Source organism: Caloenas nicobarica, chromosome 9 (assembly GCF_036013445.1).
Source record: "Caloenas nicobarica isolate bCalNic1 chromosome 9, bCalNic1.hap1, whole genome shotgun sequence".
Lineage (NCBI taxonomy): Eukaryota > Metazoa > Chordata > Aves > Columbiformes > Columbidae > Caloenas > Caloenas nicobarica.
Window position 1 is genome coordinate 12,080,758 of NC_088253.1, and position 115,841 is coordinate 12,196,598.

General features: G+C 40.3%; 3 protein-coding genes across 3 annotated transcripts; all 3 read left to right on the forward strand.

Annotated features, from left to right (window-relative positions):
- Nucleotides 1-4,521: 4,521 nt before the first annotated feature.
- CDH5 (cadherin 5) lies at nt 4,522-35,147 on the forward strand. Its single transcript, XM_065641098.1, has 12 exons — nt 4,522-4,718; nt 21,719-21,902; nt 24,194-24,482; nt 24,573-24,689; nt 25,454-25,618; nt 26,055-26,242; nt 28,009-28,262; nt 28,834-28,976; nt 29,794-29,918; nt 30,978-31,086; nt 31,386-31,631; nt 32,465-35,147. The coding sequence occupies exons 2-12, from the start codon at nt 21,732-21,734 to the stop codon at nt 32,956-32,958; spliced, it is 2,301 nt and encodes a 766-aa protein (XP_065497170.1). The 5' UTR covers nt 4,522-4,718; nt 21,719-21,731; the 3' UTR covers nt 32,959-35,147.
- Nucleotides 35,148-57,263: 22,116 nt separating this feature from the next.
- BEAN1 (brain expressed associated with NEDD4 1) lies at nt 57,264-103,480 on the forward strand. The gene is made up of 6 exons (XM_065640945.1): nt 57,264-57,360; nt 58,359-58,433; nt 63,635-63,769; nt 85,443-85,652; nt 88,304-88,445; nt 99,915-103,480. Exons 1-6 carry the CDS (start codon nt 57,330-57,332, stop codon nt 100,261-100,263), a joined length of 942 nt encoding a protein of 313 aa, XP_065497017.1. The 5' UTR covers nt 57,264-57,329; the 3' UTR covers nt 100,264-103,480.
- A 4,373-nt stretch (nt 103,481-107,853) lies between these two features.
- On the forward strand, nt 107,854-112,816 carry LOC135992215 (uncharacterized). The gene is made up of 2 exons (XM_065641222.1): nt 107,854-108,165; nt 110,360-112,816. Exons 1-2 carry the CDS (start codon nt 107,854-107,856, stop codon nt 111,860-111,862), a joined length of 1,815 nt encoding a protein of 604 aa, XP_065497294.1. The 3' UTR covers nt 111,863-112,816.
- The last annotated feature ends 3,025 nt before the right edge of the window (nt 112,817-115,841 follow it).

Genomic DNA, 115,841 nt, shown 5'->3' on the forward strand with positions numbered 1-115,841 from the left:
GGTTTCTATTTCAAGAGACATTTCAGTTAAAGCTGATATGTTCTTTGTGGGAAAAAGTTTCACTGAAATCAAGATTGTTTATAAAAAATATTTCAGGAAAATTTTTTATCAGCTTCATGCCTCTGCATTAGACATGCTCTTCAAACTCAAATCACATATCAAGGTTAGCGTTCCTGAGTTAACTTGCAGGCTTGCTTGTTAAAATCCCTGTGGATTGTGTTTTCAATGAACAGGATTTATCATTCCTTTCGGTTCGACAGTGAGGCTGCTTCACTTTACAGCTCCTGCTCAGAGAGTACAATATGGGTGCATTTTCTAGCATCTGTTTTGTCCTCTCATTTCCAAACAAGGAAACAAGATCATTTGGGATCATTCTCTGCTGAACATTTCAGATGCAAATCCTGCAGTCATTAGTCTTTATGCAGCCAGAGGTCTCATACATAATGAGATATTTGCCTGATTAAGGAGCATAGGATTTAACCTTCCATGAGAGACCCTGTTTAATGAAATGTGTATGGTATAGCCGTAATGGTAGTCTGGACAACATTTCAGAAAAATGCTATCGGATGTCCCCAGCAAACATCCAATCCCACCAACTTTAACTAAAATTCCTCAGCAGTTTTTTAAATGCACCTTATATTTAAAAAAAAAAAAAAAATTAAAAAAAAAATAAAAATCAGAGCTACATTCTTTTGTCAAACAAACCTGACAAAAGGAAGCTGAGTCAGACTCACTCCAGGATACGCACCTCAATCTGTGACAAAAAGGAAAACAGTTACCAAGTGGAAATGACTAAGAGCACTGTACTGCCCTGATTAAAAGTCCCAGAAATAACAACACAAAGTTCTGCACAGATTATGCTTTCCACATGGGGCAGTAATTGTTATTTTTTAAACTCTAAGTAATGTTTCTTCCAGAGAGGCTTCAGGCAACAGTTGGATAGAACTGCACATTTAAAATGGGAGGGATTTTACAATGATTATCTGAGCTGTTGAAAATCAGCATTTCGGGTTTATTTTCAAAACTGAAGGAAAGCTTATGCACTCCCCTACCATAATTCTTAGCTAGTCATAAAAATACTGACACAAGTATAGCTGCTGTGACTGAATTTCACATCTTGGCAGACCTTCACTTGCACAGGGCCTGTAACGTGCTGCTTTTAGCAAGACAGATTACTAGGTCTAACCTTTATAAACTGTTACAAAAGCATTCTTGAGCTATATTGTCAAATGTAAAGCCCTTCTCCGGTGAGAGTCAAATATTAGGACAATTGCTTATGAGGAATGAAAACATCATTAGTTGCAGCTGTGTCAATAGCTGTCTTTGATTTTGATGACTGTGCTTATTAAGAAGGGCGTATTTATGGCATGAAATTTCCCTGTAACTAGAGCTACTTCCACAGAAAACGAAGAAATCTGTGTTCACTCAGTGAAAGGCATGGGCTGTTTCATCAACTTTGCTGGAATTTGTGCTGGTTAGGAAAGCAATGAACTTGTTCCTACAGCTATGGTTTCCATGAATTCTTTTGAGGAGAACTTCACAGACCACTGATCAGATGGGACAGCGAAAAAGCACTGCAGTGAAAAAATGAAACAAGATGTAACCAAAAGCTACTATCATGAGTCAGCCTGCTTTGCTGGCTATGCAGAAAGTCATGAAATTGGAGTTTCAGATCACCTGACGAAACTCCTCAGCAACAAACATAATTCTGAAGAAAGATGCAAGCTTTAATCTCACATTTATTCTGTGCAGTTATCAATTCCAACTCACAGGTATCTGTGGATAGTGAGAACAGTCAAATTTAATAGATTTAGCATAGTAAATGAGGGCTTTGTTTCTGCCCTTATTACGCATTATTCCTTTCAGTATCAGCAAGATGACAGTTATTACTTTAGATTCTTAGAAATGTCATATTCAAACTATGCACAAGCACCTTCAAAGCAAAGTTGAGTTTTACCTCCTTTATCCAAGAAAGGAAAGACTATTTTAAACACTACTAGCCTAAGTAGTCTGGAAGATTTTTCAGACACCAGCATTCAAATAACATGGGCTAACATCCTAAAGTTTCATAGAAAGAGATGCTGATCTGGACCAGACACATCTAAGTCAGGTGGCACAAAGTCAAACAACAGCAGCTAATGAACATCTGTGGGAGACAAGTAAATGATCCGGAAGGGGCAGCTGGATATAACATGGAAGAAAACTTGTACAGCAGTGCTGAACAGACCAATGAAAAAGGCCTGGTGTCATTTGGAAAAAAGGAACAACAAACAAACATTGTGAAATGCCAAGTAAATAATTATCACTCCTTTTACTCGTGCCACCAGCTCCATGCACGAGTCAGGCGGAGTAGTGAATTAGTAATATTTGATCTAAAACGTTACTGTCTTGCTTGCAAAAGACACCAGTCTCTGGAATTTGTCCAAAAGCTTATGATTTGGCCCTAATAATAAAGCAGTCTGAAAGTCTAAGGTTTACAAGAAAACCTGCCTGCTAGCAACTTGAGCCAGCAGCTTTGAAAATACGAAGAAATCCACTGCCTAGGAAGCAGAGCAGTGCAAACATCTGGGATGAACCAGGGGGTGTGGGGTGGTCTGAAGCATTAGGAGCTTGGCCGCCTGTTGGAGAGGGCTGCAAAAACAGGTTCTTCATTCAGTAACATGGACATTTCCTCCTAGCCAGAAATAAGACTTAAAGAATCAGTTCAGCAGAGATGAAATCTGTAAAACATAGTGTGGAAGGTTTTGAGATATTAAATCAGGTTCCTAAAATTTAAATGAAAGTATCTTCCTCAAAGCTTACCAATGGTTTTCAGTTACTCTATTGAGCTCTGAAACAGAGTATGCTGAAAATGCCTTTAGAAACTTTCTCACTTCTTTCCTTGAACTTTTCAGTAGAGATAAAACAAGTCAACCAATACACAGCTTATTCAGCAGACATCAAAACAGACCTTGATAATCTAGGCCTGTTGCCTCAGGGCATATATAGAGAACATAGGAGTTTTCTCTTTTCTGAGCAGTGGATGTGAAGGGCTCCCTTATCCTCATCCTTTGTTTAGATTAGCTAAATAGCATGCTTACTGCACAGATATGAACATCAAAGGCTATGCAACGGTTGTAAATGCAGCTGAAGTCACTTGCAAAAGTACATCATATCTGGGCCTGTTGTCTGCCGTAGGTACGAGGTTATCGCTGAGCTGCATACTGACCAGATAACTGCAGCTCCCTGGAAAACTCCTATCAACATCCCCCCTGCTCTTCTCTCAGCAACGACACAGGAACGGCTTATTTTCTTTTGAGGAATCTTAATTCTACTTGGTCTCCTTACGAAAGACTTTGAAAAATGTCTCCTCATTAGGTGCTTAACTTTTCTGAATAATTAATGTATCAAATTTTTTAAAAAGTAATTCATCTTTGCTGCTGCACATCATAAAAACATGAAATAATCTAACCAACCTCAGCCTTCTGGCAAGCCAGGAAACCAGTTCCGTCACCTGTGCTGGACTGTGATGACAAATAGGGGCAAGAGAGTGTTTAACTGTGTAACATTATTATTTAAAGCCCTACTTAAGATACGTTGAACATTTGCCTACGTTTATTGTAACAGGTTCAAAAAAAATGAGTTTTGAATTAAGTCCCAAAGTCCCACACTTCTCAGATTCTCTTCTGCATTGTTTAGTAAAAGGATTTGTTTGTACCACACGGTGCCAGAGATGCCCCTTTGTGCTCGGTTTTAACATGCGGACGGGTGGCACTGAAGGGAGCACACAGTCCCGCAGAGGGTTTGGGTGCTCAGGCTGGGCTGCAGAAAAGCCCGCAGGGTCATCGGGCTGGGCCTACTGAACAAAATCCTGACTGAAGTTTTATGTGGGTGACAGTATTAGAGACACCGACACCTGCACTTTGGTGAGAATCCCCCAGGCTGCCACTGCCTCAGGAATGGAGCACAGACACCGACTCCTTCCCTTCTGTCTGCCCTGAGTGGTCTTGGGACTTAAAACTAATCATTATCAAGATGTTACAAACATTTTCTCCTTCTGGAAGGCCCACCTACACTCTCTCATTTCTGACGTCACAATTTTACCTAGAAAAATACTTAGAAATTTCATTTTTACATCCAGCACTGACAGAGCTTTAAAGGAATCCTGGTTTCATTCATACGAGGGCTCTAGCTTTTTTGCTTGCAGGTATAAAAATCCTTATAGATAGGACATCCCCAAACTGCTTTGAAAATCCTGTTGGTGCACAACAGGCGTAATCTGTGCTGATCAAATATCAGACACTATTTAAAGCACCATTCAGATGTTTGCTAACTCCTAAAATTCTTTATGAAATGATACTAAATAACATACTGTGTTTTGTGTTTCTCTCAGAAATTTCCTTTTATTCAGCTCCCTCTCTAGAGTCAGCAACAAATAAGCAGGTATAGCAATAATAAGGCTAAGTTTATCTGTTTCCTCCACTCCCTTTTCTCACTGCATTACTAAGACTTTGGAACAATAACAGGATGCCGGGATGCAGGATGGGAACAGGCTGACTCCCAGCTGGAAAACCTTGGAGACTGGAGAGCTGAACACTCCCAGTATTGCTTAACGAAAAGAGAAGTGGATTTTTCTATTTGATCTTCACTTTCTGAACAATGCTTAACGTTTTGGGATACTGTTGATTTTAGTTTGCCTGATTCGGGAACAAACTGAAGCTCCACCAACTCTAACTCAGGTAAGGGATAAGCGGTATTTGCTGTCCTTCAGCCATGAACTTCATTTCAAAGGTTTCTACCTCCACGGAATAACTCTTCTAATGTCTTAAATAATTTAAGAAATACCAGCAGACAAGCTGTGAATTTTATACATATACACAGAATACTTTGGGCCTAACACTGATAGCACTTAAACCAAATTAAGTGCAGACAACAGCAGAGCTGTTTACAATTGACAATGGAAGAGGTAAATCTCTTGCTTTCTTGAGCTACACTACAATATTCCCAGATGGTTCGAGAGAAGAGATATGTTATGCTTTTTTGTAGTTCTGTTTTGTAATATTTAGAGTATTGGCTGATGTTCATTCTCAATGGAAAAGGGACAGAAATGATACTGAAAATGGCACCTGTAAACCCTTTAGGAAAGGATTTCGCTTGTGGAGCGGACAGTTAAGGCTTCGTACTGCTCTGAGTGAGCAGGTGTGCGCGGTGCTATGATCTGATAAATATGTTTTATCGAAGTGGGGGGGTCACCTTTGGTATCTCTGTTTAAGGTGTTATGGATTTATCATGAGCAATGGCAAGAGGAGGTGAAAGCCACCACGTACCCTAGCCAGGTTTGGCATATCTCTCTTGCTAAAAGATTTGTTTAAGGCTTAGACGGGAGTTTATATAAACACGTCAGTGACTTTGTCTCCTAAATCTCAAGTTCAAAGCGCTCCAGGTACTTTAGCACCCTAATAACCCTGGACTACCAGGTTTTACAGCCCCTATTCTAAAAGACCAGCAATTCTTATTTTAGAAGTTTCTTGATCTCAGTGGTCCAAAAAGAACCATTCTTTCTGTCAAGTTATTTTATGAGCAGTGTCTTGATGTGAAAAGTTGGTTTAAAAGGCTTTTATCTTATCCTAAAGATAGTGTAGCAAGTCCCTGAGCTAACAAGTTTGCTGTACAGCTTGCAGAGACAAAGCATTTATGCATAAGAGATGAATTGGTACTGCTTTTTCTGTAAGAACTCTATTCTGCAATAGCAGGACTGTCAGTGTGCACAGTACCTTACTGTGCTGGTTGTCATGCTGTAATAGAGATAAAGGAAGGAAAGAAGTGTGAGGAAAAAAAGATATGGAAGAAGATGAATTTCTGTGAGAAAATCTGTTCTTTCTTAGCTACCAAAAACATTAAAAGTTGGTTGCTACTGCAGTTAACAAAGGTATAGTTAATCAATGCGTCCCTGCCTCCACTGATTATAAATCATTGGATCAGCATTTGTAAAAGCATACAGTATTATAGATGTTCATGTAGGAAAAAAATATTAGACAAAAGCAAGGATACTCCAATGATTTACAAAAGCTTCTCATCTTAGGTTAATTTGTGCCTTGTAACAATAACCAATATACCGAAACAAATCACAGAAATGCTGACTTGCAATTTGCGGTACCTTCAGGAGTTAGTTTTTATCCTTAAATAAAGGGTGACCAACAGGAGAAAAGGACACAAGATTAATTTGGCGTATAAAAGGCTTGGAATAGTACAGTATACTACAGAGAATAATGTGCAGTTACAAACAATAAAACAAATGAATTAGGAAGCAAAAGATAAACTCAATTAACAAATCATTCCTGCTTTGTGCACAAACCTGGGCTTAATTTTTCAGAGTACTGCAGCTGCATTGCACTGCAACAAGAATTATTTCCCAAAGCTTTGTACTTTAATATATTATCATAAAACCGTTTCTTAAACATTTTAGAACAAATGTTAGCACTGAAATGACACCATGAAATAGCTACACATCACTCAGCAATCTGCAGCTTGCAGAGGGCCAGAGCTAAAGCTTCCAGGGCTCAGGACTAAAGAGGCAGCTTAGGCAGAGAAAGTTCCACCCAAACAGTTAACAGGTTGTTGCCAGGTTTGCTCCACATCCTGCCTGTGCTGAGTGAAACAGAACCAAAAACAGGATATAGGTAGAAATCACTGGGGATGGTTTAGAAGCTCCTCTGATTTATAGCACTTAAGAACAAAGGACTTCACTGGGCATCCGTAAATCAATTCCTTCAACTATTATTTCAAATGAAAAATAGGAAAACTTTTAAAAAATTATTTTCTCTTGTCAGGGTGCATGTCTACAGAGCTACAGGCTTAAATCAGGCCAGCTAATACCTTATATTTTCTTTAAAAGTAGAGATTGACAGAATAGAGGTAACTAATTATTTCTAGCAGCTGAGCTTTCTGTAAGGAATCTTCATGGTTATTTTTGTCATGCATTCATAATTTCAGTTTTTGCTCAGGTTCTGGAAGTTTAATTCAGAGGTTCAAATGTTAGTGCCTAGAAGGAAATAAGAGGTTCTCTGTGAGAAAATTGTTGGCCATGAAAATATTCTGGTGTATTTTTTAAAAAACAAATGTATTTCCCTTTGTTATCCTTGTGGGTTTACAAATCAAAAATCCCTCAAAGTTTAGCCCTGACACAACTGGTTTCCCTTCTACCCTAGAACACAGCAGAGAGTGATTATTTGCATAAACTGGAGATTTGCTAGGACAGAGAGATGCCCAGCTCACAACCACTAAGGTAAAGCAATTCCCCAAATGTGCCTTGGAAGACCTGATCAGAATCTGAGCTAGGAGAACAGACCTCAGCAAATCCAGAGCACGATACTGGTTTGGTTCATGATGAATTTGCTTGATTCATCTGTGGACTTCAGTTCAGCACCCTGCTCCATTTGAAGCACCTATTTCTCCTGCAAACACAGAAAGCAGCCAACGCTCTGGTGCCACAGCCACAACCAGGAGCCACCATTTGTGCTGCCAGGAAACCTGCAGGCATCTCCTCCAGGGCCTGTCCTCAGCCCAGGGGCAGACCCCCTGCACACTTGGGAATCCCACCAACAGCACTAACGCTGAGAATAATGATGTGCAAAATGAATGCACACTGCTCACCAGTGCATGTGCCTCCCAAATTCCACAAGGAGTCTGCTCTCAAAATTTTAAAATATTAATTAAAAAAAAGTGAAGACCCTGTTTACAGTTCTGCAATGCAAGGATACAAATTAGCCCTTTAATTCAATGCGAACCTGAGCTTCACTCATCTTGATCTGGATTTCAAATCTGCCAATAATCATGGAACTAGCTATACTCTGAATGTAAAATATTGCTGAATATTTCAAGTTCTCTCTGTAACATCCTTCTGAGATGGATGTTATTTGTGCCGTGAGTCTATTTTGTACCTGCGTACACATCTGTTGGGCAGGCAGTGAGCAGAGTTGGGGCCCAGCCCTCTCAGGTGCGAGTTAGACTGGAACAAGTCAGGAGCTCAGTGCTTTCCAGGGCTGTGCAAAGACAGGAGAAGGGCAGAGTAGAAACTTCTCCATCCACTGCAGGTGTTCACACTGCCTACGCTTCAGTTTTCGCACTCTGAATATTTCCAAGTAAAGATTTACAACCAGTAAACCAGAAAGAGTCAAGGAGGTGGATGGGCACTCTGGCAGACTTTTCGCCAGACAAGTATTTTTGTGTGAGATAGACAGCAAAACTGTCTTGCAAAAGATTAGGAGCTGCATGTGAAAGTGTTGTCACTTATCATCCATGAAAGGGTCCAGAACTTAGAGTGAAAAATGACTGATACTTTAGAGAAAAGACAAGCATAGTTACCAGGCACACAATGCAGAAATCATAGGGGTACCTTTCCAAAAGATCAGTGGAGAAGAAAGAGTATTCTTCTGCACTAACATTGCTATCTGAAATGCAAGGAGTTACAGAGCCCTACTATAGTTAGAGGTAGGCTAAAAGCACAACTGTTTAAAATTCTTCATTTTTCAAAATCCAAAGAGGTCAATGGTATTGTCCCAGTCCAGTTGTCATCAAAATGCTCTTGTTCTGTGGGATTTCACCACCATCCTTTGCCAAAACTTTAAGAGAAAGAGCCTCCTGTTTCTTTTACATATTTATTTAAAAAGCCTACCATCAGTCTCCATAAATTACCAGTAACCTATCTGGTTTTGCCCTCACTGAAGTCATCCATTTCTCTGCATCCTCTTTCCACAAGCCCATCAGCAACATCTGGAATGGTCCTCCTAACACCTGGCAAAGTTCACAGGGCACAAGGAGCACACACAGGCCCTCGACCGTATTGTGTGTGACAGTGGAAAGGGAAATTCCACTTCTCCAGTGTGTCTGGAGGGTATAGTTGAATTCCTTCTCCTGCCTTTGTCCACATTTCTAAGTAATGCTTTGGTAAGATCAGTCTTCCTTTTCCCCTTCCTTTTGTGATGCTATCTGCTATGAATCTGTCTTCTGGAAATGCTCTAGCAGCACAAAGCCTACCTTACAACATACCACTTGGGGAGACCAAGGGCCTAACACTACTCTCATGCAAATGATAGGAAATCCTGCCATTGATGGGAACTGTTCCTCTGATAGGTTCAGCTTCATTGGCAGAATCTCCACCGGCACAGAGTTTTACATTAGCTTCTCCATTCTTTTTGTGGGGTGCTCCCTCCCCTTACCTCCAGTCCTAGACCTGAATTCAGAGGAGATCTGCATTATCTTACTGGCTTTTATCATCACTGTCTTTCAGATGTATATGATCTGTCTGCAAGAGAACCAGTGTTCCCATGTTAGGGTTAGGCCGACCACTCAATACTACTAATAAGGTATCAGACTTTGCACCACCTAATCCACTAATCTAAACCTACAATGAAACAGCATATATTGTCTATTTGCTCAGTACTGTTAACGTTAGGGGCTTTTAGGCTGTCATTAAAACATAGACAAATATTGCTACACTGTGCACATCATCCATATTACCAATACACTCCACCTAAAGCACATATCCAGCACAGAAATGAAGAAGCAAGAGCAGAAAGCAGCGAGCACAAAAAGCAGGAATGCTTTTTGTAATGGGTCCATTTTACAAAGACAATAATGTGAACCTGACAGTGACAAAGCTATTGCAGAGCTCTCTCATCTGTAGCACCATTTAACAAACACATTTGCTTTGTACACTAGATTTGCCAGCAGCAGCCTTGGTAAAAGTTTAAGATTAGAATAGATACTGAGTCCTCCAGTAATTGCACTAGGAGATGACTTAAGCTTCAAATAGGAAGAAAGGGGCACATTTCTCTTTAGAATATATTGCGTCATTTTCCTGCTGTGAAAGGGTGAGCTGTATTACCTGCCTTATATGGATTGATCTTCGGCTTTGAATAAAGAGAAAGGCTTAATTCGCACAAGAACAGGGTTTTCAGTGGCCATTATTAAAATATGAGCTGTGGGAGAAAGAAATGTTCCATGTACAAAGCCACTAACAAAGGAGAAAAAAAAAATTCCTTCCTCAGCTTAAGAAATCCCCCCAGCTGTGTTTCAGATTCAGGCAGCAACCCCACAAGCGCAGCACTGCTGTGAAAAAGATCTTCCCGAGCAGCCAGGTGACTTTAAAGCCGTCAGCTCCCAGGGGACACAGGCTGCTCCCCGCCGCTCGCCACGCTGAGCCCCGCAGGGCAGCTGCCACCAGCCCGGATGCTGGCACTGGCTGACAAGACCCGTGAGCAGAAACGTCCCCGGGTCAGGCAGCTGAAAGCCCCCAGCTCTCACTTTTATCACTTTCACAAAGACTTCTTAGCACATGGACACAAAAGCATGGCCTGCCTTGAAACATGGTCACTCCTGCAGCCATGGCTTACGTGTTGAACTGCCACGTACTCTGTTCGCAATCTGCTTCACGAAGCGAGCTCTCCTGGGGCGCGGGTTCCCTCGCTGCCTCCAGACTGGGGCTGTAAAATTCATCAGACTAATGACCTGCTTAAGCCAGTGCATAGATAATGAAGCAAAACACAACACTGTTAAATCATGATCACTCCCACACAGAAACAAATCTACACGGGAAAAAGAAAAGTTTAGCTCTAAATAAAGTCACAAAACTTACAACAGCTTTCCTCATCTTTTTAAGCTTCCCTATGTCAGAGGCCTGAATTTTCAGGCCCTCCAGCTTCTCTTTATCAGCACTGTATGCTGGAAATTTGCTTCCCTAGGTTTATTTTGATGTGAAGATGAGATTTTCCTGACAAGAGGTAAGCTGTAAGTAAACATATTGAAAGGCTCATTGTAAATTCATAAGAGTAGTAACAATATCATTTGTATCATCTCACAACACATGGAGATTATAACAATGGAAATGTTCCAGGAAAAGACTGTAACTGTAGGGGTGGGCAGAAAAGGTCTTAAAGTTAATTAGCCTGGTCTGGAAGTCTAGCTGAATAAGGCCAGGAAATAGAGAAGAATGAACTGACATTTGAATTAGAGATTTAAAAAATGGAGAATACTGAATACTGATTACCAAACAAAATATATCCAGACACACCCTGTTTTTTTAGCCTCTTGCCCAGCCAGAAAACAAGGGATTTATGTATATGTACATGCTTTCTTTATCTGACAAAAAAAATTAATTTTCAGAGGAAATACTAATGTATTCAGTTACCCAGTAGAATAGCCTGGGTAAAGGAATCAGAGCACACAATTGGCTAAACATGGTTTCTCTGCTTCAGATTACTGCTGGCACAATAAATATCAATTACTGTGACCTCCGTATGATGCTTATGTTCAAGACAGATACTTTTGCTCTTGAGCTTTTGTTGAAGGAAAATGTCAAAAAATCTTATCTGCTGTAAACACAGCTACATTGTACTTTAAAAAAAAAAAATCAGATTTCTCACATGCAGTTCCTCAAAGGATGGGGACTTTTCCTTAATCAAAGCTACTCAGTCAGAGCTCCATGCTAGGAAGCCTCTCTGATATTAAGGCTTTATCTGTAAACAAAGGGGAAGTGGAAAAAGCTCTATAATACATTATTCTCATAGTGTATCTTATTTTGTTTTGGTTTGGCCAAACTCTTAAACATTCAGTGACAGCTTTGGCTAATCTCTGTGTACAGCAGAGCTAACCAGGGTGCAGTATCAAAACAGATCAATTCTGAAATGTGCACACAATTTATTGCAGGAAACTAAGCTTCTGGTTAGAGATGCTTAAGAAATCTTCTTAGTGATCCCAAATACCTCCAATATACCTGGAATGTTCCACTTCTGCACTAGGATGAGCCAAATAATTTTGGAGGATTCCTTTGTCCCCTTCTCACCCAAATCCCCCTCCCCAAAAATCAAACATCATAATTTGAGTGTGGGAGGTGCTGGGGATGGGGCAGGCTCCAAGCTGAGACACCTGCACCTCTGTCTCTCCTACTGGAGCCACCACAGTTTGGACCAAACAGAAGGAAACTGGCTCAAAGCAAGTGAGAAAGAAACTGGATCTACAGGCACTGAGACCAACAGAGCCTCAAGTGCTCTTCAAAGTCAGTGAGAGCCTTCACAGGAATGAATACACCTGACTGCAAGATCATCCCTGAAACTACTTTCTGGATATAAGCAAGCGAACAAGTTCTTTGCCTGCCTGTAACACTGGCACTTCATCCCTATTTTCAGCATCTGTTCTTATCAATAATTAATCTGGATAGGAGACATTTTCCTCTTAGCTTTATATTTTGGACAAAGAATTCATAAGGGCAAATGTTTACAGTTCCAAACTATGCATGCAGGGTTAATCCCACCCATCTTATTAGCTCATTGCAGAACAGAAGGGCTATATTTAATGCAAAATTAAACCCCCAAAATAGTTCAGATTTCAACAACATTTGGCAACTGTCATCAAAAGACGTGTAGCCAAGAACAAGTTTTCTGTCATTTGATTATTAGTTTCACCCCTGCAACATCTGCAAAGCAAATAAATCATATTAGTCATAAATCCTACGAGCTTCCTGATTTTTAGAAATGGAACATTCTAAATCTACAGAGCACAGTATCTATGTGACATGATGACGACGAGGTGATAATATTTTGTACCAACACCCAAACTCTGCTTGTGGGTTTGAGCAGGCTCAGTAAGCACCAGAATACTCCTGCTCCTCAGGAGTCATTCAGCCCTCATACTTGTGCTCCCAAAGCTCAGAACTGGTAAAGAGCAACAGGAGACTATCTTATGACCCTAAACTCAATGCTGTCCATGCTGTCAACAACTAAGAGAAAGACAAAATCTTCTGTTTACAATGATATATTTACTTGTTATGAAACAGTGACACAAACTGGCTTAATAATTTAATCACAAATGAGCTTCAAAATCTTTTAGTGGCTAGATTTATACTGGGCGCTGTGCTTAAGCACATTTTATCCCTTGTTATATTTTGTAGCAGCATATTTGTATGTGAAGTAAAAGGCTTTATGCATGGAAAGAGTGGACAATACCAGTTGCTGCTTCTCTAAAGCACTCTAATCCATTTTGGGGTCTCTCCAGGGCAAGTTTCTGTAGTAAAGCATTATATTACTATAGTAGCATGGCCAGAGTAAGAACTCTTAAGCGGCACCAGAACAGATACATTTCAGTGCTTCATGTACTGTATTCTGTTCAAATTGGTTTTCATCAGTTCCCAAGTATCTCTACAGCCTCTGTGATGACAAATAACATAGTGAAAAATGAGTAAAGACATTGATTGTGCACCCGGCATGGTACACGATCTGCATGCTGAGAGTGTGAAATGAGGGAGATTCTTAAAACTCACCTAATGATTCAACATGGTTCTGATAGACCTTCACAGGTATTCCTCTCCTGGGTAAGGCAGAAGGCTGGCAGTTTTACTAAGACTAGTGAGTTACTTGCTAGAAATACCAGGATGCTCATATGAAAGGAAAACAGCCATCCATTAAAACAATAATTACACTGCATAACTGATCTCATGAGAAGAGGAGAAACTAGTTGGTGCACTCACCACTCATTTTAATGATTTCAAAGTATTGTTTTACCTTCATCACATATGTCAGCCTCACCACAGCAAACAACTCTCACTTAAACAGGGCATTGTCATGTGATATAATAAGAATTACTAATTTATCCAGCCCAAAATAATCCTTCCTTAAAGTCCATGAAGAGACCAGGCCAGTAATTAAAATATGTATTTGTCTCTCATTTATCAGATTTGCAACTAACAAACTCAGATAAAAACCAGGATACTATAGATCAACAGAAAAACTATTTAATTAAAGATTAGAATAGGAATCATAGCTTGTGCACATGAAACACAGAAGCAGTCCCTCTTGGTTGGATAACTTCACTAGGTAAGATTTTGGATGTGCCACATAGAAAAAAAAAATAGCTTAATCTCCAACCTATGCGGAAGTTGTGTACTTTTGTACATACTATAAGTTACATAGCAATATAGTCACATGTTTTATTAGATCATGTATGGGATTCATTTCCACAAACAGAAATGTTTCAGATCACAAAAGGCCACCAGTCCCTGAAGAACACAGAACAATTGGGCACAATCAATAACTGGGCCCATCTCTTCCAAATTCCCAGAAAAAAAAACTGTTTGAGATTTTCTTGAATTCTAACGGAAGTTGTATGGTGTTATTTATAGGTAAATCAAGCTCTAAGCCATGTAATTGTGATCAGGAAATTGAATCTGAACCTACATCAGCAACACACATTCTACAGTTCTATAACTAATCCATTCTTTATCAGATAGGAGTCATGTAGGAATGCAGACAGCACTCTCCAAACTGCAAATATGTTTTTGTATGTTTTTGGAAAATACACATTATGATAAGGTTAGCTAGAAATTGAGAGAAATCAACAGAAGATAAATGTTCTTCCACCTTTGAGATTTTGGCCAGTAGACTTGCTTCTGAACTCTCTCAACAAGATCAGCGTCTGTCAGCAAAGGATTTTTGTGAGATTGTGATTACGTCTTGCCCACCCAGCTAACAGGCAGTAAATGTCATGAGTCTCCTGATGCCATTATCAGGATGCCCTTGAAGGTCAGTGTTGCAAGGAACAGTGTTTGAGCCGAAGTAGCACCACCAACAAAATGATTTCCCCATTTGTCCCAGAGGTCATGCCTGTGTATAATGGGTCGGATTCAGAGTGATTCAGAGCCAAGACTGACAAGAGCACGAAGCACAGTATTTCTGGCTCCTATGATGACTGCATCTGCAGTACTGCACTGTTGAGAGATTCAAAGAAGCAAAGCCTGCCATGGGCTAGTCTTTCCCCAGTCATACCTACATGTCTATCTTTGTTCATCTACCCAGCTAAAATATCATCAGGCACATCATTGATGTAAAACGAAATCCAGTAAAGTAAGGAGAATTTACTGACACAAGATCAGACCCTGCACCTGACTCATCCTGCTTCTCTTTCAGATCTGTGATGAGGTATCTTCGAGAAAACAACCGGAAACAACTTTCTTCCTCACTCATTTCTCTAAAATCATTCTGTTCACAGCAAATGTCTTCTTCTGCCATACACTTCTTATTTTCAGTTCACACTCAGCCTTTTCATATGCCCTTCTCTCAGTATTTAATGCAGCTTTTTAATCCTGGAGTCAATGAGTCACTCGCTAAAATGTAAGCCGGGGTGTCAGGAAGCTCTGGGAGGACATTCAGGTACATCTCGTTATTGCTGCTCACCCTCTTGAATGCATGGGCGGAAGTGCTTGGAGGGTGGCTTTGTTTCTTAAAAAAAAAAAAAAAAAGCCAGCCTGTGCTTGACTGCCTCATTTATAGCCAGTTCTGTATCAAAGATAATTAAAAGCCGTTAAATTTGGCTGCCTGCTTTCTACCAGGCAATGAATCTTTAACATATACACAGTCTTTACAAGTCTTTTATAACCAAATTTCTTCATTTCTGAAAGAGGCATCTGTCCTTGCTGATGACTCCATCCACCCATGAGATCAGCCAGAAGAGAATTTTTTGGTGAGATGAATGGACGGGGAAAAAAATCATTAATACAATTTTCCCCTGACTTACCAGAAACTTGGAGCTGAAATCACAAAGAACTTTCAGGTTAGAATTATATGAGGAGCTAACACCAGAGCCAAAACCAGAGCCAAAATCAGAAATGCTGAATTAACTTTGCAGCTATATTGATACACAGTGCTGCAGCATTAATGCCAAGAACTGAACAGTACCAAATGCACACAAGAGTGCTCTTGCAATGCTGGGTGACATGTGAGGTTTTTTTAAAGTAGCAAATTTAGTTAAGATATTGCTGAAGTGGCTATTCATTCAAAGGTTCTATCACAAGTATAAAATGTCATTTTATATTCAGTTTTCAGGCAGGCATCTGCACTCCAGATTGTTTAGTCATCAGTGGAAAGCACTTCTCAGATGCATAAAATCGACACAAGGGCGATCAAAAATATAATACCAGGTAGTCAGGCACTAGGCCCATTTAAATCAGCTCAATAATCTGGAAACGAAAAAGCAGCAGAGTGTTCTCAGGAAAGGCCTATTTTAAAATGAATCATTGTACACTGTTGAGGAAATGAGACAAGACAGCTTTAATAAGAAATAAGAGAAACATCGAGTAACCACCCGAAACAAATTATATCTGAAAACACAACCAAAAAAACTATTGCTTCAACTCAAATGTTGCACAATTTACTTAGACAGTTTTTTAAAGTGATGTTACTAAAGTTTGGAGACCTCCCCTAGTTCCCGTTCCCACGGCGCTGCCTGTGCGCCCTCAGCCCCTCTCACAGCGTGCGGGAGCACACAACCCAGTTCTGCAACCGAGATGCCAAACAGCAACTGGAGTGCAGGTAACAACTGTACCAACGTGACTACTTTGCTGCTGTGTTTCTCTGGGTTTGTTAGAAGCTGCTTAGAGCAATGTTGTCTAATTATGAGATGAAGAAACTGGGAGAACAAAATCTGAGACTGTTGTTAGTCCTGACCCTGGCCCACCGTCAGGAGATGGCAAACACATTGAAGTCCTCTGTGCTTCAAATGTGCTTTTTGAAAGGGATATTGCCTTTTATCTAGCTGCAATACTCTTCAGAGAAATGAGAAGGCTTTATGAACTCATGTTTGCACAGCCATTTAAGATCTCTGAGAAGCAGCATCAAATACTGCTAGGACTATTTCCTTTAAATAATGTTTTCCCTGCTTACCAAACATGCTCCCTCTGCAAAGCAAGCTAAACATCTTAACTACCGGAATGGCAAAGAGAACAATAATTTATCCTGCTCCTGTGTCTGGTGTCTTACCTTCCTATTTCTTACTCCTCACTGCATGCACACATTTACCTTTGCTCTTAAATATCATATAGATGAAAAATTAATGTTAAAAATTGATTCTGTACAGCAGCGTTTTTCAGGGTTATTTTGTTACTTGACACTGGCTTGGATTCTTTTCTCATTATATCTATCATGGTTTCATTGAGCATAGTAATTTTGGAGGTGTTTAGATCATGTATCAAAGGAAATCTTTTGCATCTGAAAAAAAAATGTAATTTTGAAGCGTTGTCTACTCTGTATTGTAGGGTTAATCCACTGCATTTTCAGCAGAGCTTCTTGCACAGAGCTACTTAGGAATACTGCGGAGGGTGCAGCAAATAGGAGTGGGAAAGATAGTCAGAAAATACTTATTAAATTAAACTAAAGCTATCTGAAGTAAACTTTCCTGATAAAACTTTTCTCAAGAAAGTTTTCTTACTATTCAGTCTCTTTGAGCCCGGCCAGCTGCCCCCGCAGACACATACCCACCCGGCACCCGGTCCCGGGCAGCGCAGCGCCCGGCCCAGGTTCAGCTGCAGCAAGGGCTGGCGAGCCGGGCGAACGCCCTCGTCGGGCTCCGCATCTCTGCCAATTGAACAATACAGCATCTCAGACATTTAGTGCGACCTACATTTATGTGGCTGCAGGGTGACAGCTCAGGTTTGAGTAACAACCAGAAACAGCGAAATTTCTAGTACTGTGGAATGGAGCAGATCATGTTCTGCGGTATTGATTTATCAATCATTTTGTTAATATTTTCTGATTTGATGTAACTCTCATTTTTGCATTTTCATTTACACTATTCAGATTCCAACCAAGATACTGTAAGTAAAAATTATCATTAAGTATCAAGCTCAAGCATCAATAATCATTTCATTTCCAGGTTTTCTGACACTCAGGTGTGCAAAATATTTTAACAATAGTGGCACAAACCTTTTAATTTTTTTTTTCCTTTTTGGTGTATGATAGCCACTTTACGCAAATTTCTCTCACGATTTTCCTCATCACTGTTTCTAGCACTATTTCTGCTTTTCAGGTGCTGAAAAAAAAAATCTCTAAGATTAGCAGAAGATCTTAGTTGATCAACCAGAAAAAATACATCGTTTCAGCTACAACTGTTTGCTCATTAACCAAATACTCCATAGAGAAACCTGTTTTATCTTCTCCTTAACATGCAAGCATAGAAGAAATTTCTTTGCTTACTAAATTTACCTCACATAAGCACTAATATACATTTTTAGAGTGAGGAGTTAATCAGGTAAGAGGGAAATACTAGAAAAAAACCCACAAACGTTCATAAAAATATTTCATCGAAGGTGTTTTCATTACATAGACACCTTATTTGTATTAGCTCCTCATCAACCTTACAGTTGATTACTTACCAAAACAACTTGTAAAATGCAAACTTTTAATTAGTACACTATTTTCTGTATCTCCACCTGACATTTTTTAAATAATTACTCCCAATCTGCAAGAAGAAACTACGTCGAATGAGTCATATGTCCCATAAATCAGTTTGAATACCAGAATTTCTCAGTTAACTGTCTAGAGTACCCCGCAGACCAAGAGTTATTTGCTAAAATAATTCAACGCATAAAGTGAATAATGGTGGTGGGAAAACCCATCATTTGCTGAAAGAAAATTTAAGTGCAAAGCAAGAAACTTAGCTATCTGAATAAACCATTCCCCTGCTAACTTTAAGGAACATTTATGGTCCCTGCTTAAATTGAAAAAGTGTGAATTATTGGTCTGATGAGCTAGAGACAGAGGGGTAAACTGGAGACCGTACGTTAAGGCAGGCGAGCCATGGGAGCACAGGGCAGCGTGCTGGGGAGAACCAGGCATGGGACAGGTCGGTCACAGCTCATGCTGTGCTGTCCCCTTCTCCGGAAGCGTGTGGCCGCGGGTGACACTACTTGAAAGGGCACATCTTATTTCCTTTCTCAGTCCTGGCTGCCACAGCAGATATCAGAAGAAACGAAAAGCCAATCCCTACATGTCATTCACCTGTCACCCCTCAGAAATTTTCTTGCTTCTGTCTCCATGGGAATGCACTCCCCTGCTCAGGAATGGGAACGTCTCTCTTCTGCTGCTACCTCGGGCATTTCAAATGTTGGAAAGGAACACTATCATGGCCAGAAAAAGAGAGAGCATTTAGTACAGCTTGTCAAGAGCTAACATCCATGGAACTTGGCCTTCACACCAGGACAGTGCCCTTATCCAGTTACTGCTCAGCAGGGTCCTGCTTCTGAAGTGTTTGTATGTGCTGCCGAAGAAGGGGATTCTGAAATATTGTGATGAACTCAGCTACAGATTCAACAGCAATAGACTTCCCGCTGTTGAACAGAAAACTGGCATGGTAACATAGAGGGAGCCAGAAGAGTCAGACTGTCCTATGGAGCAACACACATCCAATGTCCCTAGAAAAGACAGCATGCAAAGTGCTTGGGTGTGCAGTGTTACTTCTACCAAAATGAGACATTTTGAAAGATGCCAAAGACAAAGCAGAAGTCATTTTTTTGCAAGAGGCTCTTCTATCTCAGCCTATGTTTGACCTACAGTGCATATCAGAGGGCAGACCAAACCCCACCAGAGTGCTCACAAAGGAACTGTTAACTTACCGAGGAGTCTGGACAAGCTGAAGGAAGGGAAGCCACCTTAAAATCTGAAAAGACAAAGATGGATCTGCTGAGTGGAAGGAGTAGCTTAAGTTTCAGCTGAAAGGTGCATATATTTAAGAAGATTCAGTCTACTGCTTTCTGTATTAACAGCCAAGCTTTCAAACAAGGCCTGAACTGTGAAACACGTACAGGTCACCTACTCAAAAGGAGAGTTTGCATTTGCTGCATGGATCCTCAGGAATCATCAGGATATTACCACAGTCCCAGAGCTCCTACGCAGATAACCGTACACTCGTGATGAATTTGAGCCTTCAATTTCCGATAAGCAGGGGGCCTGTATGAGGACACCAAAGGTCCCAGAGCTGCTGTTACTCATAATCCCTGTCAGCAACAGCGAGAGCAGCACCCCGAGGAACCCGGCAGAGGGCACGGCAGGCTCCGACCGAGCAGCAACAGACAGAGAGGCAAATACTAGGAAAATATTCATGGAAAGACACAAAATTTCTCTTTACAAAGGAGAGTTATACAGCGACTAGCGTGCCTTAGTGGGGATTTGACTATTTAAGTTAAAAATGCTTTCCGCAGGGACGTTTGTAAGTGTCTCAGGCGCAGCGCAGTGCCCGGCAGCTGAAGCGGGCGGCGCCGTCCTCACCCTCCCCAGCTCATCTCCTCATGCAGCAGCACAGGAGATCTCCACTGGACCAGCGCAACAAGAGAAAATGCCTTTTTAAACACTGTAGCCTGTTTTTTCCAAAACTACAGCCTGTACTAGTTGACGTTAACCAACTGTTTTCCTTTGGCTATCGTGTTTTGTAATTTTATTAATAAAATAGATAGATGTAATCACCACAGAATCATATCAATGCCTTCCAGTTTCCAGTTGTAGAATCTTCATGTATACAAACAAAACAAAGCAAAACAATTAAATCTCACTCATTTTTCTAAAAATATTCGGAGCCAAAATAAGAGCATAGAATACAAAAAGCTGGCTAAATCAAAATTTTTATGAGTCCACAAAACTGTATAAAACACAGCTTAGCTATTAAAAAGCAACTTCAAAGCCACCTTCTTTGCTCATTTCCTACACAATCACAAAAAAGGAGTGTTCGTCGGCTTATGAACAACAATGTAGAAGTGACAAAAGTACGGGAAAGCAACATTTCATGGTAAATAACATCTTTTTACTGACAATGATAGTGCACCATGGGATAACATTGATTACCTAGCTACCAAAGAGTAATGTTGGAAACGTCGCAGCACCTTCCTGCCAAAAATATTAATTTAATCTAGCAGCCTCTGCGATGTCAACTTCTCTATCCCAGTTAATGGTTTTATTTTTGATGCGCATGCTGACAGATCCTAAAAAATAATGGAAAGTCATTTATGTGTAATTTAAAGTCTGATTAGTTGAGTGTTAAAGTTCCCTGACAGTCCTTTATATTGTGAAGGGCAAATTTAGCAAGAAAATGAATCAGCTTTGCTACATTAAAGTAAGTTCTCAATCTGATATGAAAGTCAGACCTAAAGTTTGCTAATAGTAACATATGATGCAAAAACGTGGTTTCACCTGAGAATAATTTCAGAAATTAACATTTTGTAGATGGTAAAATCTGAGAATAAAGGATAAAGGAACTTTAAGTGTTGTCTTCAAATGTTTCAAAACACAAGGAACTGAATCAATAAATGAGCTCTCTGAGCTAGATAATTTGCTATATTGTACTTGGAATTGATTGAAAATTTCACATGAATCATTTTTTCAACCAAAAAAATCAGATTTTATTCTAAATCAATATTTTCTATATGAAGATATGGACTACAGCATATTATGTGTCAGGGCAAGTCAAAACACTGCATTTGGGTTCGTCAAGCTGGAAAATTTCATTTCAGGCTGAGCTCACAGAAACTTTGGGCTGGCTCAGCCTCGGTGCTGCTCCGCATGGCCACTGTCCCGAGCGTCCCGCGATGCACAGCGGGTGATCTTCGCTACTGAACCTTCTCTTCAGATGAACTATGGCAGCTCAAGTGGATGCTGCCCTTTATGCTAGCTTTCAAAATTTGCACATTTTTTATTTTGTTAAAATATTTTTGTTACTTTTTACATTTGTCATCTAGTTAAAACCGTTTCATGGAAGGAAGAAGACAGATATTTTAAATTTGGATGCTAAGGCAGATGAAAAGAAATACAGAAAGTAATCCAACTTTCCTATAGAAGAAAAGTCTGTTTGCATATCCACATATGCTCTCTCCGATTAATCTGATTCTGTTGTTATTTACATAGTTTTCATATTTTATATTACTTTCTAGGCTACAGAAGAAGATGAACCACCTTATTCTACTTTTCTCATTGTTCTTGGCTCCAGCATTTGCTGACAGTGAAAGTCAGAAAACAAACAATGCCAGTCATAAACGACAGAAGAGAGACTGGATATGGAACCAAATGCATATCAAAGAAGAGATTGATACACCATTACCACACCATGTTGGCAAGGTAAATAGCAGTCTGTTAGCAAGAATAATTAGAAATGCAGACAGCAAATGAGTATCTCGAAAAGTATTACTTGTTTGCAGTCTAGGCAGAAGAGGAAAAAAAGGAAACAGAAATGGGTCTTAATTCCAACATACTAATGTGTTAAAATCCTAAGAATGTGGACACAGAGTAAATCAAGAATAATGTCAAAGGAGTTCTAATTCTTTTGAAGAATATTAATAAATTTTAGAGAATGACAAGTATGGAGCATCTGCAGTGAAGCAAGAATTGCATTCCATGCAGGTGCACCGGAAGGAAGTCTGGCGGCTGATGTATGTCAATATTTTTCTGGCAGCTCAAGATTCTTTCAAAAACCTAGGAGATCAGCTATTAAAAACCTATACACTAAAAAACATACAGTTTACATCCCTCAGCTTGGATACAAAACAAAAGTGCTATGTTTAGGAATACTGTTGCACAATCAAAATATTTGTTTCACAAAGTGAAAGAAAATAATTTAAAAAAATAATAATGAGCATTGACCTGCTTGCAAACTCATTTTCTTCAGGGCAGTGCTCAAAAAATCCTATGATTAACTGCATATCACCCAGACAAAGTTCTTCCAATCTAGTCTTTCAAATTTAACTGCTTTGACACTTTTCAGATAAATGCAGTTGTAGGTTTTCCTCCCATGTACAACAATCAGTACCTGCCAGAGCCGTCTCGCCAAGTGAAACAGACCTTTCATGCTCAGTGGTGCTTACTGGCAGAACGCAGGAGGGAGGCGAGAGGCCACAGGGTATGCGCAGCTCACACAGGACATCTCCGTTTCATTTCAGACCAATTCGGTGGTAGATTGAGGAGAACGATTCCATTCCTGGAGCTGTCCTAAATAAGAGTAATTCACTTTGTACTGTGCTCTGTGGTCTTTCAGCAGTGGAGTGCTTCTGATTGCTTTTGCAATGGCTGTGCTCAGGGCACTGCATTTGCAGGATTGAACACTTGATAAACCCTTCAAAAGAGGCCACAGGAGCAGCGTGGCAGAACTGAGCGACAGCTGCAGGAATATGCTGATACAATTTGATTTTATCTTTCATGACCTTGGATCCTCTCCTTTGTATGTTCATCCTCAGTTTTAGAAAAGGCAATCTTGGAAGTCTATACCTTTTACACTGAATAAGTAAATAAAAATTGAGAAAGAAGGTACAGACTATCCTATCTTTGAGGCAAGGCTGAGGTTATTTCCTGTGTTACATCTCCAGAGTTGTAAACTGTTCTTCAGCAGGCGTGGCAGCCAGAAGTATGATTAAGTATGTGGAATGAGGAAAGAAAATTTTAATGACACATTTCAAAACAGAAAACAGAAATGAAAGCATGATCAACAGTAAATGACAACTACAGAAGAAATCAAATCCTGAATACGAAACAGGTGCAATTTATGATAAAATCAGTAACAAAAAACTAGAAATTCTTGATCAAACCCAGCAATCATTGATAAATAGCTTGCTGAAGTAAGAACGCTGATATGATGCACAGAAAATTGTGGTTTAAACCTGCTATCACTGTCCTTAGATTGATGAAGTATGGAAAGGGATGAATCATCAGATTACCTGCAGATTAAATGATGTGCAAAACCATTTGAGATCAGATTAAATTACATTTTAAAACTGATTAATGTTCAGTACTTTCATCCCATCCCATTTTCATTGCATATAATGTTAAAATTTAGAATCTATGGGGTAGAAGTTTACTGTCATGGCCTGTAAGGCTATGAAAAAATTGCATGTGACTAAATACAAGAAAGCTGTCAGCTACAGCAAGAATTCTGCTAAATGCCAAGTAATAGAAACTAATGCTGAATAATGTCAATACCTGTGAATGAAGATCTGATTTTGTAATTCTGTGCAATCTAAGCAAAATCTCTGCTAAATTCAGAAGATTACTTGCAAACAAGAGTAGCTCAAACTGAACGTGGTGGCGTGTGTTATTTCAGACATAATGAGATTGATGATTTGTATGTGTTAACTGCATGAACAATTTAAATCTTTGGGAAATATGAGATATGATTTAAAAATTGCTTCTTGATATATAAGCAAGCAACTGTCAGTCTGGATACAAGTTTCACCCCATAAGCCTGCATGGCTGTAGCTGCTGTAGTGCTGTTTGTTCCGCAATACTCCAGCTGTCATCAAAAGTCTTGATGGCCATTCTGGTTTCAAACTGAGCCTGAAGAAGGTTATGATTCTGTGTATCTTCTGGTATGAACTATACCGCATCTAGACACCAAAGCTCACTTTTATCTTTTCTTCTAGATCACATCAAGCGTAAGGAACAACTACGCTAAGTATATTATTGAGGGTGAATATGCCAACACCATTTTTAAAGTGGAAGAAACCAGTGGTGATGTATATGCATTTGAGAGACTGGACAGAGAAAAGAAAGCAGAGTATGAGCTGACTGCTCTCATTATTGACAGAAGAAACAACCAGTCACTGGAACCCCCATCTAAATTCATTATCAAGGTTTATGATATTAACGACAATGTCCCTGTGTTTGTACAAAAGGTATTCAATGGATCTGTCCCAGAAATGTCGCCAGTAGGTACGTTCTTCCATCACTCACTTCCTTTCATGTCTCTGGTTAAAAGGCAGAATTTATACTAAACATGCTGTTTGAAAAACCCTTTTCTAGGAACCTCAGTCACCAAAGTGACAGCTGTAGACGCTGATGACCCAACAGTTACAGGTCATGCTACAGTTACCTATCAAGTCATTAAAGGAGACGAATACTTCACAGTTGATGACTCTGGTAGGTGAAATAAGCAAATGTCCTTACACTTTGTCCTTACCTTACACTTTGAAGAAAACACAGTTTTAAGCCTTCATTATTCTGGAAAAGGCAGATAATAACTCAAAACTATAATTTTAACCATAATTTAGAAAGATGTTTCATTCACACTCACACAATGCCACTGCCTGCATCTGGAAATGAACTAATAAAGTCAGGATATCAGGTGCCATGAACTATATGAGAAGATAAAAGGTCATTTTTTCCCACTGATGAAGAGACTGACTAGGAGCTAATATAAGTTCAAGTTTCAGTTTAGCGTAGATACCATTCCTTTGATCAAACAGGAAAAGGAGAATACATAAATTCTGAAACAGCATTCAATAACTCAACCCTTTGCTTTCCTAAACTTTCTTGTTTAAATTTTGCCCAGTTTTAAAAATAATGTCACAATGTCTTGTAACCTTGCTAGTCCTCTGGAGCAAATAACTCAGATAAAGAGGTGCTCAAAGTCTCTAGATGCTGTAGTGACCAAGTTTAGACATTGTTAGACTGTTTCTAAGCAGCAAGGATCAGTATCAGTTTAAAGGAATGTAATGTACAAAATCTCCCAAATATTCTATCATGTAAGAAAGATTTCTAACTTTTCTGGCCTTAGCAAAATACCACCGTAAAAATGCTACTTAAAGCTGAATGTGTGGCATAAGGCAAAAATTTGCTGTCAAAGTTAAGAGATATTGGACATGCCGCAAAACCTAATCATATTCAATGTTATTTTTTCAAAGGTGTGATTTCTACAACAAGGGCTGATTTAGACAGAGAGCATCAGTCGACATATGAAATTATTGTTAAAGCAAAAGATGCTCCAGGGTCTTCTGGGGATTCAAGCACAGCTACAGTCATTATCACTTTAACCGACATCAATGACAACTTCCCAGTATTCAAGCACCGTAAGTATAATGCAAGCGCTGTATCAGTTGGAAACCAACGGCTGACATGACTATAACCAATTTATGTCAGAGTTTATAACAATTTAACTTTTCTTAAAAGTGGACAAAAGAATCTTACATATTCAGAAGGCCTTCTGTAGTGCGGCCCTGGCTACATTTCCTGGGTGACTCGCACCTAGAGGAGAAAATAAAAAACAATAATGATTTTATCACTTTGCAAAAGATCTTGACAATTTTGAGAATTAATTATACTTTTATAAAAAATACATCAAAGTGCTGTCTCTAGAGATACATAATGCTGAATTCTCAATGAAATATTTTTTTGTATGTCTATAAACTAAGAACAATTTTTGACTAAGTTCTAACTTCCATGTACACACTCCTTATGTCTTTGTTGTCGGGTTTGTTTGTTTGTTTGTTTGTTTTCTTTTAACAGCATCATTCCACTTTAAAGTTCCTGAAAACATTTCAGTAGGAGGAGAAGTTGGCAGAGTCAAAGTAGAAGATGTTGATGAACCACAACACAGAAATACAAAATACAGTTTTGTCAGAGGAGATTACAGGGACACCTTTGAAATTGTAGCAAATCCATTCACAAATGAAGGAATCATTAGGCCAAAGAAGGTACTTTTCCCAGTAACAAAGATAATTATTTTGTGTATTATTATGTGTAACAAGGGTGTTTGATTCAGTTTGGGACTAGCAGCAGGAAAAAATGAAAAAGTGTGGAAGTCAGCATGAAATACATTCATCTTAAAAACCCTGTTCTGTGAGCTCTGGGAAGAGAAGAGCTGGTGATTCACCAGCTCATTTTAACCGCCAGCTCTGGGAAAATCTAGAATTACTGCAGAGTGCAATGGGGACTGTGTCAGATATTCAGGTTACACAGTTCAGGCTTCTCACAAACCAGATATTTGGATTCTTCGAAGAGTCAGTGATTTTAAGAGATGGACCAACTGACCAAATCAAAGAATCTTTCCCTTCTGCAGCCTAAGTGAAAACAAAGTAGAAATGTGAACAAGTCCACCTGACCACCCCTCTGAACATGCTCTTTACAGTTTGGCGCTTGCTCCAACCTGAGTCACAGCTCTCTAAATTTCTTCAGGGTGTTTTCAGAGCTTCCTCACTAATTCCTTTTAACTCTTCAGGACAGACCAGACTTTCCAAAGCCTTTATTATGGTCTGCTCTTTGTTTTTTAATTCTCAAACATACTTGATTTGTACCAAGAAACATTCCTGTGTTATGCAGAGCACTGCCAAGCCAAGAGTTCATTGATTTCATTGAGTCAGAGTGAAGAAAGAAAAAAAAAAAAAAAAAAAGAGGAAGGACTATAAATCATGTCCTGTAAGCCTCAGATTGACAAGAATGTGTTTTTCACTTCCAGACATGTCTCTGTAACTACTAAGACTAGAAATGTCATTAAGAAGAAAACTTTAAGGGAAAAAAGTACCAAGTACTCCAAGATGGGCAGTAAAGTCTCAGGTGTGGTCACTGAGGTGCCAGCAGCTTTCCTTCTCCAAATCAGCCCTTCCCCTGCTCTTCCCAGCAGCCCAGGAGCGCAGGGCTTGCAGCGGCTGCCCAGAGCGGCAGCAGTAAGAAACCCCACACATACACACACTGGCTGATTCGGAATCAGCTCCCCTTTTAACACGCAGTGGGAAAAAGTTCACCCCACTGTTTTGTAACATGCTTTTGGCCACGCACATGTCATAATTCTAAATATGCAGCCACGTGAGATAAAATTTCAGCTGCTGGATAAGCACTAGCACTTCCAATTGCAATGTCTTCTCAAAGAGAAAAACAAGAGTCACCACAATTACCTGCTGTGTATTTCACGGTGCTTTTATAATCTCAGGTGACAGCACAAAGGGACACAAACTTTTAAATGAGTGATTGCTTGGGCATTCTCCTCACTTCCTGGTCTTCCTTCCATTGTATGATTCCGTTTATAATCTCAGTCAACGGGAAAACCAAGGAAGTGGATGTTGTTTATTGGTAAATGGCCCAGGCACCAGTCAGCGCAGCTATGAACTCTGCCTTGGGTGACTTCAGAACAGAAAGTCTTGCCAAGAAGAAGAGAATCTCGTCCCCAACATTTCAGAAAAAGCAGCTAAACAAGTTTTGATAGCTACAGAAAATAATTTAAACCAAGAAATACTTCCTGAACTTAGAATACTGGATGAATCTGTTCAAAGCCAGAAGTTGCTAAAACCATTGTATGAAGGAGATGGTCAGTTTGGACATGCTCTCCCAAGAGTCTAGCTAAGATGCAATTTGGTAATATTTCCAAACATGGATTAGAGTACACAGCTTAAATTTGCACAGATAGTTACTGCAAAGTTTACTTAGACATCTCCAAAGGAAGAATATCTGTTTGTCTTTTTTCTAGCCCCTGGACTTCGAAAAAGTAGCAGAATACAGGTTTGACATTGAAGCAACAGATCCCACAGTTGATCTTCGCTATTTCAAATCCGGTGGCTCCAGGAGCATTTCAACAGTCACCATTGAAGTCACTGATGTTGATGAGCCTCCTGTCTTCACTAAACTACCATATGAATTTAAAGTAAGGGAAAACGATCCAGAAATAAGAACACTTGGATCAGTTTGGGCACACGACCCTGATGCCGCTAAACGGAAAATCAGGTAACATGACATTAGCTTTAGTAATTCTGTTTTAAAGTGGTGAATTCGTTAATGATTCCATGAATTTGACAAAGAACTGAGATTTTGGCTCTGTTTTTCAGAATCTGCATGCTAAAAAAAAAAATCCAATTTGATTTTTCTGGCACTGCAGCCATGGATACATATGGTAACCAACAAACATGAACATAAATTACATTTACCCATTTAATTACCACAGAAACTTACTGATTAAATATCTGCGCATTTACAGGAAAATGAATAATCCTGGCTATCTTTACATGGTTATAATGTATTGTTACATTTTTTATTGTAATAACTCCCTCAAGTCTGTGTTTTGAAAAGAAAATAGACTTCTGAAACAGTAAAAGATAAAAATCTGGAAACTCTTCCAACAGACATATTTAACTCCCACAGCTTGCATAATTTTAGGAAAATATTCCGAGACTGCCTGGTCAAGATATTAACGTGATTTGTCACATAAGAACTCTCTGACTTTCCACTACAAAGAACTGAGGTGAAGCACGGTATAATCACCCTCGCATTGACATGTCTCTTTTTAAACAAAAACCAGATTTATTCGACGAAGAGCTAGTCCTAATGGAGACTATGTCAGGGTATCCGATACTGGAATTATTCAACTTCCCAAGCCCCTGGACAGAGAATTCAGTTCCTCATACAACATCACCGTTGCAGCTCAGGAAATCCTTGAAGATGGTAAGTGCTATCCACTCCCCTATTTGAAAGAAATCAGTGTACAACTTTACAGCAGGACTGTAGCTTTTCAAAAAGGAAACCCACAACCTGTCAGCCTGTTTCCACTAAGCTACGAAAGGGATGCTCGCAAGGTTTGCGCAATAATCTTCCAAATCAAATGAGTCCCTACAAATAGGTCAAATACAGTTTTAAGATTTGGCCCCAAGCTATTAGGAAAATGCATTCCGTTTGTTACAAGGAATAAAACGGGCATGTGGAGAGGAAGCAGCTTGGGAAAGAGGGATAAGCCTGTGGTTAGAGCAGAAACACCCCAGCCAGCTTCATTCCCTCACAGAGAGGTACCGACTCTCCCTCCCAGGCTGCAGCCCAGGCAGCATCGTTGCGCAGGCTCCTCCACGCAGCTCTGCTCCGCTCGGGGCGCAGGGCAGGCCGGGGGGCAGGCCCCAGCCGGGCTGGGAGGGCAGCCTTTTCTGGGGGAAAAAGATACCTAATAACACAGACATGGCCTGTTCTGTGCCTGCTGCCTCAGTGCCAGAGAATGATACTGGATCCCACAGCCACACAGTGAGAAGAAACCGTAAGAAATTGTCATTTTCTTCCTCATAGGTCCTTGATGGTTTAGGCCAGTAGGAGAGGTTTTAGGAAAATATCTCATTCTGTCAAAGGAAAAGCTTAAATTAATGATGGAGCTAGAAACACCCCATATTTGTCATGCAGGAGGCGTGGAGGTGAACGCAAACAGTAGAAATGGGAGGCCTAGACAGCACTGAGATTCCGGATATCTCAGAGACCTGTACTGTTGTTACTGTCATTTCAGGTCGCCTTTCTGACCGAGAATCACATGCCCAAGTTCACGTAATAGTTACTGATGAAAATGATAATGCTCCAGAACTTGTTTATCCTGAAGAACCCAGAGTGTGTGAAAATGCTGCACCAGGAAAGGTGAGACAGGATGAAGCGTTTTTCCCTTAAACCTGAATTATCTACTTGCAAGCTCAGTCAAAAAATGCCTTTTAATAAAAGTCTCAATTTTCACACACAAGCACCTGATCATTTCACTGATTTCCAAAACATCAGTGGTCAGAAGTCTCTCTTCAGGACTTTACAGTGTTGGAATATTGACTTTCATCTGCTTATACACATGGGCTGCACAGTTCCACTGCCTCCAGACTTTTAAGAACATATGTGCATTAGCAATTGAACCATGAAGTACAGTCAAGCCTTGTAGAGCAAAAATTAGCAATTTGTTTTTATCACGCAAATGCTCGTACATGATACTGAGAATGAAACCATTTCAAAATACTAAAAGAAACATTGCTGCATATAACATTATAGTGGTATTCATCAGAGCACAAGCATCTGCATGCACAGTGTTAGTATTTGTGCTTTCAGATGTTTGGTCTCAGACACAAGTATTTAGCCCATACATGTAATGTTTGTTAAATTAAGAGACTTTGTCACAGACTGGACTCTCTGATGGAATCTGTTAAAACACACAAAGTATTATTTCACCTTTAATTTATTTTTAAAAATACCTTCGGGACATAATCATACACATTTTTTTATATTTTATACATCTAAGCTATCCCAGATTGAGGTTTCCAAAAAGATGCATGTCATTCACGAGTGGCAGTCTCAACGACATGCAATGAATGAGAGTCATACCTCTAAGTAAGCTGAACACTTTAGAAGACAGCCACCTTCAGTATTTAAATGAGCCACGTCTTTGTGCATAAGACTTTTTTTATGCTTTAATTACACAAGATTTCCTCTTTTGTTTTCTACCTGTGAATGAAAGGACAAGACTGCTGGTTTTGGAGGTCTACCAGGAAATTACTTGCCTTGAAAGAACTTGAAGAGGAGCATCACAATATCTCTTTGTCCTGCCCTTTACTGAAGGGTTACACAGGATACATAGCGCAGCTCTAACTTAATAGTGTGAACAGTTCTATCATTGGAAGCAATATATACTGAAAATTTTGACCTCTTCCATCTTTGTAGGTTATCATCAGGATTTCAGCTACTGACAAGGATGAAACATCACCTAGAGGTTTCTTCAAATACTCCCTGGCCACAGAAGATAGCAACTTCTCCTTGGTTGAGAACTACGGTAGTGTATCCCTGCAATGCATTTTCTCAGCCAGCCAAAGTGAGACAATAAGTGAGACACTAAGACATGGGGGAGAAGAGCTGCAGCAATGACCTATGACTGGTCTAGCTGAGCTAAGTAACAATTTATTTGTAAAGGCTCAACTTAGTGAAAAAAAATGGTATTTGTTGCCACCCAAGTTTCACTGCATTCCCCAAAGGCTGGCTCTGTCTAAGGGGAAGATGTACCAACTGACTGATAATCTATAAGGAAAATCTGGTAGAGATTATCACTTAATTAGATGTTGTTACTTCTTCCAGATAACACAGCTAATGTCACTGTCAAATATGGACAATTTAATCGTGAACTTGCCAAAATCCACTACCTGCCTGTCATCATCTCAGACAACGGTGATCCTGAGCTCAGCAGCACAAATACACTTGTCATCAGTGTCTGCAAGTGTAATGAAAAAGGCAACTTCACTTTTTGTGAGGAAAGAGCTAAACAAGTTGGAGTCAGTATACAAGCACTGGTGGCAATTTTTATCTGTATCTTCACTATTATTAGTAAGTATTTGACTTTTGTTATGTTCTCTAACTTTAAATGTGGGGATTGTTTTGGGTTTTTTCTTAACTGAGATCTACAAAACCTTTGTGGCTATCAAATGGTCAGAAAGGCAGAAATACTGTAACTATTTGATACATCTCGCTCTTTCGATTTGGCTTGTTAGCATAGTTTCAGCTACAAAACTGTTCAGTCTATTGGAGAGGCTGAGTCACTGAAAGGTTATTGCAGGTATGCATAATATACTTAATTTACTGTTACTAGCCTCACACGCAGCTATAAAACAGGAAATTTGTGCTGGGGCAATAATAATAGGATTCCTGTTTCCAAAGGCTGAACTAGTCTGGAAGCCCCTTGAACAGTACAGTGGACATATATACATAAATAATCTGTAACAAATCAGCAGATCAGTACATATTTGCAGTATTTGTAATGTATCAGAGAAGGAGCAACACTTTTTCTTGCTTGAAGAGGCCTCCTATGCAATTAGCACATAAGTAGCACCTGATGCCTGGCATTAAACGATTTACCAGTTCAAGGCAGTAGTCGATTCAATGAACTTGTGACACTATACATTGTACTTGTGATTCTGGCTCAAGAGTCAGTGGTACAATTCCTGTACCCACTGAACTGCTTTGAGAACATAAAAATCCTACAGTTAAATAGCATTTAAAACCTTTTTTTTAATAGTGTAAAAAAAACCCAAACAAACAAAAACAAACACACGGAAAAAACACTTCAGACTGTGTTACATATCTTAAGTGCGATTTGTTTAAATGCAATTGTTGTTCCCTACTTCTTCATTTACACATGCTCATCTAAGTTTTCTTTGCAGTAATCACATTGCTAATTCTTCTAAGAAAGAGACACAAGAAGGATTTGAGTGGTCTTGGGAGGAATGTGGCAGAGATTCATGAACAGCTTGTCACTTATGATGAAGAAGGTGGTGGAGAAATGGACACCACCAGCTACGATGTATCTGTACTCAACTCTGTCCGCAAGAATGGTCTAAAGCCTGAAGCAGCTCCCTCTCCATATGCACAGGTCCAAAAGCCTCCTGGAAATATGACTTCTGGTGCTGGAGAAATGGAAATGATGATTGAGGTTAAGAAAGATGAAGCCGACAATGACAGGGATTTGCTGCCCTATGACACACTTCACATTTATGGCTACGAAGGTGCCGAGTCCATTGCAGAATCTCTCAGTTCTCTGGAATCAGGCTCCTCAGACTCAGATATTGATTATGACTTTCTAAATGACTGGGGACCCAGGTTTAAAATGTTAGCTGAGCTGTATGGATCAGAACCAAATGAAGATTTTGTGTATTAAGTTCAAATTAGCCATGAATTTTCTCACTCCCACTACAGACAGACATCAAGACCCTGCCAATGGTCAAAGAACTCACAGCTCTTCATTCAAGCTGTACTAAGACTTCAAACAGACACACAAAAAACCCCAAACAAACAAACAAAAAACAACAACAACCTGAGCGCCATAGCGTTAAAAAGAAACACACAGATCACATATGTTGACTTCCCCCAGCACAGCTATCCTTGCTAACATTCAGTTCTTTCCCCAAAATTGCCACTCGAGGACCTGCTCGAGTCTTCTGGGACACAACTCCTCTCCCTGTCCAGAGACACTTCTCCTTAAAAAGTGGTTTTGTCCCCAGTTTCTCCTTCATTCCTCTCCTCTTGCACTGTTTTCATCAACAGACATTCAAGGTCACCATCCGCTGAAGCAGAGAGGTTGGGTGGCATTGGGAAGGAATGTTTTGAACAACCTCCTGTACCTCCAGCCGGCTGGTTTGCCCGGCCCTCTTGTAACATCTTTACTGACATTCCACACTTATGCTTACCCAGCAGAGGAGAGGAGGAACATATGGTCTGTCACTTCATATTAGAAATTATCCCATCACTTTCAAAAAGAGGCATGATTTCTCCTTCTTTCCAATCTATTAATTATTCTTGCTTTATAGTTTTCTACTACATATATGAGTTACTAAAGATAAAATTAGACAGAATTTTTAGATGCACAATCTGGTTTCATCTGTCATTTTTAACAGCCTGATGATGATTTCAGGCACCTTTCTGGCATGCTAGAATTTGCTCTAGCTAGCAGCAAAATTGTTTTTTCTCTCTGTAAATAGGATCTCAGTGTTACTCAGCGGAACATATCCTGCAGGGCAGGAAATGCAAAGATCAGGGGAATGTTGAGACTCCAATACTGTAAATCTCTCTAGATGGCAACATAGGTCTCTCTAGATTTCTAAAGAGGTTGAATAGGTTTTTTTATTCAACATTATTAAAGCAATTGTATTTTTTCAGGGACAAACACAAATGAAAGGCCTCATTACTGTGAAATTGTTTTGATTTTTTTCTAAGCAGGTACTGTAAAACAGGTATTTTCCACCTAGGAAAATATTGTAGACTTCCAAACCAGAATGCTACACACCCACACATTTGTCTGCATAAAAGAACCGCAAATGTAAGTAAGGTTTTGAAGCTGCAACTACTATGTCCCTGGTAAGCATGTGTTTAGTTTCTTGACTGATGAAGAGCCACAGAATGAACAGAATGAAACTTCCCATGCAGGAAGTTACCCAGCCAAACACATCATGTAAAATGCGGGTCTCTTAGGACACTGGCCTGTCCCTGGCTCCTGGCAATGCAGATTCCCATTGCCTTCAGCAGGAACAGAGCCCTGCCACACAGATACTCAGTTCTGCAGAATCTGTGCTGGAGCTGTATATATTAATTTAGTTGATTTGATTATTTAAATTTGGTAGCTAATCAATTAATGCTAAATATTTTTTTTTCCTAAACCAATATCGTGGAACCTCACAAATTTGCTTTTCACTTATTCATGTCATCTCTAATTTACATGCCCTTCCCCCAAAATGCTTTCTTGGCAGGAAATAGCAATGCACTATAATACGGTCTCACATCAGTCCTCACTACTATACAAAGTTGTCCAATGCAATACTTAGCTGGACACTAATGCCTACTATCCTCAATAACGCAATCACTCAAAAAATTTTCAAATATGAACTAAAGGAAAACTAAGTAGAATTCTGCACATCTGCAAATCAGCTTTGGATCACATCCTTTATATAAGAAGTACAATTTGCAATGACAGCCTTGGTTTTATTTTTAATGTGTTCATTCTCTTCTGTTTTGCTTAATCCATTCAAGTGTATGCTATTGAGGTTCCGCATATTAGTATATTATAAAGAGTGCTAACTAATAATACTTACAGTTTAAAGTTTTCATCAGTAACTAAGGTATTGGCTATCAACAGGTAGAGTTAGTTATGAAATTATTTAGTGCAGTAAGTACTTTGGTAAGCAGCATCCAGATAATATTACCTGTAATTGCTATTTTTAAGCCTGTTTTATAAAGCTATTTTAAGGAACACTGTAGCAATTTCCACTGTATGAAGATGTTTGCACTGGATAGTTTCTTTTTATATTCCTGTACTGTATTTTTTTTACTAGATAAAAGCCAATCTCAAGTTCAGATTTTCTGTGCATTAATGAGTTTCACACAGAAGACAATACCAGGCTTTGTACCACAGTGAATTCAACCATAAAAACACTGGTATCTACGCTCTAAGCAAGTTCAGAGTAGACACATTCACCAGAGGACTTTCTGCGAAAGAAGTTGTCTCCCACTCTTTGGAAAGTTGTCAGTAAAGCTCCTGGGGTAAGGAAAAGCCCCAACAGTGCAGTCTGGCTTCAGCAGCTCGTCAGGTTGAACCCTCTGACTGTGGAGGACTCATCAGTGCTACACGACGCACCCAAATTCCCAGCAGATGTTTGGTGGTTTAGCTCTTTTTTCCTACTGGAAAAGTACTCCTCTCTGATGGGAAAGGACAGGCTGCAGAACAGAAAGTCCAAACACCCTGGGTCAGTACGTACCACCCACCCATGGGGAACTGCACATATGGGCACCACCTGAGTGGTCTGTCAGTGTCACCTCCCTGGGTGACACCCCAGCACCACCACCCGCCTGCTGGCGCTTCTTCGCTGATCCACTGCCACAGGCTTAGGCAAGAAGGATCGCTCTCTACAGCAGGAAAACTTCCAGCTTTATCACAGGCCAGGATTTAGACAGGACATGACAGAACAGTACACACCTATTAAATTAAAAAAAAAAAAAATTACCCCTAACTTTGCAGCTTTATATAGCACAGTTTCCAACCATTTCTTTTTGCTACTAACAATGACTACCCCAATATATTCCCAAGATTATTCTAGTACTTTAAAAAAATCACATCAATTTTCCCCAGATACAGCACTTATAATTTACAAAGCCTGGAATAAAGCAAAAAAGTTCTATTCCTTCACTGCTAATTGCCATGAGCAAATTCCAGATCAAACACACTTTAGCACAAGTTGTATTAAAAACACAATAGATGTGCTAATTATGTTATAATGAAATGCATTTTTCCATAGAAAGAATTTGATTAAACAGCTACTTGCAACTTGTAGCAGAGATTCTTGTAAAAGTTTTCATTATTCATCTAATTAATATGCATTTTAATCTCTTATCCCTAAACATATATCATGAATTATTATATTATTACATTCAGACACAGAAGTTAATGCCATTTAATAAGTTTTTAGTCCCACCCCATTAGAAATTTTTATGAAATAATGACTTGTGATCAGAATCCTTGATGCATATCAAAGCAGCAATGAAAAACTGTTTGAATATTAACACCTGGCACACTGCCGCACTTCCCAGGTAGGTCAGATGAGCTAAGGTCCCATTATCAAAATGAGTTTCCACTGTCCAGAGAAAGAAAGAACAATTGTATTGGGTATTATCTGATTACAGTCCAGTGCTACTGATACACTGTCAGGAAGAATGTAACAGCAAATCCAGTGAAAACAGAAGGATTAGTTATAAAAAGAAAAAAAAAAATTCTGAGTTGTTCTGCAATTAGTGGGTTCTCCCTTTTTCTTCTTTCAACAACCAGCAGGGACGGGCTAACCTGGTGCTCAGACCTGCTCACGCACAGGCAGTGTCACCAGCCAGGACCCACCAAGCCATGGAAAGCCACACTGGGGTTTTGGACCTTAGAGTTCGGAGTACAGATCCACCTATATACATTTATTCTATATGTTTTCACTCCTATGCATATGCTACATACAGGGGAAATGCTCATGGTGATAGTAAATACGCAGATATACTATCCTATTTCGCTAGAAATAATAGTTATACTTATTTCCATTACACTTCAGATGGGACTAGGATAAAAAAAAAGAATAATCACCTTCTTTCCTGATATATTCTCCCCTCCTACTTTTTTTTAAAATAAATATTTCAAGTTGGAGGAAGCGAAAAATAAAACTCTTGTGGTTTTTACCTTCACACTCTTCCTGGAATGAAAGAAATCACCAAAGTGGTATCTTTTCCATTTAGGAAGATATCACAATTTCACTGTAGCACAAGTCATCAAGTCTTACCAGGAACTGAATAAGAGTCTGATCAGATCAAAGTGGATGATTTAGCCTAAATCTAGTCCATAGAAAAAGCATGACAGAAAATGAAACAGCAAAGACACCCTTTTAGTCTGCATGAGAAAAAGGACAACAAAACCAGAAAAACTCTTTTATGAGCAATAAAAATCCACAGATTTTTGCTGGCATCTCTCAGCTTCCTGACTTTGTTCCTGGTGACCTGAAAGAAAAGGGAAAAACAGCGTTTCCTTCCACTTATCCCCAGTGAGGAGCTGTCCCACCTGCCTTCCCACAAGACTCTCTTAATTCATTCTAGTTAACCCCTTCGTCAACACCACAATCAATCATAAATGTCTGTATTTCTTTCATTCCTCATTAAAAATGAACCTCTACTTGAAAGCCAGTGCTCTGAACAAAGTTATCAAAACAACCAGAACAAAGCAATGCAGAGTTCACCAGGCAAACACATCTAAAATAAGCCAAATAAAGTCCAGCCAGTAACAGCTGGACTGCAAGTGGTCCAAGGAGCATTTCTGGCAGCCTCACTAGAGCTCAAGGCCTGACCTGCAATGCCCTCTGCAAACCAGTACATTCTCCAAGGGAAAGGTTCAAAAGGAGACATCATGTATCCATCTGCTGCTCTGACCTGCAGAAAACCTCCAACACGGCAAATATTTCTTGGGACAATGTCTATCCACTACAAACTACTTTTATGCAACTGGGGCAGCACGGAGAAACCAGGTCGAAATGTGAGTCCAAATTTTAAAATGTGTTTTCTTAACAACTGTCCATGCTTTGCTCTCCCCATTTAAAGAACAAACCTGAAGAACCTAAAAATGCTGAAAACCCGACAGGAACATGAAACGCCAGAGTTTACTGCTGCACGTACTGCACACAGCCTGTACCACGCCACAGATGTACAGAATGCCCGCTGGTGCGACAGTTTGGAACCACAAGCGAGTCGAGCCCGAGGCAATGCTGCCAGCACCGCGTAGTCCGCCTGCCATGGCCACACGCGGCCGCCTGATGGCGCTCGGTGCCAGCGCTCCGGCAAGCGCCGCGCCGGCACGCCGCCGGTTCGATCCCGGCTGCCCGCCCCTCCACGGGTTCGATCCCGGCTGCCAGCCCCTCCACGGGTTCGATCCCGGCTGCCCGCCCTCTGCGCTGCTCCACCCGCTCATACGAGCATCCGACCCAATTTCGGTAAAATTAACAATCCCGGAAAGTTAAATCAATTGGTTTCATGCTTTAATCACAGAATCACAGAACGTTAGGGTTTGGAAGGGACCTCAAAAGATCATCCAGTCCAATCCCCCCTCCGGAGCAGGAACACCCAGATGAGGTTACACAGGAAGGTGTCCAGGTGGGTTTGAATGTCTCCAGAGAAGGAGACTCCACAACCCCCCTGGGCAGCCTGTTCCAGTGTCTGTCAGTCTCACTGTGAAGAGGTTTCTTCTCGTATTTAAGTGGAACCTCCTGTGTTCCAGTTTGCAATCATTACCCCTTGTCTTACTGTTGGTTGTCACCGAGAAGAGCCTGGTTCCGTCCTCGTCACACTCACCCTTTGCATATTTATAAACATCAATGAAGTCACCCCTCAGCCTCCTCTTCTCCAAGCTAAAGAGCCCCAGCTCCCTCAGCCTTTCCTCATACAGGAGATACTCCACTCCCTTCATCATCTTCATGGCTCTGACTTCATAAAAATACTCAGCCCTCTCCAGCAGCCAGAAAGTCTATGAAGCCTGGACTTACACATTAAAAAGTAATGATCTCGTTCAGGCAGCTTTGAAGGGCATAAAGAGCAGGGAAATAGCTCTGGGGAAAGGATGCCAGCTCCAGATGTCTCCTTCATTAAAACATCAGTCCAGATCACCCTACTTGGGGCAGGTTTCCCTGTTTGCCAGAAGAAGTCAAATACTAAATCCTGCTAGTTCGTTATACAACATTGAAATCTGGTTTTGATGATAAAGATGTTGTCCAATCCTACTTCTTTAGAATATTTTTCCTTCCAAACCAAACTGCAACTACTAATCAGGATTTTCTCAAGCAATACCAAATAATTTTTTTTTCAGTGACTCTTGTAACTTGAATTAGTGTACTTGTGCATGACCATGTGCATTATCCACTAATCATTATTTGTTCATTTTTTTATATTACAACCATGCAGGAACACTTCCTCAAGTAGCCATACAAACTAGTAAAAAAAAAAAGTACCAGGAACCTTTCAGTGACCCCTGAAAAGTGGCACAGAAATCACTTGTCATACAATTACAGATTAATGGCTTCATGAAAGTCAAAGACTCCTTGCAAGTGGATTTAATTTGGTATTTGTAATGAGGAATTTAATCAGCCTTCATCCTCTCTCCTCCTACTACTCTTCTAGACAGATTACTGTAAAACTCTGCTGATCCACCAGCTCTGCAGATGTAGCAGTGTGGCAGTAGAGGCAGGTGCTGCCTTCGGGACCCAAAACAATCCTGTCTGCAGATCATCAGGATGAACTCAAGCTGGTCATATACAAAGAATAGGGGCAAAGCGCTATGCCAATTTAAAATCTGGTTCTAGTATTTTACTGGGCTAAGGTTAGGATAAAGGTTTATGGCAGAGTAAGTGATTCTGCACACTGGCAATCTACTGTGCCTCCCACAGCTGCCATCAGCAGTTGCTCCTCATTCCAGCACCTCTCCTCTCTTTCTCTCTCTGCACAGTGGCAGCTATGATGTCCTCCCTGTTCTGCAAAGCCTGGTGCTCCTTATTTCATGTCATCCCCAATGCCACATAACCACATCCAAGCTGTGCTGGCCTACGCTGACAGCACACTGATGGTGAGCCTCTGCAGAGCCAGCCTCCCCTAGGAACAGGTGGAATGACCCACCTGAAGCGCACAGACCCCCTGAGCACCTCTGCAACTGAGACTGGCAGCACTAGGGCAAAGGACTTGGCAGCAGCCACCACCTCTCCAATACCACCTCAATTACTTTTGTCCCATGCTACAGCCTGAGCTCTCCCATCCATGTCATGCTCAATTCCCCAAACACAACATTCTGTCTGATCCTCTGCCATTGCCAGCAACAGTCTGCAACGCACCCACTGCTGCAGGGTTGCAAGTCCCAGCACTCCCTACCCGCAACCTCTCCTTCACTGGAATGCCTGGTGACTCTGCAAAACTATGCATAAGAACATGCTCCAAAACAGCTCCTTGACAGCGAGCAAATCTTGCTAGGATGAGGAGAGAGCAGGAAAGAGAAACTTAGCAGCACACGAATGCGTCGGTCAAAAACAGGAGAGACAAAAAAATAGTTATTTCTCCCTCTGATCCAAAAAGTTATGTTATATACAAGTAGCAAATAGCACATTCTCTGTCAGTGGACTAGCCTGAGGGACATAGTTTCCTCATTCCTCAGCAGCAGCTGAGCCATCTCAGCCAGCTCAGCTCACACATCTGTTCCTCTGACGCACATGGGTCCCATCCTGCTGCCAGCTGCTCCTCCTTCCTCCAACAGATGCCGTGTACAACAAAGCCAGCAACCAGGGCAATGCGAGCAAACCACGCACCGACCGCAAGGCCCTGCCAGGCCTCCTTCTCCTTCAGAGAACCAGAGTGCACTATACCAATATGTGCAGCTCACCATAGCTGAGGTTTCCTTCCTAAAACTGTGGTTCTGGCAGATTGCCAAGAAGTGACAACCTGAAGCCTCCCCCCCAGGTCAGCAGGTCCTGCACCATTTGCAGGCAGCCCGGCTTGCACAGCCCTGGCCTGCTTGAGGGGCTGCAAGGGGACATTTTGTGTACCTTCCCAGACAGGACAGCACCAACATCAGTGAAGCTGCTGCTGTGATTTCCTGTGCCTTGGTGTACAGCAGAGTAGGTGCCTTCTTGGTTAAGGAACTACTGTTGGAACAGGAGGGAGGATGGATAAAGAACAGGGTATGTAACACAGCTGGGGAGACTACAAAGCTCTCCTCTGTATCACTCAGTTGGGGAAGAGCCATCCACATGGATATCGAAACTTCCCAAATGCCACTGCTACCTAGTCCAGCTTCGGGTGCCTGACATTTTCCTGAACCTAGAGTATTTTGCCATCACAAATATGGGGGGCAAGCAGACGCAAGCACTCCACTGCCCTCCTAACAGTGCCATGCTTGAGAATGACATGAGGTCTGCAACTGAAGCCAGGTAAGGATCCAGAGCTGCAAAAACCACCACCTTTGTGACCATGCAGCCCAGACAGGGGTCAGAAACACACAATGGCTGCGCCCACTTGTGTTGCCTTCTCGTACTCAACAGCAACCACCAGCAGAAGCAGAAGGCAAGGCTAGCAGGGATCCACCGAGAAAGCCAACCATGTGAAAGAGCTGGCATCAAGGAATACTCCTAGAAAGCTAACAGAGGGCTAGACGCAGGGCAGTCAGAAATACCAGGCAGCACAGCTATGTCTCATGCTGACACAAAATAATTTTCTCATTCTGTTGACTTGGCAGTGTCCACTTGTCACCTCACTGAGTAATCACATCTTGAACAGACTCAGATCTGTCTCTCAGTACCTGCATGGATCTGGCAAAAACTGCTCATCAAGCCAGGCAGAGTCATCACTTTGAGTCAGTGAAAAGCATTATACCCTTACCAAAGAGCTGTAAAATAGCGTCAGAACATAGCCATCCTCCTCCTCTTCTTCCTTTATTAAAAGAGCTTTGAGTTAGCTACAAAATTTAAGTGATTCTCTTAAATCCTAGTAAAAAAATCATCACAACTCCTTCCTTCCTATAAATACATGATGAAGCATCAACCATAATCAAAACTGGGTTTCTTGGATTTTGTCGTAACATCTGGAGGTTTTGGGATCTCGAGGCAAGTACTTGGCAAGCAGAGAAGGCATTCTAGGGCACAGCTGTGTATAATCCCTCTGTTGTCACATACATCACTTCTGAGAGAACTGGCAGCACCACATGGCCTTCCAAGAGAAGGGTATCTGGCAGAGCATTACATGGTCACCAGACCTATGCAAAGCTGACTGCATTTGATGTAGACATATTTCAGGAGGAAATTTGTGACTTATAAACAATATGCACTAATAAAGCCTATTTGCAAGAGCAGAACTCTGGGCTCGTATCCTAGCTGTGACACAGACTTCCCTTTTCATCTCAGGTACATCATGTCAGCCGAGATTTTTGCTTTTACACATGAAGAGTTCAAAGTGGAACTCCCTTTGTCTTCCCCTTCACATGCCATAACAGCCATGCATACATACCTCTCCACAAGGGTTGGTTAACATGCATAAAAGCATTCTGATAAGTAACATTTTCTAATGCTTATGCATTTTAAGGATTAATTTTAAAGTTTTACTACTATTCATTATTTTACAGCACACTTCCAGGCACAAGAGATTTTTGCAAAAGATCTACAAAGACGTATAATTGAAACACCTTCCCTTGCACATATTTACAGCTCTGCATGATGCATATAGTATTATTCCCACTGCAATTAACAGAGAACCTGTAGCATAAGGCATGAGTAGAACCTGCATTTCATAGGTCACTGTGAGCAAGAGTGATGAGTAACACTTAATATGAGGCAGAGTTAGAGCAAGGTAGTTGTGTGCACATCTGGAGGTTAAAATTACCATGTTAGACATGTAAAATCCATGGCATAGCCACAAAGAGTATTTATTGCATGCAGAAAACACTGGTGAGAAATAAAGAACAGGTTTTATTTTTATGAGATGCTAAATGTATGTCCAACATACTTCATGTGGCTCTATACGGCATGGAAAAAGGCTTACATTTAGTCAAGGGACTCGAGTTTCAGTGCCTTTTCATTACTTCAGTTCTGCCTTTAAGAAAAATATCTATTTTAGCCATTCATACTACTTATATCAGACCTTTATTGCAACTGCGCAAATTATCCCATTTTAGACCACAACAAATAATCAACACTCAGCTATTTTTCTTGCACAGCTCGACAATTAGCTTTTTGAATTTCTACCCACCTCTGATGTTTTCAGTTCCCAGGTTCAGAGGCCCTCTGGTTCAAATTCTTCACAGCAAAGGAAAGGGCTCATGAAACACTCTCACCTCTAGTTAATATTTCCTTTGACCACAGAAAGCTCATCCCAGGACAGTGATGAAGAGCCCAAAGAACAGCCAGTTGGACAAGCTTTCTTTTCCACGACAGCAGCTGTTTGCTCTAACATTCAAGGGATCAGCCTTGGAAGCATTCACACGTAGAATTTAAACTTAAGAGCTGACACTTCAAATGGGGCTAAATGAGACTTCAGTTTGGTAGAGAATGAAAAATAATAAGCACAACGAAGGTTCTACACTGCATGTCTTTATGCACTGCATTTTCTTTTTATGCTTATCTAAGATGCCCAGAATTGCATCACTATAAACAGGACCTACTTCCAGTCACCACTGAAGCGGTAGAACCTGTGGCTGCATAAGCTACTAAAAAGCAATCACTATGACATGCTCCTAATGTGCAGTAACACAGGCACTGTTTACAGGGGACTCATCTCACAGATATGCTCACAGCAGGAAGTATTAAAGAGGTAACATCTCAAAACTTTCCTTCTTTGCTAAGAAAGGAGAGGCCTTCACACATCAGCATTCATATGAAGCCCAATAATGAGCAAATTTTAGTCCATAATTGCTACAGACTTTGTTTAAGTCTCTGGACTTAAGGCTAGCAAAAACTCTGAAGGAACATTATGTTATACCTTATTTATTTATTATTGGGACTCTGAAATATCTATATTAATCCCAAAAGAGACTGGAGAGACTGAACTCCAGGGTAAACCGATAGCACCAAGTTCCTGAAGGAAAATGGAGCTGTACACCCATGGATTCGCAGAAACCACCACAAAACGCAAAGCACCTTCAATGGCCCTGGAAAGCATCCTTGCATCCACATGCTGGGTGTAAGAGTATTGTTAATGTGCTGCCTTTAGAAGCTAAAGTCTTCCTGAGGGTTCCTTGCTCTCTGAGAAAAGACAGAACATTCACAAAGTGGATGCCTGCCTCACTGTTAAGCACCCAAAGTGTGCAGAAGTTGAAGTTTATTGAGTCTCTTTCTTCTGTCTACTGCAACGAACCAGCAATCTTCTCTAGATCCCTTACGAGATGAAGTATTTTGAGTGCAGATCCAAACTTCTGCCCACTCACATGTGCTAATGCACATTCAGCGGCTGTTGGGTTCTCTAAACCCTGAGAGACTTTCCAATACTGCACATGGAGAGGAGGAGACCGGCACTGATGACATTCCTCTTCCAGCAGAGGAGATGAAACAGGAATGAGACTGTGACTGTCAGTCCACTGTGATTTTCCTGCCCTCTTCCAAGCACTGCACAACTACTTAATCATGCGGGGATAAGGTTCTTATTGAACATGAGCGCTGTGATTTCGCTACACCCACATGTTCAGCTGCCCATTTCCCCACAGGCAGGACACTCTGCAGAGTCAACAATGTCCATAGGACCCTGGAAAACACATATTTCCCTAAGCATCTCTGATCTGAGAGAACAGTTTCACATTATAATCTTTGGACAAATGTTAAATCACAGCACTGGACAAGGCAAGTGCCAAATAAAGATCTGAAAGCTGGGTTAAAGGACCCTGAAGATATGTTTATCATAGAAATGCTGGTGGAAGCTTAATTACAGTGATACTACTATAGGCTGCTCTGCTAGGCAAGCTATTTAAGTCCTTTCAGTAATGTTTTACTGTAATGGGAACAGTTCAAGCTGCAATAGCAGGTCTGCGACATAGAAAACATTATAGCAGTTGATCTCATTCCTTCCAATGCAGCCATTTTATATAGGTAGAGCAGCAAAAAAACCCTATCAGTTGCCCTCATCTCCAGAGAGCACAATTGCCTTTTCCTGCCATTTCCAGTTCATTATGATTTTCAGATTCATCTTAGAGGAGCTTCACTCAATCTAAAATCAGCATATCTTTTTCACGTATCTCATTTATTTGAGGAAACGGAAGAGTTCTTATTGAATGCCGAGCAGGTGATTGCGCTGCATCCAAGTAACTCTTTTTTGCTAGGTAAAAAAGAGCTGAAACACCTTCCCTACCAAAAAGCCCGAGAAAATGAAACACCCACTAGATATCTCTGCAGAATGAAGGATTAAGACAGTATGAGTCGGGGTCACCTAGAGAAACCGTTTTCCCAGCCCTGACATCAGATAGTGGGAGGCCAGAAAAAGAATGAGAGGAATCTCCTCTTAGAACACAGCTTGGAATTGCTCAGCTTCAAGTTTATTCTCCCTTCATCCTACCTTCCCAAACTAGGAACCGTTCCCTCCATCGACCCTCCCATACGTATTTATCCTCCCTTAAATGCCCAACTTTTCCAAACAAGATCCCAAACCCATCTTCTTGTCACACCTTTACCCACCCACACAATTCTCTCACCCACACTTCCCCACGTCTTTACAAATACTACCATGAGGTTCCTGCCTAAATTCAGAACATCCTACCATCTGCCTTCTTTTTCTACAATTCTATTTCATGTCACCTAACTCAAGAGACAAACACTTTCTACAACTGAAGACAGGGCAATAGAGCCTACAGGAAATTGAGCCCACTTTGTCTATATAAAATTCTCAAATGCCAATGACAGCAGTACATACTGTACAAGACCAGAGCATCACGGCACAAATTTGACCTGCAAAGCACAAATCTATTCAGCGTCAACCAGCTTTAAAGTTCAGATTGACTCAACTTCAATGGCAAGACATGAGCTAAGCCAATTTGTATACAAACGTCATGATCAATTTTCTGCTGTTTATCCTCAGCCTCTAATACCTTGTTTAAATATTAAGACATTTTACTTAATCCCATCTCTAGCTACAGCTTCCCTGGGATGCTGATTTTTCTTATGAGTAATTCTGTTTTTCATGTAACAGCATAATGATCTGTCAAATACCAGTAGATTATTTGCTCAACCAATTGCTTATTTTTAATAAGGAATACTAAAACACAGGTAGTGACTGTAGGCCTATATACCTCTACGGAATAAATATGGTCACATCACTTTATTATTTCTTAACTTATCAAAATAGGGTTAGAATTAGATTAGGGTTACGTTTAGATTAGGGTTAGGGTTAGGTTTAGGGTTACGGTTAGGGTTATGATTAGGGTTAAATTAGGTTTAGAGTTAGGGCTAGGGTTAGAATTAGATTAGGATTAGGGTTAGGTTTAGGGTTAGATTAGGGTAAGAGTTAGAGTTAGGGTTAGAGTTAGATTGGGGTTAGGGTTAGAGTTCAGCTTCGCTTAGGGTTAGGGTTAAGGTTATAGTTAGGGTTACAGTTAGATCAGGGTTAGGGTTAGTGTTAGGGTAGGGGTAGGGTTAGGGTATAGGGTTAGGGTTAAAATTAGATTAGGATTAGGGTTTGGGTTAGGCTTAGGGTTAGAGTTAGATTAGGGTTAGGGTTAAGGTTAGGGTTAGCATTAGGTTAGGGTTAGGGTTGTGGTTATAGTTAGATTAGGGTTAGGGTTAGATTAGAGTTAGGGTTAGGGTTATGGGATAAGGTGAGGGTTAGCATTGGCGTTAGGGTTTAGGGTTATGATTAGGGTTAGGGTTGGGTTAGGGTTACAGTTATGGTTAGGTTTAGGATTAGGGTTTGAATTTAGAGTTAGGGTTAGCGTTTGGGGTTAGGGTTTGGGGTTAGGGTTTAGTGTTTAGGGTTTGGGGTTAGGGTCAGGGTCAGAGTTAGAGTTTGGGTTTGGTTTAAGGTTAGGTTAGGGTTTGGGGTAGTGTTTGGGTTTGGTATTTGGTTTTGTTAGGTTTTGGGTTTGAGTTTAGGATTAGTGTTAGGGTTAGGGTCAGACATAAAGGTATACTTTTACTGTACCTTGTGTAAGCTTCTAAAGTCACATGGAAGCCCACATAAATAATGGCAGTAACATGTCCAGTTTCCCTGGGTTTCTTTGTCTCTCACGCCCATTATCTCCATGCAGACTACAAGGCCTTCAAGGGAAGCGCCATGCAGTTCCCAAATCCAAGTTCACGTACAGTCTGAGACCCGCTTCAGGATAGACGGACTCTGTCAATAATCTCTTCACAGCAACACTAATCCCTTTGCATCAACAAAAGGAGTGCTCTTCTTGACTCTCCCTCATCTTGGAGCTCCTGCCCCACAGGCTTACCTCTGCAGTCATTTAAATGTAGCTGGATGTTGGTTTCTGGTAAGTGTAAGATCTACATTAAGCCGCTCACACGGGGCAACGAAAGGGAAAAGTAAGAGCATTTTCAAAAAGCCTAAGTGGGTGGGACACATTTTCATTTTGTTGTCAGTTCAGATTGTCAGAAACAAAATTATTTTGAAAGTAATAGAAAATCAGTGTAATAATACTGTCCTCAGGATGGCTTTGAAATCCATTTATGGGAGCCCCACCGGTAAAGCACATATATAATTACAGCTGAAGCTGTATTTAGCTCCAGACTAAAGACCATCATGAGGCAGCTTGTTAAATAATGCATTTCCCTAGTGCTTTTTACTGAATGTGTGATCATTTCATATATTAAATGTATTGTTTTGATAATACTTTCCAGTAGCTTCACAGACAATGCGCATTCGCTTTTTGAAGATTTCAGCGAAGCAGCATTCAGGCAACAAGGGCCTCAGTGCTCCACCATGGCTGCGATCTCACTGACTCCACAACTTGGGAAGGTTTCACCACTGGACTCTGGGCAACAACCATGTTGTGGTCCACACGCTCACTTCCCAGGTGGACACATGAGAAGAGTGAGCAACAACGGTGGTCACATTGTTATCGTTGCGACTGCAAGGAATGTTATCTGAACATAGGTAAACCACAAGCAAGGGCTCCCATCCTTTTACAGCATGCATCAACTCTCTTCACACCTTCCTTCCTTCTCAGAGGCAGTCTCTCTAGATATTCAGAGGTGTGTTTTTCATTTCAACTTGAATGCCAAGGCCCATCACTGAATTTTTTATCAGTATTTTCCATGCCGGATGCACATGTGTGTCAGCTAGCATTTACTTCCATGTTGCCAAAATAACTGTCAATCAACGAAAGGCAGCAGTTAAAGTGGTGATACCAGCAATTTTCTGGACAGTTATCATGGGACTATCTCTGTCAATTTAATATGACATTTAGGAGCAGAGTGGAGAATTGTTCTTCCACGTTAAAGTGTGGTCACTGGAAACTGGTTAGATAAATCGACATTGCACTTTCTGTATTTACTCTTTCTCTGTTATTAATGTATGTTGTATTTACAAGACAAGAAATGTATTTTCCTTGTCAGGACAGCAAATGCACCTAGAACATCAAAACCCACATGTTCTCCATCCTTCTTAAACTTTGGGAGTTTACAACCAATCTCTCTGGTGGTACAATCTGGTACAATTGTTCCACGGCAGTATCTCAAAATCTGGTAGTAGAGAACATACAGAATCATTGTTTTATAAATATATAAATAAATACATTTTTCAATTTTTACTGCTAAAAACTTTCAACAGTCTGAATAAAGCAGTCCCTGAAACATTAACTCGCTTCAAATAATAAATTACAAAGTACATACTGGAATTAAAAAAAAAAATTAAAAACCCACACACACCTTATTTTCAAGCTGGAGCAAATTTGGATTAATAACAAAGCCACGCTCATCTGTCCAGCTTGTACTGTAATGAGAGCAAGAGTGGCAGAGACACAACTCAGGTGCATGTGTTCATACCATTTCATTTTTTCATTGGGCTTTCGATAAAAGTCAATTGTCCTTTTAAGTACTAAGAAACACAAAAGTGTCCTTTGTGATTACAAGTCACTAACTCAAGTAGTCTGTGGTTTCCTTCCCCTTCAGTTCCTTTCTGTTTTCTGAGATTTAATCATAATTTCCCTCTTCAGACACAAGTGAGTTTAACAAGCTTCTGCCCACCTGTACCCTAGAGCGGTCATTCACAACTGCTCCTTTATAATTTTATCCTCAATTCTGAGAATACCTTGTTTTGTCAGAAGTATACACAAAGGTTGACTAGAAATGGATGTAGCTGATCTCTTAAATGTGGTCTCTCTCACCAGCCTTTCAAGTGCTGCAGCAACCCAGTTCATCTGATTTCTTTTTGATATCTTTTTACCAGTTTGTGCCACATTATTGTTTGCTCTTTCCACTGCATTAAACACCATGCCTAAGCTGTCAAAGTTTTATCCTAAACCCCAGTACAATCTTTTTGTATTGTATAACCTTCAGGCTCTATTAGTTTTTCTTTGCTTTCCTCTGTTCCTTTTGTCCCCAAGCTCACCTTACATTTCTCTGCAAATGAATTGCATAAGCCACTTAGCTGCCCTGGTTTCCCACCTCTCCAAATCGTTTATCACTGTGCTTCTCTTTCCTAGCAAGTAAACTTCTCCGCTCTGGAGGTTTTAAATTAATTGCAAGTTCGCTTATCCTACCGCACATTTATTTCCACAGGTTAGATCTATTAAACAGGAGAATATGTTACATCCTTACTTTAACCATTAATAGTTGTTTCAAAAACGCATCTCACTTCATAAGTGGTGCCAAGTCTGTCAGGATCCAGGCAGAAACACAACCTGGAGGTTGCTGATAATTTTTTTTTAATCAGTTTCATATAAAATCTTGCCATGTTTGAACAGTCCTCTGTGCAAGTTCTTTTCTGTCACTGGTTTCTGCTTCTTACAGCAATTCCTCTCAGGCAGGAGCCTCACCATTACCTAAGACTGAGCACTGCTTCCACGCACAATGCCAGGGAAACCAGGTTTGAGCTGCACAAGGGTTTCATGAGCCTGAGGGTACATCCCAGGCATTTTCATCTCCAGCCTCCATCCTTTCCTTGCTATTATGAAGAACGTTCACAGTTCCAGCGAGGAACCTTGCACCTTTGCGTATTTATACATTTTTTTACCATCTTCCACATGTCCTACAGATTCGCAAACACTTCATAAATAAAATAGTAATAAAATGGAGAGATACTGGTTTGTGTATTCATTGGTAAAACACAAAAGACAATGAATTACAGGGTTTCTACTTCGCCAAGGCACACTAAGTATTTCTTCCTAGTACACAACAGTTTCAGAAAGATAAAATCAATCTTGGCTCACATATATATTTTCGTTTGCTGCCATACTGGCTTCTTCTCATTCATACTTTCGTTTTAGATAACAAATACATTACTAGATTCATATGCTTGCCTACACTAATAATAATGTAGGCTATGCCTTTTCTCCCCTAGAGCTCTTATCAAAAGCCTCTTTTAAAAAGATTACTGATAGTAAATAACAAATACTTCCATGTCCATCTGTAAAAAATAAGAAATAAACCATAAAACTCTTAACCTCCACAAGGGTTAGACTAAACAACAATCTTTCAAACTGAGAAACTGGTTTGCAGTAAGAAGCTTGCTTTCATTTCACTTTTCTTTTCTCCTCCCCATGACACCTGACGTACACAGGTGGCTCTCGGTGCCGTCGCCGAGTTCTGCCTGTCCAGGACGTGGCCCCCACCCCGAGGAAACAGCTTTCAAGTACGGGCCCCCGAGACCACAGACACTCCTCACCCCAGTGTTCTGTGGGACCACAAGTGGATCTGAACATCCAAACACAGGATTTTTGGCACCCAGTGGGACACCTATATCTAGGAGTGGCCTTTTAAACATATAAAATGTTTTGTCACATTCTGACACGCAGAATTATTACTACTGGCAGTGGTGTTACCTAATTCTAAATGCCGTATATGACACAATTCAGCATTTATTTATATATATTTGTGCATATTTACAGTTATGTATCTCCAGGGACACATATGTTACTATTTGTCAGTAATCCACTGGCTGTCTTTGATTCCAAAAGTACCATTAGAATTTATGATAAATTAATCCAAGGACTCATGGAAATAAACACTGAGACTGCATTCACTGTCAGATGCTTTAAGGTCCTTGAAAGGTCAACACAAAATAAATTGCATAATTAACTGTAAATTTCATTAAGGAGTCTCAGAATGAGAGGGAAAAGAACACAGAAATCAAATTTTCTGTTCTACATCCCTCAACATTAACTCAGTTGGCATCAGGAAGATTGAAAACACAGACAGACAGATAGGGGAAATATTATAGGTTTTTCAATAACAATCTTGGACCCACTTATTTCCTGGTGCGTACATATATATTCAAAAAAATATATACGTACAGAAGGCAAAGACAGCATAATTCACCATGTTCCTCAAAAGCCTGCAAGCAGGTGAATAAATAAGAAACTAAACCTGGTCCCATTCCAAAGTCTAAGAGCATCCTTTGTTCCACAGAAAAAGACAGCTGGTAGCTTTAAAAAAAAAAAACCAGAAAAACAGCCTCTGAGAATTTGGGCATGACATAAAATTCCTACAGAATACTTTCTTGACATAGCAACTATAGAAACAGAATGAAGAGCCTCTTCATTCTAGATCTCATTTCTTTACATGTCATGTAAAAGAACACGACTTCTGCCTCTGGGCCTTGGTGCTGCCATAAAATATTTTTTATTTATATGTTTCATCTCTATTAATAATTTAAAATTATTTTTCCTCTTGACAGATTTTACACCTAAAGAACTAAATCACTTGATTTAAGCCTCAAGAAAATATTCTGCAAAATAAATTTACCTGTCCCAGAAATACCAGCTGAAAAATGTTATACAGTAACTTTATATATTTAAAATTCCACCCTTTTCATTAAAACAGCTTTTAGCACAAGGGAATTTCATCTTGTGAGTAATTCTACAATATGTCCAAACTCCAAAATTCTTTAGGATCTTGCTGGGAATTCATTTCACTTGGATCATATTCAAATCCATTGCTGAAAACTGAACATTATCTTCACCCTAAGATTTCTTACGAATGTGATTTAGTGAATATTAAACAAACGAATGAATTTAAAAATCTAATTACCCATCCTAACCCTTCAGGAATTCCATTCACAACAGATCTCAAAACCATAACTGATTTCATTGCTTCTCATCACCCCTGCTTGAAAGCATAAAAATGGGGGCGGGGCGGGGGGGTGAAAGAAGAAAATGAGGAAGCTAAAATGTGGGCACTGGTACAAGAAATCAGAAAGTATCAAATGCAGACTGGCCTGAACAAAGAGAATTATCCAACAGTTACGCTAAAATCCAAGCTACAATACGCCTGTTACATCTCAGACACTCTCACTTCAAATAAAACCCTTGCCCACGTGAGGCTAATCCTACTCACTATACTCATGCAAGTAGCTCCACAGGCAGCAAAACCATTTCTTGCGTAAGGCAAATGGGAGTTCTCTTGAACCTGAAATCAGCCAGAATTTCTCCTCTTCCATTTGAATTCAGCAGCAAGTGGGCTTATCAAATATAAACACAGTACTTAACATCAAACAATATATATTGCAACAACAAAATCAAATAATATATATTGCTTATAGCCATTGTACTGAAATATAAAAGGGTCTTTTCTTCTGGAAATGAGCTCAGTGTGAAACTGCTTATTTAACAGAAAACACAGACTTTCCAAAACATTCTTCAGAAGGAGCTCCAGTCACCCAAGCAGGTTCCAATACAAACATAACATATCTCTCCTGTGAGAATAAGATACTGAAGCTGAATTAAAAAAAAATCACTTAAGTGATTTGCGAAAAGTACCTGTCTGGATTCCCACCTTCTTTCGACTGAAGTGATTATTCCTCTCAATATAGCACTTGGGAGACCAGACCTGGAGCATCACAGGTACCTTTGGGGTCCCCACTACAAGACAGACATTGATACACTGGAGTGAGCCCAGCGGAGGTAACCAGGGTGATGAGGGGACTGGAGTGTTGCTGTACAAGGAGACACTGAGCATATTCAATTTTTCAACCTGGAGAAGGCTTGGAGGGATCTCATTGCTGCCTTCAGCTACATGTCAGGAGGATATGGAGAAGATGGAGACAGATTCTCTCTGGCAATGCAATGAGAAGCAGCAATAGATACACATTACAACACAGACAATGTAGATTAGATGTAAAGAAAAAAATTCTCCCACGAGGATAATTATCAAGGGAACAGGGGCCAGAAGGATTTGAGTCTCCTCTCTGGAGAGATCCATGACTCAAGTGGACAAGGGTCTGGACAATCTCCACTGACTGGATCTGCTTTTAGAACAAAGTGACCTCCAGAAGCCTCTTCCAACCTACATTGTTTCACAGCTCTGTGAGATCAATGGCAAAAGTCTTCATTTGACTGATGGGAGCAAGGAAAGCAAAAAATAATAATTAGTGCACAAATTTATGCCTACAAATATCAAGTTGGTACTGCTGCTCCATTCTCTAATGGAAAATGATGTTAAAAATATCTGAAAAACACTTAAAATTGTGAGGCTTTTCACAAAAATTAAGCTGAAAATAAAAGTTAGGCATTAAGACTCTCCATACAAAAATGATCATCTTTTTCCATATCTTAAGTAAATGTCTGAGAAAGCAGAATGAACATCTGGGTTTTTTTCAAAAGCGTAATTTGAAAAAGTTTCCTTCAAAGGATTCTTTTTACTACATTTCAGAACACAGTGAGCATGAGAGAGGCTTCCTATCAAGTTCCAGTCCTTCTTTTCCTGGCCATTACTGTTCTCAGCAGCAGGTACAGATTTTTACAGGCTGGTCCACCACACAGTGGAAACTCCCAGCAAGGTGTTACCTGAGCCCAGGGCCTGGTGTAATCAGCCTGTCCAGCAAGGGCAGAGCCCTGGGATGCCCAGCACCAGGAGCACTGCTGCTCTGGCACAAGTGTTGCACTCACTGAGCTGGGGTAAGGCCCAGCCAAGTGACATGAAACCTCACTGCTACTAGTTCAATGCTGTCACCACCAACAAGGCACAAAATTTTCTATACAGAAGACTTTCCTATGCCTGTAAACAACAATTAATCAATTCTGCTCATCCTGAGGCATTTTATTTAAGACTAATTGTATAATCCAACTGACATTTATTTCATTAGCACCTTTTCTGTATTAAAAAAAAAAGTGATTAGCATTATCCCCCAAATGTCTCGTTACTAATACATAAAAATTCTCAGTCAAAAAGAGATCTCATTAGAGCAATAACACTTATTTTGCCTTACAAAAATTGGCTGTCACACAAAGTCCATGTGGGTAGCACAGCAGCTACCACACTTCTGCATCAGTTCAGCACTGAGCTCCAGGAATCTCAAATGAAACCACAGGAGATGGTAAACTGAGTTGTGGAGGTCTGTCACTTCAGCAGACTGTACTGATGGTACAGTTCTATAATGAAGTCCCTAGATCGAAGAAAATGTAAAATCATCCAAGAATAAAATTATCTGTCTTCAGCAAGGGTCCCTCACTGATTTCCCCTTAGTGGTAAATTGGGAAATGCCCACTGAGGACGGCAACTTTATACGGTTTCATCCATAAGGAACACCATTCCAAACCCTACCTAAATACACTTAAGCTCCTACTCTGTCACGCTCCCCGTTTCTAAAGGCTGGGAAACAACTTTCTTGAGAAAGTGAGATAATTCAGATGGGGCACACAGGTCGTAAACCACCAGGGGCAGATGCTGCTTTGGTCCTCCTTGTCTTGTATATTATGAGAAAGACAAGCTAACCCAATGTAAACAGATATGAGCAGCAGAAATTCTGAATATTTTTTATCTTTGTTCCAGCTCTCCCAAATACAGTCCATAAGCAATCTTCTATAGAATATATAATTTATTTATAGAAAATTCTCTTTAATACAAACCTATGTTACCAGAACAGAAAGCAGATGCAACAAAAAGCAGCAAATAAAAATGTAAACTACCCATAATATCACCCTGACACAACACATCACTGCTGAGATACTGCACTAAGCGTGCAAATGAGATTCTGGCCTGAATTCCGCAACACATCCAGGTTTCATTCCAGTGCACAACTGAACAAGAAAAACAGGAACCCTTAAAAGCTGGAAAACACACAGGATAAAAAAGTAAAAACCGGCCCCATCACCATATGCATGTGACACAAATTTGGAAATTAGTGGGGTGAGCCAAACCTACACTTAAGTAGATTCAAGACGGTCATGCTGAGTACCTGTAAGTACCAAGGAAGTTATTGTTAACTGTGACGATGTTTCGGCAGGCTTTGATAGATCATACGTTGTACATTGTGTTCTCCTGCCCAGAAACAAGCACTCCCTGTCTCAGAAGTAGTTGCAATTCCTACTGGAAATAAAGACAAGATTGTCACAGAAAGGGGTCTAAAGCCAGGCTTAGACAGGGATTTTTTTTTTTTTTTCCAGAATTGCCAAACACTAAACAATTCCCCTGTATTCAAAGTCAATTACTGACACCTCTGCATTTTCCACAGTTTGTCAGCTTATGTACTTGTCTAAGCATAGATTATTCAGTCAAACACAAGACTTCAAGTCTGTCAGGATTAAAGTTAATACTGGTACTACAGCTAAATATAAGGAGCCATTTGGGAAAGCTGCCATCACCAGACTTTGCAGAAGCACTAAACATTAGAAATTCCCGAAATTTAAAGTGGAGAAAATATTTTAATATCCTTAAGTACAGCATTATACTCATACATGACTTCACACACAGAATGAGGCCGAGGGGGTATATACCCAGAAAAACAACACACGGAAAAACAGCTTTTCTGATGCATGTACAGATTCACACCTTTGAGCCATAACTAAACAACAAAGAGCTTTAAAATGAAGCAATAGTTTCCATTTATTGAAATCATAGAGAAGGAGTCTTTCAAGGAGTCAAATATTCTGAGGGGTTGAAGAAATTAATCACACGATAACTTTTGCAGCAGCATTTTAAGGGATTTTAGGGCAGAGATGTGTTAATTAAGAACGAAGGTACTATAGTTTTGGCAAAAGGTACAGGTATCACTGACTCACAAGGAAACATACTTGTAAATTTCCAGTAAACCTTCATTCCAACTGCCTTAGACTCCCTACTTGCATGGATTTAAAAAGAAAGGGGGGGGGGAAGTGATCAATAACAGCAGGAAACTTTTTACAGAAAGACCAGAGAGTTCACAAGCTTCACATCCACCCCAAATTTCACTACAACTCTGAATCCGTTACTGCTGAACCAAAGAGAAATTAAACAGCCTAGATATTGCTGGTAAAGTTGTTGCAACGTGAAAGAACTTGCTCACCAGACTACAAAGCCACCCAGGGCAGTGAAGTAAAGGAGGCTGCATACATACTCATGGAGCATCCCTCACAAGCAGGATCAGCGGGACCACTCAGCAAGTAACTGCAGGGCCAATGTATGCACAGGAGAAAGAAAATGCCAATAGAACTTGCAACATTAAAACAAAACAAAACAAAACAAAACAAAAACAAAAAAAACCCGAAGTGACATGATGTGCCAAAACGGCCTTATTTCTTGTGTTCTTTACCTAAGCAGCTGCCGACATTCTTTTCTCGGAGGTAAACACCCAATTATGAAAGCTCATATGCTTTACTACCAGCTGCAACCCTATTTTCTCTATCTTTAGCACTAGGGCATTTATCATTCACAATGAAAAACGCTTCAAAGAGCCCTGGTAACGAGCAGATCTTACTACTGTAAAGTGGTTTCAGCTCCTACTTGGACTACATTCTCCTCCTGGCCCCCATCCAGCCGCAGCGAATTACTCCCTCTGCACTGCTCAGATAATCCCGTCCATCCCCGCGGGTTTATTCCCAGGCAGTCTCCTCCCTTTCAGCCCAAGTGCTAGGCTGGACTCGGCTTTCAAGAGCCGTTATCCGCCTACAGCTCCTTATCCAGGCAGCAAAGCCCCGCAGCGTCCCTAACACTTTCCTTCCCTTTCCCCAGGCACCGCAGGAGGGAGAGGAAGGCGCGGAGCCGGGGTTCCTGCAGGCCCCGCAGCCCCCACAGATGTGCAGCCCCGAGCGGCCCGCGGGCGGCCCGGCCCGCCGTGCGGCCTGCGCCGGCCCCGCCGCCTCCGGGCCCCGCTCCCCGCAGGCCGGACCGCCACCCCGCACCCCGGGGACGCGCTCCCTCCAGGCCGGGCCTGCCCCCGTTCCGTCCCTCCCCACTGCCGCTGGAGGCCGGGCAGGGGAGGGGGAGCTCCAGCCGGCCCCCGCGGGGCGGAGGTCACCCGCCCGCCCCCGCCCTCCGCCCATGGGCGCCGGCTCCGTCCAGCCGCCGCCGCTCCGGCCCCGCGCGGAGGAGGAGGCGGCGGGGCGCGTCTCCCGGCGGCGGCTGCGCCCGCGTCGCCGCCCGCCAGCCGCCGGGGAGCCGCATGGAGAGAACGGCCGCCGCCGTGTGCTGGGGTAAGGCGCGCTGGGGCGGCGGGGGCCTGACCCTTCCGCGGCGGCCGCGGGGGAGCCGGCCGGGCGGGCGGGGGCAGCCCGCAGCCGGGCAGGACTGTGCCCCGGGGGGCGGCCCGGGCGGGCAGGGCTTCCGCGAAACTTTCTGTTACTCGGGAACCCCCTCCCGAAGCAGAAAAAGCCCCCCCGCATCGGGCTGAGCCGGGGTGCGGCTCCCGGGGGAAGCACGGGGTTGGGAGGGAAAAACCCGCTACGGAAGATCAGGGACCGGGACCGTGCCCGCGGCACAGGGGACAGCACGGCTCGGCTGGATGGAACCGCAGCCTCGGCAGAACGCTGTGCACAGGCTGTGTGGCATCCGACCGACTACCGGGAGCTCGTATTTGACATGCAACCGCAGGAGCAAACAAGCCCGTATTTTAGGAAATCTAAACATTTTGTTATTTAGGACACAGTTTACTTATATGCATTTTGTTGTCTGCAAGTATAAATCTTTGAAGTGCAAGTTATAAATATTAAAGATTAAATGCATAGGGGGAGTATGTGTATCAAATTTTAGAATAAATTTATTCCAACCCAGTTTGACACACACGCCCCTAATGTATTCCAGATGCACTTAGGCAAATTAGGAAACGGTTATTTTGTATTACAATAGTAGGTGCCTGTTTCAGTGACTAGTGAATGACTTGATACAATAATTACCATATTTATATAACACGTTGTTTATATATGGGTTTTTTCAATCTACGAGGCATTAAAGTCATATATAACATCATTGCCTGAACTGGACTGATTCCTGGAAGTACAAAGCAATGACTTGTTTGGTTTTTTCACCCCCATTCAAGCTACATCTGTGTGTGTATTCAGAGTCTGAAACATGTAATCCGGCTCCAGAAAGAGTGGGTGCATGTTAACAACACGATGTGTCTTCAACTGACATCTGATTGCAAAATAAAACCAAACTGCTGTTAAGGACCTTTTTTCCACTTTTTCCTCCTTAGTTCTTTTCTTCCATCTTCCTCTCATCTCTGGAAGCTCCATCCGTATTGGAATAGGCAGCAATTATTCCAATCTCTGTAAGTAGTCTCTTTTTTTTTTTTAAACTGCATTAATGGCATGCCTTGCAGCCATGTACAGCTGTAGGAAAATTATATTTAAAGTCCTCTAGCAGATAAACATCAATCCATTAAAAAACAAATAGCTTCCTGACTAAGAAAACAACTAAGTTAACAGAAATGGACTTAACCTTGTGATCTTTATACAGACAAAACTCACAGAAATGAGTGAGAGAATTGTCTGAAATACAGAACCATAAAATTTAGTGTCAGGTACAAGTACTTCAATATTTCATTTTTAAAACAAAATCCTCCTTTTCATCATTTTCTCCCACAACAACAAATTAGCACATAGCTGCTAAAACTGATTTCCAAATTGAGCACACTGACATCAATCAAAATTTATATCATTTTGGCACTCACTATTGAAACAAATGTGGCTAAAACTACTTCCAGTCATTGAAATAAAACAATTCCTGACATTTGACTTCCTTCTATTCTTCTTTTATGACTGACTTTTGTAGTTATTACATGAAAGTTTTTTGAAAAGGAAATAAAACATTATAGGAGCCAATTCTGCCCACGTCACTGGTCCCATTTTATCAGAAAAGCACATGTATGCAGGGGAGCAGAGTAGCATGTCCAATCTGTTAGACAAGAGAACGCATACTGATAAAAATATATGCACAACCATTAAAACAACCAAGATATCTCTCAGAGCAAGTGCTGCAGCTCGAGAAAAGCCATGCTGAAATGTTGTAACTAGTCTATGACTTCGATAACAACTTTCAAGCTAAGATGCCCGTCATGGTTGAGAAATCATGTGATTAAACCTGAAATTTAATGAAAGAACAGGCAAACAGGTATCTTATTTACTTGGTAACATACAGAAAGGAACAACAAAGCCAGGCAGCTACTATCATTCACAGACTAGAACTACCATCACACTTGATGTTTGCTGCCACAACCTACCAACTTGGAGAAATTCTTCATAGTATCAAGACCAGCCTCCATCAACTTACGTGTAGGATCTAACTCTAAGATAACTTTGGTAACTAGGAGCAGAGTTTGGAGTAAATGCAAAGTGTTATCTTTCAGATTGCCTGGTACTCCCTTAAACTCCTAGAAAAAACATGCTAAAGTTGGGCTCGAGAGCAAGTGCAAAATTAGTAGCTGCTGATTAAAATTGATTGCCCTCTGGCTAGCTAATATATGACCAACTGGCATCACATAAGTCATAGAAAATACCTAATAACAATACAAAAATTAGAGAGAATTTTAGATGCTTAGTGTAGCTACATGTGGCTGTCTACTCACTTATTAGTGAATTGCCTGTAGGCTTGGCAAAAAAAATACCTGTGCTTATGCTGCTACAGGTTAATATTGCAAAAATACTGTTTAGGTGTTTGAGGGGGTTTTTTTTGGTTTTTTGGTTGGTTGGTTGGGTTGGTTGTTTGTTTTGTTGGGTGTTTTTGGTTTTGTTTTTTTAATTACAGAACTGTTTGGTTTACATTATGCATGAAATATTTCATAGCACTTCATTACATATGTAGGTATGTAACCAGAATACGTTTAGTTTGGGGATTCATATCAGAATACCATAATTTCTTATCCATTTTTTGCTTCCATGTTCCTTGACCCTTAAGCTCAGATTGTTCCCTGCCATTGCCTATCCCAGAGAGGCCACTTTTTCATGGCAAGACAACTTGTTATTGCATTAACTTTAGATTAGTGGAGTTTTGTAATAGAACTGTTGCAGCAAACAGTTCAGAGTAGCCTGAGTATTGCTCTAGTTTCCAAATGGGTGCCTACGTCTCTTCAAAATTAAGCGTTCTTAAGACAATATTTTTTACTTTGGCCTTAACTGAGTACAGTTCAGCCAGGCCCAACGTTCTGGCCTTCTACACAAGGCCTATTGTGTTTAATTACTGTAATGGCCAGACTGGGAAGAGGGTAGTGGTATCCCAGGCTGGTACTGTGTACCACAGGAAGGAGACCGTGTAGTGCATTCCTCAGCTATACAAATACGCCAGGTACTAGACCTGTTTACTCTCCCAGCACTGAACTTCCTCAGCAAGTGCAAAGGCCCAGGAGCAGGCCTGCAGCTCTTCTCATCCAGACTCAGCTGTGCCTCAAGAATACTGTTCTTGTACAGGACAAAGGCGTAAAACAAGCAAAGTCCAGGCAAGCAAATACTAGGAATAGAGCTATGTAACTTAAACCACACAATACCAAGGCAGGTTGACAGTTTTGGCATGTAGTGGAACTTTCTGATCAGAAATAAAATTTGCTGTTAGCTTTGTTGCTTTAGATGTTTCCTTCTGAGAGAAACATTGGATTTTATTTGCAAAGTGCTTTTAGCTTTTGGTCAGGTATGTTTGTTTTTTACAGTAAGAAGTCACAATTATCTCTAGAAAATATTGATGATAATGAATATGTCATTATTAATCAGCAGTTACAAACCTCAGTCACTGTTTCTAATACATAAATGAAGGGGGCCCAAAACTGTCAGAGAAGTAAAAAGGCAGACAAATGGTTCTACCCAAACTGCCTCCCCTTCCTGCATCACGCTGCCTCCTCCCCAGCAGTTCTGAGATTCATCTCTGAAGAAATGGATTGTAGGCATAGGTAAAAGCAAACAAATCAACCAATTTTTCAACCAGTTATCCAGATTGCCAATACATATAGCTATTATAAAAAAAATATTTTACGACTATTAAGTGACTATATAATTATGTATTTAAATATTAGTAAACCTTTATAATAACCATATTGAACTATGTCTCTGGTGTTACACCTAAGAGCACAAGGAATGTCCAGAGATATGTAAAATGTTCATTTGGATGCACCAATCAGGAAAAACAAAACTATAAAATACGCAGTGTTTTAAAATCCCACATTAAGATTTCTGTGTTATAACCTTTACAGATCTTACAAACGTACTCTTACTAAACAGGATTCTCTTACAAAATCAAGAAGGAACAAAAGCATTCATATGTGGCTTTCCTTTTTCCACATGAAAACCCACCTAAGCCAGGCACAGGGACATACTTGCTGCGAAGGAAAAGCACAGAAAATCCTGGTACTAAAACCAGGAGGCTGCTGAGCAGACACTTTGGATGCTGTCCCTCGGCATTCGGCTCACACACAGTAGTGGCACAGCTGGCTGCCAGCTGTGCTGTCAGTGACTACAGCACTGCTACCTGTGTTCTGAGACCCTGGGACGATGGTGGAAGGTTGAATAAACTTCTGCTTATAAACAAGGAAATCTTTGTGTATGCAGCAAGAATAAAACACTTTCTCCACTGCTACAGAATAGGGAGTCCGCAGTTCTTGTTCTTGATGGCAAATCCTGCATTTTTTCCAGAAAACAGACACAGTTGTCTGGAGGCCAGTACTCAGTGAACAAAATTTCACATTTGTATGTGCAGGTGAAGCCCAGTGCCTCAGTTCAAACAGGTGAAGAAACTAGGTGATTTTGGGTCTGTGCCAGGTATCTTACAGTGGTTCTACTGGCTGCAACAGACTGAGACATACAGAAAGGCAAGAGATTGCTTCAAGCCTGTGTGTGACAGCTTTTCTGTGCGCTGGTGTCCTGGAGAGAGCACATCATGCCAGAAAGTTCAAGAGAGAGACTGACAGATCTGCACCAAGACTTCTGCACCCCGCAGCAGTGTATTCCCTTGCACTTGAGGGATGCCTTGAGAAGTGTCAGTGATCAAGGCACCAACATCTACCACCCATTACCAGTCTTCTAACAGAGAATGCTGGAAACCCTGTAGGTCTGTGATGCCAGGCAGTCAGGGAAACACACACTGTAGTTGCCCCCTCTTCTCTAAGTGTACTGCAAAGTTTAATTTCCAGAATAATCTGCTCTTCACTGATTTTGTTCTTTGTAGTGTCGATGTTTTCTGAAGGCACCAAAGAAGGTCTCATCTCCCTTTACTTAAAGGCATATCCTGTACCTCCCTACAGTTTTCCACATTGCACTTCAGGCTTTAATGACTGCAGCTGTGCAGAAAAGATGTTCAAATAGCTCCAGAACACACCTCAGAATTCTTTGCTCTTCGCTTCTAATAAGTTGCATCTCTTGCTCAGTATCTTTCTACTATAAATTTATTTCATGATGGCTTGAAATCATCTGTTTACATCAAAAATGATTTTTTCACCTTTTCATATATTAGGCTGGAATCTACACTGGGAAGGCATCAGTTTCTCTCCAAGCCTGGTAACTTCTCATCCTCCTTTACAAGGATGTAGGCTGACAACTCCAAATGGTTCATTTCCACTGTAACTACTGACTCGATGCTTTAGTTTCAGCAGCTTCTCTCAACTCCTACCTCCCATTCCTGACTTTTTAATTTTTTTAGTGGAGAGAATAGATTAGAATTCAATGCAACTACTATGCAAAAACACAGATTAGAGTCCAACGCTGCTGCCTATCAAATAAACAGAAATGATACTTGAGTTTTTGAAGGAGATCCCATCCAACCGGTACCAGCAGCCATACTGATACAGCTCTCAGAGAAGAGTAGGGCAGGAATAAATGTTTTAGAGGTGCCGAGCGCTATTAACCCTTGCAGTCTGACATTCTTTCGACTGAGGAGCCAAAGATTTGGCTTCACACAGAGCTGCAGACCCTGCTGTATAGGATATAATGTCACTGCAAGCCAAACCTGGGTTTGTCTCCATAAATTTACCCAAGGCTTTATTAAGATTATTAAAAAAAAAAAAAATCCCCACTCTGTCAGACCGAGTTTCTACCCCTAATTTTCAAACTGCAAAGGGATTGTGAGAGTTACAGCTAAGAAGCCCTTAATCCAGTCTTTCAGGTTTATGCAGGACAGCAGATCTCTTTTTTCCCCTGATTTATCCATTTTTTGTGTTAAGTTAGGGCAAAAATTGATTGTTTATTTTGGATGTTGAAGCATGTAAATCAGTCAGAAGGCTGGTTGCCTCAGAGACACAGTACCCTTGTGATTTCTTTGGTATGCTTCACCTAGATCTCATCTGTCTCAAACACTATTTAAATGATCAGCAACAACAGCACAGGAAATATTTAAGCCTGAAACCCTTTTCAGATCTGACAAAGAGGAGAGAGTGTTTTCATCTGCCCAGGGCTTTCAAAAGCAGAAGATTGACTTTCAGTTGACCTGTGGCTTTGTTGCTCAGGAAGGAGTTGCTTGTTACATAAAGTCATCTATTGTTTCTCCTCCTTTTAGATGAACAGAGTATTCTGCCATGTAAAAAAGAAGAACTACAGTGTGGTGACGGACTCTGCCTCTTAAACTGGCTGCGCTGTCACTATAAGAGGGACTGTGGCAGAGACTACATGTCCATCAAACTAACATGCTCAAGTGAGTTACCCATCGCTTTCCTAAATCATGACATCTCGTACGAATGTGAATCCATTTGCTCAGCGAATCCATGTTGGTAGCAATATACTGTTCTAAATATTAGATTTTGTCTGGTTTTGCTGTTGGAAGTATATGGATATTTAGAGATTGATTTTTTCATATGTCCAAATCATTTATACTGCATGCTGATTTCAAGTAGAATAGTACACAAATATCAGCAGTAGTGGGAATGGAAGATTTGGTCAAGCTCAAAATGCATTAAGGTAATGTACTGTGAGGGCTGCTGCTCTGAAACGCCAGTTGAGAGGGGAGAATAAAATACAATAAGGCTAAAAAAGGCAGTTGCCATTGCAGGAAACAATCAAACACTGTCTTGTCTACAGAGCAGTGACTGCTGGCCAGGCACTCTGCATTTGGAAATGTTAATGTGAATAAAATAGCTGCCAGCTGATTAAAATAATACTTCAGCAAGGGAGAGGTAAGAATTACTGTCAAGTCAGAGATACTTGAATGTGTGTTTCAAGGAGTCATAGGGTAACTTTTGTGAACAGTGCAGACAGCTCACATTAGAACCAGATTTGTTGTAAATACATTGAAAGATGAGTTGGAGGATTTCTGATGAACAAAAGTGTGTTGTAACCTCAACAATTGCTGTTTACTAGCAAACTTGGTGATGTAACTATCTCATCTTTTTCTGTTCCTACTTTTTGCTCATTATGTTTACTTGTTAATTTCAAGCTACAGTTTCACCTCTGAAACCATCCTTTTAACATACCCATCTTCTATCTAGCAACATCTAAGAGGGCAAATTACTTTTAGACTTCTATTCTACACAGTACAAATAAGATAGATCACATACTGCTGTCACTAATTACTTGACAGAAGTATTCGCAGACCTGGGGTTTTTAGTTAACACAACATCGTACACAGAAGAACACAGCCTCAATTTTGGAAGAAGACCAGAAATTACAACAGGGAGAGCAGAACAACAAGCTACTGGCAATGCACTTCAGATGAAAGTAAATGAAAAAAGAGTTTTAAGAGTGAGCCTGGTACAGTCCATCCTCTCGTGGGCATTCAGAGGCAAGACAGAGCTAATCCAAAGTCAAACACTCTGAAACATGCGTGGTATAGACAGCAGGCCTTCAACACCAGCTGTGTAATCTACAGACCCGCTGCCTGGCTCTACAGGGGAGTTCAAGCACTCATGCAACACGGGAGCTCTGCAGAAGTGATCAGATCCCAGTAAGTAGAGCAGGATTCAGGTCAGCTCCACGGAGCACAGAAGATTATGAGTTTATAACTTAGAATTCAGAAGGGCTACAGTTAAAATGCATGGGAGGACACACAAGACCTGAATCTAGGCAAGACCTCAGGCTCTTACGCTCTTAATTCCTAATCTAATCAGCAGAGATAAGAGTTAGACGTGTGGTTTGGTTTTTTGTCTGAAAAGAAACATATTGGGTGTGACTGGAAGATTTAATGGGTACACATCAGTTTTTATGATCTCGCATCTTGCCTGGATCACATAAAAACCTTTCAGCAACTGACATTGCACATAAGTATGCGTTGTTTTCTGCCCTTCCATAAAGCAAGTAGTGTGGCAACAAACTCTTTTTAATGTATGCAAATTTAGTGTATATAAATGTTTCTAAATGCAAAGCTATCCATTCAGTGCTAATAAGAAAAAACAATGACAGCTAACAAAATAGAGTCAAATAGTCACAGGTTTGCTCTGAACACATTACAGTAGTTAAGACCTCAAAACCACAAAACCAACAGATCATTTGCAATGGTTACAGAAGCGCACGCAAATCAGAAATTGCCTAGAGGAAAAATCCATTATTTTTCAATGGAAAAACTGATTTGCTGTTCACAGATGAACCTGAGAGCAAGCAGAGTGTCATCCAGCAAGGCACTAATATCTGTCACTTCATATATAGTTCACAGACACAGAAATGTTTCAGACAAGACAAGTGCCAAAGCACCTCTGTCATGTATTGGTTTTGCTGAATAACAGCAAGACCTGCTAGAAGATCAGCACCAACAGAAAATCTACACTGAATGACTATAATATGTATATAAGGGGGTGAGTATATATAAATAGATATATTGGGATCTTCATTATTTTTTCTGTGTGCGAGATAGAGGCACTCCACTTTAATAATTTATTGTTCTTATTTCTAACTTTCTGCTTTTATAATACTAACAATCAAACATTTAGACCACAGGTTAGCAAACACTTTCATGCAGTTGTCTATTTCATTCTAATATATTTTAGAATTTCCCGGCAAGATCCAAGAACCTGTGATGCCTGCTGAAGGCAACAGTCATTTAATGCACTATACCCTTGAGCCATAAAGCATGAATAAAAATATCAAGCTTTTACATATTAGTTACCATTATTCTTTTTCATCTTAGATTTGTTACATTTACAGTTAATGGCATCTCCGTTCTTTTTTTTTAAATTTTGGCCAAGAAAAACTTCATCTACTTCATACAAAACCCATACATAATACAATAAAAAGGTACCAAGAAGGAAGCGTAGTTCCCTTATTGCATGTTTCTCTCTTAAAGCACTTGTGGTAAACATCTTCAAAGCTTGTCTCAATCATATAACCTGTCCATTACTTAGTGTGTCCTTGGACAATTTATCGTGCAGTTTAAGGAAACAGATTAAAAATGCAAATAGATCTATCACATAAGAATGTTGGTTTCTTATTTTGATGTTTTCAGAGACATGGGGACTGTCAATTTTTAATTGAAAAATATTTTTTATATATATATATGTAAAAATCTACTTCCATGTCATTATTTCAACAACCTAAAAATCTTTTGGTAAGTCGCATTAGGTCACTTGTTTATTAGCATACTGTAGAGCTACAGCTATCGAACTATCACTAGTAAAAATGTATGGCCATCGTCTCCCCATGTGTTTAGAGGCCACATCTGTATTCCCCTCCAGTCATGCGCACAAATTCCCAGTGAAAATTTTGACCTTCTGCTAGATTTCTGTTTCTTCAAGGACAAAAGCTGACCTAATATTTTCCAAATCAAAATGCTGGTAGTCAGCAGTGTCATCACTAGTCTGTGTATTTATGAATGCACATTACTAGTGTGCAACAGAGCCTATTACTACCTGTAGTTCTGATGAATTAAATGGAGGAGGGAAGAGACAGCTGTTGTCTGGCCTTTTTTGAAACCCAGACAAAAGCTATAGTCCAAACTTCTGCCATGCAATATGGTATTCCTTGACTAAAAATGCCTCGATGGATGCTAAGCAGATGTTTTGAAATGAGTTTCCATTCAGCTGGAAGTTTACAATTCTCACCATAAATCATAATGTAAATCTAATATATTAGACAAGTTAAAATTTCCATTTTTATCATGTTACAAATTAATAACTTCAGCATTTAAAAAATAACAGAATAAAGCCATATTCCACCTTTTGAGTTGTCTGTGAAAAGAGCCCTTGTCAAAGTTATTCTTAGTTACGGAAACTGAAAATCAGGATACACTGGAATTTAAATCCCTTTCTATTGCTTAAAGTAAGTTGTTGTTGCAGTTGTTGGAAGCTTGACTCTGAGAAAGTCGGTTCAAGATCACTCCCTGAGCCTAAAAATTCCTGAGTACAGAGGTCCACATCTTGTACTGGATATAGAGGGAAGTGTCCAAAAGTGCTGTTCAGATCACAATCTCTGCTTGTAATGGAAGGACTGAACATATTGCACAGCACTCAACAGGACAGCAAGTGAACCCTCTGAATACTACTCACAAGACTGTTTTCTGTGTAATTACCAAAGCACTTTTGTGATAGGATCGATTAATTACATTGCTAAGCAGCAGGTGATGCTGTTCCATAGTGTGCAGAGGTCTGTTTCTTAAATTTGTTACATGGATATCAAAGTCCAAAAATACTTTAATGCTGATAACATGCTATACTGTGTTATTTTGTTTTGTTCTTTCTATTTTAATTTTGTTTCACCTTCTTCCCCCGCCTCTGGGTTTCTAGAAACCCAAGATACCTTTAAGGTTTAAGGCTGAAACAGCAGTAATAATACTGGTTTTATATGACAACTACTGGTTATGCAACACAGATAAAGAACACACATATCTTTTGGACCTACGTCGAAAAAATCTGCACAATAGTTTTACCTTCAAACGTACATCAACGTGCATCAAACTGGAAAATGCGACCCTTTTCAGGTGCTTCTGAAAAGCAGTATAGTTCACTCCCCAGTAAATACCTTCAGTCAGGACTTAGGTACTTAGGTGTTTCTACTCACCGGCAATTCTCTCATCAGCTATTGAGACTGCTGAATTTTTGGTGGACTCCAGCTATACAGGGGCTCTGAGGGAAGCTGATCACATGGAACTTCATTTGGTATGGCTGGAATAAAACAGAAATTCAGTCTCAGATATCAACTAATAGAACAGTCACTTGGAACTGGGATAAAATATATCCACCCAAGTAAAAGGGATGTCTTTGCTACTGCCCCCCCAAAATTATCCCATCAGTCTGAAAACTGGTCAATCATTCCTACCAACACTACAGAATTCTTATTATAAAAATGCATCAGAGAAGCACAGTGGGTTTTTTGCTTTGTCCTGGACTACATCCTCTGTGACAGTATGTAGGTGTAAACTAGCAGCTCTGGTGTGAGCTGTCAGGCCTTTAAGCAAACACACAAGTTAAGATTATAGAATCCAAAAGCATGGAAGTTTGTGCTTTGTGCAGGTTTATAAACAAAAAGCTTTTCCCTAGTACACTCATTAGAAGTTTATTCATACAACAGTTTTCTTTTTCGGTCTGAGGAAGCCGCCTTTCTTTAAGCAGAGAAAGAAATGGCCAAGTTCCTCAGTCTGTTATATATGCTCACTACACTTGTACATTCACTCCAGGGGATTTTGGATTTGTCAGTAACTAAGGGGAACGCGTGAGAACTACTTCTTAAAACACTGGCAGTACATCAGCCATGGAAGCAGACTAATGATAGAGCAAAAAGGAAATTACTTTCAAATCACCTCCTGCCCGCTGTGTCGTTAATGCCTAATATTGTGGACTGACATACTTAGGCAGTGGGAAGGAATAAAATGAGAACCTTTTGTTCTAGCATTTATAAAATCAGATACAATAGTGTCTGTAATGGGGGCTCCCTGTACCAGTAACCACTACCATGTGGTCTCAATACTCCTTTAGAAGAAGAGATTGCTTTGTATCAGCTATGCAGATAAGCAGGATCTTGGAAGTGAGAAGGGCAGAGAAAAAAGAGATGCTAAGAAAGAAGGTCAAAAATAAATACGTGGGAAGGGGGAAAAACAAAACTGACAGTTCTTTCCCAACCAAATTCTACCAGTTTTACTATCATGTACCTCACTGAAATATTTTGTGCCACTGCTGTAAGACAAGAACGAGGCCATGGTACTTTGAGGATATCCACCGCTATTGTGGGCAGTCCAGTCACACTGGAACTCTTGACATTATTACTTGTGCAGTTACGAGCAAATGGCAGAGGCATTCCATATTTCGTATTTGAGACATCGACAAAGATCCCAGAGGGCTTACACACAGAAAGGTGGTTACACAGGAAAGACAGGCTATAGTATTCTACATACTTTTTCAGACCTAGGCATGTACAGGAAAAGCTTTGCAGCTAACCATGGTAAAGTGAATTTTCAGGGAAAAGGAAGGGAAGGGAATCAGGAAAATCGTGGGGCGTCAAAACCAACATCCACCCTATCTACTGAGAGTAAGAGCAGACTTTCCACTGAGGCTATATTCCAGGAGAGATTTCCATTACATACCCAGCATATTGCTACAAGATGGAAAACATCCATGCTACGCCACAAACCCTAGACTAGTTCTGGCAGAACAGGTGGTGGATCAAACAAGAAGAATGCAGGATAAGTTCTTTTGAGAGGAGGGAATCTTTGTTCTTGTTGTAACACCTCACACATCCAGTTTCCTAACCATGGCTTCTAGGCATTGTGATAATGTAAGTAAAGATTAACAGTACCAGTCAGCATGTTGAGCCATAGCTCTGACATTCCTAAAAGGCTGTTTGTGGCATCACAGTAATCAGCCACAGCTTGATGAGCTACGTGCGTGCATTCATAGAGATGATTCTCACACAACCAACAGTATAGGCTTACCAACAGGTGATGTGTGAATACACATCTATAAATGCAGCTCTGTAGAAGAGGTGCCTTAATGTAGAAAGAAAAAATAAAACAGGAAAGAATTTCATATTGCAGGATTCTAAGTCTGCACAATTCAGTTAATTTTTACCTTTCATCTTGATCTTGGCTTTCAGAGGCAAAATAGTTACTTCCTTAGCGTACCCTGGGAGCTTGATTTTAGCATTTAAGAAGCAAAACACTGACAATAAAGTATTTCATTTCATGTGCAGCTACCATGAAATTCAGCCTAATGGGAAAGAACACGAACTATTTAAAGTGTATTTCAAGTACAAAAATATTTGCCTATTCTTTCCTGTATCAGTCAACCAGAATCACATGAAAAAATGCATGCTTCTTTCTTCCTCTCTCTGTCTCACCCTTTCTCTTTCTTGTGCTCCCTTTTCTTAACTTGACTGATGATTTTTTGCTGTTAAATCCTCTTGAATCAGAAGTAGAACCACTGCTAAATCTTAACAAAAGCATTGTCCTGCATGTACGCAAGGGAGGCTGCCCTGAGAAGCAATGCATGGATTTGTTCCACTTGAGAAAACAATTTCCCTTGCCTTAAGAGCAAATCAAATGTAGTATAATCTTTGTTCAAGGGTTAACCATACATTTCTCAGAAAATACGCTCGGCAAAATAGCGTTGACCTGCAGCACTTAAGACCTACTTGCCTTCACCTACTCTCTTTCTAGTCCTCTAACCAATAATTCAGCATAGAAGCTTACATGCATACAAAGATTTTAGCTATCTTTTAGTGTCTCAAATTACCTATGTGCTTTTTTTCCAAGCCTGTATTATTTATCTAGAGACTTTCCTGATGCCATAAGAAAGTAGTATTAAGGGCTAAAATTCTGCTCCAAATTGAAACATACGTTTTCATGATAGCCAAAGAATTTGCCCCACTGAAGCCAACGATAGTCATACCTGTACAATCATTGCTCCCACTTCCAAGGGTTACATGACTGGAGTCTTTTGTACCAAAGAAATTGTCTTTTACACCACTTCAGACTTCTCTTTTTATTATTAAAATAATTAAACACTGCTCAAAAACTTAAAATAACTCTGTCATGAAGACTTTACCTAAGGAGCTAGGTTTATTTCATTCAAAAAGCTGCATCTACACAGATAATCCCACAGATTGCTTTTCTGTTAAGTACCACAGGCCATTTGGATTAATAATCTCCATCACTCTCTGTCCAGCTTAATATAAAAATCACATAGGTAATGCTGCCCATGGAAAATTCTCTCTAGATAATCCTGCCCAGAGTCAACCAGGATGGTTAACATAATCTTGTCTTTAGACTGTTGAGGGAAGTATGTTAGAATACTATCCACACTTTGATTTTGGACAGTTCTTGTCAGAAAAGCAGATTTCAAGGAAGGCACAGTACTGTTATTTAAACAACTATTATAGGAACATAACAACACTTGAGATACAGTGACAGCAACAATTGAAAATATTAAATTTTAATCTAACGAATGCATTCGTTTCTATTCATTCCCAGCTAAATCCATTAGATATCCTTCTAAAGTTATTCCATCACAGAAGATGCTTTGGCCTCCAGTTAGATTTCAGTTCTTTGGAGCATTCATTAAATTTATTTCTGTTTTATTAGAAGAATTTAGATTGTTTTGGAAATTTTTATCTACTCTTTCCGTGTCACAGCAATGTGCAGCCTATTGCATACAAAAAATGCTGTTGCTGGACTTATTTATAAATTTCATGTACTACCTTAGTCTGGATTATCAAAATAATTACAATTATATCCTCTGCTCTTACAACTTTCATTTATCCTTTCTGAGGATTAATTTGAAAGACTGCTTCTTCCAGTGCTGTTATGTTTATTCAGCATATTTTTCTCTTTTATTTGCTGACATTAAGTTTTATTTAATGCATTTGTACTGCCTGCTGAGGGTCAGTATTTGTTAATCTTGCTTGAAATAAAATCCTGCTCACATACTCCCTACTTTGGTAAGCAGAAATGAACAATAGGCATAACTGAAATAGCCCTCCAGTAACTTAATTAGAGCAGAACCTTTATCTGTATTATGCATCTTTAATTGGACAACTTATCTATTCATAAGCACATTGCTAAAAAGAATAGAGGGTTTAGAAAATAACAACTAAGCAGAGAATTCTAGCATACAGTAAACATGAAAGGCAAGCCTGGATGGCCCTGGCACCGTTTGTCTCCTAGCTAGAAAAATCAGCAATGGCTGAGTAGCCTTAAGAGACGAGTATGATCAGATACTGTCAAGCAAAGATGCCAGAACCGGGTCTTCCTGAAAAGGGACAGTCATTCTGACGATGACCCCCCTGCGCTGTGAACTTAGAAAATGCTCAATTCTGATACATATAGCCATTTTCAAGGTAGAGATAAGAATATTAAATTATTTGACAGGATATTCTCCTGCTCTGTCTTCCTAAGCATCATCGGAGACTCTCAAAAACAACAGTAATTCACAAAACTAGTAAATGCTGTTTATAAATGAATGAAACCCTGATGACATCCTCCTCTGAAGGAGAAGCAGAAGTAACCCCCTCAATCCTTCTTTGTGGGAGAGAGCCAGAGAAATGTACAAACCAGTGATACGTGAAAGGCAGACTAAAGAGTTCAGGGTCTAACTTAGATGATGCTTCTAGCCTAAAGCACTGATAAATCCTTCACCATCTTTGTAACACTGCACTTGCCATAACAGTTACATGGGAAAAAAGATTTACACAGGGAAAAAAAGAATTAAGCATCCTTTTATAACAACCTTTAGTGCAATTACAGAGATAGCCTTTGTCTTCTATAGATTCAGTAGTCTGGCCCCCAGGAGTGCTGGATTAATTGGAAGTTGAATTACATGCCTGCTTAGGAGCTGGATCTGCCTGGTGTTGTAGGTGAGCCCCGCTGCCGCAGTGTGGTTCTCCTGAGCTGTGTCCACACAGCTTCTGTGCATCTGCTCTGGACCCAAGGCCCGGGGACCGGCCCTGTGTCTGCTCGAGGAGCAAGGTCGGGGTGCTGATACACTTGTTGTGGGGGAAGTTTTTATTCACACGGTGTGATTCGCACCATGGCCATAAAAAGTTGTGGTGGCTTAACTCAGGGAATGGTGCTCTACCAGATGAGGGACAAGAATGGTCGAGGCTGGCGTTGCTTTCTGTGTGCCTCTGCTAGCAAAGCTGCAAGTCTGCTACTGGGAAGAAGTCTGCTACTGGGGATTCTCCCAGGAAAGAGAAATGTCAGAACTGACAGTGTTTGCAGTATTAAGCTGTGTTGGCAAAATTCTTGTAGAAGTCACCAAAATGTAAATGAACTCCACTGACTCAGGGAAGCAATCTCCAGAAGAAAGAGACGCAGAACTTATTTGCATTTAGCAGGGGATTACAAATATCATTGTTCTCTCTCCTCCTCTCAGACTGAAACTGTTGGCTCAGTGTCAGCAGTGCAGAGATGCAATTCTCTTTCTTGAAGCCGGTTTAATACCAAGAGAATAAAGTGTGTATCCCTGTTCTTGTCAGCTAGCTATTTTTCACACATAATTTGCTGCAGGAATCCTGATTCTCAATACTAGGAATATAGTATATGATATAGCACAGCAGAAACATGTCGAAGTACATAATTAGAACAGAAAAAAAGAGGTTGGTCAATGAAAATGCAAGACAGATTCATCACTTCAGTAAGATACAGTGAGGTCAGTCCACAGCTTTTGTTGGGCGTCAATTGTTTTCTTGCCCTGAGTATTAGGCTGGAAATAGTAGTCAGCACAGGCTTTGAAAAATACTACAGAAACCTCATTCTGGAAATACTCCATGGAACATGAGTTAACAAGAAGGACAGAAATTTACCTGATGATAAAAATGCATGAGCAAGACAGGTATAATGCAACATGCTAATTTTCTTGTCTGGAGAAAGGAAACATCATCAGGATAAAAACAAAATACACCAAGATAGCACAGTACACTTCCCACGTTTAAAGTAATATAAAGTAAAATATTACAAATCTAACAGGCATAAGTGCCATATTTTCACCATAAATAATAAATAGCATGGTAATCCCCACTGCAGAAGAGATTAAAGCATCAAGAAAAAAAACAAACGCCACACCCCACGTTTCCATGGCAAGTCTCTTTTTTTCTCCTATTTTCTATTGCCACATAACCCACGTAATATTCATTAGAAGTAATTGCTCGGCTTAAGGAAGTAGTGTGCTGGTAATTTGTCCCTCTTCCACAGGCCGTAGAAAGTGCAGGAAAAATATGCAGAATTAGAACGTGACTTAACACAGAGCATAAGACATAGATCATGTGCTGCAGAAAGTGTCAATTTGCTTTAATTTAAATCATAAGTCAATTCAAGCAGAAGTAGAGTTAAGGTATTGCTCTTTTGGTTTTTGACTTATGGAACACGTTTAGTTAAAGTGCCTCTCTACTGAAATGCATCGGTGTGTTACTTCACAGCGTTAGTGCAACCATCTGTCCTCAGAAGACCACGATGCAGTTTGAACACTGCCGGCCCTTTCAGCAGGCACACAACAAAGTATTCTTCTGACAAAATGGGATCATACTTATACTAATAAAGGTCAGCATGGGATTTCATGACTGAACAAGCCAAAAAAAGAGGTCACAGTCTGGATATGTTAAAATTCTGCGCATTTAGTTTATTGTTTGGGGCTTGAGAAATTGACTCTTCTCATGGGAGATGCTACCATCCTAATGATCTGGTGTTGGGTAACATGCTGCTCTTTAGCACTAATGCCATGCCCTCCCTTTGAAAAGGGAGCAAACACTTAGACTTCGGATGCCGAGATCCTGATACATCATCTTTTCTACTGGCATAGAAAAAACTTTGTTGGATATATAGGCGGTAGGTTTCAGTCATGTAGCTGTCTGTTGCACTGCGAAGTCCACTAAGCACCACATCCTCCCCACTGTGTAGGACACTATTTTACCTAACAGGGAGTTAACACAATGCAGAATAAGTCCCCAGATTTTCCTTCTGTAGTCCACCAAATGCCATGCGACCTATTATATAGGTAACCACAACGCCCTACCACATGCTACTTAGAAAAATGGAGCACCTGCAGGCTCAGAGTTACCTGGGGATAGTTTTGCTCGCTTCAGCAGGTGTTTCAGCCAAGTCAGAAGCGAGGAGACGGGTGAGAAAGCTGCCGCCTCTGTCTCCTCCGCAGTCAGGAGGACAGGCAAACTGGCATTCGCCAAATGGAAACAAAACGTGTCAGAAAGTCAGCATCTCTCCTACCACTTTCTGGAAACATGAAAACCTTGCTTCAGCCTGCTAACTTGCAGTGAAAATAGCCTAATTTTATCAGTAGAAATTGCCAACAAGAGAGAGAAGAGCTCTTTATTAAAGGATGATAAGTGAAAGCTGAGATTAAGGCTGACATCGGGCAAACTGATTTCATATTAATCTTGTTTTGGGATCATAACACAGCAACTATTTGTGATAATATATGTATATACACATTTATAGGAGGCAGACACAGCTTTTATGGGTTTGATGTATTCATATTACATTATCTTGAGTAAGAATCCAAAGGACAATGTTTATAGAGTAAATGAGGCTAGTGAAATATTCCATTAATTCAGAGACATCCATCACGAATGTCACCACATCCCCACCACAGAGAGCAGTTTGCACAAAGGGTATGGCCACGCTGATGGGGCCCACGGCTGCAGCCCATTCCTCTCCCCAGGCCTCTGAGCCCCCACTGCCACTTTTTGTGATTCAGCACCTGATCCTTTGAACCCAGCCTTGCTCTAACTGAACAGGCTCGTGCCTGAACTCGCCGCATCTTTCTCCTGTCACCCTAACCAAGCTGTTCTGTGCAAGGCGCAGAGACAAGGCGCTGGAACAGAACAAAGAGGTGTTCCTGTTTGCATTGGCTCTTTGGTGTTAACTACTAGGACAAATAAATTAAATGTATTTTGGCAATGGAACACCACATGCGAGTCGTCTTTGAAAAGAAAAATCCCATTCTGGCAGACGAGGGTTTCCTTACCATCTCTTCCTTTCACCCAGGAAGATATTGTCACCCTAAAGAAGCCACATCTAAAGCAAACGTGACAGGATCAACTACAGGTTATTTCAAGGTTCAAGCAACCTTCTCCCACATTTATTCTTGTAATTAAATACCAATAATTAAGTATATTGTCTTTAAAAGAACATATTAATTAGAATAAAAAATTGTTAATTCAAGACAAGGCAAAACCTTCAAGTTAGATTTCTCTGCTCAGGATTGCTTTTAGAGTTTACAAAAGAATTACTAAGTTCAAAACCAGTTTGCCAAAGTTCCAGTAGAAAAAAAATAAAAACTTAATTGAAAAATACAACCATAAAGTATATTTCAAATCTAATTCAATTAGCTTGCAAATAATGATTATAGTTATGTTCCTAACTTATAGATGCTTTCATGGATGAATAATCTCATCTCATACCGTGATCACTATGCACATACATTAAACCTGCACATGTAAAACTGGTATGAATGCAGTTCTGAAAAATAAAGCATTCCCTCAGCACATCTTATTGACAAGCTGCTCATTTGAAATCCTACCTTGGAAAAGCATCTGCTTCTTTGTAATTTCATGTTTGGGAATAATTAAGAGATGAGCAAATAACTGAGCCAGTGCACAAGATAATTTGACTGGACACTATTGATTCCTCCTATAATGGTTCGAGAACTGGTGGTGATGAAGACTTGTTCAGATGGAGGAGTAGTAGTAGTGCAAAAGAAATTACAGGTTATGTGTGATTCAGTAGTGATATCTACCACAGTCAGAGAGTAAAAAAAGAAATCTTGTGCTAAATTAATCAGAGGAAATAGGACCATAATTCATAGTCAGTAATCATCTTGACAAATATTGTAAATTAATGACTTATACATTATTCATTACTTTTTATCTCAGTCATCGTCATTTTCTAAGGTTGATATGTGTATGTTTCTCTTTGCAGAGTTTTTGGGTAATCAAACACTGATAAAAGGCAACACGAGAAATAAACTTATGTATTATTTGGCTGTCTCTAATCTTTCTTCACTGACAGGGTTTATCTCCAAGTAACACAAGAGATGAACTGGAGCAGTGACTTTCCTTTCAGAACCGAAAAGCTCACTGAACAGTCTTAGCACTTCTTGAATCAACAAAGTTGCCCACACCTTCACAAGTATTCAGTGCTTGCAGGCTCAGGTATATTGTTAGCAACGAGGCCATCTGTTTTTATCATCAGCCCTGTCTTCCTTAGCCCAACCTTAAAATCTGATATTTTAGGAAACTATGCAGCAGCTGCTAGTTAGAAAAAAAAATCTGTGATCTCATTGCCAGAAGGACTTAACAAGATAGTATTAACAAGTGACACAGTAAATATGAATATGTTAATTATTTGAATAATCCAAACAGCATGATATTTCTTCTATCATATGCTGTCAGCACAAGGGAGATGAGAGACAGGATCTAAAGTAAAAGTCCCTCTACTATATGATATTCAGTACGGCCTTTAGAACAAATTGTAGTAGGACAACATGCACAGACTGAACATTATAAATCTGTAGGTGTAGCTCCATAACACAGTGGTTATCTTTGTTAACATTTCTAGCACATTTCTCCCAATTAATACCGATGCATAAGCTACCTAGAAGGCGGCAGGGGTTCAAACAGGATTTTATTTTTGCATAGCGTTCTTATCTTCCTTGTTAAAGAATTGCAATTGGTCCCTTTATCTCCAGTAGCTTAAAAAAAAAAAAAAAAAAAAAAAAAAAGCACAACACCAGTCACCACACACAAACAAACCCCAAACCATACACACAAAAACTTACAACCAAAAATCCCCACACAAACCACCAAACCAAAAAGCCACACCTAACTTCAAACCACATTCCCTTACCAATTTACAATGGAAGGGAAGAGCTCTCCCATCTTCAAGTGGTGAACAACATCCCACTGTAGTACAGTTTCAAGACACCCCTACCACTCTTGATTAGGACCTCTCAAAAGATACCTTGTGATGTGCAAGATAGGAGGAGTTAAGGGAACTATTTGGTACATGCAGAGATGTCAAACCTTTCCCATTTAATGTTTTTTCCTGAAGCTTCAGGACAGTGAGCACTTTGGATTAAAAAAAAAAGGTATCCACTTTCCGTTGCCATTCTAACTGGGCATTTTGCCCGCACAGTTGTATTTAGGATATGCTGTGAAGTCCATGCTTTTATAAATTCTGAGAAATAGCTGTTCACCTGCTATTCCAAGGTAATGTATTTCAAAATTGCTTTGAGGCAGTAGGGTAATTCTGAGTTAACATCTTGTCTCTACAGCAGATCAAAAAGTTACTGTTAATCTTTTTAATAATTAATACGAGGCTCATCTCAGCTTTTTACATATTTGACTTCCCAGTTACAATCACCATCAGAAGCTTTAAAGAGAAAACAGCCACCTTTTCCAAGCTTATTTTTGTTCAATTTCAGCAAATTAATCATTCATTGCATTACTCTTGCTCTAAGCAACTGAAGTTCAAGGCTTCCTTATTGTTTTAGCCTTCACGTGGTTCACTCATTCAGCCAACACCACACAGATGAGCTGCATCTTCCACGAGCTGTCACCTGCCCTGTAGCTACCTCTTTAGGTCACATTAGATGTAGTTCAGACAGAGCTCAACCTCCTGAAGAGGAGATACGAGACATCTATATCACAGTTCAACCAGACAGACTGCTAAGGTAAAATATAGAATTATTTGCCGATTACCTTTTTTTAAACCTTTCCCTCTCAGGAAAAAAAAAAAATATTGCTACCTTTTTTCCCCAAATTCTATATAAGAAGCTTATGTGCCAAAATAGCAGAGTTTCTCACAATAAAAAAAATAATTGCTTTTGCCCCGGTCAAGTGACTACCAACCTAAGTTGGATATGAGCTTATGAAGGTAACGTAACTTTAATGGGTAAAACAGGATTCTCATCATACTTATTTCCAAGGCCTAATACAGAGTTTCTGAAAAAAAGTAATAGGTTCAGGTCCTGCTTATAAAATTTTATTAGTTCAAAGTTGTTTGTATATGAGAAAATAGAGGAAGAAATATATTGTCCATCACAAAGTGGGCTGTTATACTTTCAGAGTGATTTGTTTCACTGCAGTGGTGTTTATCATGTTGATAAAACAGACCATGGATCTGAAAATTGGAAGATTTTTCCTGTTAATTTGAAACAGCACCTATACATACTGCTGTGACATCAACATAATACCCTACAGCCACAGCATCTGAAAAGATTTATTTCCTGAGCCCTTATGCAGCCACATTCTCTTTGCTTCTGACATTCTCAATTTGCAGGCTGCTGGTGATCCAATCTTATTCATTCTGGCTCTATAATAAGGATGTCAATGCAAGAAGAGAAAAGTCATTATCTGATAGCCGCCAGGAGACATGATAAAAAGGCAGAGTTAGATATCTCAGGGGAAAGGCCACCCTTTCTACCTTGGATGAGCTTCTCAAGGTCATGAGCAGCTTTTGTACCTGTAGGTATGCTCCAAATTCACTTAAAGTCGAGTGCCTCAGATAAAACTGAAATGTCTCTATCACAGTCTCATGTCTGAATAAGGTTTTGATTTTTTACTATTGATCAGTGAAAAGTTTTAATTATGATTGGAACATATATATGCAGTGAGAAAGATCAAAGAGGCAACATAAGCTGCAGAGAAACTTAGACTAATGTATGGGTCCAGCCTAGTTAATGGCATTCACATGGGTTTGGATTATGCTGAAGTATCTCCCACAGTAGTAATAACCAGGCAAGACTAGTTAAGCATTTGTATAGATAGATTTTTACCTCACATTTAAAAATAATTAATTTCATCTGGTTTGGGTAATTGTTTAAATGTCACGGTTGCAGCAACTGACAGAAAACATTTATTTATTCATCGACTTTGTCAAATAACTACTAAGTACCACTCCAGCAGATAAACTACCATCAAGCATGAGTTAATGGGCTCTCATAAGGACTGAGTGGATGAAAGTTTGAGCTGCAACATACATAGGCTAAACTAGATCAACCAATCTTTAATCTAGGAACATGTACACCACATGATGCCCTTTACAAGCCACATTAAGATAAAAGTTTGAAGCAATCTCTATTGGTTATTATTGAATATCAACTGTAGCTTAATAGGCAGTTTGATTTTATGTATGCAAATCAGAAAAGCAGAGAGGATTGGAGGACAACACAGGACTGGCCCCTAGGCTGTAGGTAGCAGAGGCAAGCACTGAGAGAAGTAAATATGCTCCTGGGCCTTCCGAACTGAAAATCCCTTCCCCCACACTGTTCATATAGCTCTTGTAAAACAGATTTATAGATAGGACATTTCCCAGATTATTCTAGTCTTCTACTCATTTGCTCAAGTTTGCTACAAGATATTAACAATAAGATAAATGCAAAAGGACCAATAGCCTTGCCTGTTCCTAGCATCATCATCACTTCCTTTTAAACACTATTTAAACATTAAACATACTAAGGTAGCGGTTCTCATCTGCTTCCTGTATCTCTCTAGGCTATAGGAGGAATCTGATGTGCAGTGTTCCCATAGCTGAATGAGTATAGCTGGTAAGCTGAGTGATTTTATTCTTTTAGTGTTAAAAACACACATATGTGAGTTTGCACTGTAGCATGACAGTCTGCACTACTGCATAACTGCTTTAGAGGGCAAGAACCCAAATATTTAATGCATTCAAATGTTAAGGCAGTGCCACCTAATTCATTACATTGGACGTAAGCCATTGCCATAGCCAGACCTACAAAACTCTTTCTTCAGTGACCAGTTTTCCATCTTCCATACTTTAATGATAGCTACAAACTCCCTGTACTTACTCAGTTTAAGTCTTTCTGGGTTCCTAGTTATTCCTACCTTAATAAGTTGTCATCACAGCTGCTATAGATCTTATGTGATGGAGCACTCAACAATAGGTGTGTCGAGTTTAATCTTTCACCAGAGGCACAGAAGGTAGTAGTGCGAGAAGACAAAAAGTAGATTGGAAGAAGCTATTTGAGGAGAACATACCTAATTTCTTCTCTATCCAAACTGGTCAGAATTAATAAAAAGCACAATATTTTCTTCTTTTTTATAATGGGGGAGCATTCAGTTCAAGTTTTATCATTAAGTAGGACTCTTAACCAGGGAGTCAGAAGAAAGCATAGAACCATCCAAACCGTTCCATGGAAAATGTGCTGCTTTCAATATCATGTCCAAGAGGGCTGAGCTGTTCTCATAAGCTTTTCCTTTTATGGAATTACTGAAAATTTTTTTATTACTTTCAATACACCTAGGGATTGAAAAGGCTAAAAGACTAAAATCAAAACTGGTTAAATTGTCATTCCATTTAAAACTGGCGAGTTGTTTGCACAAAAATGAGAGTTGAATGAAGTATAAATGTAAATCAAATTCAGGCCAGATTTTTATCTGAAGCCACTCCTGATGTATACTCAGAATAACCAAGGTAAGTCCCATAAGCAGATGACATCCTGGCATTTATCTAGCATAAGTCAGAGGTTCCAGATGAAATAGCTTTCAATCCAGAGATTTTTTTTTTTCTTTTTTTTAAGATTTAGCTCCTATGGGGCCTTTGCATTCAATGACTTGAATAATAACCCTCTCTCCCTTGCTGCAGTGATGCTCTGTACAAAGCCAGCAGCTGTGATGCAAAAATATTTTCTAGGTTGTTTTTGTGATGCATCTACCTTATTCATTTTGTCAACTCCTGCCTAGGAGCTACAGAAATTAGCAGTGTGATTGCAGCCAGATAGCAGCTGCAGCCAGAGGCTTATTTCACAGTATAGCAGCAAGTGCAAAATCCGATTGGTCACTCTTGGCCAGACTAAATCATCTTTGAACAGGAACCGTTCAGAAAGGCAGAATCAACAAAATCTTTATCAATTCCACTAATTTAGCTTATCTGTGTGCCTCACTGGGACCTCACAACAACTTCTTGCTATCTGTCAATCTCCTTCCCTTGATAAAGAGACTGCATATTCCAACACTGTCTCAACCAGGGATTAAAAAGTAAGGATATCAGAAACATACTTTAAATTGCATCAGTGTTTGAGAAACTTTTGCGATTACTTAAAAATCAAAGCATACTATGCACTATCCTATGCTGAGCTTCTTCGTACTCATTTCCAGTCCTGTGCACTTTGTTAGTGTAGCATATTTAAAGGTAATAGAATGTGCTAGATCATCAACCCCAAATAACTTGTACTAACCCAGGGTGTCTATGTAATACTACATTGTCCTGTCAGTATGCTTCAGCTCTAGTTCAGCAAGTAATCACTAAGTCCATTCTGTCCTCAGGCAAGGCTTAACTGAGGCTGGCAGGGATGAAGAGGTGTATGATTTTGCACACCAAATCCTTCCAAGACAGCACATCAGCACTTCTTCGCAAGCTGTTCATGCACATGTCGGTCTGTGAAACAAAACCACTCCGTGTCTTATCCTTTCCACCAGTGATAACATGAATTATCCTCTTTGTTGAGATGATAGAGAGATTTTAAACTGAGGTAGAGATTTGGTTATCTTAGTAAGATCCAGCCTTGAAATCAGCTCTGATTTTTAAAGGGAACAAAGAACACCCTATCAATTACGAAGACCATGGCAGCTTCACTGGAGCTGATGGGCCTGGGCGGGGTGGGGCAGGAAAGGCAAACTATTACAGTATAGAGAGAAGTGATTTTCATTTGTATGCAGTGCTTCCCTTCTGTCTCATCTGGGCTACAAGCAGGTAAAAGCCAGTCAAGGGAGAAGCCATTCCTAATAAAAGGCTGTATCCTGGATGAACCACGCTCCCACGACACGTGCACACCAAGACACTCTGACAGGATCTGACCCAACTGAAGCCCCAACATTACTTACTGCCAAGTTAGAAAGGGATACAAGGAGTCCCTTCCTTCAAAGACAGGTTAATGAGAAGAAGAAAGCACAACCTAAGCCAGAAGAGTCGAGTTGTACTACACCTCCTTCAGTTACATGGAGTCGCTTTACCAGTTGGTCTGTTGAGATGCAGCAGCACTGGGTAAAATAATATAATGGGACATTTAAGGGACTTTGCAGACTGATAAATTATTGTCTAACACTGAATGAATAGCGTAGGTAATTTTCCTCTAGTACTCTCATTCTAAATTAAGGGTTCACTCAGTCATATGTGCCCCTTGCATTGTATTCACAGCTGCAACAGCCAGCATGTTCCATTTCTGCATGTCTGGTTAGTTACTCAACTCCTATCACTGGATAAAAGCAATGGTTTGTGCATCCAATATAAGTGATATTTAGAGAATTATATATAAAATATTTATGCATGTATGGTTTACAATTTGCAGTCTCGTAGAAAAAATACAACTTACCTCGAAAAAATGTTAGCACTCTGCTATTGCTTTTATGGCTTTACATACATTTCCAGATACTTCTACTGTGAATGAAAAAACACAGCATTTTTATTTGCAGAAATGTATAGTTTATCAACAGAAGATGTATTTGGATAAGAGGAGAAAAATTTATAAGATGTTCCTTTGCCAAAAGTAATGTAAACATCTTTTGCCTCCAAAAAATTTAAAGCCAAAGACTTTATATCAACATAGTATCTCATTCTGTAGTTGTTAGTCACCTGAGCAATTCCCATAGTAGTAACTCAGTCTGTAAAGTCTGGAGTACTAGACTCACAGCGTCAAATTGAAAATAAGAGAAGTTTATCAACTGCATATTGTTTTAGGAGCTAGGCTAAGGGGAGTTACTCATTCCTTCTAATAAGAGCAATATTGCAATATATCTTGTCTTTACCAGAGACTGGGTAGATTAGATCAAAAAAAAAAAATCATGATAGTGAGATACAAGAGAGAAAATAGACAAGATTTGGAACAGCTAAGGAAGCCCTGAGAACATGCTAGATAAATGGGCTGTCTTGAAATTAAAAAAAAAAAAAAAACACCTCAAGTACAAGTGGAGAGTATGAGACAGTAATTTCTATTTGAAGTCACTGCTAATCTGTTAAATTTCTATAAAGCAAAATAGGACCAAATATTAGTGCTCACACTGGGTAGCACCACAGAAATCTCCAAAATACTCAATCTGTTAAGATACCAGTTAGCTTCCGTACCCAACTGATAAATAAATAAATAAATAAGTCAAGCCTACTCTTCTTTTCTTTAGACAGTCCCTTCCTGTTAAGAGGGTCATTTAGGAGTTATCCAAGTTTTGAAAGATCCAAAAGCACTCACTGCTGCCTCATTCCCACTGAACTTGCCAGGAAACTAATCCCCAACTCCGGTTTCAGAGCTATTTGACCTCAGTTTGAAGAGCACAAGTCTGATAGTGCATGGAGCCGCCTCACACCCCAGGCTCATGTTCTCATCATGATCGCAGAGTTAATTCTTCCCTTTTATCTTTGCACACCAGCAATAATTTCTCTGCCAGTACTTTCAGTTATGGTGTCAATGCCTTGCAATTGTGATTTAAACTAATTGGCACCGCTGGGATATTTGCATCTTTCAAACACAGAATTTGCAAAAACTTGAATAAACAAAGCTATGGAAAGCCAGCAGGAGTACACACTTGTTGGACACATTACCAACAGAGATAGTAAAGAAAACTGTACAAATGAGAAATATTATTAGAAATTTGTAAACTTTGAGGAAGTTTAATTCTAGTGCAAGGGCCATAAGATCAGCGGGATCTACCCCTCAAGCATATCCCATACCCAAAACCTCTCTGCACTGAGTATTAAGCAGGACAGTTTTCCATACCCCTTTGATTTAACACTACAGAATCAGTTTAATTTTCAGAAAATTCAGTTATCTTTTGGCATAAAATGCTTTGTAAAAACTCAGCACATTTCTTGCCTGTCAATTGCTCGTATAGATTCTCAGCCAACAGTCAAGTGCTTCTAAAAAATTTTTAAAAAAGACTACTTGCTGATTCCCCCTTTTTTTATATTTCTAGTCAGTTCTCTCAATGTCAAGCATTAGCCAATGATAATGTACATTGGCTTGAAGCCATCAGCTTCTTTTTGAGCTTATTGTGTCTGCAAGACAGTAAGTGGTATATCCCAAAGGAAGAGAGTGAGGAAAACATTGCTGAAAAATATCTGCTAGCATCCATCCATGTAAAAAACCCTTGCACTTACAAAAGCTCATACTTTACAGAACATTCAAAAGAGCAAAATTTTGTTAGCCTTAGTTTCTGTAGGAAACAAATTATTTATCTGTTCAACTGGCATGTAGCCAGATATAAAAATATATCTTCCATGCCATATTTGAAAGTTAGTCTTGGTGTGCATATATATATATATATATATATATATACACACACACACATCTCCAGTAATCTATTGCATCAATAAAATTCTGGTTTACTCTGTACGTAGTCTGATCCTGAGTAGCTAATGGAGGACTTGTTTTTAATTTGGGTGAGTGTAAATGTCTCTTTGCAACTGACATGTTCTTTCTCTCTCTGCCATACAGAAGTTCACTTGAACCAGAGCAGCCCAACCAGTGAATTCCCCAGTTATGGTGAAAATGGAAATGATACCAGTTTACTCGTTTCACCACTTCTGGTGGCTGGCGTAGTGATCGGACTTGTGCTATTTCTGTCCTGTGTTACAATCATTGTTGGCAGTCTGCGAAAGGATGGACGGTTAAGACACCCACATCTGAGGAGAGATGCTGTTTATGGTAAGATAGCTAGTTATACCAAGATAATGCTTAACTTTATTAATATCTGGTGCTATGGGCAACAAAAAAACATCTGGCCACTGTGCAAGAGATTAAAAAAAATTAAAATAATTTTAAAAATTGGATGACCAGTTCACAGGCAGCTTTATAGTTTAATAGCATCTTTGTGCTGGCACTGAATTCACATGGTACAAGCTCTATAGTTAATGTTTAACATAAACAAGGTTAATGCCAACAGCATTTCTTGTACAGCTTATTTTCCCTTGATATGGTATAAGATTTCTTCTCCATCGCTAGACTCCTGATAGTTTATTTTCCTATCCCATTATGGCCTTGGTATAGCACATAATGGAATTGTGCTTTGTTGGAAAACCAGGAACTGCCACTTCTGCAGTGTGCACCAACCTACAACAATGACTAGGCAATTACTTCTTTTCTGACCAACAAAGTTAATAACTGGATATAAACAGAACAGGGCAGCAAAATGTTGTTACAACTGTCATCATCATTAATGATGTCATTAATGACATCAGTGTCATTACACCTGACATCATTGAAGAGATTTGTTTGCTATCAAAAAAGTACCAATTCCTATTCCACCTAACAAAAATCCCCCATACTTTAAAAAGATTTGGGAATATGAAGGAGTGAATTGTAGAATTATATTTTCGGGCAATTTGGGGTTTGCTGACCAGAAGTTAAAAGCCACTTGGTAAAGGAAATTACAATATCTGACTATTTCTATATTTAAGGAAAAAACAGTTACCAAAAGTTACTTTGTAAGTCTTTGGCTAGTAAAAATGCAAATTATAAATGGATTAATGGAGTGGAACATCAACAATTTCTGCCATCTGTGGTTAAGGCTCCTGTATCTGCAGTTTGTTATGACAGTACAGTTCTTTGCATATTGCTGAGGTTTTTTTATTTATATGGAAAATATATTAATAGTGAGCCACATAACAATGCATTGTCTCAAATATTGATTTAACTGAGGTAAATCAAGTATCCACTGAAGTAAATTTGACTTCATTTAATTATTTGGAGCAGAAATGTTCATGTCTAAAAGAAACACAATTCCTAGTATCACTTTGTCCACCTGGATCCAGGAATAGTTAGTTTGGGCCTTTCCAGAAACATTTATCCAGATAAGTGAATAACATCTATATTTGGGGAATAAATTTTAGACTTCAGAATACGTGAAACGCAAACTCCCATGGTAACATACAGAGGGGAAAAAGGAAAAAAAAAAAAATCTCCAAACAACTAGTGTCTATTATTATTGTAACATCTATTTTTCCTACTTTCCAGCAGCTAAAATTTTGATTAAATAGTTAAACCCAAATTGGAGCTACTGTTTTACCGATGAACAGCAATATTTTGGCATGATAAAATACTGACCATTAAGCTTCAATCACTGCATTTAAATCTACTTCTATGTTAATTTCAGCTCCTTTCAAAATCCTAAAGCCAGGCAAAAACATAAAGGACAAATTTCAAACTGCTTGTTAGAAGTAACAATGCCAGAGAAATGGAAAAAGCATGGTGATATTTTCAGAGAAATTAAAAAGAATAATCTTAAACTAAATTGTGCGAGTCTGCATTAAGTGAAAATTTTACTTTAAAACATGCCATCCTAATATAATACCTCAGCATGCTTCCACTGGCCAGCATGGGAGCAGCAGGAGTCACTGGGAAGTTGGCTGCTGTCCCTGACCAAGCCAAAGGAAAGCTCAGTGCCTGATAGACTGGATTAATCCTGGTGAATTCCTCGAGAATAAATTGGCAGAGGTGAAAACTGCCAGAAGGAAGAAGAGGCAGCTCAAGTGAGTCCTGCCCTTAATCCTCACTTGAGAGAGCCACTACTTGGATGTCACTTTACAAGCTGGCCCTTCTCTCCAGGTACAATTTTAATGCATCGAGTGAAAAGGAGGGATCACTTTATTTGGAAGATAACTGAGGGAGAGGGGGAGCAGAGATTGCTGCGATTTCCACAACTTGGGACATTCTTATGGAAATTTACCCTGGAATACTGAACTTTAACTAACTAACCTCAAAGACAGAAAATAGCACTAACTTCTTGGTATTTCTGGAGCTATGAAACTCCTGCGTGAAAGCATTAAGAAAGCCCTGAAGCAGGCAGCAGGATGATTTTTCTCTACTATTTTTCAGTTTTTCCATTTTTGTGAGTGTTTTTATTGAGAATAGCATTTTCTCAAGACACATACCTACAACTGAACACCTAAGCCTCCTTTTAAAACCCTTCACAGAACTGACAAGGTTTCAGTGTATGCGACTCCAGGGAACTTCAGCAATCCTGCTGATGTTTGAAGCTGCATGCAGAACTGACAGTCTTTTTCAACCTCTGAGGCACAGGAAAAGTTTTAGACACTCATATCTTGCAGGGCAGTACTAAATATACAGTCCCCATGCCATAGCCTGAAACACCGCAGTTCATCTACAGATGATGTTAACTTGCTTTTAAAGGAATAGAAATGTCCTGCGAAACCTGATTGTTGCAGAATACCAGTAATCCCTCTGCCTCAGATAGGTTTGGTTTTCTGATTTATGGCAGTGTATATAAACAGTGATATTGTCTCAGAGAATCCACCATGGAGGAAAAGAGCAGCAAGTATTAATTGCTTGTTTTCCAGCTCCAGATGGCTTCCCTTATGGTGACTCTTTTGGAGAGCTGAGATCCACCTGCATGGAGGAGTTGCCCCCAGCTTTTGATTTTGGGTCCTATCTGGATACACTTTCTCAGGTCAACTTCATGTATCCTGATTCACCTCCACGGTAAGCCCTTTTCTAAGATTCTGGGTGTTATGGTCCCACACTTTCAAAGCCTGTTAAAAAAAGACAATAAAACTGCTAGACCTATACTCACTACAGAAGTGCACATCACACAAACTCTAAATATAGGCAGACTGTTTAGGTAGAGTTTTCCTTAGAAGATATATCTTTACTAAATAACGGTATGTGTACAGTCATTCTCATTTACTAGTATTCATATTAAGATTTATCATATTGATGGCATACTAATGAAACACAGAAGCAAAATGACTCATGAACATCTTTCTTTGAAAGTAATTTCACAAGTCACAGTTTCACTTCCAGAAGAAAAAGACATACTTTTTTCAAGAACTTTCAGGTTACATTTATTACTGACCTTGAGACTTCTTAGATCAGAATAAATCAAAAAAAGAAAAAAGGGGGCATGGGGGAAAGAAGTCCAAGCAACCTTTAAATATTTCCATATTTTTCAGCAAATCTCACTTCTCAGCTTTTTTAACCCTGGTATTCTATCAGACAGCAGAACTGAAGAGCACATACCGTTCTGACATACCTCGTAATTGTACTTAATCTCCTAATGTAGGATAGGGAAAAAACTGTTTGGGATTGTTCAGCTTATATCAGTAATCTGTGGAGGAAGAGAACAACTACCATTTTAGCTGTTTAACCCAAATCTGCTCTGGAGAGCCATGGTTGCCTGGATTGTAGAAGCATCTTTGGAGAAGAATGTCCTTCAAACGTCAGGCAGTTCTTATCACCTGGAGAGGTCACACTGCCAGAAGAGGCTCTTTCCAAAGACAGTTATTCCAGAAATGATACAGCAGCTCCTTCCACATTTGTGTGCCTGCATTCACAGGACGCAAGAACAGCCATCATGAGTGGCAGGAGTCATACTTTAGGCCATCTGTTTCTCCTCTGTGTGCCTCATGCACCTTGAGGTTAATAAAAGAAGGAATTCAGTTACTCCCTCCAATGAACCAACAGAAATCATTTTAAACAGAACATCACTTCAGGCTTTCTGTAGTGCTGTATCTTATGAACAGCAAGTAACAGCTGAACAGACGTGCCCCCTTCTCCTGTTGCGTTTGTTTTGTTGTTTTGGGGTTTTTTTCTCTTTTTTTCCTTTTAAGCAGGCTCTGGTTTGAGTTAAACCATCCAGCCCTTTTCTGACTGCTTATATACATATGCAATATAGAGCAAGTCAGTAGTAAGAACATGAAATATACAGATCTTTGCTTTTTCTATTCTATGCATGTTCTACAAGCAATCCTTTATGTATTACGAAGACATACTACTACATAATAAATGGGCTTTTAGAGATGGTGTAAATATTTTAGCAGAAAGCTCACATGTGAAAAATTATTCTGAGTCTAGCATCTAAATTTGAAGAACTTCATATAAATCCACTTAAAAATTTAGACTGGTTTTTGGACCCACACCCACAAGTCTTTACTCACAGAAGCCATCCAGCTGACACCCAAGCAATAGCTTGAGTGGGCAGTTGGCCACATTTCCAACAACAAGCTCAGACTCCTGTGATCAAGCTCTGAGAATATATTTCTTCAGTAGACAGATCTCCTAAGATTCTGCCCAAAGGCTGCTTCCATTTTGAGTTTGAAACAGGTCCAAAGAAAGATTTTCCACCTCTATGGAGTTCTCTGGAAGGAGACACATGAGTGATATGGAATAGCACTAGATGATCTGTGCTTTCCTGTAAATTCTCCAGCTACTTCTGTAATAAGCCCAGCACAAGTTAACTATCTTGTGTCCTGCCTTGCCCTAAGAAACTATTCTGGGGCATCAGTACTAGGATTAGAGAGACAAAGGTGTCCAACCACTGCCTCCTCAAGATTCCCTTCTGGGCTGAGTGGACTGCGTCCCTGAGGGGCCCAAGATCCGACTCTGCATGCACAAGGTTCTCCATCACAGGTCAAAAGTAAAGATTATTGTTAATGGTTTTGCTGTTTTCTCACTGCTACCATAGTTAAATATTTTAGAAAAAGTAGCTTTGGGAAATCATCAAAACCTTAAATTTTACATCTTAGCAACACAACTTGGAGAAAACTTCAGGAAAAGTAGAGCTTAGCAGATGGCTGAAAGCAATGCTACATAGAGAGACATTTAAACTTACTATTAATACATTATATAGTCCATTGTAACTGTCTGTTCAGGACAGCATTGGGTGAGAAGTATTGTATTATGTAAAAGCCAAAAAAAGTCTGTATAGCTACCTTTACACTCTCCTCCCTGGCATAACACTAAAGTGCATTTTTTTCTAATTAGTAGAGCGTGGAGATTATTTGGACTGATGGGTGCTAACAGCAGGAAAACTGTCAGACGTGGCCTTGAAGCATAAACAAGACATGCTTGACCTAGTGCACTTAAAATATTAACTCACTGGAATCAATCTTGTTACGTATGACAACGTTTGAGGAGTAAGTTTGCTGAAATGTAGCACTGGCTAAATTAATGCAATTCCTCCTTCTAATTAATGCAATGCAAGATGTAATTTAAAGCTAAACTAGCATGCCCAAAAGCTAATAACACAACTGTAGCATAAACAGAACAGAAACGAAGAGCAGCAAGGAAAGCAGCTACATTGGCAAATAACTCTCAACACATATTTGAAGTGAAAGAGTTGAGAGAGTAAAAACTCATGTCCTGCTGCTACAGGCACACATCCAGGCATTAGCTTCATGTAACCACATCGCTCCAATACAGCCCGCAAGAGGCAACAGCAGTACACTGCACACAGGTGCTGTGGAGCCAAGTCTTCTAAAACATACCAAATTACACTTTCTGAAAAGGTATCAGTAGAAAGCACAACACCTCTATTTGGCCAAGGGAGTGATTATAATCAGTCTAGAATGCTTTCATTACATTTTACAGCTGGACTTTAAACCATTAAATGAGTGGAAAAAGAGTTTTAGGGGAAGGCTGATGAAACAAAGATTCAAAGAGTTCCCATTTCTTTGGCTGAGGGAGAGCTAACTGTTCAGGACTGCCCACTCTTGACTCTCCAGTTTAAAGTCCAATACAAGCTACTATTCATATGAAAACTTAAAGCGGGAAATTAATTTATGAAAAATGCCGTGGGATGTTAATAATTTAGTTGCTTTGATATCTAAATCACAAATTTCTTTTGAGCCTCCATTTGATTATCACCATAGACATTTCCACTGACCACTTTCTTACATTAGATTTTGTGTTAGATTTAGAGGAAAACCGTGCACTGAGTTTTATCATTAACCTGCCAGAGTGACAGGGTAGTTACAGAGAAGCTTTTTGGTCAATTTGTCTTGACAGCCCAAAGTAGGCAGTGCTCCTATCAATAAACATCCCTCTAAGGTAATTAACGACTTTCTAATGAATCTCAGATCTGTGTTAGCATCTGTCAGACTGATTTTACATGAGACATGGAAAGGAAGTATAAAAACAAAATACAGTGGGTATGACCTAATCATTTTCAAGATATTAAGTGTCTGCATTTTAGAGCCTGTTTCTAACATGTATAGGTACTTGTAGCAGTACTGGAAGTCAAGGTAATGTTTGATAGTCTGTGTTACCACAGATGGCAAAGTATTTATTTCCAAGAAACTTCAGTCATCTGAGAAAGATGATCCAAGTGATCTAGCAACAATTCTAAACCACAGAATTCTTCTACCCCCAAATTAGGCACCTTGAATGAATTAGACCAGGACAAAATATAAGAACGATCTCCCTGCCACAGCTTAATTATCATCATAGTAAATATGACTTTGAAAGAAATACTGGAAAGCCTGTAAATCCAATATTTGCCAATTCGTTCAACATTCACGATGACAGCGTGAGTAAAATAACCTAATTGAATTTTTAGTATATTTAAACTTCTAAGTTTAAAAGAAAAAAAAATAAAGAGCATTATTTGGAGTTATATGGCAGGCAGCAGACCTTTAATTAAGTCTTGTGGAGCAGTTGTGATTTTACACATCCCAAACACATGCTGTCGACATTGTGTGGATAATACCTTTATAGGCAGAATCACGAGTTCACGCTCATGTTCACTGTGCCTAGAGTTCATTGTAACACACGCACTTAAAGTGAGCTTTCCTAATTATCTTTTTATATATACATAATAAGAAAGCTGCTTAAAAATAATTTGAGCTTACATGTTTTAAATGGCTTGAAGTACAGTACTAGTCAAGGAGCAAGTAAATTAAAAACAATTGCATATTCTTTATTAGAGTCTCTAAAATCCTAACAATGAGCAGATTTGAGGCTCCCTACATGAAAAGAAATTTTATCAACTTTTCACCTTTTGGCCAGAAGAAATGGATTTCATCCCACTCGACTAGTGCTTTTTCACTCCTTACAATTGGATATTAAGGGTATGTACAGAGCTTTAGGCAACCAAGGCTTTGAAGTGGCAAAAGGAAATACTCATGTCAGACAGGACCTAATTTCCCTCTAAATGTGAAAACCAAAAAATGCTATCTGGTGTATGTTCTCACAAAAACACTGTTTACATTTAATTTCATTTTTCATCTGGAATATTTATTCATCAAAGAGTCACAACTTCCCCAAGATTATCTTGACACAGAGTGCAGAATAAAGATCCAACCTTTTAGTGCTTAGTAACACAAATAGTCCTATCATAGTTGTGGGGAATGGGAAATTCCAGAAATAACTAAGGGAAAAAAAGGCAAAAGAAACATTAATTCCAGGTTTCCTATCTCTAGCCTTAGATGTTTCCTTGAACAATATCTTGGGTTACTTTTTTTACTATTTAAAAACATTAAAGTAGAAAATAACAGCGTTATTTGTTCATGATTACCTACTACGAGATCAAGCAGGCAACTTGGAGGTACATTTACCACACCTTTGGGAGCTCAAAAGTCAACCTAAGTTAGGAGATCAGCATTGCTCTACAGCTAATAAAAAGAGAGTACCTTAAGAGGTGTCTCCCCCTTGTTTACATAGCTGCATCTCAAAAATATGTGACAAAACATTTCTAGAAAATACTCCAGTGATTTTATGGAGCATTACATCATTCCTTCAGGGCCTGTCTTGGCCAACACTGTGGGCTGTTGTCTCTAGTGTTATGTTTGTTAATTACCCCCTCACCCACTGTAATTTGGGATCAGTCATAGTAAATTCTCATGTAACATTATCCTGGCCCAGAGACAGATGGATTTTGATTTCATACAAACACAACTAGGAGGACTGAAAACTGCATGGGAGGAGGTGCCACTTAACTACATTTGCTTATTCTTGCACCATCATTCTGCTAATTACTGGGCCCCAACAGTTCAGGGTGTTTCTTTTTTAATAAAGAAAGATGCTTTGGCTCTTCATTCTAAGTCACTGTTCAGGAATTAAACTGATTGAGTGACTGAGACAATCAGTAACATGGAATGGATTGCTATTATGTGAAAATATTAAACTAATGCCTAATAAATCACTGACAAAGCACACAAAAGGAAAGTCAAAATGTAGTTACTAAATGCGCCTAGTATCTCTAATGGAAACCGTCAGTATCAAAAATAAGCCTAGAAAAATATCCTGTCTCATGGCATATATAAGCAGTTCTGTGAAAAATGATACATTTCCTTATGGTAGTTACACATCAACAAAGAATATGTGTATTCTAAGAAAAAAAAAAAACACCTCAAAGGAAACACTGATAGATTTCCAAGCTGCTGGGCTACAAATCCAGGTTGCGCAATCAGACATAGTATGGTCAGCTGAACTACTTAGGTGGTCAAACACATTATTTTTTTCCTTTGATCCTCCTTTTAGACAGTTACAGTATATTTGTTCTAATTTCAGCTTTTCTTTATTAGGTAACAACATCATATAAACATCCTCTGTGATGTTTTCATCATACCTGAAACCTGTCAGCACATGGATTTTCCAGATTTAGTGTTTCTATTTACCATTATTAAAGCAAGACAGTAAGTCATCAGCAAAATAGAAACAATGCAACAGGAGCAATTTTAGTAGAGTCATAACATATAACAAATGAATGAAGTAAACAAAAAGGCATCTATTTCCCAAAGAAGAATTCGTCATTCCTCAGATTTGCCTTTTTTTCACTAGCTTTGTTTGCATCTTAAACTCTGTAAGTAGAACCTTCTTCTTTCCCCAGAGAGTAGGTCATAATTTATGAATGACAGCTAGTTAAATAAGCTCTTTTGGGTTTCCTTAGCAACAAACCTATCCTAATACTTACTGCAATGAGACCCAACAAATTAATGAAGTTATCCCCCCCGCCACATTCTGAGTCAACAAGGTCAGCTTGAAGAGCTGCTGTATTTTTTAAGCAACATTCTTCTCTTTTCGGATCACATTTACATGCAGTAAGATACTGTTAACAGACATCAGCCCTAGTATAATTATCTCTTAAAAACTCAATAGTGTAATCGACAATGACAATGAAGTTATTCTGACAGGAAACAAGGCAAAAAAAAAAAAACAAAACCACCACACACAAACACAGACAATAGCACTTTTCACAGTCAGTAACTCCTTCCTTCTCATGACTGCCTGTAAGATACACTGAACTTTAAGATAATACTATTTTTTAGTGGATTAAAGTGAATTCACCACAAGTACTGTAACCAAGGATTTTTGGGGGGGGGCTGAAAAAGAAACACATTATATTCCTGAGATACAGTGTAATGAGTTCCTGTGGTCCATTATTAAGTTCTGGTCATATAATACTTTTCAAAAGCATTTGCTTTCACATCTAAAAGAATTTTCCTGTGACTGTTGTACTGAACTTCAAGCATCAGCTACTTTTTATATGTACAATAACTTCACAGAACTGAATCTTTCAGATAAAACATAACTAGCATTTTATTTTTTTGCAAAAGACTAGCAAGTATTGGTTTTCCACTTAAGTCATGTAAGCTCCATGCTCTTGCATTTTCAATTGCAAAACATATATATACATATATATGTAGGTGTCATTCGCTTAGCAGTTACTGAAGTTGCACTTTTATGATATGGATAAGTTCTGCGTGTGAGCTGTGGTCTAAGATGAACCCCACTTCCTCCATCTCTTTGCTTCCCTTGTGTTACCTTGATGCCCATCTGACTACCCTGTGAGTTTCCAACTCAGGTAGCTGAATCAGTAGAAATCCAGCCCAGGAAAAAAAAAAAAGGGGAGAGAGACAAAAAACCAACCACCACCACCGCCTCCAAAAAAACCCACACACACACAAGGAAAGGAAAAAAAAAAAAAACCACACACACAACCACAACCTCTTTGCCTATTTAGCTCCAGATTGGGGATCGTGGTTGGGAGGAAGTCATGCAAGGAAAACAGTGGGAGTGTGCAGCAAGCCAGGGGACACTTCTTTCAGTGACATGGACACTGGCTTGTGTTGTCACTGCAGCTTTACATGTTACTGAGCTTTACAGCTGCCACCTTCTCAGCTGAAATCCACAGCATTACTTACCATACTTAAGTGACTTGCATGTACCAGTATAATGTTAATATTAGGAATCATCATTACTGAGTGCTATGGATGCACTGGTTCTTTTTAGTGGTAGCCATCATTACAGAGTACCTCTTGGCCTCTCTGGTATCGAAGTTTCCATACTAGCTGATGAGAAAGCAGTTCCTTCGTTCTATTCTAGTTTGCACTGTTAGCAAATAAAAAGAAAGAAACCTAAAAGCCATGCCAAAGGTGCAGACCTTACCCTGCAGGACAACCCAGCAGTACCACTTGGTTTGTGATACATGCCTCACTGCAGTAAAATGCAAGAGTCCATTCACCTCTTTTCCTCAAACATCAAGCTTTCCTTTAAGACAACGGTATGGATTTAGTCCAGTATCACTCACATCAATACACAGTAATCAACTGCAAGGAATGATTGCTATTATGATATTTTATAAGTAATCCTCTAAATCTTTCAAGGAACGATTTTCCAGCCACCAACATACAGGGACAGTGGGTGCCTGTCAAACTGTGTATTACTTCTTACTGTATTTCCTTAGAATCCTCTAATAAAAAAAGATCTGGTAAAGACTAGATGCATAAGGTAGCGTATTCAGGTCTCTTTGAAGAAGAGACTGCTTTCCTGTCTGCAGAATAAAATTCATGCTTGTAGTGTTGATAATTCATTAGTTATACTACAGGAATACCTCTATAACAGCACTCTGAAAGCACAACCAAATTACTGAGGCTGTTAAACAGAGGGGGAAAAACAAACAAACAAAACCATAACAAAAAACAATCAGAGGCTAGGGAAGAAATACAAAGTTAAAGTGGCTTGTATGACCTTAATTAATCTACTTGCTATCCTCAACAGAAAACATTAGGAACCTTATCTGTAGCTTCTGCTACTAGTATCACAGCAATAGCTCTTTACAATATCAGCATTACAAGCAAAGATACCATGCTTAGAAGAGAGTATGGGAAACTGAGTATCAAGATCATTAAAAAAAAGGCTATAATATTTGAACAATTTGTAGTTGCTTCATTGCCCATAGCAAACTAGTACAGCTGTGAAGGTGCTAAAAAGTTACTTAACTGAAAATCTGGCATGTGTTCCTTACTGCCCTATTCCATTTTTTAAACGTGAACTTAATTGCCAAAAATGAGAGGGGGAACATTACTTGCACTAGAATTTGGAGAAAAAGAGAGCATTCTTTTTTACCCGTCATACATATGAAAAAAGTGCCCTAACACTAATATATTGATATTTGGAACTGAACACTAAAATGCCAGATCTTAAATACCATAATTGCTACTCATTTGCCTTGGTGCTTAAAAGTCTCCTTCACAAAACATCATATTGCTATTTATCCCAACGAGCATTTAGCTGCAGTCCATATTAAATTAAATCCAAGGGAAAGAAATGCAGATGATCAAGTAACAGTAAATCGAAGGTCCATGCTGTGCCCATTTCTCCTTTAGATCAGTGGCAGACTTCCCTTGCGCTGGGCCCAGACTCAGCATCAGGAGACTGAAAAGCTTTTTCCCTTTTGTATCTCCTCAAAAGGATTCAAAATTTTCCACCTTGAAACTCACATTACTGTGGGCTTTTCAAAACTGAAACTCTTTTACTATGGTAACAGGACCCAGTAGGTGCTCTTCATTAGCCTGATTAAGTCAGTCAAAATCCGTGGAAAGATTTTAAATAAATTCATTGGGCTTTGAGTTAGCAAAATGTAAATTAAGTAAAGATGCAGCTCGTAGTAAGTAATCCTGCAAAGAGCGGCTGTTCCTTTAATCTCACTCAGTTCATAGAGTTGAGGACATCAGGTCATTGATCTCTGACTGAGGTCTGAGATCTTTTAAAAGAGTATCAGGTATGCTTGAAAGCTTCAGTGGGCTTAGTAGGGGCTGGACTGAACTCTTTTCCACATGCTATACAAAACCAATTCAGCCTTCTTTGTGCTGGGACTTGTTTCTGAAGTATCTAGAAGCCATATTCAGGATCTTCAGAACAGAGTTAACGTCTTTAAATACCATTCTTTCTGATGGGGAAATCAACATTTTCTAGTCTGAATTTAAAACCATTGTCCTCACGAACATAAAAGATAAAAAGGAAATAAAAATAAAACCACCTGTGGATATTTGAGTTACTTAATAACCTAGTACTAAGATTTTACTTTCTTATCCCTTCCCCAAAATCCACTTCCATCACCCTGACTAGGAACAATACCATCAAAATCAACAGGAGCTCTCAGGGAAAGGTATGAATGAGTGCAGCAGAATCAAGTATTTTTCTAAGGCAGAGCCTCCATGGTTGATTGCAGTAGATTTGAACTCACTCTAGCCAGTGGAAGCTGCCCTGGTGCAAGCCACTTGCAATCTATAAGTAGGGTATATTAGCTTGGGTTTAGCCTGGCAGTAATGCAATTACAGGGGTCAGAAAGACTGCCTGCCGTCTCTGGGAAGACATACGCTAAATATACTAAGTTTCAGGAAATATCCTAGATCTTAATAGCTCTGCAGTTACAGTGGCTGAGAAAATGGGTTCTTAATTTGTCTGGCTCCAGCTGAATTGTTTTTCAGGCAAAGATTTTTATAGGAAACATTCCCTCCTTCAGAATTGGATTTAAAATGATCCTGATACAGTTAAACAACACAGCCACAAACAAAGAAGGTCCAACATTTAAAATCATGACGTTATGACTCTTTCTCACTTTTGCCTGTAGCCAGTGAGCCAGGAGAACAGGACTTTCCTTCAGACCACTAGACCTGGGCTGGTTTGATAGCAAAAGTGGAGTCAGCTTTAGTTCATGGGCTAACAGGCAATGCTGGGATGGCCGGACAGTGGGCCACCCAGATAACAGACCAGATTCGCCAGTTCTGGTTCAGCGCCAAGCCTGCCAGATCACCTCCTGGTCCTTGGGGCCACAGCACAATCTGTGCAAAGCCCTTAGGCTCAATGTACTGGGCAGCGCCAACACAGTACGGTACAAACACGGAGCCTACTCACGTCCATTCCCATCCCATTCGTGCAACACAGAACATGGGAGAACACAACACACACAAAGACATGCTGGTCTATCCAGGCTCATTATTTACTCCTCTGGGGCCTCCCTAAGCTGTGCAGTCCAAGCTGCAATCTAAAGTGCCAGTCTGCACTCACACCAGGACAGCAAACACTGAGTGCGGCAGCGCAGTGTGGAGGTAATGGTTTCTCCTGCCTCTAGCTTGGTGGCACAGGCAGAACTACAAAGCCTAGATAGAACCGAGCTGGCTCCTCATGGAAATCCCACAAATCAGTCTGTCTTGCATTCCTCCTTTTCGGGAGGAACATGACAGGGAGTCTGATTTGTCTCAGAATTACCAGCATGAGTCTGTCAAGATTATTCATCGCAGCTCTACACCTCAGCAAGAAATCCTGCTGCCTGTGCCAGCACAGATCTGCAACCCAGATGACCCACCGCATGTAACTGCTGGCTGACCACCAGAGACCTGTGAGTCAGGAGGACGGCATTTGGTGCGATACTCTAGCCTCCATCTAACACTCTCTATACGTTATTTCATAACTGTCAAATGGCAACACCACTTCCTTTTGCCCCAGCCATTTTTTAACGTAGCTGCTCACAAGCCACTGAGAGCAGGAACGAGCCCCTGCTGTGTCACACCTACAGCAACTGGTGCAGCATGCACAGCTTCGTGTGAGCCAGCAGCGTTACTGCTCCTGCTCCTGTGTGACCCGCTGTAGGGAGGTGGGCTTATCCCCAGGCACCTCAGCTGAACGGTGCTGCCACAGATATTACTTTCATGCAGGAGGATGGGGTCTGAACTTTCACTGACACCTCTGGGGTTATCTTGAGGTATTTGGAGATGTGCTTTTAAGTATTATGCTCTCAAGGTCTCACATGGCAGGGTAAGCAAGGATGTGGGCTGAGTGACAAAACACCAGAAGATCCTTTTCTTCTCACTTTACCTGCTCTTGTTATGTTGAAAATAATGTACTGCAGCATTTTTCACAGGAATCTAATGATTTTTTTTTTTCTTTCAGCTACGATGAATGTGTTGGGCCAGGAGCAACACAAATATATATTCCCACAGATGATCCCCCTCCATATTCTCTTACGGACCCTTGTCAAAGAAATGAAATATCTATAAACATTAGCCTGGAAGAAGCAGCAGCATCTGGGACTACAGGACAGGGTGCAAATTATGCAGTCACGCTGCAGGACTTGCAGCAGCCAATTTCATCCATCTCTTTGTCATCGCTCACTCTGGAGGCTGCTCCCCTGTATGAGACGGTGGTGTGTGAACAGAATATCCCCATCCCACTTGTTCCAATGGAAGTACTGAAAAATTCTTCCACTGACCACCAGACCCTTTTGAACCAAATCATGTGAATAAAAGCGGCTCTTTCCTTCAATTCTTCTGAAGAACTCAGACTGACAAAAACCTTTGGAAGAATAAAACTTCTGAATGTTTTACCTATTTTATATCTTTAAACAGGGATGCAATGGGATTTTTTTTTTTTTTTTTACACTGAATTTTGAAAGTTTACCTAAACTTCCCTCTTTGTGCTTCAAAGCGTTCCATGACATCACACAGTATAAAAGAGCAGCAGTGACAGGCAGTGCATCTGACCTTTTTGAAGCATTTCAAAACACATTGAAATCAGCCACTCTTAATGTAGATACATGTTATCCAGTCAAGCCTACATGTTGATTTATGAAACTTTGCATGTTTTAGAGCAGAAAGAAAAAGAAGAGCATTTTGTTGTCTTTGTAGGTGTCAGTAGTACATTTCATTCAGTGTCTTGGCAACAAAGCATTTAAAAATAATTTTAAAATAATGTATTTCAGTAGATGGAGATAGAATACTGTGTGCAAAACATGGCTATCAGTATGATATTTTGATAGTCACATTTTCTCTTTGGAAAGTCTGGCCGGTACCAGGTTTTCCAGACCACTGCGAAACCTGCTGTTAAGGCTTCCTCAAAAGAAACCAGCAGCAAGGGATGGAGAGGTGACAATGGATTCCCAAAGCCCAACTGGCTTTACCTATGGCAGCTGTCCTGCAGCTGCACAGGCCTGGGAGCTACATGCCCTTCACGGGGACTTGCTGTAGCCAAGGGAAGGGCCGTCTCTGGAATCCCAGAAGATGCTTCATGCTGATTCCCACGCATGACTGCATTTTCAGGCACTAACTGGTCTCCTTTTTCAGTAGGGAGCCCGTAGTGTTACAAAGGACCTTAACCTCTAGTAATTGCATTAGTGTGACATGAATAATAGATGCTGGACTTGGCATGCACAGTAACAGAGAACCTCACTTTGTGCAGAAGTCTCTTTTATTAGGCACGATCCTTTTCACTGAAATTTTGCTACCCGCAAATCTAGTGTTTGTTCATAGACCTGAACTTCTCACGCATTCATTGGATAAATGCATACAAGTTGGAGATGCACACTAGGAGGAATAGCAGCACTAAACTGCAGATGCGAGAGATTAATCTTGCATGGTACACAAGCACTCTATCTCCCCTTAAGGACTAAGCTACACATTCAACCAGTACTGGTTAGCAGAGTTATCAGGGGCTGATCTCCACTAAGTCTCTTAGAGGTACTTTCACTGAAAAAAAAAATTTTAGACTGATAAAATGGACTTCAGTTTGCTACCCTCACTGAAGGATATGTAAAAATGAGTATAGTAAATATATAATTGTATTTTAAAGGAAGCATCATCCAAATTATTAAAACTGCACTTAGATTTTCTGTAAATACTAAATGATTTTCAACTGTAATCATCATTCAACACTACAAAGATTGACACAATTATAATTAATACTTAGATGGGAAGTAATGATATGGTTCTTACTGCTGTATAAATTATCCCATCACTGAGTCATATGCACATGATGAGATAAGGTAAGTATGCATTTTTGCTAATTAGATGAGAGTAAATATGTATTTTGCTAAAATAACAGAATTATTTTGCAGTTCAGCAAGATTTTCAATATTCTCAGTTTAAGATACCCAAAACAACAAAATTTCACAATTTTGCATTGCAAAACTACTGGCAGGCATTGCCAGAATGTAGGCTGTATTTCACATTTGTGTTTTTAACAGATGGACCTATTCGTCTATATAAAGTACTAGTGTAAACAGTTTTATCGTATGCAAAGTATCCTGCAATAAGAGAGACAAAACTCTACACCATGTATTGGGAGCCGGAAATTAAAACCAAGGTAGAAACATACCTGTCAGTTTTATTGGCAGGAAAACAAAAAGTGAAGGAAAGCACAGAGGTTTATTTTTGCAGAGTAGGACATGCTTTCATAGCAATGTCTTCTTGCAGCTCTTGGAGACCTGCCTGGAACAGGGTAAGGCACTGGGATCAGACCCTCCTTACTTCAGCCTGCTATTGGAGGAGGTGGAGGGGGAAATCTAAGAAGCAAATAGTAGAAGACAAATGTGCTTCCCGCCCCCACTCCCCTCAAAGTGAGCTCCTCTTTTACCTGTAACATGGCAAACCTGAAGGTTGTTCTGAAAACAAGCACAGAGAGCTTTTCACATCTGGCAGTCAAACCTCTACTCTGTTACAGATGCTTACAGTTTCTGAGCATTTGGGGAAATCCTTTCAATCTGCTTGGCTTTTAACATGACAGGGTTTTCATGACCTTCCACTAACTTTCTATCTATGAGTAACAAACTAATTTTTAGTAGGCATCTGATAAAAATGGGAAATTTGTATTTTACCTCATGATAGAAATGCATTGCTAAGATTATAAAACACTAATCAAAGTCTTTCTTCATTGATAACAGTTACACATCCTTAGCATTATGATCTGGATTGTATGTAGCAGCATTACTTCCAAATAGCTGTCTACTCCCTCTTGTGGCATACCACTTTATAAAGTCAAGTCATATGGCTACGCTACGCAGGGTTCATAATGAGGGAATCATCCATCAAAATAATCCCAGCTGCTTTGTCACACAGATATGGAAGCCCACCAAAACATACACTTCCATACTGCAGCAGTTTTCTAAGTTACCACTGAATGCATAAGTTATGTCATTCATCATGAACAAGTACCTTTACAAAACAAACTGTGAATTAAAAGTAGAGTACGCTACCTTCAGTGATACCTTACCACAATCACTTGCAAGAGTGGCTTAATATTTTCTACTCTTGTTAATCTTTTTAGCTAGGTGATATCCAACAAAGTTGTGGAAGAAAGGCTTATAAATCCAACCATATACCTCTGCAAACAGACAGTATTAGACAGAAATTTATAGCTCTAAAGCTGCTCTAACAGCTTCTGCTGCTACTACTGGAACAGTGTTGAGATTCCTTGTAATGATGCAATAAGAATATGTTTTCACTTCTTGGAGAATATTTAAGATCCCAGATAAAGCTCGGAAAAACTGACAAGAGTATCTCCTGATGGTCCTCTTAAGAAATTCACATCCTCCTATCAGATTTTATTCTAAACTCTCGCATAATTTTAACACCAATCCTAGAACAGGCTTAACACAGGCCTTTCATTTATTACACAATATCTGAAAGGAAGTTGTTTACACATGCTGTTTCTTGCTATGTGATAACAATACTGTATTTCTGTAGTCATCTCTTTTGCTTCGATTTTTAGTATACTGATCTTTACACAAAACTTTTAGTAAAGAACATATATGTATTCACTAAATCTTCTGTGCTTTTTATTGCATCCGTATCACTTTGGGACTACCCACAGCCTTTAGCTGCCTGTTAATCAGGCAACTATGCAACTGTTGACTGAGCAACATTGTGCTTCTGCCACTTGCATTTGGGTTTTACATTCGTCAGAGATGACAGGAATAAGCAGGCATTGGAGCAGTCTGGTCTCTCCTGCTCAGGGGGACAAGTCGGCATGTGCCCAGCCAGGATCAGCCCAGCTCAGCAACAGCAGGAAGGGAAGTGTCTGCAGTTCAGCTGCAGTGAAAATTGTCACCCTTGAAATACTCTTCAGCCATTTCAAGACTAATCAGAAACCCTCAAAAATGCATTCATAGGTACGTTTGAAAATTATTAAGGTCAGGAGAGTGGAAAGTGGTAACATACTGCCAAGGAAAAAGAGGAAAAGCCAGAAAATAACAAGCCAATCTTTCCAGAAATATTCAAACAGATTTTTTTTTTTTTTGCACAGCAAGATGACTAACACTGTACAGGGTGTTTCAAAACATGGACCCAATTTCAAAGGAATTATAATTCAGACTGGGTCCATCTTTTTGAAACACCATGTATTTCCTGAACAGAAAACACATCAAATTTATCAAACTGGTCATGGTGCAGTCTGACAAATCATTCCCCTCCCTCAGTGAACACAAATACAATTCCTGCATTTGAGAAGCATAGGTTCAACCTCACAAATGCATGACACAGAGTGGCCTGTTAGACTGCAGGAGAATGTCTTGAGAATTAGACTGAGACAAATACGGGTGAACTATGAGCCAATAATATCATACTACTAGGAAAAAAAAAAAAGAAAACCCAACAACAACAGCCTGGGTATATAAACAGCACCATTATTTGTAAAACATTCAAGATAGCTCTCCACTCACTACTGCTCTATTAAGAAACAGTCCAGGCTGAGGCTCTGTAAGTCAAGGAGGCTGACAAACCTGACTGCCAAGAGAAAAGGAACAGGAAAGTTAACAGCCCTGGTTATTACTTTTTTTGGTTTTGCATGACAGAGAATAGAAAGCTGTTGTCCACTGCCATATAGAAATCAGATATTAGAATAGAGGGGAAATGGAAAATTAGTATTTCATAAATTGTAGAGAAAGATTCCACATGTTACCAGGAACAGAAAGGCCAAGCTTCCGTCCTCTCCTTCTAGTGAAGCTTTCCACGGCCTCTCCTTATCACTGTCTGACAGTGTTTGACGTTGCTTCATAGCCTGGGACTTGGCAGTTGTACTTTTGTCACTTAATATTAGCAGCTTTCCAAACCCTAGATGTTCTGCCAGTACCCTCTGGGAAAAGAGTATTCTCTGAGCCCAGACCGCATTAGTGACCTACTGCTAACTACATGATTTCTAACACCATACTGTTGTCATAGCAAAAAGCTTCCAGTGAAAATACTCATCATCGTAATTATAATATATCCAAGCACCTCCAGCACCACTGAAGTTATGTGCTACACATGAAGTGGGAATTGTAGATAGATCAGAAACTAAATCCATGTTTTCTGAACCCCCCCACAGCATTTCATGCATTAAAACTACTTCTCAGCTAGCAAAGTTAATATTTATTTCCCTTTTCCTCAGTTCATAGTCATGTATGATTAACACTGGCTACTGAACTCATATGCATACAATAAATTCACAGCTCAGATTTCAGACAGGTCCATACAGATATATATTCTCACTTCCATTAAAGCAAGAAAACATAATAAGCCAAATAGGTTTCATGTCCAGCAGAGGCACAAAGTTAAAGCTTTAAGGAACCTAGAAGTATCCAGGGTGGTCCAGTCCCATTTTGGGTCCGATGCCTTGATTCTCCTATTTGTTCTCCTGCATCTCCTATCAATATTTATTGTTTCAATAATCATTCCTTACCTAAATCAGGCCAAATGCAATGAAAAAAAGAGTCATGTATATAGCCTGACGCAATTCAATGGGTATTAGCATTGTGTCTTTCGAACTCCAGGGAAATAGCAATCGTTTGCATTCAGAGCTGGAACTGGCCATTCCTTTCTACTGAATTTCTCTTCTCTCCTAGGGTTAATGACCAGGCTTTTGCCTTGCTTTAGACTTTAAAAAAATAATAAAATTGATAGATGCTGTCTTCTGTTACACTCCAAATGAGCCTAATACATTACAATGGAGAGACTTTTTTTTCTAATTTAAATTCAAATGGCAATGAAGCAGTGAAAGAAGCCTGCAAAAATTAAGATTGTTTTGTCACAGCTTTGCTCCTAGAAAGATTTTATATTTCTGCAAAGGACTGAAATCAGCAATAAACAACACTAATATGTCCCAAAAAGAGCAAAACTTCTTTGCAAAACACTTCAAAATCTCATTGAAGAAGGAGAAGCAAGATGGGAGACCTCGCAGCTCAGGGAACTGCAACTGGACTTTCAGGCATCTGGGTCACTGTTCGCAGTGATGGGATTGGTACCACACACACAACACAGAAGCAATTAAGCTTCTCTTTTAGGGAACAGGGTTTTAAAGTATTAGGACCTTCAAAACACAGAACATAAGCCACATCCTTGGAGGCTGTACTAGGAAACTAATTCAGAGAATAACAACGCAATGATAGCTAGACCGATGAGACAACTCGGTGTTTACTGTATCACACAAATACGCTTTATTGAAAAGTGAAGCACTCAAAAGAACCAGCAACAAAGCAAGATTCTCTGCATCATTCTACTAAAACACACCAGGCTTTAACAAAATGCAGCTATTCAATATATTAACGAGAACTAAAAAGCTTAAAGAATCCAGCCTTGCCCCCATGGGAGCAGATGTGCAGAAACATGAAATCCACCCCTCTCATTTGGGTCAATAAAGTTTTGCATATGGTGAGAGGAGAGCTGAGCCCCTGCAGGCACCCGACCAAGAGCACAGCCCAGCCCACAGGGTGTGCGGGCACATATGGTAGGGGAGGAAACTCAGACATTGCAGCAGATGGCCAGATGGCCTCGTTTTAACATGCAGTACTAGTATGGGGATTTGTCTCCCCTCTTGGCTAGATCAGCCATTTTTATATAGCAATTTTCCATACGCAAATTCTACAAAAGTATTTCCTAATGACATTTCACTTGGAATGACAATCAAAAGCATATGGTTTTGGAAAGCTCCCTTGCCTGCAAAGTCAGAGAGAAAACCAGTTTGTTTGCAAGACCACAGAGCCACTTTCCAAAAAAAAAAAAAAAAAAAAAAAGAAACAGGACTGCTGTTGAGTAAGCCTGAGACTTCCCTTGATCAGGACAACCTGTACATTCCCAGTGGTTAACTGCGAGATAGATATTAATTTAAAAATCTATAATGTAATGAAAACGATCTATAATAAGATGAGCCATTAAAAAACCATCAAGTCAAAGTCACACTTCCAGCAAGTCAAGTCAGTGGAGACACTGCTGAAGACACCAGCCCAGCTGGTCTGTAGCAAAAATTAACGTTATGGGAAGCCGATGCCAGCACTAATTTATGAAATCACACAAGCTCACAACATCATGGCAGCCATAGGAAACAACTCTAAAATTCAGATTCCAGAAATCAAGATCAGCAAACTCACCTGGATCAAAGTCAGGCCGGTTTTCCAGCTGCTGGGCCCAATCCCCATTTCAAACCCATTCAGGGAAACTTCTCACGCCCCACCGCAGAAGACACGAGTCTCTTTCAGCTGATTGTTGCCCAAACCACGTCCAGGAATTCAGATGCAATGTACAATAAAAACAATAACAAAACAGACGCAAGGAAGGCGCTGTTACAGGTGCTCTCATTTCACTCCACAGCACAATTACCACCAGGGCAGCTTTCACCCTCACGCCAGCCCTCGAGCACTGCGCCTCTCCTGCCTGGGCCTGTGCCCACAGAGGGCACCCCTTCTCCAGGGCTCCTGGTCGGCCGGGAAAGCAGTCGGGGCCACGGCGGAGGAAACAGGCAGGAGCGGGCTCAGGGCGGCCGGTAACGCGGGCCGAGGGGGCGGCCGGGGAGGCGGCCGGGGGGCTGCAGCGCCGTGCCCGCCATCGCGCGGCCGCCACCACACGACGCGCACACCGCCACGCGCCCGTGCCCAGACGACGCCAGCCCGCGCGCAGCGCCACGCGCCGCCGCGCGCGGCACCGCCCCCTCCGGCCTCCCGCCTTTCGCTTTCGGTTCGCCGGGACACCCGCCCCCCGGCCCTGACTGACACGGCGGGCCACCACTGACCGCCCGGCGCGCCGGCGGAGTGGCCAATGGGGGGCCGAGCCGCTCCGCGGCCGGGCGGCCCGGCCGGTCTGGCGCCGCCATGAAGGAGCCGGCGGCGGCGGCCGAGGAGGAGCTGCTGCGGGACTACTTGGCCTACTATGCGGCCCAGGGGGCGGGGGGGGTGCTGGCGGTGTGCGACGAGGCCTCCCTGAAGGCGAGGGCGCGCCGGCTGCTGGGCCCGCGGCGGCGCGGCGCCCTGGACGTGTGCGGCCTGGCGGAGCGCTGCCGGCGGCACCGCGGCGAGCGGGGCGGCAACGTCCTCCGGGCCCTGCTGAAGGCGCTGGAGGTGCTGGAGCTGCTCTGCGTCAACCTGCTCCTCTCCCCGTGGCGGAAAGAGATCAGGTCGCTGAAGGTAGGGAGGCGCCGCGGAGCTCGGGCGGGGGCTCAGCCAGCCCCGGAGGGCTCGTCTGGCCCGGCGGCAGCGGGGTTTCGAGGCCCCTTCCCCGGCCTGTGGCGCAGGAGGGCCGGCAGCTGTCCCGGGGAGCTGGGAGCAGCGTTCGGGAGCCCGTTCTGCACAGGTCGGGGCGCGCTGAGCGGGAGCTGCGAGGTGCCCGTTGGCCTTTGCAGGCCGTGTCCTGCCTCCAGGGGCCTTCCCAGGAGTGCGAGTGCAGGGGTTTGGACACGGAGATCTTCGGTTATCGTGAGACGGCAAAGAAGTAAAAAGGTCCAATGAAATGCTTAGACTGTCATTATTCAGAGTGTTCACCTTGATTTGCCTGTAAGGAAGGGATGCTTTCTAGCACTAGTTATGCCTTTTGCTAACGGTTTGATGCCAAAGGCAGGTGGGCCGGTGTCTCTCCCATCCAGTGATATTACCAACATGTCCTGGCTCTAGTGACTGCAGCTGGTGATCTGGGTAGGAAAAAACCCTTCGAAGGAGGAAATACTGCTGCTTTTTACAGCAAGGTGGTCAAGGTTACCCCCCTTCCCTAGCATGCTGAACGCATCTCATTGCCCAGAAGAGACAGCAATCTTCAACACAGGCAAAATCTACTTGTATTTAATCAAAATCCCTGAACACCCAAATGCAAACTTATTTCCCTTCCTACAGCAACAAGTGCTGGTGAGGTAAAGCCGTTTCTTTCCTTCTTCCTGCCATTACGTCTCATCAGCGTATTCTCAAACAGCTGTAGATTCCTATTCTCCCCATCTGTCTCCTTAAAACAGGGCAAAATGTAAGATAATAAGGTCTACAATTAGCGAGTTCAGCTTTTCGTAACACAAGACTCTTAGGCTTCATTAATAAAGAATTTTTGAAGACCACTGCAGGTAATCCAAAGTGCAAAACAGCCTGCTCAAGGCCTGAAATCATTCTACTGCAAGGCAGAAGTTGGAGAACCAATAGTATCTTGTGTACGTGCAGGTTTAATAAAAAGTTACTGGCTGTATGCAGAATACTACTTCACATATTTCCTGCCTCTCACCCGTGCTGATGTCACCCCCCTAGCAGTGCCTGCTCCCCACTTCCCCTCTGGAAAGAACAGAAGCTGGGGAGTAAAAGGCACAGTTAACAACTTTATTAAGAATGGACTGAGGCTCAGTCCTACATTATAGTGTGGCTTTTTAGGTTAATGGCTTTTTTGGGAGTCAGTTTTGTTCTCCTCCAAGTTTGTGCTTCTGAGACCAATGCTTAGGTCTCAGAATTAGAAGCAGTTAAGTCAATCTCAAGCAGAGAAGCCTGAAAATAAGGTACACTGATTGTGGAAGTGCTGACTTGGCACTCCTACCTCCATTCTGTTCTGACTTGCATGCAGTTGGTCATGCTTAGGTCAATATAGACTCTCCTATCATAGCATTTCAGACAAAACAAAAAACCACTTCCAGTTTACAAACTAGGCTTCATGCCAGGGGTAACTCCAAAACCGAGCAAATGCTGAACAATTTAAGTTGTTACAAGCAGCAGCATTTTATTCAAGTCATGTTTTGCAGACAGCTTGTGCAAAGAGTGTGTTTTGGCAATATTTCTGCTAGAATAGTCTCCCTTCAAAAAAGGTGCTTTCAGAAGAATTACAACTTAATTTGAGGGTAGTAAAATTACAGCAGAAGTCTGAACCATGGAAAAATAAAATGTTTCAGTCTTGTAAACAATTAAGAAATATGATTAACAGTGAGTGCATCATGTCTGTTTCTTTGGGAAAATATTAGACCTCAGTGATTTATTCTATCAATCTTTGTTTAAATAACTTCTGTTCTTTAGGAAAGCACAAGTTTTATTGCTGAGTTTCTCTAGTTTGACTAAAATGATTTTCTTACTCCCTTCCTTGTTCAATATTGATGGTCTTCGCCAGCATCTCAGCAGGTTTAAACTGGCATAACTTCACTGAAATGAATGTGCTATAGCAAAGTTATAATGCTTGAGGGGCTGACAAAATAATACTGTCAGAAAAGCCTCACTTTGATTCAAAATTCAGACTTTTGGGAACATAGTTTTTTAAAATATTTAAATAATTTTTGAAGTACTTTTGATTTTTAGGAAGTCTTTCACACTTCTCTCCACCCCACCCCCTCAGTGTTCATCTGTTTTTCAATGTTGCATTCTGTTTCAGACATTCACCGGTAATTTTGTCTACTATATTCAATCTGTGCTCCCAGATGACATTGTAAAAACAGTACTGGAGAAAATAGGTTACATTGCAACAACAGCAACAGAGTTTTCACTTGTCAAACAGAGAAACAATGAGGAAACAAAGCAGACTGCATTTGAAATATTCCTGGCAAGAAATGAGTGTGAAACCATCCTTGAAATGACAAATGAAGAAAAACATGGCAATTTGGAGAAGACTCTACAGAAGAGAACACAAATGCACCAGCATCATGGAGATAAGGACAAAGAGGATCAGACAACCCAGAGAGAAGATGCTGAAAATATAGAAAATAAAGAAAACAGTGAGACATCTTTGTGCCTTGCTACTCAACAGAAATCCTCAACTAAGAGCGATATATCCTTTGAAGCTGCTGGGAATCTGAAGATCAAAGATGACGTGCCTCAGTTAGCAGTTGCTCAATCCGCTAACAGGCTTCAGGAACACCAAAGGCAAGTCATTAACACCACACATTTTCCGGGCAAATGCTCAGACAGTGAGGACTTCTTGATCAAATATAGTGACATTGTCATAAGACAAACCCCTATTTTCAATGAGAATCTTTCTCCAAAAGCTTTTGAAAAAAAGCCAAGAGCCAGTCTAAGTGAAGAATGTGTTTTGGCAGTCACTGCAGAGTCAACTGCAAATGAGATGAGGCCTGTGCCACTCTCACCAGGAGCAAGTGGTCCGCCAGCATTTGCAATATTTGCTGACAGTTCTTGTGACAGCAAAAACACTTTGGAGTACAAACCTCAAGAAGTCCCTGAAGAATCAATTGAAGCAGAAATTAATGATGCCATAAATTGCACAGACCTGGATCCTGCAGATGAACCCAATGAGCTGAAGTCTCTGCCATACAAGGACATTGCACCTGTCCAAAACTGCAGTGTCCCCAGGGAAGACGAAGTTTGTGAGCTGTCATTAACCTTCACAAAACTACAAATCAAGGACACTGAGGAAGACCTTAAGTATCCAGTAGAGGAAACCGGCCAGCCTGAGTCAGTATCATATGCAAGTACAAATGACAGGAATGTACCAGAATTTAAACATTCCAGAATAAAATGTACACATCTGACTAATGCTCAGATACACAGAGCAGCAACACATATTGAGCCATCTTCAGATCTGTGCTGCACACCTGAGAACACAGAGGATCCCACTACTGGTTCTGATAGCAAGAGGCTGTTGATGGATACTGCTAATGCACACGCAGCTGCTGAGTGCTTCAGACACATTCGAGAGCCCCCTAACCTCACCTACATTCCACCACAAAGTATTGATGTTCGGGCTTCACGCATAAGAAGGACCAGTGCACAGGGCAGAAGGAACCTCTTGCAGCCTGAATGTGACTCTCCTGAATCCAGTCAAGTAAAGCTGGAGAACTATGATTCAAAAGCAAATGAAATCCAGGAGCCTTATGTTATTATTGACAAAACTGACCAAGGAATGTTATGCCATCACACTTGATTCTACTAGTGTTTTATTTGTAATTTGCCTGGTTTTTTTCCTCTCGCTTGTGGCCTTGATCATCTTTTCAAACAGATGGTTGGCTTTGTAAACAGTTTAAAAAAACAAAACCAAAAAAATCACCACCAGTTTTGGACAGTAAAAAAGAGAAGTAGTTGAGCAAATTCTTAATGGCCCCTTCTCATCTGGAACCTTTGGCACTGAAAACTGAATGGTCATCTTTCTAAAGCATAGGCAACTTCCATAAATTTAAGTCCATTTAATTCATTAGCAAGATTCCTTCTGGCAGTACTTAATGTGAGACAGGTTTCTTCAGTTAAGCATGCTTCTACTTCCCTCCCCCCCGCCTTTTTTTGCTTTACAGACCTATTCCTGGAGTATTCTTCAAGTATAGCATGCTGCACAATGACAGAAACAGGTAAATGTTTCTAAGCTGGAAGACCCAATTTTATAGCTTGACAAATGCTATACTGGAGTGTACTTCTGTTAACTCCTCACATTCCTATGAAGCTGTGCTCTGAGCTAATCTTTCTCCTGTTTTCAGTTGAAAATAAGTTTAGAAAGTTTTATAAAATTCCTTTAGGTTTAAAGAAGGAAACAGCCCTGTGAACACTTTTATTTTTATTTTTGCTACTGCTGCCAGCAGAAGAAGGTGGGGTTTTATTTCTCTACCAAGCTGTCAATTGCTCAGAGACTGTCTGGTCATCGTTCTGCTTGTGGGAGGTGGCGAGTTACTGCCATTGCATCACTTTTTCCCCCTTGCTCTTCACTTATTAAACTCCTATCTTGACCCAAAAGCTCTCTGCATTTTGCTCTTCCTATTCTCCCCTGCCCTGCTGGGGAAGGGGGCAGCAAGCAGCTCTGTAGGTGTGTAGCTGCTGCCTGGGTCAACCCACCACAGCCTCCTTGCTCTCCAAGTACCCATCTGTTCTTCATAACCATTTTGGTTTTTATAAGCTGTATTTTTCCCCCTGTGGGGGTTATTAAAATTATGTGTTTTAAAACTCATTGTGTCTGTTATTCAGGAGCTCTAATTTAAAACCTCAAAAACCCCTTCTCATCACAAAGAAGATGTTTCCTAAGCATTCAGATGACCACTAGTACTACAGGATTCATAAACCTAACATCCCATTTTTATCTTTACTGTAGCTATACAAGGAAAAGTACTTAACAGCAACTTACACATGAAAAACCAATACAAAAGAAAACTAAGACTACCACTTGAAAAGACACCACCTCAGGCATCTAACTCCATTAATGCCATACTGCTGGCCTTCATTAAACTCATTAACATCTACTGTGAGAAACACTTTTTAATACTAAACTTCCCCTGATAGGGCTGTACACAGTTGCTTCAGTCTTCAAGTTACCTGGCATAGAGGAGACAGATTTCTTAACTTTGCCCCTGTTTGAGCAGAGTTTTGGACCAGCATGTCCAGGACCTTATGAACAACCTCACATAGGGAAAACAAAACACAGAGGTACTTTGAGAAGTGAGGAAGCATAGCACAAACTTGCTAACAGTGCACCACAGTCCACAGCTCCACCAAGTCACTGGAATACTAGGGGAGATAGCAACGATGTAATGAATATGGGTTTTGTTTCTGAACAGTGCCCACCAAACAAACAGTTAAACTGCACAAAATTTATTAAATATAAAACAGCCATGTTCTGAGACTACTTTTTGTTAATGTTTGAGTACCTGGACTGAAGAAGAATCTCCTCTTTATGGCAGACTGGCCAGGACTGGTAAGTGTTCTGTCTGCCTTTGTAGGGAGAGCTACTGTGCACTTAAAGTCTTAGAGATATTTTCATCTGAGTTTCTTATTGCCATGGGAACACCTTTAACTTCCCTTCCTGTAAAAATGGCAGGGGTTTCAGGTGTTGTACTAGAAACTACTTTTATATTTGCAAATTTCCAGGGTCTCAAGAGACAACTGCTTTAGTGTTATATGCTTGTGAAGAGATGGGATTTGAAAACCTGCTGAAATAAAATGTAAGTCATATTTAAGAGGCCTTAGGCAGTAGTCCTTTGTGCAACTGCTTCCACATGAGTAAGATAGAACTGGATTTAAAACGCTAGTTGTAAATACAGTCAAGACTTGAGAAGAGGGACAGATGAAAGGGAGCATAGGATTTCTTACCCCATCTGCCAGTACTTCCTGCCACTGTTTGTAGTAGCCACTGCACCACTCCTTGACTAATTAACTTAAATAAGAGCAGCCAGTCAAGCAGCACTGCTAGCCAGCAAGAGGGCTGCCTGGGCACCTTTCTAAAGGAAGGTGATCTGTTTGTAAAATGTATGCCTACCCTCTGTTGAGCTGTCAGCTTCAATTGTGCTACAGCTGGTCCTGATTGCATAGGAATTGAATGGGGATTTACTTACTGATTGGATGTTTTTCCATCATACAAACCTAAGGCCAATTCTGTTCCCAAATTTATATGCTACACACAACCACTTTGAATGGCTCAGCTCTCCCAAGCCTTGGATTAGAGAAATTTTCTTTTGATCAGTGCAGACACCGAGCTCAGGCAGCACACCTGGTAGCTGGGTGACATTCACTTGCACAACCTCTCCCTACTGGGTCTCTTAACATTTGTGTCACACATACACCCTTGCCCTGTCTGGAGCTAAGCTGCTCAGGAAGCATAGCTTGATTTTACAACAAACTTTCTTGTTTTTAAAGCTAAGAATGAAAATCAAATTTCAATGTAAATATATTTTTAAAAAAGCAGCATACACCAAATGAAAAAAAATTACAATTTTCTTCAGAATTTAAACACAGAAATTCCCTGAGACGAAGCATACCTGAGAGGGACTGGCAAGGGCTTGCAAAGCACTGATGAATATACATGTCTACTGTTCAGAGCCATCTCACCAGAAAAAGACAATTTCTGAAACACTACTTTATCATTTTTTACCTTACTTGTACCTAAATACTAGGAAAATAACCACCAGTAAGCCACACCACAGCTAAAGGTCCCACCCATTGGAAATTAATCTCACAGGCTCATTTCACAGCATTAAATAGTAAAAAACTGAAATTAGGATTAGTATGGAATATAGTGACATCTGCAGGGCAGCACACTCACAGGGAACGTCCTCACAGCTTTTTCTGGGGGATGTATGGGAGGAATGTGTCACTGTTACCGGGCAGAGGGCTCTAGGGTAGAGCAGAGGATTCAACTCAAAGCTTCTGGCGTAAAGATAAGTAAAATCAAGAGCTATGCATTCAATACACGGATAACAAACACAGCTCCTCTGTCACTGTCCTGACTGCCCCTCAGTCTGTGTTCAGAGATCACTCTTGCAGCTGTATTTACACAACACTTAGCGCAATGGTGCCCAGCTCTCAATACAGCAGAAACAATTATCACATTCCAGCCTCTTTAAAAAGTGATAAATGATCAATTTTTAAAAATCAGTCTGGACTAGACAGAAGCCTACATTTCTCTTATGCAGAAATTAATCTATTAACCTGTAGTTTTTGTTCTGAAACTAAACTTTTCGTTCAAAAAAGCTCACAACTTTTTTGTCAGCCCCCTACAAATGCCTGGGTGAGGGGGAAACACCGCTGTAATTCTCACCTGACTTTAGCCTGCTTTAGAAATGCACGTTTTCTTAAACCTCCACATGCTACAGGAAGGACTGGATTCTCCAAGTCCTGACACAGGACAGCAACTTGCTAGCAGGAGAGAGACAGAGACCTTCAGGTCTGAATAATTTAATAGCAACTGATGGCAGAATACCCAGCACTTCCCACAGTCTGCAGGAGGAAAGGAACTCAGAGATGCTGGATGACATACTGGTGTTGGCAGTAGTTTTGTGTGCCCGTTACACTAGTGAAAACAATATTAAATGTTTCTTAAGACCTACCATTTTGGACAGTCACCTCTGAAATATTTAATCAAACAAGGAAGATCGCCTGAACACGCTTCCCATGCCACAAGAAACACATTAAAGGCCAGGCTGAGGGAA

What these genes read in the sequence shown, in the direction of transcription:
- CDH5 (XM_065641098.1), top strand. Translation starts at nt 21,732, where the DNA reads ATGAACCACCTTATTCTACTTTTCTCATTGTTCTTGGCTCCAGCATTT. An exon ending in CTTCCCAGTATTCAAGCACC is followed by an intron (nt 25,619 to 26,054) that starts GTAAGTATAATG and finishes TTCTTTTAACAG; the next exon opens with CATCATTCCACTTTAAAGTT. An exon ending in AAAATGCTGCACCAGGAAAG is followed by an intron (nt 29,919 to 30,977) that starts GTGAGACAGGAT and finishes CCATCTTTGTAG; the next exon opens with GTTATCATCAGGATTTCAGC.
- BEAN1 (XM_065640945.1), top strand. Translation starts at nt 57,330, where the DNA reads ATGGAGAGAACGGCCGCCGCCGTGTGCTGGG. An exon ending in GGCCGCCGCCGTGTGCTGGG is followed by an intron (nt 57,361 to 58,358) that starts GTAAGGCGCGCT and finishes TTTCCTCCTTAG; the next exon opens with TTCTTTTCTTCCATCTTCCT. An exon ending in TATCCTGATTCACCTCCACG is followed by an intron (nt 88,446 to 99,914) that starts GTAAGCCCTTTT and finishes TTTTTCTTTCAG; the next exon opens with CTACGATGAATGTGTTGGGC.
- LOC135992215 (XM_065641222.1), top strand. Translation starts at nt 107,854, where the DNA reads ATGAAGGAGCCGGCGGCGGCGGCCGAGGAGGAGCTGCTGCGGGACTAC. An exon ending in AAGAGATCAGGTCGCTGAAG is followed by an intron (nt 108,166 to 110,359) that starts GTAGGGAGGCGC and finishes ATTCTGTTTCAG; the next exon opens with ACATTCACCGGTAATTTTGT.